Here is a 144,179-nt window from a genome sequence, read left to right as displayed (position 1 = left end):
CCTGAGGGCATAGGTAAGGGTTGCAGCAAGTCTGCAGGCCTCCCAGTCTGGTTCTTGCCCGGCAGCAAACAGGGCAGGAATTCATGTAACGGGCCATATCTGCTCCAACATGAGGCCACGAGAAATCCCAGGTCACCAGATGCAAGGTCTTATGGACACCGAAATGTCCTGCTATCCGGCTGTCATGACATTGCCGCAGAACCTGCTCCCTACAGGACCCAGGAGAAACATACAGCTGGTCTCCCCTATACCCAAGACCATCCTGGACTCGATACGGCAGATTGTCAGGCGTCTGCAGCTGCTGCTCGGCAAACTGATCCCTATCCTGGGCCTCCCAGAACAAGGTCAGCTGCTGCGTCGCCCCAAAGTGCTCGGGGTGAAGGATTGTCGACGGGACCATGGCTGATGGATGAACAGTGAATTCTGGCTTCCATGAAAGGGCATCTGCCTGCTCGTTCCGCGTTCCAGGAACATAGGACAGCTGGAAATTGAACTTGGAAAAGAAAAGTGCCCGCTGGGTCAGCTTCCTTGCAATCTGCAGATACTCCAGATTCCTGTGATCTGTGTGCACCTGGGCTTGGGCTGCAGGTTGCAAAAGTACTGCCCTGATAGCCACATCAGATGCATCCACCTCGACGATAAAAGGTGTGCATGGGTCTGGGTGCTGCCAAATGGGCTCAGAGGTGAAGCACTCCTTGAGCATCTGGAACACCTGCTGGGCCTCTGCTGTCCACTGAAATGACCCCTTGCCTCGTAACAGCTGAGTAATTGGTGCTGCCGAAGTGGCATAGTTGTCAATGAAGCATCAATAAAAATTGGCAAAGCCTAACAAATGCTGTACATTCTTACAGCACCATGGGGGCTGCCAAGACACAACAGCTTCTACTTTGGCAGGGTCCATCTGAAGCCCTTCTGGCAAAATACAATAGCCCAGAAAGTCCACTGAGGATAAGTCGAAGGCACACTTCTTGGGTTTGGCATACAGGTGGTGTTTCGGAGACACTGGAGCACCGCACGGACATGGGCATCATGAGCTTTCTGGTTCTGTGACTAGATGAGGAAGTCGTCAAGATAGATGATCACAAAGCGGTCCAAATAGAGTCTGAAGATCTAACTGACGAAGCACTGAAACACCTCTGAAGCATTGCAGAGACCAAAAGGCATCACGCAATACTTGTAATGCCCATAGCTCATTTGGAAAGCCATCTTACATTCATCTCTAGTTCGGATCTGCACCAGATTGTAGGCCCCATGCAAATCTAATTTGGTAAAAATCCGAGCACTCCAAAGCCATTCCAATAACTAGGGAATGATGGGCAAAGGGTAGCGGTTCCAAATTGTGATCTTATTCAATGCCCTATAATTATTGCAAAGTCTCAACTCTCCAGACTTCTTCCGAACAAAAAGTACCGGAGCACCAGCAGGAGAAGTGGAGGGCTAGATGAAACCCCATCTTAAATTCTTCTCCAAGAAATCTCTGAGTTCTGCCATCTCTGGTTCAGAGAGTGCATAGAGCCTCCCAGCTGGAATGGGGGCTCCCAGGACCAGGTCGATGGGACAATCGAATTTCCGATGTGGCGGCAACTGGTTTGCTTCCTTTTTATCAAACACATCGGCATAATCCCTGTATTTGGTGGGCAAAGTCACTTCGCTGGACTGGAAGCAGGCACACTCACCGCCAAGATGTGCTCTGGCCAGCAGTGATCCCAGCAGTAGTCTGATGCAAAGATGACCTCATGATGTCGCCAGGAGATATGAGGGTCGTGCTTCCACAGCCAAGGCATTCCCAGCACAACTGGGAAATTCGGGGTGACCACGATGTAAAACTGCAGGGTCTCAAGATGTCCTTGGACCGCCATCTGTACCAGTGCCGTATGATGTGTGACTGGTCCAGAAGACAGGAGCCGTCCGTCAATGGTCTCCACAGGACAAGGTTCAGGAAGCAATTCCAATGAGAACTGGTGCTCTCGAGCAAAAGCAATGTCCATAAAGTTATTAGAGGCCCCAGAGTCCAGTGTGGCCCCTATATATACTGGGGAAAGGGATGGCACCGTCAGAGTAACATTGATCATCAACGGGACACTGGTAGGCTCTCTGCTCGATACCTTCCCTGCCAAAACACCACCTCTCAGGTCACTGAGTCCCTTCAGACCTGAGGGTGGGCATTTCCCGACAGCTCAAGGCCTCTCCCGGAGCAACTTTGAAAAAAAATCCTCTGCTGACCACAATAGAGGCAGAGGCCCGCTTGGCAACGATGCTCCTTTTCCTGGTTGGAGAGCCGTGGGCGTGCTCCACCCAATTGCATAGGCTCCTCAGGTGCCACAGGGTCCACACTGGCGGGTGCTATGACGGAAGATACCCAAGACCGCAGTGCAGGTAGCTGTCAGGAGCTCGGGATGGAGCTCGACAGCCTTCTGGACTCCAACCATCCCTCTATCCACAGGCTGGTCTCCATCAACTTCTCCAGGGAGGCTGGGAAGTCAAACCGCATGAACTCATCTAACACAGCATTGCTGAGTCCCTCCCGATACTGGTCCATGAAAGCAGCCTCATTCCAACTCAAGTCTTGGGTCAGCCTGCAAAAAGCAGAGTTGTAAGAGGCCACAGAGCCATTTCCTTGCCTGAGTCATTGAATCTTCGTTGGCTGTTTCAGCCTTCAAGGGATCTCCCCAATGTTCTTTCAAGGCTTCCAAAAACACACTCCAGCTATCTAAAATGGGACTACTCTGAAGCAACAAGTGAGTAGCCCATTTAGCAGCAGGACCACTCATTAAAGAGATAGTGAAGGAAATCTTGACTTTCTCTGAAGTAAAGGAATCAGGACGCAGCTGTGTATATAGTTCAACTTGAGTAATAAAAGTCTCAAGCATTTCTTTGTTGCCTGCAAATTTTTCTGGCAAAGATGCCGAGCATTTCTGCTTTGAAGCAGCACCTCTCTGCAACCCCTCTACAGTTAACTTCAAAACAGCCACTTGTTCCTTTAAATCTTCAATCTCCATGACCAGACAGATTTATGGCTGGCTGAAAAGTTAAGGCTGTAAAAACAATTGAGCAGGTAACCATCTGTCCTGTTTTGTCTTTCAAGAACAGCCTTAAAACACTGTGGTAAGTAAATGAAAACTGCTTTACTTCAGCAAAACATAAAGTACAGCACACTCAGTGGAATAATGCAACAAGGTAGCAAGGAAGTCTTAGAGCAAATGCTGTTCTTAGTCTCTGATAATCTCCCAAATCAAATAGCAGTCTTACTTCAGACAAAGAAACAGCAATAAATCCAGATGCAGACTCGAAGCAGGTACAAGGAGAGCGAAGGCATTAGAGTCAGTTTGTTACCAGCAAGAGCTGGCTGCACCTGCTTCTGTTTTATAGCTCTGAGTCCCCTAACAGCTGCTAGAGCAGCTCCTAATTACTCAGCTGCATTTCTGGCAGCTATTCTAGCTCAACGACGTCTCTGCTCTGTTTCCTTTCGCCTCTCCTGAAAAGTGGGTACTTGCAAAGTCTCCTCCTCAGATTCCATCTCACCCTCAAATTCATGAACACTTTCCTGCTCTCCTTCCTCTTCTGAAGAAGAGGAATCCCTAACACCAGGGCCCACAGCCAAACACCAAAAATCAGCTGACCAAACGGCTACCATTCCCTTCTGCCTTTTCGTTTCACTGTTTCTTTTGTTCCCGTGGGGTTGTGTCATTCCATGCAATCTGAACCACAAAGAAACAGATTAAACAGGATTCGGGCCCTATTCTATTAGTTACTAGTTTGAAGAACCTCAGTCTTGGCAGCTATATTTGTGTCCACTGGCTAGTAATGCTTTCTTTCTTCTTTGAAACACCAGAAGTGACATTCTAAATTCCTTTCTACAGCTGAAGTGTTTCCTTTTTATACAGAAGCTTCTCTTTGTTTTTGTTGTTTGCCTTCAAGTTGTTTTCAGTGTATGGCAACCCTAAGGCAAACTTATCCAGTTGTTTTCAGCATATGGCAACTCTAAGGCATATGGCAACCTATCATGTCTCTTTCTAATGTTCTCAAGCCTGAGCAATTATGAATCCTTGTGTTTATTTTACTAGGAGAATACACCTGCAACCTAAATAGTGTATGATAAACAGATGTTCATGTCTATAAATTGAACTGAGCACTATGATTTATAGACTCCTGAGATTCAGTGTTTGCAAGTGAGAGCCAAGGTCACTGCTGGATTTTTCACATTTAATAAATCTTGACAATGCTTGGGAGGTTGAGCTTTGGGTGGGGGAAAACATAGCCATTACAACTTGTAATAGTTAGAGAGGGATGCCCATGATGATCTGTGAAGCAGATGTAAGACAGGTTGATGTTGATACATGAAGTTGACCTTGCAGAGTAGATTGAACAAAACACTGGATTTGGAAATGCATATGACATACTGAATTGGAAGTGAGTGGGATAATAAGCCACTGAGTGACTGGGGCATCACTCCTGCTCACATTTATCTGGGAGTAAGCCCCATTGAGTTCAGTGGTATTCTTCTGAGGAGACACATGCAAGATTGGATTTGCAAACCTTTAAAAATATGTCTGTCTGTTTACCTGATAACACTTCAGGCTTTAGCAAAACTCAGGCATGTTTACTCAGAAATCAGTTGCAATTGGTTCAATAGGACACTTTTGAATATAGGATCATGTCACCCTTTAAATGTTGTTGGATTACAGCTTCCAGAAGCCTTCACCAGCATAGTCACTGGTGAGAAATGCTAAGAGTTGCAGGACATGAATCATCTGGTGTATGAGCTACCTGAACGTTAGTTATATCATAGGACTGCATATGTAGGGGGAAAACATAGTATATATCCACAATTTCAAGCATCCACTGGGGCTCTTGGGAATATGCACCATGGATTGTGGGGGGGGGGGGGGGAGAGAAGAATATTATTGTTATTATTTTTACATTTAATATGTTTATTGATACCCTGCTTTTCTCTCTCCTCAAAGGAGACTCAAAGAGGTATTGTATCCCATGATATGGAGGGCAGGTATTTTCTGCTCCAACTTGGACTCCCAAAATATCTTGGCCTGGGCCTGCCTTTTATACATGCACCATTTGATATGAGGTAGCGTAAGTACCTCCGGTGGCTCAGTGTGTTAAAGCGCTGAACTGCTGAACTTGCAGACTGAAAGGTCCCAGGTTCAAACCCGAGAAGCGGAGTGAGCGCCTGCTGTTAGATCTAGCTTCTGCCAACCTAGCAGTTCGAAAACATGCCAATGTGAGTAAATCAATAGGTACCACTCCGGCGGGAAGGTAATGGCGTTCCATGCAGTCATCCTGGCCACATGACCTTGGAGGTGTCTACGGACAATGCCGGCTCTTCGGCTTAGAAATGGAGATGAGCACCAACCCCCAGAGTCGAACACGACTAGACTTAACATCAGGGGAAATCTTTATCTTTTACCTAGTGTAAGTACTGGCCATAAAACAGGCACTCAGATACCTTCCAAGAAAGAAAAAAGAAAAACAATGCTTAGACTATTCTGGAGCACTGTTTCCTTGTAAATTTATCACTGCATTCAAATGAATACATGTGGGTTTTAGGTCTAAGCCAGAGCCTCTGAGGTTTAGCAACAGATCAAGGTGATGTATTATAGAAATGATGTCTTTGGGGCATTTTGAAAAACCACAAAAGCAAATATCCTATTTCCTTTTATTGTCTCTTTATACATTATGATTCATCTATTCTGGATAATAAACATTGTGGGGAAAGGATGTTTGTCCTATATGTGTGTTGCAGTGGGGAGGGCACTTCTGTAGAGCTTTATCAAAACCAAATAGCAATATATATATGCCATCTGGAAAGGAGATAGTCTTTATGACCTTTTTAATGTAATCACATCAGGCATTGTAAGAAGCATAAGGATGAGTCATCTTATCTTGCATACAACATGTAAAAAGCAGGCACAAATAATACAGTGATTTAATGATAATGCTAAAATATTAGTGTTGACTGCTGTGTTCTTGAATACCTTGAATTTTCAGCCCATTTTAAGAATGTCAAGCCTTGCTTTATTTTTTATAATTATTACTGAAACAAACCCTGAGCTTTACAATCTGAAATACAGGGGGGAAATCATCAGGAAAAACTCTAAAATGCTAAATGATAGAAGTTGAATGATTAGTTGCATAAAAACAAATAGGTGAAATTATTGAAGTAATTAGTTTTTGTTAGTTAACCCTTTGTTTGAAGTGTTACATGTTATGCCAGACTATGAACCTTATCAGATGTCGGTGTGGGGGGAGTGTTTTGTAATGTAAAGAGTGGAATCATGACTAGATAATACCTTTCAGTCCTCTGTCGCCCCATTTTCTGATTTTTTCTCTCATCAGACGAATCAAACTTTGGAGTGCTTCCCCGTAGGCACCCAATATCTACCTCATCATACAGAGCCAAGAAGTCTCCACCCCCTGCATGTTTTTTTGTTTTTAGAAATGTATTTCTACTGAGGAGCCACATCTTTAAATGTCTATCATATCCAGACAGGATCCCTTACATAGGACTGCATATGTATCATAACAGGAAATAATAACTAACCGTTATTTAATATTTATTGCCATTTGGAGTTGGAGTTCTTACATGGACATCTCAAAATAAAAACAGACTCCATTACTATCAAATGACATTTTGAAATAGTGCCATAAGAAAGCCAAGTAATTTTTTTGAAAAACAATTAAAGAACTTAAAAGTAAACAATAATAAATTTAAACCAACCAGCAAAGGAAAACCAGCCATTCTCTCAGTTCTCCAATGCCTCTATTCTGCAATATTTGTCATTTCTATTTTTTAAGCAAATTATGGAGTAATCGTGTATTTCTATAAACAGGGATGACAGCTCTCTGCTCTGACCCCCATCAGAACACCCCTCTTCACCATGCCAAGTGTTGAAATGGGATGGAGACAAGTTCATAATCACAGATCAGTCCAAATTAACAATAGACCTGTAGTTCTTGGACCAAGGGGGGAGGGTCAGGAGCAACGACAGAAAATACAGCTTCATCATCTGATGGCAGCCATGACTCCCCATTATTTTACAGTGACTGACATTGAAATGGGTTGTCCATCTGATGAGGTTGTATGTGAAACACAGAGAATGGCATGGTAATTGTCACTTTTGAACTTAGAGGAGCACTTTTGTTGTTGTCACCTTCAAATGGGCTGTTTTTTTATTTAAAGTTGTCTTCTACCAACCTAGAATTGTACCTCCATGTGAACCATAAAGCTCATAATATAATTATTATTTGGGTGTACGTGAAAGGCAGAGGACCCAAAGATGAAGCAGGAGACAGTGGAGAAACATCGTGGGAAGGAATGGCACAGACCCCAACAATAAGGAACATAGCCAGATGGATTCCCTACACGGCCCCATGATTTCCCCTGCTGTCCCCTGATTTACAGAAGGCCATCTGATGAGATCCTTAGACACTATACTCCTGTCAATGCAGCCTAAAAACACATTGGATGTTTTAGTTGCTGCATCACACTGTTGACTCAAATTCAACTTGTGGATTTCTAGATCATTTTCACATGTATTGTTGTTATGCCAGGTGCCACCCACCCTAGATGTCTGCACTTCATTTTTCCATCTAAGTATATTATCTTACATTCTTCCCTGTTGACATACATTTTCTTAGTTTTGACCCAGCTCCCTAATCTTAAGGTAATTAAAGATCATGACTGTGTCCTCTGGGGTATTATTAGATATCCCTCCCAATTTGATATCATCTGCAGGTTTGAAAAGATTGCCTTCATCACCCAAATCATTGAGGAAGGTGTTGAATAGCAATGGGCCCAGGACAGAACTCTGTGGCACCCCACTACCCACTTCCCTCCAAAATGGGGAAGGGTCATTGGTAAGCAGTTGGTCAACCAATTACAAATCCATTTAGCAGTAGCATTGTCTATTCCACATTTTACTAGCTTAGTTGTAAGAATATCATGGGAGTTCTTGTTGAACACCTTACTGAAATCAAAATACACTACATCGATAGAATTCCCTTTATTTACCAAACTTATAACTCTGTCAAAAAGAGAGATAAAATTAGCCTGGAATTACTTTCAGGGGGCATGTTGGCTTTTAGCAATCATAGCCTTCCTTTCTAAATGCTTACAGATGGTCTGTTTAATGATCTGCTCTAGAATCAATTATATTGATGTCAGGCTGACTGGGCAGTGATTGTCTGGGTTTTCTTTAATCCCTTGTTGAAGTTGAGTACATTTGCCTTCTTCCGATAGTCTGGAATTTCTCCTGTTCTCCAGGAATTCATAAAGATTTTTGCCATGGGTTCTGAGATTGCTTCTAAGATTACTCTTGAATATAATTCATCTATTTGTGGATACTTGAATTCAACAGAGAAAAATGGTGGAAGAGATTAGAAAAAACTTTTCATTTCATATCTGCAAACCATTCATTATACCTCACACCAACATATTATAGATGGTGAAATAAGGAAACATCAGGAGAGAATGATTCTGGAACATGGCCATACAGCCCGGAAAACACACAACAACCCTGTGATTCTGGTCATGAAAGCCTTCGACAACATATATCTAAATATCCCAACCAATCATTGGTAGTCAAGTAAATAAGAACAAGTGGAACCTGCAAAAACGTTGCTGAGTAGGTTGTGCCTATCCAGTTCACATACCCTTTTCCAAATACGCTTCCATTTCCCCTTCCTGCTCTTTTTCTTGCAAGCCCAGGGATGAGTCACACTCCACTTGAAATAACACATGGACAGACATGCTTGAATGGAAGAGGTAGGTCACACTCTGCCACCTGGGGTGCATGAAAGACAATCACTTCCAAGCAGGATGTGGACATTTCTGCCCTACACCCCTAACTCCCTTAAAGGGACCCTCATTCTAAGTCATGGATCAAGGACCCACCCCAAATTATGATAGGGTAATAATACAAACTGAAGCATCTGCAATATATAATATACATAACAAGAATATTAAAATGCATTATGGATATAGAGCGAGTAGGTGGGATGATGTTCTCAGGCAGAATACCTGAGTGTATTGGGAGTGGGGTATAAATACCCACTGTCCTGCCCAGCCAAAGTAAAGGCTTCAGCTGGGTCACTCCTGCTAGGTATGGATACAAACTGTCATTTAAACTTGTTGACTGGTGGTTCCCAATTTCCCCCAAGCCATACAGACTCACACTGGATCCTGGGAAGTGGAGACCAAGAAGCTGCCATTCCTAGAGGACCCACAAATGTGTCGCAATGCTAGGTGAGTCACAGAGCATTGCGTTTCTTTTTCCTAAAGAGGAAATCAGATACCTCCTAACAGTCTTTAGTAGGTAAATTGGAGGTGTGCCCTTTTGGAGTAGTTGGCTTTTAATGTACTCATGTGCCTTTTTTAGTTCCTCCAAACCTTCAGATACTTTTTTTGATGGCACTATTTGCTTGCTTACTGATACTTTGGCTCAATAACAACCTACATTTGGAGAATTAGTTTGTTTTTTATTACTGTACATATGATGCTTTCACTTGCCAGTAAATCTTTGCAAGGGTCTTAAAAACAATGTAAGCTGGAAATCATTTATAAGTATGCCTAAATTGGGCATATGCACATTATTTAAAATACTTACATCCTGATGTTCAGAAAAGAGGCTTCCAAGACAGCTCACAACAAAATTATTTACACAAGCTTCCTAAAATATGTTTGAGAATAGATGCGACCTATATGTTTTAAAAGCAGAAGATAAATCTTAAAATATGGGAAAGTGCATTTGTTGTTATATGCCTCAAAGGCAGCTTGAACTTGCAGTGACCCTATCATAGGGTTTTCTTGGCAAAATTTATTCAAAGGAAGTTTGCCATTGCCTTCCTCTAAGGCTGAAACACTGTGAATTGCCCAAGATCACCCAGCAGATGTTCAAGGCTGAGCCGGGATTCAGACCCTGGCTTTCCAAAGTCATAATCCAACAGTCAAACCACCATAGTACCCTAGATGTCCTGAACATTTTTTATTAATTTAAAAGAACAAGAAAGGAGGCAAACAGTGACTAACATCACTGCAAAATGTAAACGTGTTGGCCTCATGCTTGAACATCCCCTTCCCAAATCTTATCTCTACAGGTGAAGGCGAGCATTGCTTTTCATGGTCTTTAATCCACCATTGGCCTTTGATGTTTTTCACCTCAAGGAACCTTTCTGCATTTTATTGTCTGCAAGGCAGTATGTTGCAAAGGTCTTAGATGTATGGAGTGGCAAATATAACAATTAATTGTAAGGAATTATAATGTTTGTAATAAGTGCATTATTATGTGACATTTCCAAAGTGATGTAACAAATGGGAAAAAATGGTGTAATGAGTAACATTTTCTAGTTGTGTTTTAGGTCATTTTGACTAGATTTGTTCAAGTTTTGTGTCATTGTCTTATCAAATTTCACATTTTAAAAAAGAGACAATTACAACAGTATTTAATTTTTACTTGTTAAGGTCACTGTATCAAGTTAGAGGCATTAATTATTTTTTTAAAGTAAACTTTCAAACTCTGGCAAGAAACAATTTAGTGATGTTGCCCTTACACATCCCATATTCTGTTGCATGCAAGCATTACAAAGAGCAGTATGTAGAAACATTTCACTTCTTAAAAATTTTCCCACTAAGGACCATTTAATAACTGTCTAAACAAGCTTTCCTTTGAATGGTTTGAAAACTTTGCTCATTCCTACATGCTCTTTTAGCTCTGGTCAAATCCTATTTTGGATGTATTATAACCGCAAAACGCTTTTATATGGAGCTAGAAAGGGCTGTCAGTATGCATTATAAGTAGCAATCTCACTGTCAAAACTCCTTGTAAATAGTAAACAGTAAATAGTAAACACTGACTACATAGGGAAGCTGATGACGAAATACAACCTACAAGCTATCTATAGACTCACTAAGAAAATCCAAAAGTGCTACGTTCAGCAAAGGACAAGAGGGATCCTCTCACTTCTGCAGGACTCTACTCTAAACCATGCAGCTGTGGACAAGTCTACATAGGGACCACCAAACACAGCATTGCCCAAACATGAATCGAAGAACATGAAAGGCACTGCAGACTAACTCAACCAGAGAAGTCAGCCGTAGTAGGGCACTTGATAAACCAACCTCAACAGAGCATATTATTTGAGAACACAAAAATGCTGGACCACTCTAACAACTACCATGTCAGACTACACAGAGAGGCCATTGAAATCCACAAGCATGTGGACAATATCAACAAAAAGGAGGAAACTATGAAAATGAACAAAATCTTGCTATCTGTATTACAAAACTCTAAAATCAGGACAGTAAATAAAGAGCAACACTCAGAAAACTGGGGAATTCCAGGCACAAAACAATCAAGGCCAATTAATATCTCCCAGCAAAGAATTCCCCCAGGCAGGAAGCAACTAGGCTTTGAAATTGCAAGGCTATTCAGTGCTAATCCAGGTGGCCAATTGCAACATTCACACTTACCTCCAACAGACAAGAGTTCTTTCTCCCACCCTGGATCTTCCCCAGATATATAAACCTCACCTAGTTTCCAATATACCTCACAACCTGTGAGGATGCCTGCCATAGCTGTGGACGAAACATCAGAAGAGAATGCTTCTGGAACATGGCCATACAGCAACCCAGTGATTCCAACCATGAAAGCCTTCGACAACACAATAAACACTAAGCAGTATCCATTCTGAGATGGCATTTACCCATTTCATATGTTTCCCATGTGAAAGGAGAAGCAGCCTTGCACCCAATATTTGTGTCCTTGCCCTGTATCAGCAGACTGGAAGAGATGAACTCATTGTATTCGGGAACCAGAAGATATGATCACATCTCCATACACATTTTCAATGGGACTAACTTCAGAGCAGACATGCCTGAGATTACAGTGTTATTTTACCTATGAGGTGAATCATGAACAGATGAAGTGTGGAAAAAGCACTGGTTATGAAAAATTAATTCAGAGAACATTCTTTCCTCCCTTCCTTTTTTCTTGCCATCCCATGTTAATATGTAGATTAGTGGGTGGGTATATACACTGTTTCCTGGTCATCACAAATTGATTGCTTATTCAATTTCTCGTTGTTGAAAGAAGTCCTACAAAATCAAAGTGCTGGTTCACAGCACTGACAGCTGTTTCCTTAAAGCGTGTAGCTCTTCTTTTCCCCTCATGGCCTCCTTAAGGAGTCTAGAGGGATGCACTGCTGTGTAGGATACAGACTGTGAACTATTCATCATGGCCTTGCTCCCCAAGGAGTCATCCGCCCTGAATCATTTATCACATGGCAGTGTGTGTGTTACTGCAGAAATAAATCAATGTAGGGAACACCAGATGCATTGCATAGTTCTGCATTAATTTATAAAAGTGTGTTGAGAATTGAAGAAGGGAGTAGAGAGCACAGCTAGCCAGCTACATGGGTAAAATCTGATGAACAAATATGACAGTAATGGAGCGAAAAGCAATCCTACATCTGCCTGCTCCAAAGTAAGTCCTATTGCATAAACTGGAACTGAGTAAGACAGTGAGTTGCAATTCAGTTCAGTTCAGGAAGGGCAATTTGATGATATGGCACTGCAGTTCTCATCATCCCCAAGCAGTCACTAACTAAGGCTGCTAAGTGCTATAATCCAGCAATTCTGTAGGAGTGCACTCTGGCCATCCATTCTACACATACTTACAAGGAAGTAAAACCCTTTAAAAAGAACCAGCATGTTGTAATGATTTGAGTGTTGGACTAAGATCCTGGCAAATCTCCATTCAGCAATGAAAAACAATGGATCACCTTGAACAAGTCATACCTTCTCAGCCTTATAAGAAGGCAATGTCAACTCTCCTCTGAATGAACCTTGCCAAGAAAACCCCATGAGAGGGCTCCTATAATAAGGTCTTGACTTGGAGGCACAACAATAACAGCAACCTATTGAAAATTATGGATTTTCTGACTTCGGAGATGTGTATAGATTTGCACCTTTAGAGGGAAAAAATGGTATTTCTGAGTGCTTGGGAAAATAATGAAACATGAAATCAGTGAAAGCAATGAAAGATATATTATCCATCTCTTAATTAAAATGTGAAGCAAGATTTCCAAGAAAAGTAAAATATACCAGATCCATATGTTTGGAGCTTTGGGGTTTGGATGTTAGTTTTAAGAAAAACATACATGCAATGATTCTACAAGTTCTAGAAATCAGGTTTTCCTTTCTTATTAAGTTAGAGTTACACATTATATAATTTTAAAAGCCTGACAAACATAGCCTGCCAACACTTCCACTCCTTCATCGTGCTAAAAGTTGCCAATTATGGTTCACAAACCTGTGCTCATTTCTTGTAGGACTGTTTTGCTCTTGAAATGGATGCCAAGTTAAAAGCCAGTCTCAGGTTTATGCAGCAGAGAGCCATGCTGGACCAAAAATCCTGCCTTGGTTGATGTTTTTTCTCCCCAGACCAGAATCCATAGATGGGTGAGTATTTAAGGTACAGGCAAGACTTCCTTCATGTGCCTATTTAGTTTGTGATTTGTCTATAGATGCATAACATATTCTACTTTTGAATGGTGTGGGATGCTTGGACTTGATACAAAACCCATGTGAATCCCAAAGATAAACGTACCACAGAAATAGGATTGTATGGTCTGAAATATGGCCTTTCAATTCCACACAAGAGTGGTCCCACACAGCCAGCATTCATTTTTGATTTCTCACACTTTGCTGACTTTATTTTTATTGATTCATTTCAAATTCTGTCTTCTTATCTGTTTTCCAAATATTGAAAAACAGCCAAAACACAGGAAAGTTTTGAAGCAGACATCCCTCTCCCCACTTCAGCACCTTCCAAATGATTTTAGGATACCATCTTCATTGGTTGACAAAAAAACACCTAGTCCAAAATAGTATATGGAGACCACTAAGTTATAGAAAGCTGTTTTTATGTTTTATTTATTCTTCTGCCCCTTTCTAATATATTTATTACCACAACTAAAAGAGCAGCAGACAATTGCAAACAAATAAGTACACCTCCACTCAGTCTGCCTACTGAGTAGGAATATAAATCTTCACATTTGTCATTGTTGCATGCAAAATTAATATTGGCCACAGTATTTTCCCTAATGGAGGAAACAAAGGTTTTCATATTATATTGCACTGTATAATTTTTATATATGCATTTTATTGTAAGCCGTCCTGAGTCCCCTGTTGGGTGAGAAGGGCAGGATATAAATATTGTAATAAATAAATAAATAAATTCATGTTAATTATTTTGTGCAGAAATAATACACATGTTTTTCTATTAAGAATCATGCATTTTTGTTTCTATATATGCAAAACTCATGTTTCCTATACAGGGAAAAGTTTTCTTACACAAGAAACATTTCGTTCTCTGCACAGAAAACATAAAAATGTGCTCAGAATATTCCCCCGGAGACGTTGCAAAGTACAATGAATCTTTTGTTGTTCTGTTCTTCTCAGATGTGGTTTTTTAAGCAAAACCTATTGTTCTTTCAATAAATATATATTGATTTATACTTTTTCAAATCTTACTTTATAATCAAAAAATGGAAAGTGTCCGTTTTATCCAGACGTATTGACATTGGTTCTTCAGATATTGAAGATTCTTCAAAACTGGTAGTGCTCTCCAATTTCCATAAGTTGTACTCTAACATTTTTAGGGAGCAGAAATTTGGGGAAGTCTGTAATCCAGTCACCATTTGTATGATGCTTTTTGAGATAGCTTTTTGAATACTTATACAGAAAGGTGCAGAACGCTGCAACAATTCATTTGCAAGGGCATCACTCCAAAGAATTCAGCATCTCTTTAGTTCATTCAGCTGAAAAGAAGGCAGCAATCCTATGAATGCCTTTCTTAGGAGTAAATCTACTCTGAAATCTTTAGGACATATTTCTGTGTAAACATGCTTAGAATTGGTCTTCATGCATATTAGGAAGCCCTGCTTGGCCATGGAAGAAGGTTTGTTTATTCTTCTCATCGAACCCAGCTTCCAGTAAAGCAAGACTATTCTCTCCTGAGAGGCAAGCAAATAGTTGAGAAATGCCATAAATTGCAAGAATTCAACTTAAGGGCACAAGAAAACATGATCTGCATTATAACTACCTTGCTGTCATAGGCTGCTTTCTTTGGGGAAAGTTCTCAGTGGGAGCAAAATCTTTTATCTTTGTCTAAAGAAAATGTACAGGGAAAGGTTTGAATAAAGCAATTTCAGCTGGTTTTAATTTCCCCAGAAGGGAAAAGTACATATTTCTCCAGTATAAACACAATTTTTAAAAAACACACATAAAGCTTTAAAAAGGACATGTTATTTAGAGTTTTATTTAGAATTATGCTTTACACTTTAGTGTGGCAGAGTTTATTCCCCTTTTCTGCCTCCCTCATCCAAAATATTTTTCTCCAGGCTGAGAAGGAAGTTTGACTCCATCGGAAACTTTGTAAATTTGGGATGGAGTGGAAAGGGACGTTTACAATTAGTTGCTTCTGTGCTTGCCCCCAAATATTTTGCCAACATAAATCCTTTTCAGTGTTTAAGGATCCTTTTCAGTTGAGAATTTAAATAGTAAAGCCTGCCCTCAGGACAATCAACTATTCTTACAAATGGAAGAAAGTTTTAGCAACGGTTCATTTGTGTTTCCACCCAATCTGTTACTTGGGAGCTATAGAGTTTTATCCTAGTGTTGCTGTCTGGTAAGGAACACTTGGATAAAGTTAGTTGGAGAGAGCATCATGACTCAAGGACCAGAGAGAGAAAGCACCAAGTTAGCAGTTTGGTCTCATTATTAATTTCTTCCCAGACTGTTCTGTCCGGTGTGTGTGTGTGCCCATATTTGAGTTTCTTCTTAAGGACGTTAGTGTACATTTAAACAGCTAGCCATTGATCTTCATGTACTCAATTGAAAATTGATAACCTGAGAATGTATTTGACCATTGCATAGTACTTTTGCTGTTATCTGCGTCATTTTGTTATCTCTGAAGACCAAAACATTGGGGGTGGGGGGGAGGAGATTTGTGGGGTTGTAATTCTTTGAAAAGTACTATATGAAAAAATGGGTTCTCAAGGGTTTAACTGACAAGTACCCACTAATGAAATAATAACAAGGTATTTGCTATCATTAAATATTGTATTGTGTACAATAAATGAATATAAATGTCAGAAAAGTGGTTGCAAATCACAATCAAACTGTTGCATTCACAGTCTGATGAATTGTAGTTGCATCCACAATATAGTAAACTTCCTTGTTTATTTTCTTAATTCTTCATAAAGGATGAATAGACTCCGGATCCACAACGGTTTCGACTACATCGAGTCTTCATCTGGTGGTAGGGTCTGCAAATATTGAGTAACATTAATACCATTGTACAAAGTGGTTTCTGGCCTAGTAAAAGTATCTAATATTAATACATTAATTAATATTAATATTAATACAGTTGGTTCTCGCAGAGGCAGAGGCAGAGGCAGCAGGAGGACATTTTTGCTCCCTGGCTTCAGGTAGGATTTGGCTAAGATTTTAAACTGAGTGTGGGCTTGGCTCCTGTGGTCAAAGTCTAACTGTTGTGTGACTGTTGTGTTGAAAGAGAGCCAGGTACTTAAGTTGATTGACAGCAGGCATTGTCCCCTGTTAATTGAGTTTCTGGGAAAGCTTTATTTGCCAGTGTGAGTTTCTGCCAGAGCCTGATCCCAGAAGGGCAGTTGGTTCTCGCAGAGGCAGAGGCAGCAGGAGGACATTTACTAACTATCCTTTGCATTACATACAGGAAACAAAGCAACATAAACAAATACACAAAGAGGTGGTTTGTTGCAGTCTGCACATAAAGTGTGTGCATATTACTTAACTGTACAAAGATCCCACTTGGCCCCCACGCTCACCAAGAGATGCAACAAAAGCAAAACATTCCCATCACATGCACCAGCTGTGGCATGTTCTGCTTTTTCACACAAAAACTAGACAACTACAACTGCTCCAAATGCAAACAGATGACTCTGATGGAGCAGAGGATCCAACAGCTCGAGCATCGTATTAAGACCCTTAAGGACATTCAGGCACTCGAGCTCTTCTTGGACACTGCACAACACGCTGCTGTAGATCTGCAGCCTGCATCACACCAACACCACCAAGACCATGATCAGGAACCTTATGGGGATATCAACTCAAAGGTAGACAACCCTCAGCCTTGGAAGGAGGTCACCCATAGAAGGAGACACAGGACCAGGCAGCCTCCGCAGAACTCCTCTGCTCAGCTGCATTTACACAACAGATTTGAAATTCTTACATCATTAACATACAATCAGGAAACACATCTTGTGGAGAACCACAGTTTCTTAGATACCACTCAGTGGACCACCCTGGATCAATGCGCAGGGGATAGCCCTGACGGGGACAGTGCATCACCCCAGTCACACTTATGTAATCATGCAAATGCTCCATCCCCAATCATAGACCAGGAGCAACAGGAACATCCTTGGGAGAGTAATGGGCTCTCGGATGTATCTCAATGGATTGTCATTGATGAATGCACTGGGGATGTTGAGGAGAAGGACAACACTTTACACCTACATGATTCACTTCAACAGGAACACTCTTCAGGGGACATACACACTGTCTTGCACAAAAGGGACCCTGTCAATCCTCAAAGGAAACAGGTCTTGTTAGTAGGTGACTCCCTCCTTAGAGGAACGGAAGCCATCATTTCCAGACCGGATGGGATGGCTCGAGAAACATGCTGCCTCCCGGGGGCAAAAATACACCATATCACTCAGAGGCTCAGCAGGCTCCTAAAGCCCCATCACCCTCCCCACTTTATGTTGATTCATGTAGGTACCAATGACACCGCTAGGCATACTTTTCAAAAGATCACAAATGATTTTCGAGCTCTGGGAACAAAGCTAAAACTGTATAATGTACATGTGATCTATTCATCCCTCCTCCCCGTTGTAGGACACGGCTCTACAAGGGCCGGAAAAATAGTACAGGTCAATAACTGGCTCAGAAAATGGTGTCAAGAGGAGCATTTTGGCTTCCTTGACCATGGTCTACTCTTCCAAGAGGATGGACTACTGGCAAGCGATGGGGTGCATCTCACACAAGTAGGAAAACATCTTTTTGCACACAGACTGACAAACCTCATCAGGCACACTTTAAACTAGATCCACTGGGGGAGGGGAACAACAGCCTGGCGAACACTATATTACCCACGACCACAGGGAACCGCCAAAAGGCTAAACGGAGGGCTGCACAAACACAGCAAGGACCAAGTACAGAGAGCACAATAATCCCAAATAAACAGTTCGAGGGGAGGTCACAGGGGCTTACATGTCTTTACACTAATGCTCAGAGCATGGGAAATAAGCAAGACGAACTCCAACTCCTAGCACAGCACCACACATACGATGTCATAGGCATCACTGAAACCTGGTGGGATGACTCCCATCACTGGAATTTAACCATTGAGGGCTATAACCTCTTTCACAGAAATAGAACAAAGGGGAGAGGGGGGGGTAGCTTTATATGTCAAAAACAGTTACGTTGCAGAAGAAATGCAAGACTGTAATCCGGGAAACCAGCTTGAAAGCATCTGGATAAAAATCAAGGGATCCGGGACTCAAAAAAATCTTGTCGTGGGTGTCTACTACAGACCTCCGAGTCAGGATGAAGGACTTGATGAAGCCTTCTGTCAACAGCTGACCAAACAGGCACAAAGAAGAGATATAGTAGTCATGGGCGATTTCAATTATCCCGATATCTGCTGGAAAACAAACTCAGCCAAGAGTACAAAGTCCAACAAATTCCTCACTTGCCTTGCAGATAATTTTATGGTCCAGAAGGTAGAAGAGGCAACAAGGGGATCAGCAACTCTTGATCTAATCTTAACAAATGTGGAAGACCTGATCAATACAGTTGAAGTGGTTGGATCCTTAGGGGCAAGTGACCATGTGCTCCTGCAGTTTGCAATACAAAGGAATGCTGAAACTAAGACAAGTCAAACATGCTTTCTGGACTTTAAGAGAGCTAACTTCCAAAAAATGAAGGAATTACAGAGCGGCATTCCATGGACGCCGATATTAAAAAACAAGGGAGTTAAGGATGGATGGGAGTTTTTCAAAAGTGAAATACTCAAGGCACAAATGCAAACAGTGCCAACAAAGAAGAAAAATAAGACAAGTGCAAAGAAGCCAGAATGGATGTCCAAAGAACTTCTAACTGAGCTAAAGCTCAAAAGTGACATGCACAAGAAGTGGAAAAGGGGAGAAATCACCAAAGAAGAATTCAAACGTATAGCCAACACCTGTAGGGAAAAGGTTCGCAAGGCTAAAGCGCAAAATGAGCTCAGGCTTGCCAGGGACATAAAAAACAACAAAAAAGGCTTTTTTGCTTACGTTGGTAGAAAAAGGAAGAAAAAGGAGGCGATAGGGCCATTGCAAGGAGAAGATGGGGTGATGGCGACAGGGGACAGGGAAAAGGCAGAACTACTTAATGCCTTCTTTGCCTCGGTCTTCTCACAAAAAGAAAGCCATCTTCAACCTCAGCAACATGGAATGGACGAAGGATTGGGGGAAATCCAACCCCAAATAGGGAAACAAGTTGTCCAGGAATACCTGGCCACTCTAAACGAATTCAAGTCCCCAGGGCCAGACCAGCTACATCCAAGAATACTGAAGGAACTAGCGGAAGTTATTTCAGAACCACTGGCAATTATCTTCGAGAGTTCTTGGAGAACGGGAGAAGTCCCAGCAGATTGGAGGAGGGCGAATGTGGTCCCTATCTTCAAGAAGGGAAAAAAGAACGACCCAAACAATTACCGTCCGGTCAGCCTCACATCAATACCAGGCAAAATTCTGGAAAAGATCATTAAGGAAGTGGTCTGCGAACACTTAGAAACAAATGCGGTCATTGCTAATAGTCAACACGGATTTACCAAAAACAAGTCATGCCAGACTAATCTGATCTCTTTTTTTGATAGAGTTACGAGTTGGGTCGATACAGGGAATGCCGTGGATGTAGCGTACCTGGATTTCAGTAAGGCCTTCGACAAAGTCCCCCACGACCTTCTGGCAAACAAACTAGTAAAATGTGGGCTAGACAAAACTACGGTTAGGTGGATCTGTAATTGGCTAAGCGAACGAACCCAAAGGGTGCTCACCAATGCGTCGTCTTCATCATGGAAAGAAGTGACAAGTGGAGTGCCGCAGGGCTCCGTCCTGGGCCCGGTTCTGTTCAACATCTTTATTAATGACTTAGACGAAGGGTTAGGAGGCACGATCATCAAGTTTGCAGACGACACAAAACTGGGAGGGATAGCTAACACTCCAGAAGACAGGAGCAGAATTCAAAACGATCTTGACAGACTAGAGAGATGGGCCAAAACTAACAAAATGAAGTTCAACAGGGACAAATGCAAGATACTTCACTTCGGCAGAAAAAATGGAAATCAAAGATACAGAATGGGGGACGCCTGGCTTGACAGCAGTGTGTGCGAAAAAGACCTTGGAGTCCTTGTGGACAACAAGTTAAACATGAGCCAACAATGTGATGCGGCTGCTAAAAAAGCCAATGGGATTCTGGCCTGCATCAATAGGGGAATAGCGTCTAGATCCAGGGAAGTTATGCTCCCCCTCTATTCTGCCTTGGTCAGACCACACCTGGAATACTGTGTCCAATTTTGGGCACCACAGTTGAAGGGAGATGTTGACAAGCTGGAAAGCGTCCAGAGGAGGGCGACTAAAATGATTAAGGGTCTGGAGAACAAGCCCTATGAGGAGCGGCTTAAAGAGCTGGGCATGTTTAGCCTGCAGAAGAGAAGGCTGAGAGGAGACATGATAGCAATGTACAAATACGTGAAGGGAAGTCATAGGGAGGAGGGAGCAAGCTTGTTTTCTGCTGCCCTGCAGACTAGGACACGGAACAATGGCTTCAAACTACAGGAAAGGAGATTCCACTTGAACATCAGGAAGAACTTCCTCACTGTGAGGGCTGTTCGACAGTGGAACTCTCTCCCCCGGGCTGTGGTGGAGGCTCCTTCTTTGGAGGCTTTTAAGCAGAGGCTGGATGGCCATCTGTCGGGGGTGCTTTGAATGCGATTTCCTGCTTCTTAGCAGGGGGTTGGACTGGATGGCCCATGTGGTCTCTTCCAACTCTACTATTCTATGATTCTATGATTCTACATACTACTTTTGTTATTTAGTTCAAACAATTCAAGAATGCGATCAATGAATTGTAAAATCTTTCATAGATAGCGTGGAACCTATTGGGAACATACAGTGGCTTACAAATTGTTCTCTTAATACATTAAATACAGTGTGAATAAACATCAAATAATATATATTGCAAAGTTTACTACATTGTGAATGCAACTACCATTCATCAGACTGTGAATGTAACAGTTTGATTGTGATTTGTAACCGCTTATCTGACATTTATATACATTTATTGTACATAATACAATGTTTAATGATATCTAATAACTTGTTATTATTCCATTAGTGAGTATTTGTCAGTTGTTATTCTTTGGCCATAGCTTATCACTTAAAAGGAGAGAATCCATATTTCTCAGCTGTGCAATCTAGATCAGGACTGCCATGGGAATAGAAAAGAGGTGCACTGCAGATCCCACCATTTAAAATTTCCCAAGGTATTTTTCCCCTAAGTCTTGCAGAACAACACAAAATGGCTGTCACTAATATTGCATAAGCAATATTAGTGACAGGACAATTCCTTAAATGAGCATGAGGAAACCTTAAGCTAACACAGGAGGTAGCACACATACCTAGTTTATTAAAGATAAATGGTAAAAAGTTATTCAAAAAGCAAAGGAAAGCACTAAAAGTCATTTACAAATATAGTCTTGAGATATAAGTCCAGAGCTTACCAGGAATAAACAACATCCAAAGGAAACATGGCAAAATCCAAGAAACGGGGATAAATGAACTGCAAGATAATCCAAAGCCCAGCAGGAAAACTAGAGGTTGCTTCTCCGGTCGCGAGGAAGTTGCTTTGACAACAGCTTTTCCCCAAAGCACCCCTTTTATCACATCTCTTTGCAACACATGAAAGCATTTCTTTGCCCTCTCACCTCCCCCGTCTGTTTGCAATCCTTACACTACGGCACACTCTCAATTCCAAACGCTCAGCTCTATCTAAAGAGCCCATCACATCAAGGTCAGTTTGCTCGTTAATTCGCTGAGATTCATTAGTAAGCTGGGAATCTTCCAACCTCCCTTCCTCCATTCCCAAGTCAGTGTGCACCTGGCTGGCTTCACTGGGTTCAGCGTCATCAACTCCAAACCTGCCTGTGGGAAACTGAACTTGTACTCTCTGTTCCTCATCTTCCAAAGCTACAGGTCTTTCGGGGATACTTTGAACCTGAATCTCTCTTTCCTCATCAGAATCTATTCTAGATTTAAACTGAGTCACAACAGTAGTGCCCTCTTTGACAAGTGTTTGGCATTGCTTGCAGGTAATGGCATATATCCTTGTAATCTGATGCACAGATTGTCAATACTGGCTTCTAGTTACCATCCTGCTGAAATCAATGGGCATAAAGATGAAATAATAGCAACCTGTGGTACCTCGAGGGAGACCCAGGAAAAAGCAAACTGCTTTTCTTCTATCCACTGATAAATCGAGTGTAAAATACTTTTGCACTTTGATGTCAGTTTGAAGTAACTGAAGTAAATTGAGCACAAAAGTGGGAAAATGGAAGGAGGAAAGGGCAACTGCAGCATTTTAAATGCAGCTGAAAAAGTGGAAAGATAGAGATTATTCAGGATTCTCCTTGCCAAATCAGGACAGTTGAAGCATAAGCAATATTAGTGACAGGACAATTCCTTAAATGAGCATGAAAAAACCTTAAGCTAACACAGGAGGTAGCACACATGCCTTTAAAACCATCACGAGAGAGCTGCCATACTCTCTTTAATAATAGAGATAGCCTTTTGAGCATCACTGGTTTTGGTTTATTTTTCAACATTATTGATCATAACTGTTCACTGTCCTTTAGAAAGAAATAAAACCCATAGATACTCTCCAGCAAAAATTGATTTAGTTTCTAAGCCAGAATGAATTTTATTTGGTATCATATTTCATCAAAGTAAAACAAGCCTCAAGAATATTTTTATAGTGGTGAGATATACAAAAAAAGTTTGGCACAAACTATTTTCTTGTAACCTTGCTGCATATTAGCATTGCGATTTCCTCTTCATTGTATATTGAAGCAGCTTTTCATGAGACACATTTCTGAAAAAAAAGTTACCTCTCTCCTCTGCCGCACAAGATGTAATTAATAATTCATATGCAAACCTTCCTAATATATTAAGATATATAATGGATTGACATGACATACAGCCACCGAGTGTTGGGAGTCACAATTTAAAATTTCAAGTGTTATTCATTTGCACATTTTTGAAATTAGAAATGCTTGAAGGTCTTAACTGGAGTTGGTGCAGGCAGTTATTTTATTTTATTAACTTTCCACCATTCTCCTGTTCCTTCCCTGCAAGCATTCTGGAGCAGTGGTGGGGAAACTGCAAACCACAGGGCCCCACTTTTGCCTGCAAACAATGAAATGAACACACATTGAGGAGACTGAGTAGTATAGAAATAAGGTGGTATGGTAGATGTGATAGGCAGTTCGTTTCCCTTCCCTTAGTGGCCTTGGGAATTTTCTCTTTCTTGGAACTATTTATATAATCCTAAGAACCCTGGCTAACCTCTGGATATGCACAACCAAGGGCAATGCTGTAATATTCATTGTCTGCCAGCTGCTGGACTCATCTTTGGCAAGCCTCTAAGTCATCCAGCAAATATGGCGTCTGGGCCCAATCCTACCTAGTGGATAATCACAAAGGACTGCTTTGGCTCAAAGTCAACAGAAGATCTTTTTTATTTCCGCCCCAGCTGCTACACTGTGCATAGTTGTGCAAACGTGAACCTTACAGCAGTTAACAGCTCACCCATAGGTTTGCTGTGCTTTGAAATGAACAGTATAAGGCATAGTATTTGCTTCTGGGAGCCTTTTCGAAGCCATTCATTTGGCAGGAGGTTATTCACAGATTCTATTGTCATTTGCAAACATTTGCAGGGAAACACATGTGGCCATATCTCAGGGCTGATTCTTCCACACCCAGTTTTGTGTCTGCATTTCAAAAACTAATTCTATCCACTCAGTCAGGAAAGAGGATGAATGAGGCTGACTTAAAGGTCAGCCATAAAAGACAAGGCAACCTTAGCTTCTTTTCAAGGGCATATTCTTTGTGGTCAGGGAGGAACAATATGTCAATAGCTTCTGCACAGTCCTCCCCCTTCCCAACTCCCACCATGTCCAGATAACTGCTAACAGGATCATTAGCAAAAGAGGAAACTACTCAGCTGGCCATAAACATTACCAGAATATTAATATTAGGGCAGTAGAACGTCCGTAGAGACTGTGTGAAGCACATGTGGTGACTTACAACATGAAGGCTATAAACTGGAAAATATGCTTTGCTTTCTTTGGTTGTTTTCATTGGAATTCTTTCTACAAGGTTCTTCTGTCACCTGGAGAAACTACTTTTTGTCCTATGCATTTTCTAGAGGCCAATTCAGATAATGCCAACTGTTCCTCAACTCCCATCTCATTGTTCCTGAGAGCACTATTATAATGGCAACAGCATTTATTGTCAGAGTAATTTACGCAGCGCAGCAGTTGGATGGAATCAGAATGAAGAGACATCCAAGACGATGGTAAAACTATATCCATTGAAGACAATGGACACAGGACTTGACTTCTCAGCAGACAGCACTCAACTCAACTCAGAACGCAATCAGCAATGCACACACACTTGTGTCTGGATACTCCCCAGCTCCAGCCACACATCAAGGACATCACAGCTTCTTAGCAATTAACTCTTTCAAGACTATAGTACACTCTGGATGATGCAATCAGTATGCAATACAGGCAAGACACAAATTTCATTTAAACACTACCAATACACAAATACCACATTAACATTTATTTCATTCAGGCAATGGTCATGATTCCAAAAGGAAAGCTGAGTTTGAAAATATAAATGCAGTCCAGCATATGGCGTTTCAAGCAAGTACTGGGCAGCCAGATAAATGTCTATGATGCTGCCTCTTTACAAATAGGCTGTTTAGCTCAACATTATATCATCCACATCCACGTGTCATAAAATCTACTTCTGAACTTAAAAGTAATCCTCATGTCTTCTACCATGTATCTCAATTTGTATTTTGCACAGTTTATAAGCCTCCTGAAATATTAACCATATATTGACCTGGTCATAGCTAGGATAAGTTACTTTTTTTAATTACAATTTGCATATCCCCCAACCAGCATGGCCACTGACTTTGGGAGGGGGGGATTCAATGAAAGGTATTCCAAGAAGATATTTTTCCAAGTTCTGAGAAAATGCAGATCATTACAATAGAGAATGGCAGGAAGATAACTGGTGCTATTTTTGTTATTGTTATGGGCATCCAAATGGGCTGTCATTTATCAGGTCAAAATCAGACCTGGCTGCTGCTCCATTTCAAGGTCAAAAACATTACAGTGATTCGACTCCTTGGTTTGGGCTGACCATGCAGAAAGTATTTTCTTTCCCATGCTTTTGTACAACTATTTGCCGGTTCTTCATAGTTTATAATTGCTGTTACTGCTTTCCAGAGTTCTTGTCCAAAAGTTAAAAGGTAGCTTTTGGGTAATGAAGAATGGAAACTGAAAAATAAAAATGACATTCCAGAAATCATTGAGACACACTGGACCATGCTGGGCTTGTGCTGGGTTTGTTGTGGGAAGAAGTGGCACGTAAAACTGTATGCGATTTGTGGGAAAGGGGCTTACTGATCATCTCTATTATTCCTATCATGTACATATCCACTAGAACAGTGGTAGCAAATCTATGAAACACATGCAAGAAGGGGCACACAGCACCCTCTCTCCTACAATGTGTGGCATTGTGTGCCTCCACTCGCCATTCCCCCCCATCACCACCCATTCATCCGTTTGCCCATCCCCCTTGTTCACATACCCACTCGCTTGCCTGTCTGCTCCTCCCGCTTGCTCACTCATTCATTCCCCGATTGCTCACTTGCCCACACACCCCGCTTGCTTGCCCACTTACCCACACCTCACCACTGCCCCCCCCCACTTACTACCTCTGAATGCTCAACCCCCAATCCTTTCGGGTTGGGCACTCTGTCTCAAAAAGGTTCACCATCACTGCACAAAAGTAATCCCATAAAATGGGATTACAGTGAATCTACTTCAATGGATGTCAAATGTATATTGGAACATTTCAAGAGCATGAAGAAGTCACCTTGCAAAGATTAATATATCTGGAGCATATAATACACTTGCTTGATGGCCTGGGAAGAAATGATCTCTTCTCTAAAGATACATACCGGAGAGTTTTAACAGAAATGGAATTAAATATAAACTTTGTACATTACATCACACTCTTTGGTTGGTGGGGGACAGGACGACAAAAATATGATGTTTCTGTGTGGCTTGAAGCAGTTAATCCTGGAGCTGCTAAGAGAGCAAATAAGAATACTCTAAAGGCCAGGAAGACCAGAGGTCAAAAACATGAATCTCAATAGTGGTCTAAAGGATGGTTAATTCCTTAGAATGAAGTTCAGACAAAATGGCAAAACCAATCAATCAAAAACAGTGTTAAGTAATCTGCAGTATTTGTAGATGAAGTGGATTGGGGAGAGAACCTATGTTGATAAAGCTTTTTTGTGCAAATTAAGTTGGAGCAATTGGAAAAGCTCACAGCTATTTGGGGTGAGTAGCAAATCAAGCATAGCAACATTATGAATGTATTTCTATGAGACAGTTTGTTGGCACAATTACATTCCTGATTGCTTGGAGAAATGAAATCATGGCATATCAGAATGTATCTTTTGACATCTGAATTGTGGTGGGCTCCCTCTCTATGGGAATGATGGAGTGTTCTTTTGGTTGATTTCATTAATCACCTTTCCAGTTCCAAACAAAAAGAAAATTAATGTCATTCTTGCTATAAAAGGATGATTAACCTTTAGGCTCTAGAATTCTATGCAATGAAATAACAAATTAAGTAAGATATTTATATGGCTATACTTCAGCTACAAAGAAATTGTACTCTTATGAAATGGGGTAACAACTGGTAGAAAAGAGATTTTCAATTTTAAAAGCTATTTTTGCTATTTAAATTATGCATTGACAAGGGAGAGGAATTTGACGCACCAGGTTACCAATTAGGAAAAGGCAAAGTGAAAACACCACCTACATAATGATTTTATTTCTTCACTTCTATCTAATCTCTCTCTCACACACACACCTGCTGATAAAAGCGGGGTAAAACACAATTGCTAGGTCACTTTGGTCATGGAGAATATAGGAAATCTCTAAGTAAGTCTAAAGCAGTGATTCCCAACCTTTGGTCCTCCAGTTGTTTTGGACTTCAACTCCCAGAAATCCCAGGGAGTTTACCAGCTGTTAGGAACTGTGGGAGATAAAGTCCAAAACACTTGGAGGACCAGAGGTTGGAAACCACTGGCCTAAAGAATTTATTGTTTTAAGTTTTTCCTGAAATAGTACTTCCCTTGATATTATCAAAACTACAAAGAAAGAAGGAGAGTCTGAAATCTTCACATATTAAGAGGGTTGCTTTTATGGCTATGGTATTCCTTAATTTGCGGGAACACTTTCTACTTTGGTAATAAGAGTTATTGTCTCTAAATAATGCACATCCCATACTATTAGGTGCAGGTAGCTGTAGTTTGTTACCTGAGCTGTCCCTAGGTGATTTGGAATAGTAGGCAAACAGAATTTATGCGCCCCCCCCCATTTCTGCACCCCCCATTTCTGCACACACACCCCCAAACCAATTCACACAAATAAAAACCCCTTACTTGCCTTCTTTCCTGCAGACTTCAGTGGAGGAGGCGGCGGCGGCGTGGGCCCGCCCTGAGTGCTGGCGTGCGCACTCACCACCCACTTCAATCGGTGGAAGGAAGTGCTGATTGAAGCGGGTGGAGCCTGGAGAGTGCGCACGCGCACAGGACCATCGGCCATTTTGGACGATGGTCCTTTGCGCACGTGCAGGGCTTCCAATCGCCTGCGTGGACAGGTGGCTGGCGTGCCTTCTGTGTCCGCATGGGCGGTTGAAACCCTTCGCACATGCACAGGACCATCGGCCATTTTGGGCAATGGGCCTGTCCGCATGTGCAGGGATTCCCCACTCGCCCGTGCGAACACGGAAGGCACGCCAGCCACCCGTCCGCACCGTCGAGTGGGGAAGCCCTGTGAACGTGCACAAGGACCATCAGATTTTTTGGTAAAAATGGGGGGAAAAGCATGGGTGATGGACCTGGCGGCCTTCCTTCAGCCTGGTGGCATGGCAGCACCGTGCGCACGCGGGGCGCCTCGGCTGCGCCCCCCCTTGCATTGCGCTACAGACGACTGCCTAATTTGCCTCGCCGGTGGACCACCTGTCTGTTACCATTACTCATCTAAATCTCCTAAAGGGAATTTAATTGTGAGTTGTTTGTTTATGCTGTGAACAAACTGGCTTCGTAATGTACAATCTGTTGCATATGGACATACTAGCCACTGCATTTCCATGTCCCTCCATCACTCTTCTCCTTCAATATGATAACCACTAAAATCAACATAAATCTTATGAAGCAGCTCATCCTTACAAAGTAAGAAAATGTAACTATAGTACATACAAATCAAACATTACCAAATCATTGCTTTAATTGAGGAATATGCAATAGTATCATTCTGGCTACTGGTGTGAATGTTCCTTTCTGTTGCTGTTTTCCTTGTAAAGTTGTAATGCCCACCATCCAAATAATTTAATTTGCATGCAAGTAACTGAGGGAAAGGAAAAAATAAAGCACAGGGGGATTAATATGAAACAGCATTTGCATACAACTGTGCCAGTTCAACTGCCATCTTGTGACTGTGGGGTGTATTTGTGTGCTTCCTTGAAACCATAGCTGTTTCTGACATGGAAGTCAAAATACATTAATTCCTCTTACCAGTCACACAATTTATCATTGAGCAGCTGAAACCATAAAGATTCCCTACAAATTTATTGAATCTGCCATGCTTCTCTGCACAAATCTCATCCCTGTATTCTGTTAGTGATTTCTTAGTGTCTCATCAAACTAGCACTTGTATGAAAGGAATCGAGAAACCATCCAACCCATCATTTATATCAGGGTTGTACATCTTGTGCCTCTCCAAAAGTTGTTAGACTCAACTCCAAGGATCCCTCACCTCCAGTTATAATAGCCAGGATTGAAGGGAATTGCAAGCAAGTGCCAGGAAAGGGGCAGAATTGCCCATTCCTGTTTTGCACTGATACAGAAATGCATACATGATTCATACTACAGGTCTGGCTTGCCAAAAAGCCACTTCTAGGTAGTATATATTACATCATAAAGCAATCTAATAAAAACAATACAGGAAAAGTTCAAAGCAGGTTGCAACTATGGGAAAGGTAAGCTTCAGAAGTATGTTTTTAATATGTTAGTGCTAAAGCCTAACCTACCCATGGTTACCCAGTGAGCTACCATGGCTGAACAGAAGGTATTTTAGAACAGATGTAATACATCTGTGATAAAGCATCCCAGTCAATAACCTAGTCATTGCATTCTGCGCTACCTGGACCTTCCAAATCAATCCAAAGCATCTGCTGGGCTATTCTCATCCAGGAACAGGTACAACTGGCAATAGCATAATAGCCTACAGCGGTAGTAAATTCTTATCTCCACATTTGCAGTTTCGACATCTGCGGATTTGATTAAAATATTATCTCTATGAATCTCTAGATCCTCTGGTGTGACTCTATGGTCAGCTTCCTCTGGTCATGTTCATCTGGTCTAGAGACAGAACACATCTCTAGAAATCCCTAGGTCTTCCAATGCAATTCTATGTTCAGCCTCCAGTAAAAACTGACCATAAAGCCATGCTGAAAGAGCTAGAAATTCCCAGAGATGTGTTTTCTCAAGTAAAAGAAGGTGATTACTTTATTTGCTTTTTTTTTCACTTTCATGGGGGTCCTGAGCCCCTAACCCCAGAGAATGTGCAGGACCAGCTATAGCATTAATTGTGTAATCTATCGAAACCCAGAGACTGAAAAACTGTAACTTTTAAGAGAAGAATTTTCCCAGGAATACCTTCTCTTCCCTAAAACTACCACAATAGGAACAGGTGGGGTCTCTCCCCCCCCCCCTCCATTTAAATGGCACTCTTAAAGGCCAGGAGCTTTGTCTAGACTAACAGCCCCAACATAAGCCTAAGAAAAACAGAAGAGCACCAAGAACCATGCAGTTGCAGGAGGGGAACAGTGCACATATAATAACCGAGAACAGGTACATTTAAATTATTTTTATTCTGTTATTTCACCTACAGTACAATACAATCTATTAAGGATCAGAAATAATTTTAAAAAGGTATATGCATTCTATTTCTACTAGAAAATATAAAATAAAACTTACATTTCCCCCAGCAAAAAAAAAAATCTACAACTGTGATTCTTTTATTTTAAAGAAAATGTACAGTGACTTTCCAAAGAAAGTTGCAACGTTTATTCAAAAGAGGTCTGTTGTGTGGAATATGCTAATTGTTGATGCCAAACACATCCTCTATTAGTGGTAAATACTTGATTTTTTTCACTGGAAGAGTTGGTGGTTGTCCACTCCATTCATCTTCATACTGAAAATAATTAATAAGAGACGGAAACAAGTTTAGAACCATATTCCAAAATGGGAAGTGACCAGAAATGGCATCAAACATTATAAAATATCAAGCTGTCTTCATTTCTATTTATATTCCTGCAAAAGGATTCATGAAATGATAGGTCAAGGATAACACCTGATTTTTATTATCAGGACACACAGAATTAATCATTAGTCACACCTGAGGGAGGAAATGGTTCCGCTCTTAATGGCATTCTGTTTTCTGAACTCCTCTGGTTTTAAATTAAAGATATTCCCTCCCTAAACTTTTATGAAACAAGTGCTGCATCAGCCCTAGTACCCTACATTTATTAGGGACAAAAACATCCAATATACATCTGCTTTCATAATAATTATTTTAAGTGCATTGTCTCTCAAAATAAATACATTTTTAAAAAGAATGTTGAGCCAAACATTTATGAAAACAGTTAAAACCTGGCATATCACTAAGTTTCAATATACACATTCATTTTTCAGATGTATATCAGAGATTTCATATTAGTATCAACCAAAATTAAATTCTTTAAGCTTCCCTAAATCATCAGCCACCCAGGGACATGACAATGAGGGTTGGTAATCTGATAGGTGAGTCCAAAAGCAGCATTTGACAATCAATGTTATAAAGACAGATCGTACTGTTCTGCTGTGTAGTATACTTTAATCCTACTGAGAGTTATTGGGAAATGAGGATTTAAAAAAACAACAACTCATATTTAAGCCAAGGCTTTGAAATGTAGGGAAACACATTCCTTTTAGTTGGGGCAAAGTGATCTTCTGTACAACCAATTTGGAGACGCTGTTAGGGCATCACAATGATGACAAGATTTATTAAATAAATCTCTGTGGACTTAGTTAGTAAATGGGAATGCAGAATGATGTTTATGTGTGTCAAATATAATCATCAAACCCTCCAGAAATACTGCATTTCAAATTACTGCTGAGATGAAGATATAATTGATATTGTTTAAAGATATCAACAAGGGAATTCAAATCCCATCCCTTCCTTGATATCATCATCTAATTTACTTTCCCAAAGCACCCGGCTTCATTAAAATGTACTCACTGAGATTATCTTCAGCAAATGAGACAATTAAAGCAAAAAACAAACGAATCACAAAAGAAAACTGAATATATTTTTCACTTTGAATCCAAATGTCATACAGTAGGAAGTATGTTAAAATTTAATTCTCCATGTAATGTGAGGTTATTTCTTTGCTTGATACTTTTCCTAAGGACCAGCAAATGGTAACTTTCCACATATATGTTTAGACCACCTCATTTCTAAATTCAATATACAGAAGCATAATTTTTCCCCAACTGTCATCAGTCCTCAATGTTTAATATGAATATATTAAGAATAGCGGAAAGTAAAGCTTTATCCTTGTTTACTGCCAAGCACAAGTTTATGCTTTGCTACAATGAGCATTTTCACACAAATTTGAGCTTCTGCACAGCAGTTCTAAGATCTCAAGTAGCCATAAAATGAAAGCTTATATGAATATGATGCTCCACAAACATTAAAAAATCATGTAGCAAAATCCTGCCTAAAGTATGACCCCTGTGTATGTGGATCCACATTTTCACTAATAATAACAACAACATCATCAACAACAACAACAACAACAACAACAACGACAATAATAATAATAATAATAATAATAATAATAATAATAATAATAATAATAATTATTTTTATACCCTGCCTCCATCTCCCTGAAGGGACTTAGGGCAGCTTACATGGGGCCAAGCCCAGATAAAAACAGCGAACTTTTCAAGGTAAAACACATCAAAGAATACAGACACAAATTAAAATTTAAAATTGCAACACTGACATAATAAAATTAAAATGATAACCACAGTATCCACTTCTGACCAAATAGACAGTTTTTAGGTCCTCCAGCATGACCCTATGGTATTTTGGGATCAGACATGCTTCATTTCAATAAGATCTGTGTATTTACATGAAGTCCAAGAACATATTCCCCATGGATATGGGGGTTATACTGTATATGAGGAATTATATGGGAAGGAGGTTGTGTGGAATAAAAGGGGTTGAATAAAGAATTGACAGGGCAGAAAATGGTTTGTTTTACATAGCAGAAATGGTAGGTAAGATCTTTGCAGTTGTAGTACATTTGGCAGACATTCAGCATAATAAAATACCATTGAGGCTATGGTCATTATACACGAGATTAAAGAAACAAGGTGCCACTAGCTAGATGAGGGTTCTTGTCCACATCCAAGAAGGAACTGGTACAAGGAGCATTACTGGTGTATATTGGATATCCAAGTCCCCCCAGAGTGTTTCTTTCTCTTCCGTTAGGGTTGGTGGCATGGGGCACTATTGCAGTAGCTGATTCTGCATAACCCTGACTCACCCAAGCTCTGGCCCACATAAGTAATGTGAGACATAAGCAAGCTGGCAGAGCAACACCAATTAAGATCTCTGTTTTGGCAACTGGACCCATTTCTCAAAGAAGAAAGGAAAGAAATGTGGACTGAGTTGCTGAAATCAGTATAAACAAAAGGAGGACTCAAAACAAGCAGTGTTGCCCATTAATGATATTTAATGGCAGCTGATCTACATTACATCTTCCTTCTTGTTATAAGCCTGGTGATTCATATCATGCATGTGGTTGAAACAGATGTATATGTTGAAATATTTCATATATTTCAGCTTTTAACTGAACTCAGACATTTTAGGGTTGCATGGGGTATTTTAAACTGTTTTTAACTTATTGTCTTAATATGAAATATCTGTTGAAGGTTTTTATGTTCTATGTATGCTTTTAGCATGATGTGAGCTGCCTTAAATCCACTCTGGAGAAAGGTGGAAGAGAAATCTCTGAAATAAATAAATACTAAATAAATGTAGCAGACTATTTTGGAGCTTTTTTCTTGATAAAATCCTGACCCCCATTTTATTTTTATAATGGTCACAGCCTACCTTGTTGCATTGCCAATATATTGGTATATTAAATAAACATAAACACATTTACTAGTATTGTTGCAGTCTACCTTTAAGGTGTTTCCAATTTACAGTAACCCTATCACATGATTTTCTTGCCAAGATTTGTTTGAAAGGGTGTTGCCTTTACCTTCCTCTGAACGTGAGCGAGTGAGATTAACCAAACTGGGTTTCCATGACTGAGTGGGAATTGGAACCTTGGTCTCAAACCACTATACCATCCTGGCTCTCCTATTTACTAGTGTACTCACTCTTTATTCTGAGGGCCACTGGATATACTCTACCAGGTTTAGCATCAATGTGAAAGGGCCTTATATCACAAAGACAACACTATGGAGAGGTTCGAACTTGAGCAAGGGTACCCAATCAACAAGGATTCTCACTTGTATATACTGTAGGAGCTCCAACACACATGTTAGGACCTTCTCCCCATTAAACATGGGTGTGCGGCTACCAAAGACATTCCTGGCAGACATGTTAATGTGAAAGAGTTGGGTAGTCTAAAGACCAGATACAACTTTCCAGGACAACTTTGCAAAGGATTGGTATTCACTTCCTATACTCTTAGCTGAATATCTAACAATGGATAGAATTCTTGAGAATGCTCTGCAGACCCTTTAATTAGAAATGTATTTGTTTACCTGTAGAGGAATCAAGATGGTTTGGAAGGCTGGAATTGGATGCAGTCTCCAGTTCAGCCCATCAACGAACTTCTTATAATTTACTTGATCTTTGCAACCTTCACACCTAAAAATTCAATAGATTTGTACATATGTTCACTAAACGCTTTACATTCAATTATTTTGCTCAACATATCAGTATACCTTATATATATGAACTGTTTTTAAAAACTATAAGACAAAAACTGGAAATGAATTCAAGGGGCAGATGGGATTATCTCTCTAAATATAACTAATACCAAACATACATACATACATACATACATATATATATATATATATATATATATATATATATATCACATATATGCCACATACTCTCATACACAAGCAGCATATATATTAAACCTTCTTGTGATGTCTTAATATATGTTAGAGTTCTCTTTTTAACTTCTTATGTTAACCTTTGCCACATGAAATGTTGTATCAGTTATTTAGAACTAAATATTTAGAAGAAATATATTATTTAAGCATATCTGCCATTAAGAAAGCAAAATGATGCAAAAAAAGAAAGAAAATAAAGCTGATCTAATGTCATTCATTTATTTTGAGTACAAACTGCAAAATGATTGACAAAGCATCACAACAAATTTAATGTTCCCACTGAAATTACCAATTGAAAAGAGAAGAATGTTCCAAAATGCTCAGAGCTAAGAGAACCTCAAAGTAAAATAATATATTGATGTTACTTGCTCTGTAGAATGAACCCTTGCGCAGATCTCAGTGAATGCTGGTGTGTCTAGGTCTTTAGTGAAAATACACACACACAAGACTAGGCTACCCAAGAATCATCTTCCCTATATCAACCTCTATCTCTATATCTTCTATAAAGACCTAGACACACCAGCATTCATTGTGGCCTGGTATAATGCACGTGGAGTTTATTCTGCAGAACCTGTACCATCACAGAGAAAACCTGCATCCACATTATGATGAAATCAAAATCCATAGGTCATAGCACCAACAAGAAGCCTGAGAAATTGAGAGAGCTGATCCTTGCGTTGGGTTTAGTTCCAGATCACCCTGTGGATATCAAAGACCATGGATGTTCAAGTTCTATTATCTGTATTTATTTTAGTCAAATGTGCCATCGAATCTAACACGCACCTCAATTTTCAAAACCCTGAAACCATTTTTTTTACTACTGAATATAATGTGCAGCAGCAAAAAGTGCACCCTTTGTATTTTGCCCATTACAGTTGCTGCATGCTTAGAATTCCTTCTTTAAAAACAAAAGTGTTCAAACACCTAAGCTTTCAGCAATGGAAAAGAAAACCTTGGGTGCATCTATGCTATAAAATTAATCCACTTTAGCTGCACTGGCTCAATGTGTGGAGTCATGGGAGCTGTAGTTTTACAAGTTCTTAAGCATTCTCTGCCAAAGAATGCTGGTGCCTCACCAAACTACAAACCCTAGGATTGCATCACATTGAGCCATGGCAATTAAATTAGAGATGATGTCCCTCAATGAGGAGTTCTGGTCCTCCTGAAGCAGCTTCCCCTTTTGCTTTGGCTGAGCAGTAAGATTACTGTATTACGCAAATGTAATGCACACCCTAATTTTGGCAGGGTAATTTAGCCCAAAAAAAGTGAGCATTAGATCCCAGTAAATAGGGTATATACAGTGGCATACAATGTGGCATCTCTTATATAAAATGTCAAAATCAAGGTTTGCTTTTTCAATTTTTGTTTTTGTCAGGAGAGAAAAACATTCAGACCCTGGATGGTGGAATATGTGAATGAAGATTTAAAGGACTGGCAGGAAGTCTACTACTTTTGGAAAGGAATATTTTTACTTTAAATTTTCTGGCAGTGGGTAGGTCTGTTGATACAACCTACTTAAAGGGTGGATGGAGAACTGTGGCTGTCTAGATGTTAAGCTACACATCCCATGATTCCTTATCATTAACTATGCTAGCAAGGGCTGGTAGAATTGCCATCCAACAACATCTGTAGGACCACACATTACTCTGCCTTAGGGGATTGCTTTCCCAATCAGAAGCCAAATTTCCAGGTCCCTAACTATCCTATATGAACATTTAAAAATACTCATCTGTGGGCATAATGCAGCAGGTTTTACTTTGACACCTTACAAGTACAGTTTAACTAAGTGCCTAAGAACCCTTTGTTAAGCAAGGAACACATATTGCTTCTGATTCTCCTTTAAAACAAAAAGAAGTATCTGTAAAAATACACAGATACACATTCACATGCAGAGAGAAAAGCTAACACATACAAATAAAAGCAAAGTATGCTAGTGATGCCTGTGCCAAATCAGAACAAGTTATGTTCCCGCTTTTGCTTGCTGATGGGGTAACTGGAGAATTGCCACAAATGTGCTTTGCATTATTACATTTATTCTTCTCGTTTGGGATATGCAATCACTTATAGCATAAAAATATTGAAGCAATAAATAGCCAAATTTTTAGAGATTAAATCAAAATCCTGGATAATAATTATTCCCAGTCCTTTACATTTAAATAGCAAACACAGCCAATAAAAGTCAACTGGCATTAAACCTGGCTGCAAATGGGTCTTAGGACAAAATGTATTCTTTCACAAACTACTATAGTTCTTCTGAAAGAGATTTTTTTCTATTATTAGGTTTCATCACATAGGAATCTTGTGGGGAAACACTAAATTGCTACACTGTGTTAAAGCCCTGTAGTTTTATTAATAGGTTTTTAGAATGGTCATAGTATTTGGATGGCTTACAAAACACCAACTGAAAAAGTCAGAACAACCATTTATTAGCTACGTATGTAGTAGGAATTGTTGTAGTTGTTTTGCCTTCAAGTCATTTCCAACTTATGGCGTCCCTAAGACAAACATATCATTTATTTATTTCAGTATTTATATTCCGCCCTTCTCATCCCGAAGGGGACTCAGGGCGGATCACATTACACATATAAGGCAAACATTCAGTGCCTTAACATAGAACAAAGACAGAGACAAACGCAGGCTCCGAGCTGGCCTTGAACTCATGTCCTCTTGGTCAGAGTGATTTGTTGCAGCTGGCTGCAGCTGGCTGCTCACCAGCCTACGCCACAGCCCGGGCCCGGCTGTGGCGCAGCCACAGTTTATCATGGAGTTTTCTTTGCAAGATTTGTTTAGAGAGGGTTTGTGTTTTTGTCTTCCTTTGGGGCTGAGAAAGTAACTTGATCAAGGTCACCCAATCGGTGCCCATGGCTGAGCGGGGATTTGAATCCTGGTTTCTAGAGTCCTCATCCAGCATCCAAAGCACTGCATATTTATACTATTTATGCTATTGGGTTTTGTATAGGAGGCAACGTTGGTAAACTCAATATAAATTGCTCTCATTAATTAGAGAATAAATCAGAGGCGGTGCATATGCATTAAGAAACACAGAAGATTAAGCTTTTTTATCCTGTGATGGTCTCCTGCATGCGTCTTTAAACAATCACTCTATCAAGCAGCATCAAGGATCAATGAAGCAGACTTCAGATGCTCCTATATGCCTTGTGCAGAAAAGCATGGGTAAGAATAGAATAATCCCCTCATTATTCTTCCTCCATCTACAGTTTTCAATTCCAGTATGTACATCCTTCCCCTTGGGTTTAAATCTAAAAAGAACACAACTGGGAAAGGGGAGAAAGAAGAAATGTGAAACAAGGGAACAAATCTGTAATGCTCTTCAACCTGATAGCATGGCTGTTAGGTAAACGCTGAAAAACAGCAAAGTTGGGTGATGGTGCTGTCTTAAAAAGAGCAATGTTGGGCCTGGTCTCCTTCCTTCCATTCCTATAGCCCAGTGGTTCCCAACCTTTGCTCCTCCAGGTGTTTTGGACTTCAGCTCTGAACATCTGGTAAAATTGCTGGAATTTCTGGAAGCTGAAGTCCAAAACAAATGGAGTACCAAAGGTTGGGAACCACTACTAAAGCCTATGTATGTCTGCATGTGTGAAAGTGTATTCAGTACACTTGCCCACTTTTAGTGATCTCATGAATTTCATAGGGTTTTCATATGCAAAGAAGAGTAAGTTTGTCATTTCCTTTCCTCAAAAACATAGCCTACGGCATCTGGTATTCATTGATCTCCCATCCTAGTACTAAGTGATTTGGTTCCTTTAGAGCAGTGGATCCCAAACTTTGTTCCTCCAGTGGTTTTGGACTTCAGCTTTCACAATTCCTAATAGCTGGTAAGTTCGTTGGGATTTCTGGAAGTTGAAGTTCAAAACAACTGGAGGACCAAAGGCTGGGAACCATTGCTTTAGAGTAATTAGGCCTTATGCATGTTTACTCAAACGTGAATTCTACTTCATTCAATATTCAACTGCTGTGCTTTCCAAAAGGGGTGACCACTAGGGGAATCAAATGTGTTTGGCAGACAATGGTTGGAAGACAATAGCTGAGATCATATACATGTTCCATCCATGAACTTTTCTTTTCTTCCAGTGCTAACAACTGTTGTGCCCTGGGAGGGGCTCCCACCATTGCCATTTATCAGCAGTGAGACAAGCAGGGAGCTGATCTCTGGTCTTTGAAATTGCCTGCGTTTCGAAAAACTCACAAATGTCTCTTGTTCAGGTAGCACTGTCTTCTGAGAAAAAGCTGGTCCCACCTCAATGAAGGGAAGAGGAAGGTGAGCTCTCAAATGGAGTTTTCCTTCCCCTGTAAGCATAAAGCAACCCTTCCAAAAATAACTCATGTATCAATATGCTAGCCAAAGAGATTTTTAAACATTGGCATACTGTCAGCTTTAGAAAGCAATCTAGCAACTGTATTCCTAACCGCAGTTTTGATCATTCTTCCAAGAAATCCTCATGTATGACAAATCAAAGTGGTCTAGACTTGAAACTACTGAAGCACGGATATGTATGGTTAGACTCTATCCAAAAAGATTGCCAGTAGCACTCTTAGATTATGAAAGGTGTTTGTGAGCTACATTGGGACATCTGAGGTAGATCCAACTCTGATCCTAATCCTTTTCGGAGAGACCTACGCCATTTAAAAAGATGGACAGGTTGCTTACCTGTAACCATGTTTCTTCAAGTGTACTCTGTGAATTCACACTAATAGAGAGACTGCGCCTGTGCGGGCTCCAACGGAAAATCTTCCAAGCTAAAAGTTTGAAATTTGGTGGTAACCCCGCCCCTCTCCCCGGAGGGCATAAAGGCCGCCCTCGGTGCTCGCTCCCCAGTTCCTACACCACAAAGGTGACGAGAAAGGGAGAGGTTTGCACGTGGGGAAGGAAGGGCGGGATTGTTTGAATTCACAGAGTACACTCGAAGAAACATTGTTACAGGTAAGCAACCTGTCCTTTTTCTCCATGTACTCTGTGAATGCACATTAATGGAGATTAGCAAGCTCAGGTGCAGGATGGTGGGACAGAGCAAACCCGACAATGAGTTGAATGTCCAAAACTATTATTTTATGAGGCACAAAGTGCAAACAAGTGCAATGAAGAAGAGGTCGAGAATTGACCTAGTGTAGAAAACATATTGTAAAGGGAACACAACCCTCAATACCATGTCAATTCGGTATAGGAGGGGAAGTGATAGAAAACATGTCAAGTGAACTCGCTTAGGGAGAAAAAACAGATCACAACAACATCCCCTTGGAAAAGAGGGGAGAAAAAGGTAAACGTATCGAAGATACCCATAGTGTAGATAGAGTAAACCAGCATTTCACAGTAAACAGACTGTAAAGGTAAACAGCCCCCAAACAGGTAAAAGGGGGTAAGTAAGGTGTACATAAGCATTAAGGCCTCAATAAAGTGGCATGAGCCAGAGACAACGTAAAGGCAGTAGATCTCCCTTTGAACAGGAGAAGAAATGCTATGATAAGCAGACGGACAAAATTGACCTAGCGAAGGCCAAGTCCCTGAGGTTTCTTGAGTCCATACTGTAGTGGGATATAAAGGTAGAAGGGGTGGACCAAATTGCTGCTCAACAAATGGAGTCGAGGGGAATGCCCTTTAGAAAAGTAGTAGAAACTGAAAGACCCCTTGTTGACCAAGGGCGAATTGAGGGAGGCGGGGGGCGCTTAGCCAGTTTGCAAGCTAGTTCAATAGTTTGGGCAATCAAGTGTGAAAGTCTTTGGGGAGAAATTGGATTGCCTAGCTTGTCGGCAGCATACGCGATAAAAAGCCTGGGAGTCTTAAGTGTATGCTTAGTCCTGTCCCTGTAGAAGAGAAGGGCCCTACTAACATCGAGGAGGTAAAGCCTCCGCTCGACCGAGGAAGTCGGTTTGGGGAAGAATGCGGGTAGTACAATGTCCTGATTAAGGTGGAAAGCAGACACCACCTTAGGAAGGAAGGTAATGTCCAGACGGAGAACCGCCAGGTCATGATGGAACCACAGGTAGGGTTCGTCCACTCTGAGGGCAGCCAGCTCAGATGGCCTCTGGGCCGAGGTGATCGCCACCAGAAAGGCGACCTTCCAAGAAAGAAGGTGGAGATCAACGGACGCCATTGGCTCGAATGGCGGGGAAGTCAGTTGAGACAGGACGAGCTCGAGACTCCAACCGGGAGTCGGAGGGTGGACCGGAGGATGAAGGTTGTTGTATCCTCAAAGAAACGTCTTCACGAGGTGACTCAAAAATAGAGAAGGCCGTCCGTGGCATTGAAAATGCCAGGAAAGGGCAGCCAGGTAGGATTTCATCGAGGCCAGAGACAACTGTCGATCTGCAAGGGTAAGAAGGAAGTCTAAGACCAACGGGACCGACGTGGAAGAAGGGTCGACGCCACAGAGTCGAAGGAAGGCCTGGAACTTCGCGATCTTATAAGCGTAAGCTCTTGATGTCACCGGTTTATGAGCTGCCTGGAGGATTGCCTGAAGATCCGGGTGGAGAGAACTCAGGGAAGAATCCTCCACGCCATCAAATGTAGGGACGGAATGTCCGGGTGGAGAACCTGCCCTCCTTGAGAGGTGAGGAGATGAGGATCTGTCAGGAGAGAGCGGAAGACTCCCGAGCACATTTGCAGAAGGGTCGGGTACCACGGTTGGCGAGGCCAAGCAGGGGCTATGAGGATTGCCAACGCCGGCATCAGGAGAAGCCTCTCCAGTACCCTCAGTATCAGAGGGAAGGGAGGAAAAAGATAGACGGGTTCGACAGACCAATCTAGGAGAAGGGCGTCCCCGAGGCAGCCCGGGGCCGCATCTGGAGGCAGTCTTGCCCCGAAGTGGGGAAGCTGGGCTTTGGTGGGGGAGGCAAAGAGATCTAGAGTTGACCACCCCCAGTCGTCGAAGACGCAGTGGAGAATCTCGGGATCGAGGCACCACTCGTGGGGGGGAGGTCGCGATCTTGCTGAGTGAATCCGCCAGGGTGTTTTGGGTGCCCGGAAGGTGGACTGCCAACAGGGATATGTCCCTGGCTATGCACCATAGCCAGATCTCCGGCAAGAGGAACATTAGTTTCCTCGAGCCCATACCTCCCTGTTTGTTGATGTAATACATGGCGACGGCATTGTCTGTCTGCAGAAGTACTGTTTTGCGGGGGGGGGGGGGGGAGGCAGGCAAAGGCTCGAAGAGCTTTGAAGATTGCTAAGAGTTCTAGAAAGTTTATGTGTTGGGTCCTTTCTTGAGGGGACCAAAGATCTCTGACTGTGAGATCGCCCATGTGAGCCCCCCACATGAAATTGGAGGCGTCGGTCATAATTGTGATCGACGGGAGCAATGGGTGAAAAGGTAGGCCCTTGCAGATGTTTGTTGGGCTTTGCCACCACCGAAGGGAGCGACGAACTCGGTTCGGTACCGTGAGGAACATGGAGCTGGAGTGGAGGAGAGGGTTTGAAAGAGTCTATAAACAATCTCTGGAGAAGTCTGAGGCGAAGCCTGGCGAAGGGCGTGAGTATAACTGTAGACGCCATGTGGCCCAGGAGGACCTGAACCGAGCGGGCTCGGACCCTGCGATTGCGTAAGAGGAGCAATAGGTATTGTTGAAGAGCCAGGAACCTGTCTGGCGGTAAGGAGGCTGTCTGGGAGACAGAGTTGAAGAGGGCCCCGATGAAGCGTATCTTTCTTGACGGGGTTAGATGTGACTTCTCGGTGTTCAGCTGAAGTCTGAGCAAGTGGAGCAGAGACAGAGTACAGGATACGTGATCTTGTAGAGATGATGGGTCGGGAGTGACAATCATCAAATCGTCCAGGTAAGGAAAGACCATAATGCCTTGTTTTCTTAGGTGGGCTGCTACTACCACGACCACCTTGGTGAAGACTCGAGGAGCCAGGTGACAAGACTGAAGGGCAGAACTGCAAACTGCTATGATTGACCGAGGACTTTGAAGGAAAGGAAGCATCTGTGAGAGCGATGTATTGCTACGTGGAAATAAGCGTCCCTTAAATCTATAGAGGCGAAATAGTCTCCTTGTTGAAGCATCGGGAGGATGGAAGCGACAGAGACCATCCAGAACTTTGAGGGGAGGATGAACAAGTTCAGAGCTCGTAAGTCTAGGATGGGGCAAAGCCCTCCACCCTTTTTGGGAACAGTGAAGTATCTTGAGAAAAAACCTCGAGAGTCCTGGTCGGACGGAGATGGTTGGATGGCGCCCTTGGCAAGGAGGGAGTCGACCTCGGTACAGATCTCCGGTGACGGGTCGGTGAAGAGTAGCCGGCCCGTAGGAGGAAGGCTTTCGAATTCCAAGGTGTAACCGTCTCGGACAATGCGGAGAACCCAGGCATCCAAGGTGATAGACGCCCATTCGTGGTAGAAGGGAGCTAGACGGTCCCAGAAGTGGCAGGGGGGCAGTCTCAGACCGAGGTTCGACAGAGGTGTGGAGGCGGCAGCGGCACCAAAGGTAGAGACGGTACCTGTAGACCGGGCGTCAGGCTTGACGTTGGGTATGGGGGTAGTGGCGGAGCCTCAACCTCTATTCTTAGGAGCCTGGTGTTGACGGCGAAGCTGCTGCTGCTGGCCCTGCTGGCTGGAGCTGGATGAACGTCAAAAGCCTTGTTGTCGAAAAGATTGAGGAAGGAAGCGACGGGATCTTTGAGGGAACCATCGAGTTCGCTGAGTGTGTGGTTGGTCGGTGCCACACTTAGAGGATCCTGAAATCATGGTTTGATTTTAATTTGTCATGAGTCCCCGTGTTAAAGAGGCCAAGGGCATCAAAGGGCAGGTCTTCGATAACCTGTCTCGAAGAAGAGGAGAGGCCTGAGGATCGCAGCCAGGCATGCCATCTAATTGCCACCACATGAGCAATCATCTTGCCCGCCGTATCTCCTGTATGTTTCGCCATCTGAATTTGATGGTGAGCCAGAGAGTCCGCCTCCTGCTGGAGAGTGGAGAGGACAGAACGGTCCTCGTCGGAAAGCTTGGTAAAGAAAGGCTGGGCCTTCTCCCAAAGAATTTGTTGATATGCCCCCATGCATGCCCCATAGTTCACCATTCGGCACAATAGAAGGGCGCCGGAATATAGTTTACGGCCCACTGCATCAAATATTTTTCCTTTTCTGTCAGCCAGAGAGTTAGATTGCCGGCCCGAAGATTGGGAAGCCTTGACCACCATTGAGTTTGGATCAGGGTGATGTTTGAGCCATTCTAAGGCCTCGTCGTCTGTTCGATACCAGACCTCGATCTTCTTAGAGGTGGGTGGTATCGAGGACGGAGTTTTCCAGGAAGCCTGGATTACGTCCAACAGGTAGGGAAGGAAAGGCAAGAGCATGGCTGGGGGAGCTTGGGCGTGGACCCTCTTGAAAACAGGGTCAGTGACGGCCTTCAAAGTTTGCTTAATCTCCATCCCCAGGGCGTCTGCCATCCTGACCATTTGATCTGAGAAAGCACGGATATTGTCTGTGGGAGAGGGCGGATCAACCTCGTATGCATTGTGGGGTGGGGACAGGTCGAGTCCCAGGGAGACAACTGATGCCGACAGAATTGACTCGGGGCGTTCAACGTCGAGCTCATCATCCTCGGCCCCTTGAGGGGACCGAGGAGGAGAGGAAAGAACAGTCTCTGGAGGAGGTATCGCCTCAAGAGCAGCAGAAGTCTGTGACCGATGATCCTTAGAAGCCGATGCCTGAGCGGCCCGGGCAAGGCGAGTCATCTGTCTTCCCTTTTCGGGGGTCTGAGGGGGAGGAAAAAGTTCTTGTCGGGCTTGTTGACGTGGAGGTATTGGCTAAGGGACCCTAATCACCGTGTGGGTCGAGTGATCCGGTGAGGCCTGAGTCCCCGCATCAGAGGATCGAGGAGGTGGTGACCGGGAAGGTGAGCGCGGGCACTGCGCCGGCTGGATCGGAGAGGATCTCCTCAAGGAGGCGGCAGATGAGGAGGAAACATCTTTCCTCAAAGAAGCGGAGGAAGAAGAGCGCTGGGTCATGCGCTTCTTCACCAGTGGCTGTTTGGAAGGAACCCTCATGGATTTTCCTGGAGTCGGCGGGATGGGACAGACCGCTGCCGAATCCGACTGAGCTCGTCGAGATTCTTCTTGAGCCCTCTTGAAGGCAATCTTCATTGCGGAAGATGATGGCGGTGAGGCCATGTGGGACCGGGTCGAGACCACTGAGGCCAGGGAGCTCGAGGTCAAAGATGGACCAACTTTACCGGAACAGGTCGATACCGTAGCTGTAGTGACCATGCAAGGCGGTTTCGAGGGTTTTCCCTTCGAGGTCTTAGAGACTGTGGAGGGGACCAATGCGGATTTTGTAGGTCTCGCCGCCATTGAGGTCGATGTCGAGGCGGCCGATTCAGGAGCAAGGGATCTTTTGTAGAGGGCGGCCCGAGGTCTGGCGGCCCTGTTTCTCCTTGCTTGGGCTGTAAAGGCCAGGCAGATCCGGCAGGTACCAACAACGTGGCCCTCGCCAAGACAGAGGAGGCACTTGGCATGGCTGTCGGAATCCGGAATCTTAGCGGCACATTGGGTGCATTACTTGAAGTGCGTAGTCGACATAAGAACAAAGAGTGAGCTTTGCGGTGAAAAAAAAAGGAACTGGGGAGCGAGCGCCGAGGGCGGCCTTTATGCCCTCCGGTAACCGCCAAATTTCAAACTTTTAGCTTGGAAGAGTTTCCGTTGGAGCCCGCGCAGGCGCAGTCTCTCCATTAGTGTGTATTCATAGAGTACACGAAGAAAAAACGGGGCCTCTTTTATTGATCTCTTTTCAAAATTCAAGTTCTGTTTTACTGTGCTGAAGAATGAGTACACATCCACTCCACTCTATAAAAACAGCCCTGTATAATTTAGGGGGCAGGAATGGGATCATGTTCCAGTTTTCAGATCTAGTTTTAAAGAGTTTTCCAATAATTGTAGCAAAACCCTGAAGGAGACTACCCTTTGTCTTAACAATGGCCAATTCAATTAATATCCCTTTTCAGAGAAGCAAAGAACTATTTATGTATTTTGTAATAAGAACTCCTGCAGCATCTTTTCAGATTAACACCCTAATTCTTAAAGCACTGGACACAATTCTAAGAAAAGCAGGTCTCTGACTTAACTTCCACATTACTGAGACAATTCAGGAACATCCAAACTCCCACTGTACACAATAACATTTCAGATCAGGGTGTACATCAAATCTGGTCTCATCATGTTCCTCTACAGTTCAAAGAAAGCAAGGCCCCATTTTAAATACTCAAAACATTTATCACTGAGTGATAATACACAATCCTCTTATCTAGTTGCATTTGTTTTATTACTATTTATAACAGAAGTAGTACAGAGAATTCTTCACTTCACTCCCACATTCTAGCTTTCCCAAAACACCTTTTGGCAGTTCAGGTTAGTGCGAGTTCTAAAAATGAATTATTTTACTCCCTTTGACTAATGCTTAAGACCAGGTGTCGAAAATGATGAATGTGCAACAAATTGCAAACTCCATTTGCCTACCGCAGGGAACTCCCTGAAATGTAGGGGTTTTGGGGGTTTTTTTAATCTATTTTTATGGGGAAACAAGATATTTGACTAAGCTGGACTTGTTTTCATTAGGCACTTCAAATAAAGAAAAGATTTGTCCTGCTGTCATATAAAAAGGTTTAAAAGACTAAAAAGCGGGATCTTCCATTTCAAGCCTAAGATTATTAACTTTCTACAATTCAGGACTTCCACTATGTTGTACTAAAGTCTCAGTCCTCAATAAAAGAGCAAACAAAGACTAGGTAGTGTTTATTGAGGGAGGAGGAAATCAGGTGTGGAAGAAGGCCCTCTGCTCTTGGGTTTGTACAGTGAAGGAGGCTATGACTTTCAGATACCCTCAGTGAGACTCAAGGGTTGGCAACGTAGGTGGGTCTGAAGCCAAGAAGAGGCCCACCATACTTCCAGTGAGTTGTTATACTGCTCTTTGGATTTTGTGTTGTACTGTATATGATTCTTTATTGTATTGTTGTAATTGTATTATGATATGTTGTTTTTATATTGTGTTATATTGTATTTTTCCCGGGCATGGCCCCATGTAAGCCGCCCCGAGTCCCCATTGGGGAGATGGTGGCGGGGTATAAATAAAGTTTTATTATTATTATTATTGTTTTGACCCCATTCACTGGGTCCTTTACTCAGAAGGCTCCACTCCTTAAGATACAGTTACAGTTACAAAAAAAGCCTGTGTCGAAAACAGACTTCTATTTTATTTTTTTCCTTCCCCAAACCACTTTTCATATTAATTTTAATGCTACTCCAGAGCTATTCAAAGTGGCGGTCTATGGGGCTATTGGCAGCTGGTTCGCAGCAGGCTTCCTATGTCAATACAGAAATAAGTATGATACGGCCTCAAGAATGATACTGCTCCCTGACACACTGGAAGAAACATCTGCCAGTTAATCACACCAGAGAGTTTGGGGATCAATTATTTAACCCTAGTTATGTGCCTCCAGTAACATAAGTTAAAAGGACAACTTTTATACTCCAGTTTTGTAAGCAGGTTGCTCAATAAAACAATATATAGTCATCAGAACGCTTGACACCCGCACTGTATTATTTCAACAGGCAACATGACAGATTCACCAGTGCCTCTTTTGAACTAAATGCTTTCAGTTTCACATTCTGGTATTGAATATTTTTTTTCTTTCCTTTGATATTCCACACATCATTTATAAAGCATCACTTCCGAAACTGTTGCCCAAACAGCACATTTTAGAAATAATATTCCTGTTCAAGATGTCTAATACATTAAATCAGAGTGCGATGAAACATTAAGAAGCAACACAGCAAACCTGTTTGTGATCAAAACAAAATTAAACTAGTAAGAATACGGAAAACAAAATAAATGGAGAGAAAAAGCACAATAATACACATGACTATGAGAGCTGCTGAATTCTTTGCATTTTGTATTACTTCAGAATGAAAGTGGATAATCGTTTTTCTGCACCAGACAATTAAAGGTGACTTGAAAGAAAGATTGCTGTTCACAGAAAATATATCCAGCACCACTAAAGGTTAACAGCCTACTACCTGGAAGGGAGTGGGGAATAAATTGTTTTGTATTTGTCGAAAGCTTCGCATTTGGAAGGAAGGAGGGTTTATCTTATATATCATTGACTCCGCATTAATATACCGAATAAGCACTGGGTAAAACCTCTTCATTGGTTGTCCCAATCCACCAATTGAAAAGAACTCAATATGAAGGTAGAAGATCTTGAGCTAGTTGCAGGACATCTGAGCCAGAGCAATGAACATAGGCTCTATTACTATGGAAATATTATCACGTTTTATGGCCATTTCAACTTGATCTACCCTGCCTAATGTTGGCTCTGCTCCCATCACTGCTAAACTGGTTTCTGCCTATAAATGGAGGGTGAAAGGGAGAAACGTGCCATCAAGCCAACCCTGACCAGGACCGCATTCCACCTGGAAATTGATGTCCTTACTGCGGAAGAACATGCAGATCAAGAATAGGTCTTTATAGTCATCTACAGACCCACCATCAAGACACTACACTTGGAAGACAATCATACTCGGTCACGAGTGATCACCAGTGAAAGGAATGGAGTGCAGGACCGACAAAAGGCTCCCACCCGATTTACATAAATTGTAATGATAGAATAAGACTCACGCAGTCAGTAGCGCTCGTAGAAGATCATCTGGTATTGGGAGTCTGAAAGACTTACAAACAGTCCTGCACTTGTCACTGGCCAACAGTCCACATCTGCACAAAGAGAAGTGATATTTTTTAACATTCCTGTTGTTAATACAGAAAAAACTCATGCGATATAAATTAAGAGATTAGATATGCATTAAAAATGTAGCCTGAAAAATATTTTTTAAAATTGCAACCAAAAAAACCCCAGAAGCTTATTAAAAACGTGGTTCAACAAATGTTCATTCTCTTCACAAGAACCCCAAGGAGAACTTCCCAAAAAAGACTCCGACTTGGAAAAGGTATTCTTTTAAAAAAAAATTACAGGTTAATTATCCCCCATCCAAAATACCTGGGCCCAGAAATGTTTGGGATTTTGCATTTTCTTTTTCTTTTTGGAATACATGTATTTGCATACATGTACAAAATGTCTTGGAGGTGGGACCCAAGTCTAAACACAAAATTCATTTATGTTTCATTCACACCTTATATACACAGTCAAGGTGATTTTATATATTATTTTTTACTAATTTTGTGTATGAAACCAAGGTTGTTTACACTTAATGATCAGAAAGCAAAGCTGTCACTCTCCCATCCATGTAGACAATTCTGGAGTACTTCAGAATTCTGGATAAGGGATGCTCAACCAGTATAGCTCCAAGAATACCAAAACCGGCATGGCAGCTGTTAAAAAGGCTGGACAAGAGGGAAACAAAATCAGTTTTCCGCTTCCTCTGATAAACTGGTCAGCAGACATGAGGAAAAAAGAAACCTCTAGGCACAAGACTGTTCTGACCACCCTGTCTTCCCAAATGACAGCTCCAGAAACATCCCTGTCCCTCCTGCTTGCTCACAGACTCTCCCTCCAAGAGCCTAACACATATGTAATACTGGTGACAGACAGATTAATATTGTCTTTCCTTTCAACTCGCAGCATTATACTGACTAAATCATTTTAGCCTACAACATGTTAGTAGTATTTAAAAAATGTTTCCCTGTGGTAATTGGATCCAGACCATAATACAGTCACTGGATATTTAGCACAGTAAAAAATTTATAAAAATCCTGAAGCATGCCAGAAAAAAAAGGGAGGCAAAACACTGTCTCATCCACTCCTTTCCACAACACGTGGAGACAAATGGCATATTTCCCTTGTGTTCAGTTCAACATAAAGAAAGCAAACAACTCTTGAGTTATTGAAAGCAGGGCATCACCAATCCATCATACCAGAAGTTCAAATCACAGTCATATCATATATGAGTAGTCATGTGTGGACAGCCAGTGGTTCACACTGACCTCACATGATGTCATTTGCATTCAACTTCTACAGAAAATTTAAATCAGATCAATTAAAATTCTGTAAAGGTAATGTTTCTGAAAAACTAACTGTGAACCCTGGGAGACAGAACTCAATACAGTCTTGAGTAAGAGCATTTTTGAAGGCACAAACTGGAGGCATCAAAATAAGAATGTTCCTATTTTGAAAACTAAATTACTTACCTTCAAAGAAGTTTTTCTGAAATTCAAAAACTCATAAGCGGCAAATCAGTATGGACAAGAACACATACTTTTGACATTCTCACTATGGTCTTCTGATTTAATTGCCTTCTTAACTGTTTCCAATTGAAATCAAAATGTCAGTTCACTTGAACTGATGGGATCAAAGAATGATTTTATAGCTTGTAACTGTTGGCACAGAAGGCCAAAAACAACACCAGGCAGTTTTTCTGCCATTTCCCAAGGAACAAGGAAGTATTCCTTCTAACAACAGACTCAAGTGCTGAGTGCTTGGGGATTAAAGCCTAAACAAGGCTATTACAGTATGAAACATGAAGGAAGTATCAGTGTTTCAGGGAGAACTCTGAGTTCTGCATAAGTACTTCTTTAACAAACAAAAGAAAAAATAAGACAAAAGAAACTGAGAAAGCAATCTGAAAAGAATTGGGCATGCACTGTAGCTAAGAAATATAGTTAGATTTTGGAAAAGAAAAATGGAACACCACATAAAAGGGAACGTATGAAATGTGCTCTTGCAATGAATGCTTGGCTGGAATGCTGAGCATTCCTTTTAGGAGAAAGAATATAACACCCATTTCTAAAAAAAATACAGTCAATTATAAAGTTAAGTAAAGAGTTTCATATTTTCTGGTTTCCTCGAGAGAGATCTCATCACTCATGCAGACTTCTGATAGAAGAAGAATTCCTTACCTGTCTCGGTCGTTGTATGCCAAATGGGCAAAAAGTTGGGCAAAGTTCTCATAATTATTTTTCTTTAGTAGTTCTTGGGACACAGCTAGAAGATATGTGACATCCATCTCATTCTCATCACGTACACTGTAGTATCTTCCAATAGTCATAATCTCATGTTCTGATAATTTTCCATCTGAGATATTCAGCATCAAATTTCTGAGAAACAAAGGGAAATGAAATTTAAATAAAATGAACTTGTATGTCCAGGAGCACCTCTGAGATATCAGAATGCAGAAATTCCTTGAACATGTTTAGTTTTGATATACATCAAAATGTCAGCTTTGCATGATAATTTGGCATAGCAGTAAATTCTATTTTAAGGTATATTTAATTCTAGCCAAGAGTAATGCTTTCAAAGGAGATAGCAGAAAATTTCCATGCTGTTTGCATCACGATGGAACTTAAAATGAGACAGTAAAGCTGCAAATTCAGTTCTGATGAAGGTTCTAAACTATCATGCATTTCTCAAAGGGCCAGACACAATAAAATGCCATTCAGGTAGTTAGCAATTACCTTGAACTCTTTGCTCCCAAAGCAATTATCTTCCTCTCCCTATCCTCTTGCAGCTCATTTTATGGGGGGACAACTTATCTGGCATTAACTGGTATTTTGGACAGTGAAATGACACAGAAAGTCCTCTTTCCTTGCTGAATCCTGTGGTAGCCAATGCTGTTATAGTCTGTTTTTACAATACTGTGTGAGTCTGAAATCAGCTGAAATCATGGATCTAGAGTCTATTTCTAGACTACAGGAGGCTACAATGTCAAGATACTGGTCTCTGTGTATCCAAGAAGCAGAATCTTTGACACATAAGAGATTCATGAACTTCATTTGTTCTTATGATCTAACTATACTATTCATTTATAACCAGCTAGTCTTATTCTGCGTTTCACAGTACAGTGAACTGGACTAATATGTCAGTTTATGTGCTTGTTTTATCTACTCAACAAGCATAAATTGACACATAAAATGTTTGATAAGCTCTATGTAGAAAACAACCGAATTATTTCTTATAGCATGGAAACAAGGCTTTTAGCTCATCAAGCAAAGAAAGAATGCTTGAAGCTTTGTGCTATACAATAAGTTAAATTTAGAATCTTCTGGCAGATCATTTACTGATTTTGAGATTCTGCACATTTTGACACAATAATTTGATTATTTTTCTACAATTTACCAAATGATTTTGCAGTAAGAGCAACAAGTAAATAGTAATGGTTATTTTCAGCTTCAAGAGAGAAAGTCAAAACAAGTATTAACTTTTTTAAAAGCATTCTTAACTCTATAAAAAGTTTACTTAATAGTTAGTTACACTTGCTTATCAACATTTATTCTCTTGCCGGATAGATTTTTCATTTATTTTCCACCAAAAATTTTTGGAATAGGATGAGATATAACTCAAAATATGCATTTTATCACAGGGACAAAAAGTCAAACATTGCATGATTATAATGTTTATGGATTCTGCCAGTAAGCAGTAGACTGCATATATGCTACATATAAATACTTGTGTATATATATCAACCTCATGTATAAATCAAGGGCAAGTTATAGGATGAGAATTAAATATTTTGATATGGCCAGTGAATAAATCAGGGATCATTCGATAATACTAGCACTGCCCTGGGACAAGTTGACCTGGCCACCACTGCCATTTTCCCACACAGACATTCAAAACGACAAGAAGTAGTGCTGCATCAGTAAGTGTGGAGGAGGTCAGTGCTTCTTTTATGGTCTCCTGGGACAGGTTAAACTCTTGCCTTCCACCAATTTACTCAGAAAAGGGAATGGTTCCTGTTTTAATAAGAGTTAAGGTACAGTACTTACACTGGCCCTTAGATAAGTCAACCCAGTTTTGGGGGTCAATTTTTTGGTTGACATTTTTAGACTTATTCACATTTCTAGAGTATATACAGTAAGTAAGACCTAGGTTGAATTCACCATTTCCTGACTTTTAAAATGATCTCATGGTAAAAATGATCTCTGCCTAGTCTAAAGTTGTGAAGAGTCACTACAAGTCAGACTCTATTACATGGAACCAAAGGAACCAATATGACCTGATCCAATATAAAACAGCTTCATGTTTAATGAATTCATGTTGCTGCCTATACATTGCCAAGATAATGGCAAAATTCCACCAAAGGCTGCCAAAAAGATACCAATAATCCAGAATAAGACCCCTGTGGGTATTCTGTAGGTATCTCTACAAAACTATATTAGTAAACCCTGTTTATATTCCAAGTGGTCAGACGCAGCACTTACCTACATTTTAGGGGATTTTCCTCTCACCTTGATTGCTTCAATAAGAATCTCAAAGAAGAAATCCTTAAACTTAGGTTTTAATTTAGTCATAGTAAAACTATTTTCCCACTAGCCTTTCAGGATCTCACCTGAATTCATCATAATCAATAACAGTAGTGTGTTGAGGATCAGTGGCTGCAAAAATTTGCTTAATTTCTCTTGACCGAGGTTCTCCTATCACTTTGAGTTTGTTCAAGATTATGTTGATATTGGCCATAGGAAACTGGAAAAAGAGAAACATATTGTATATTTAATACTCACAAAATACTGTTAAGCTAATGTACAGTAATGTGAAGACATAAAACTATAGAAGCCAGTTATTATTTTCACTTCTAATGAATAGTATACATTTTTTTCCCTTTCCTTACCTAGTTTATCCATGCCTCACACTTTTGAGGATGCCTGCCATAGATGTGGGCGAAACGTCAGGAGAGAATACTTCTGGAACATGGCCACACAGCCCGAAAGACATACAACAACCCCAATAGTATACATTTATTTATATAATATCTTCTTAATGAATGGACTCTAGAAAAGGCCAACACTGTATCCAAAAATAATTTTAATACTCTTTCCAGAGATAGGCCAAATTCAAGAGAAATTCAGTGTTGCATAGTCTGAATGTTACATCTACATGCTCATTAAAAAAGATGACCTCTTACCCCATGAAAGAAAAAACTTCCATCCTTGTAATCCCTGCTTCCCTCCCACACCCACCAACTCCTGAGATAAAAATTGTATTGGGAAAAGATATTCTTTGCTGCTTTTCATTCCTTATTAAGAAGATAATGTGGAGGTATGGTAATATGTTACCACTATGCATTTTGTCCTTTTCTTGTGAGGAATTAAACAGATTTAAAGACAAAACTAATATAAATGTGTTCAGAAAATGATGACCAAAATTGTAAAAATTCTAGAAACTCACTCCTACAACAAATAGTTCAAGAAGTCTGGTATGTTTGGCCTCCAGAAGGGAAGACTGAGAAGTGACATAATAGCTCTCTTTAAACATTTGAAGATATGAAGCATAGAACACGAAGCAACCTTGTTTTCTGCTGCTCCAAAGGACAGTACCCAAACCAATGGATTCAAAATATAGTTAATTTGTTAAAAGAAAGTTCCGAATAAAAATTAGGAGGACCTTCCTAATGGTAAAAACAACAGAGCAGTGGAGAAGATTGCTGAGAAGGTGATGTGCTGTTGGACTTTTAAACATAGATGGCATTGCCATCTCTCATGGATGTTTTAGACACACATTCCTGCACTGACAGGGAACTGGATTAGATGGCCTTTTCGATCCCTTTAAATTCTAAGATTCCATTAATACAAATATCACTAGAGTGCAGAAGGATTTTCACAATTCAGTGAAGACATGAACATATTGAACTTTGTGAATGAATAACTTAAAGGTTCAGTCCCATTTCTCTTGTTCTTGTTCAATGGAGCCAAGTGTGGACAGCAAGTGTAACCTAATCACATGACACCAAAATCATGAAATGGCTTTATCACTTCCTTTGTTCACAAAGAGAACTTCAATGGTTTCCTACAGTGAGTAAGATAGTGTAAAAACATAATCTCCATGCTGATAGTGAACTTTTCTGAGTGGTGCAGGCATCACCCAACCACTTTGTCTTGTATCTAACGTGCACTTTATGTAACAAGAGGATTGTGTGAACCGGTTTCGAAGCTGCGCCTCAGTGTGGTTGAACAGGATCTCACTGGAAAAATTTCATTTACAGATGTACAAATTGGAAAATTTTAATTTCAGATCGTGATCTGAAAGCTCTGGGGAAAATTACTCACCAAGTAAAACATATTTCAATCCAGCTACGTATTTCTGCGGAATATGCTATATAGCTACAGATAACATATGAAATTTACAAAACGTACAAGACACCCAACACCATTTCAGCAGCCTATTTATATCTTCTGTTTGTTTAGTTGTTCTTTATCCCATGGGCACAAGCAACTGCTATGGGAAGAAGAAACCATAACAAATATCCAATGTTCTTATGGATTTTTGTTTGGTTAACTTCCGAGCTCTTATCTGTTGCATGGGAAAACTAACTGGTGTAGCACAGACTGCATGAGCAGTTTCTTTATCCCCCTTGCTGCTTTATTCCTTTCCAAAAACAAAGGCTGGATTAGATCATGATAAAAGTCAATTTGTATGCTTGAACTATCAGGCAACATGTATACTCCATGACATTTACCGAGCAAACTATTATGTGTGCATTGTGTGTACAAGATGCTGAAGGCACTGACATTTTTTTCATTATACTGTTTTCAAATCAAACACTGATGAATCTGTGTTGATCCTGGTTAGAACAAAAGCTTTTCAGACTCACTATTATTTAAGCAAGGTAATAAAATGGCATATGCCTTAAATGCCAAATAAGGACTGGAAAACACAGCTTGCCTCATTTGCATGCTTTTCCATGTAGTTGAAAGCATACTCGTCAGCATCCACCAGAAGAAAGACGTGGTCATGGAAACACACTTTGGCTCCGACATACAGATCCACAGCTGTGTAGTATTCAGGCAATTCACTCTTATAGATCTCCTGCCCAGGCTTCTTAATCTTACCTCTTTCCAGGAATTTCCCACCAATTACCCCTATAATAAGAAAAACATAAATAACTGTGCCTTCCAGAAAGAAACCAACAAGGCTTAATTCCAAAATTAGTCATTACCTTCAAAATTACTATCTCTACACTGAATTGCCCATGACTGGCTGCATAACAATTATTTCCATCAGGAATTTTCTTCTTTCTTCAGATTTTCAAATGTACTTATTTAATGTCAATTAAACATGTTTATTTGCATATTTTTTTCAATCCAAACACTACTACTGGGAACTGTGACTTTGTCTGGGACAGTGCCTAAATTGTTGTCCCGCTCCCACAATTAAGATTCTATATACCCAAGGCTATTAATTCCTATCCACACAATAAAAACTAGTTCCTAAAGTGCTGCCACATTTCTTTTTTCTCTCCCTCTAGAGAGAAACTGAATAGATCACAGTTAACTGGATCCACTGAAATTAGTCATCCTTTAGTAGTAGTAGTAGTAGTAGTAGTAGTAGTATTTGAATCCCGCTTTTTCTCTCCAAAAAAAGAGATTCAAGGCACCTTACAGTAAAACTAATACAATTAAAACCTAAAAAATACAAACATTAAAGTAAAATTAAATATTAAGAGTTAAAACACAAAAATATACAAACATTAAAGTAGAATTAAATATTAAGAGTTAAAACATTTTAAAAAACCTATTCATACTAAAACTGCAACAACCCCTGACCTGATCTTTAAAACTTCCTTCTGTAAAAGCCTTCATGAATAAAAAGGTTTTAGCCTGCCACAAGAAGGACAACAGGGAGAGGGCCATTCTAGCTTCCCAGAGCAGTGAATTCCAGACTTGAGGGGCAGCCACCAAGAAGACCCACCACTCTCTTGTTCCCAGCAACCCAGGTGGAATTGAGAGAAGGACTTCTAAGGATCTCAGGGCCCGGGAAGGTTTCTACAGGGAAATGTGGTGAGCCAAATAGCCTGGACCTGAGCCATATAGGCATTAAAGGTCATAACTAGCACTTTGAATTGTGCCCGGAAACTAACTAGCAGCCAGGGGAGCTGATGCAACTGGTGAGTTGTCTGTTCCCTGTAGCCAATCACAGTTAGCAACCTGGCTGCAGCTCTTTGGACCAGCAGAGCTTCCTAACAGTCTTTGATGGCAGCCCCATGTAAAGTGTGTTACAGTATTCCAGACAGAATGTAACTAAGGCATGTACCACTGTGGCCAGATCTAGCATCTCAAGGTACAGGCACAGTTGGCACACAATGTGCAAAAGTACTCCAAGTACTCCACCTCAGAAACCCTGGGCCTCCAGGTTCAACAATCCCTAAATTGCAAACCTGTGTCTTCAGGGGGAGCGTAATCCCATCCAGTACAGGCTGAATCCCTATTTCCTGAGCTGCTTTCCAACTGACCAGAAGCACCTCTGTCTTGTCTGGATTAAGTTTCAATTTGTTTGCAGTCATTCAATCCATTACTGATGACAGACACTGATTTAGGGCCAGAACAGCTTCCTTGGTTTTAGTTGGAAAGGAGAAATAGAGTTGGGTGCTATCTGCATATACCGGTAGATAGCACCGCACTCCAAAACTCCAGATGACTTCTCCCAGCACTTTCATGTATATGTCGAACAGAAATCTTCTAGCACCATCTTCTGGGTGTGCCCCTCTAGGAAGGAATGGAGCCACTGGTACAGGAGAACCAACAGGAACACACTCCCCCTTGTCCAGTTCTCTGTGTAGTTCATCCACCAAGGCAACCAAGGCTGTCTCTGTTCCATAATCACATCTGAAACCAGACTGAAATTTCTCTAGATAGATTATTATCTTGGCCTGAAAAAAGGAACATTTCTCATCCCTTCTCTAGCAACCGGTGCTAGACCCTCAAGAGAGGGTCTTTTCAAAATGACATGAGAAAAAGGAGGAGGCAGATGAGTAGAGTCTAACTTCTCCCACCAATACTGATGCCTTCAGTCCTAAATTAACTTAGAGGAAGTTCATATGAAGAAAGAGGGGAAGGGAAGCTTTCCTTCCATGAACTTTCTTAACTGATCTTGGAATTTAAGTTCAATGTTATTCATGATTCCCCTCAATATGGCTTGGGCAATGTACATGGTTAAGAAGCAAATTGTTGTTTTTACATTGTTTTTAGGCATTGAATTTTTGCCTATTTATTGTAAGCCGCTTTGAGTCCCCTCGGGGAGAAAGGCGGGGTAAAAGTGATGTAAATAAATAAATAATGGGACCACAGTAATGATCATAATAATCACTCAATGCACCAGACTAAAGCATTATATCAAACCGACAACTCTTGAAGTGACAAATCTTTATAAAACTTTCCATAACAGATAGCAATGCAACAAATTGAAATCATACTGTGTATACACAAGTCTATAATTTAGTCAAAAATTGACCCAAAAAAGCTGGGTCAACTTATCCACAGGTCAAAATACCCTGTTTCCCTGTAAATAAGACATCCCCTGAAAATAAGACCTAGTAAAGGTTTTGCTGAATTGCTAAATATAAGGCCTCCCCCAAAAGTAAGACCTAGCAAAGTTTTTGTTTGGAAGTGTAATGAAGTATGACTTTTTGGTTTACAGATGTTATGTTTAATTGTGTGTTTGTGTTTTAAAAGGGGAAGTATTACAGTTATTGCACCTCAGCACTCAGAGGCTGGTTGCCATGGAGAAGTAGGCGGAGCCAACTGCCGTTTTGTTGAAGAAATGCAGAGTTTTAAAAAAGGGATTCAGTCTGTGGTCTGATGAGGCACAGGGAAGATTGATTCTAGGTTGAGGGGATCAAGGAGACTCAATTGTTAATTTCTGAGTCGGTTTAAAATAAGTTTGGTGACTTATTTAATGTAGTCTGTGTCCTGGTAAGGAACAGAGAATCTGTGATCGTATATCACAGGGTGACTGTGGTTTAAAAGTAGCAGAGGAAGAAGTTCTAACTACTTTACGTAAAATAAATGACACTTTAGGGAGTTTGACTCACCTCATTCTAGTATTGTAACTGTTAATAAACGTGCCTCTAAGTGAGAAACAACATTGTAACCACTAAGCTCTGTGCCTGAATAAACTTGTTATTGTTCTTCCAACATCTAAGCCTCTGTTGCATATATTATAAATCAAGCTGCGTTACCATCTAAAGTGAATAAGAAGAAGAAAGAAATTTTTTTTAAAGGTCTCCTCTCTGAGTCTTTGGTGGTTGCATCTTCGCAAATTGGTGGCAGCGGGTGGATAAAAAAATTCCCCCTGCCACAATTGGTGGCAGTCGTTATAAATGTGTTACAAATTGGTGGCAGTCGTTATAAATTCTTTACAGGAAGCATGCCCACCAAACAATACCAGAGCATACAGGATTGGTAAGGTTCTTCCTGATGTTCAGGTGGAATCTCCTTTCCTGTAGTTAGAAGCCATTGTTCCGCGTCCTAGTCTGCAGGGCAGCAGCAAACAAGCTTGCTCCCTCCTCCCTATGACTTCCCCTCACATATTTGTACATGGCTATCATGTCGCCTCTCAGCCTTCTCTTCTGCAGGCTAAACATACCCAGTTTTTTAAGCCGCTCCTCATAGGGCTTGTTCTCCACACCCTTGATCATTTTAGTCGCCCTCCTCTGGACGCTTTCCAGCTTGTCAACATCTCCCTTCAATTGCGGCGACCAGAATTGAACACAGTATTCCAGGTGTGGCCTGACCAAGGCAGAATAGAGGGGTAGCATGACTTCCCTGGATCTAGATGCTATACCCCTATTTACGCAAGCCAAAATCCCATTGGCTTCTTTCAACTTTAAAGGCTAGCATAAAAGGACAGTAAACTGTATGTCATGTGGTTCAGGAAACCTACTGTAAAGATGTAAGGAAACTAGAAAAAAAGGTTTTCTCTTCAAAAGTAATCCACACTGCCATACTGCAGAAAGCAGAATGCTAATATCATGTCCATTGGCTTTTAGAACAAAGGTGACCAACTATCTCTGTCCCGTCTTTGTTACTATCTAATCACTGAATGAAAGGGTTCCTTAGAATCTGCACTGGGCAATTACTTAATGTTAGGTAGGTAGTTAGGTAGGTGCACTTAGTCCATACACCTTTTGTTTGCTTTTCATAAACAATACAGTAACTGGTTTATTGCCTATGTATGGCTGCCTTATACCCCATGCATTATACTCCCCATAAAAGTCTTAAAATGTATTGTGTGGTGATGTAAGTGCAATAAAAAGGATGGGTAGCACAATAAAACATTATTTAGAATCATAAACATAAGTGAAAGCAAAACCTATACTACTTATTTAACAGCAGTTTGGTTCAGAAATCATCCTTGTCTAGTAAATTGGACAGTGAAAAATGCATTAAGGTAATATTCAGGGTATGACTTAAGCCGATAAAAGCATGAATATTCAGAATAAAAAACAAAAGCCAGGTTGAAGCACCTTCTCTCACTTTTGTCAATGATGCATAAAAGGCCATAAGTTTGAGAAAGTAGTTATATTATTTCTTTAAAAGAACTTTTAAGCCATGAAAAACAACTGGGCAGGCCTCGGTCAAGCAGTCAAATCCAAAGACACAGCACCATCCAAGAGAGCCAAAGAACATTAGCAGCAAGGAGCTTGGAGGAAAAGGCAGCGTTTGTTTGCTGCAGGCTAACTTTAATCTCAGCTCTTGATGACTGGCTCCTTGCAGACTCAGGGCCTGACTGCCTGGCTGAAGCAAGGCCCAACAGAAACACCTGCTTGCCTCCAGAGGCTTGGGCATAAACGGACGACGCCGGCGGGAACAGGGTCACCACCAAGCAGGGTCACCACCAATAGGGTGACACTGTCTTTCAGTGTTCAAACCACTGGCCATTGACCTGCAGGATTCCTCAGGGTTCCATTTTGTCTCTCATGCTGTTTAAAATATACACGAAACTGCTGGGAGAGGTAATCTGGAGTTTTGGAATATGGTGCCACCTATATACGGATGATACCCAACTTCCACCTAAAGCCAAGGAAGCGATCCTGGCTCTAAACCAATGCCTGTCATCAGTAATGGACTGGATGAGGACAAACAAACTGAAACTTAATCCAGACAAGGCAGAGGTGCTCCTGGTCTGTCGGAAGGCAGACCAGGGAATAGGGATTCAGCCTGTGCTGGATGGGGGTCACACTCCCCCTGAAGACACAGGCCCGCAGTTTGGGGGTCCTCCTGGACTTGGCACTGAAGTTGGAGGTTCAGGTATTTGCATGGGCCAGGAGAGCCTTTGCACAATTAAAACCTGTGTGCCAACTGCGCCCGTTCCTTGAAAAGACAGATCTGGCCATAGTGGTCCATGCTTTAGTAACATCCCATCTGGATTACTGTAACACACTTTATGTGGGGCTGCCTCTGAAGAGTGCTCAGAAACTTTAGCTGGTCCAAAGAGCTGCAGCCAAGTTGTTAACTGCAGGGACAATCCCCTGGGGATTGGAGTGGACAATCCCCTTTGCAGCAGCTCCACTGTCTGCCAGTCTGTTTCCAGGCACAATTCAAAGTTCTGGTTATGATCTTGAAAGACCTAGATGGTTCAGGTCCAGGCCTTGTACGAAACTGCCTGGGCCCTAAAATCTTCAAGAGAGGCCCTTCTCTTGGCCCCACCTCCATCTCAAGCTCCGTTGAGTCCCCTAGTCCACCTATTCCATGAAGGGACCTCACTCAGAATAAGATGTAACCCCCAGGGCCACCCCACCAATGACCAAAGGTGTTAAGCAAGGTTGTATCCTGGCCCCACTACTTTTCAACATTTACATCAACTCCTTGGTGAATCATCTTTTCAACGTGGACTTTCATCCCCCCCCCCCAAAAAAAAAAACTTGTAGGAAGACATATATCTACCTTACTTTATGCAGATGCAGCTACATTACTTTCAATAACACCTACTGGTCTTAAAAGAGTACTAAGAGCATTAACACGATACTGCAATGCAGATCAGTTACAACTCAATTACCAGAAAACTAAAATCATGGCATTTGCCAAAAAATATAAGATTTACTCCTGGAGCACAGACGGACATAAAATTGAGCAGGTACCACGTTTCAAATATTTGAGAGTAGTTCTCCACTCTTCCAAAAGTAGAAAAGCACATAGGGACCATGTGGCTGAGATTGCACAAAGGAGCTCTATAGCCATCCTAAAAAACCTCAAGACAAAAAGGGAGCACTTCATACCTGAAGCACTCAAACTATTTGAAGCCAAATCAGTAGCACAATTCCTGTATGGTGCCCAGCTAGGCCCCTTCTCTAACTTCACTCCACTCAATCTTGTGCAATCAAAGTTTTTAGGATTGGCCCTGCAAGTTCCAAGATGTGTCTCCAATGCCATCCTGCAACTAGAGACATGCTTCATGAGGATGGAGGCCAGGGTGAGGGTGGCCATACTCAACTACAGGCTTAGATTATCCCTTTCTCCCCATGGACTTGTCCCAACAACTTTGTGGGATGACTTCCAGTGCACATGGAAGCAGGTAGAAGTAACCAAAATCTCATCTCTGGGCTTCTCTCCAGGACTGCTACTCAGCATGGGACATGACCAAGCCAAAGCGCTCATAAAACAATGTCTAATTTTCACAGAGCGTCAATCAGATCTAGCCAGTGCCCATACATTATCAGCAATGAAACCAGTAGATATCTCACCTCCCCTATGGCCTATTTAGCCAATCTAGAGATACCCAACCATCCAAGGGCTTTCACTCTGGCACAATGCCATGCCCTCCCATCTCAGAGGTCAATATTGGTAGACGCCCTGCTCTGAGAAACTGACCCTGTGACGCTGGACACATAGAAACAACAGAACATGTGTCTGTTTTACAGAGACATTCATAATAGTTTCATATCACCACTGCTTTACAAACACCCAGGGCATTTAGGATTATTTTACACCACCATGCTGCCCTCGGACACCAGCACTGTTACAATATATAAAGTTGGCAAGTTCTGTGCAGCAGTGCTTAAAATTTGCGGATGACTAGTACCACAAGCTAGCATTTTAACTTACTGAAAACTTGTAATTACAGTTATAGTTAGTGCTCCCACCTCCTATTATTTGGACTTGTGTTCGATTGTGCCCCTCCTTCCTTGTGCCCCTTTGTGATCCCTATGCACTCATACCCTTGCCCTCTGGATTCTTTTCTCCAGTTGCAAGTGTTTGTTCATCAGCAATAGTTTATCTGTGGAATCTCAAAAGGTTTTAATATTTTAGCTTAGCTTTCATCTGAGCTTTTATCATTGCTAACATTGCTATTTCAATATATTAATTTATTTACTGCATTTATATTCCGCCCTTCTCACCCCGAAGGGGACTCAGAGTGGCTTACAAATTAAATTTACATACAATATTATATTATTAGTATAGCATTAAATTACTATATTGTACTATATTACTATATTGTAATATTATTAGTAATATTCCATGTAATATATAATATATAATTAATATTATTATATTGTATTAATTAGTGTTATATTGTATTACAATATAATATTATCAATATTATATGTATATACAATATATTATATTATTATATATTATTGTAAATTATATTGTATGTGTATGTGTGTGTGTGTATATATATATATAATTAGCATAGCATGTTACTGGGGGGAGGGACCTACAGCTGATGGTAAAGAAGACAATATGGAACTGTCTTCCTGGCTTCCTCTTTGCTCTGGCACCAGAGCGTCAGTTGGAGATAAGCTTTTAATACAATTTTAAGTCTCATACTTAGTACTGTCTTTTAAACTGAGCTTTAAAAAGTTGTATTTTAATGCCTAAATGTATGTTTTATTCACATTCTACTGGTTCTTTTAATGCTGACCATTGACCAAAATAAAATCGTTCTGTTCTAAAATGTTATAATTGGTTTCATCTTCTTTCCCCCTTAAGACAGTTTTTGTTAGCAATATAAAAATCATTTTGGCAATAGAAAAACATTGGGAGAAATCAAACCAGTGATACAAAGGGTATTAAACCAAATCAACCCAGGTTCTTTTGAAGAAGGTGCTGGGGAGAGCAGGATAATTATATATATTTTTCATTTCTGGCAATAATTACAACATGAATGGCTCCACAGATCTTCTTTCTTCTTTGCTTCTCTAGTAAATTCGCCCATGTTCTTAAAACACTATAGCAAACTGTCTTGCATGACTGAGTGTGATAAATAAAGCTACAACCACTGATCCTACCATCCCCCTTCCTCCAAAAAGATCTAAGCAGAAGAGAGAGCCTTAATCAGATTGTAAAGGGGAGAGAATTAATATTGCCAGAACTACATCTAATGCTACTGAAACCCTCTTGCTGATATCAGTTCGATTCCTGTTTCATATCATGAATGTTTTAAAAAGGATAAGAATGACTCATGCACAATTCTATTAAAAAACAATCTTTACATGCTTGCTGACACCCGCCCACCGCCAAACCTCAGTGAAGAATCTAGTCCTAGTAAATGATGTCTTTCTCACCAAGTTTTCTGTCGCACATAAAATACTTCCACAAAACTGATTTTTATGTTCACTCAGAAAACACCAATCAGATTTTGTTGCAGTGAAATTAGTTTCTCACCTGTATTTCTCTGAGGAGGTTCAAACACTTGGATGGTGTCATCACTCAGAAAATAAGAAATAATGAATTTCCGATCCTTGTCAATAGGGTCAGTAGTAATAAATTGTGCAAGAAAACGTAGTATATTACTCTCGAGGCCTTGTCTGTAAAAACAGATGTACAGAATTGTTACTTTTCTTCATTTAGAGAAATTCTGCTTTTTCTTTAACAGAATGGGCAAAAGGTAACATAAACTTCCATCACCTTTCATATTAATGGTACTCTTTCAGCTACTTCTTTATTGGGGAGACAATACTTTTAGCCACTTTTAGCTTTATCTAGTTTATTTGTACTTCTAAACCAAATATGGATTGAAAGAATCCAGCTTGCACAGACAAAATATTAAAAGCTATGCTACAAACTGAATTTAACATTTTAAAAAATATTTCACTGTTGCTTATTTTTCAGAGTATTAACAATCAAATCTTATATAAACAAGTACAAGAAACAATAAATGTTGCTTTAATATAAATTCTAGTCTGCTTCAAAAAATACATGGTTTCTAGCATCTGGAGTGATTTTACAGGATACCATTGTACAAACTGCCTACTGGACAAAACTGTTTCTTTCTTTTTGAGCTAAGCCTTTGAAACCATTGAAAACCTAGACATTTATATAAGGAGATGAGAACCTAAATTTTAAGGATAAATTAGCTTCCTGATTCATAATATTTGTGGATGCAACAAGTGCCAATTTGAAATATTTCTCAACTCATAAATAGTAGTAACAGCAAGATTGTCTTTTCAGAAATGGGGAGATGGTGACTGACTGAATACTGCTTTTGCTTTGATACCTGTCTTTTTCCATGAACTTCTTGAAGTCTTTTTGGGGAGGTTTGGGAAGCAACCTCAAGCAGGCACATAGAGAGTCCGCTTCAGAGCCAAATCCATTGTAAGGTGGAACTATTCTTTCTACTTTCACAGGCGGTGGTGCCTTGTATGGAATTGGAGTAAAGTCCTCTGCAAAATAAAATCAGCAACTGGAATGTTACGGTTTCATTCCTCAATACATGAACAGCAGTCCTGCATTTCAATATATGAGGTTTCACTCTAAACAAACAAAAGTGCTCTCTGCTTTTGGCAGAAGTCACAAAAGGATAAGTATATATTTTAGGAAAGAAAATATTTCCTTTAAATAGCGAAGCCCAGTTTTGAAAGCATATTTCAAGCCCTTCTCATCTGGGAGTATACTGCCATTGATATTTTCCTCTGTTTTCTGTCAACCCCTCTCTACAGACTGGGAAAAAACTCAAAAGTTTCCATGAGCCTTGACAGACTGCCAAGAAGTAGAAATCCTTCTTATCTTTACAACAGGCCCAGCTTTTTCAAGCCTGTATTTATTTATTTATTTATTGTATATATCTCTTTTCTAAAATACTGCCTTAAGACTTGTGAACTGACTGTACTGCTCTCATAAACATGATTTACTCATCAGCTTTATTACTCCGATCAACAATATGGAACTTGCATCTGACCACCCTGCATTCTACATAATGACAGCTGGGTTAAGCAAAACTATTTAGGGTTAAGCCAATTTATTTCCTTTGAGTTCAGCCGTTTTTTTATCTGCATACATTTGCTGTTTAAAAACACTGATAACTATTGATTGAAATCTGCACACAGTGACTTTGTGAAGAATCAGACTTAAGATTTGTAATCTAAACCACAAAACAGTGATGTATAAGTGTTTCAGTGAAAATACGTATTTAAAGTTTGCATATGCAGGTGCAGTTTCTTTCCTAATGTAGCTGGTTTTCAGAACTTGCATAACAAAGCAGAACTCTGATTAAGATCTTTCTTGCATTCCAACAGTGCCACCTAGTGCAACTCTGGTGAATGGGCTAAGGAGATGTAATTTTTATGTGGCATCCTTATGGAGGTTTAATCAAGACCAGTGGGAATATATTGTGTTAACAGATCATGAATTGGGAGTAAACTGTGGCTTTCCTATCCTAGAACCATTTCTGTCTGGAAACCAGACGTGATGAAAGTCTTACCCTAAACTTAAAAACATTACTATTAGTTATTACAGTAAAAAAAATTGATTTGCATTTGACCCTATCCATAATTAGCTACTAATTTGTAATGCTGAATTGTATTTCCAATCCCCCAAATAAGATATGAAAATGGCCTAAATAACTCCAAAATGTCCCTCTAAGTTAAGTTTTGTAAATGTTGATGACATAAGAAAACATTCATGTTACTTCTAACATTAAAATATCCCAAAAAATTAACCACAGCAGTGCTCATAACCCTCCAAAATATGTTATGGCAAACACTGTTACTTTTAATGAATTGATTCTAACCATGATCCTTCCCTTTGGCAATCATGGGTCCTTTGTACAGCAGGATATCAGGTTGAAAAAAGTAACTATTTGAGTCAGTAGAATAAAAAATATACTGTTGCTCAAGGGCTGGGAATCAAGAAGTTTTCCAGATGCTGCTGTACTACAACTCCCAGCAGTCTTCACCACTGCCGATGCTGGCTAAGGTTAAAGGTTTTCCCCTGACATTAAGTCTAGTCATGTCCGACTCTGGGGGCTGGTGCTCATCTCCATTTCTAAGCCGAAGAGCCAGCGTTGTCTGTAGACACCTCCAAGGTCATGTGGCCGGCATGATTGCATGGAGCACTATTATCTTCCCGCCAGAGTAGTACTTATTGATCTACTCACATTTGCATGTTTTCAAACTGCTAGGTTGGCAGAAGCTAGGGCTAACAGTGGAAGCTCGTGCCACTCCTCGGATTCGAACCAGCGACCTTTTGGTCAGCAAGTTTAGCAGCCCAGCGGTTTAACTTGTTGCACCACCGGGGGCTCCCGATGCTGGTTACCTCCCATGTAAAATACAACTCCATTCTTACATCAGCTTAACTACCTGACAATCTGTTTCTGGGTATAATTCAAAGTGTTGTGGATGAGTTGTCGAAGGCTTTCATGGCCGGGATCACAGAGTTGTTCTATGTCTTTCGGGCTGTGTGGCCATGATCTAGAAGTATTCTCTCCTGACGTTTCGCCCACATCTATGGCAGGCATCCTCAGAGGTTGTGAGGTATGGATAAACTAAGTAAGGAAAGGAAAGAATATATATCTGTGTAGAGTCCAGGGTGTGGCAAGAGTCCTTTGTCACTGGGAAGCCAGCATTAATGTTTCTGTTAATCACCCTAATTAGCATTGGAAAAGTTTTTGTCTCTTGCCTGGGGGGCATCCTTTGTTCAGTCATTAGCTGTCCTCTGCCCTCAGAGTGTTGATTCCCATCTACTGTTTTGATTTTAGAGTTTTTTAATACTGGTAGCCAGATTTTGTTCATTTTCATTGTTTCTTCCTTTCTGTTGAAGTTGTCCACATGCTTGTGGATTTAAATGGCTTCTCTGTGTAGTCTGACATGATAGTTGTTGGAATGGTCCAGCATTTCTGTGTTCTCAAATAATATACTGTGTCCAGGCTGGTTCATCAAGTGCTCTGCTATGGCTGATTTCTCTGGTTGAATTAGTCTGCAGTGCCTTTCATGTTCTTTGACTCTTGTTTGGGCGCTGCGTTTGGTGGTCCCTATGTATACTTGTCCACAGCTGCATGGTATCCGGTAGACTCCTGCAGAGGAGAGAGGATCCCTCTTGTCCTTCGCTGACCGTAGCATTTGTTGGATTTTCTTTGTGGGTCTGTAGATAGTTTTTAGGTTGTGCTTCTTTATCAGTTTGCCTATGCGGTCAGTGGTTCCCTTGATGTATGGTAAAAACACCTTTTCTCTGGGTGGATCTTTGCCTTGACTCTCATGGCTTCTTCTTGGCCTTGCAGCTCTTCTGATGTCTGTGGTGGAGTATCCATTGGCCTATAGAGCCCAGTTCAGGTGGTTTAGTTCACCTTGGAGGAGGTGAGGTTTGCAGATTCTTTGTGCAGGGCTTTGATTGTGCTCCTTTTTTGACTTGGGTGATGGTTGGAGTTTTTATGAAGGTATCTATCTGTGTGTGCAGGTTTTCTGTAAACTGTGTGGCCCAATTGTTGATTGGGTTTGCAGATGACCAGAACATCTAGAAATGGCAGTTTTCCTTCCTTTTCTTTTTCCATGGTGAATTGGATGTTTGGGTGGATGCTGTTAAGATGGTCCAGGAACTTGCTGAGTTCTTCCTCTCCATGGCTCCAAATTGTGAAGGTGTCATCTACGTATCTGAACCAAACAGTTGGCTTTTTTGGTGCTGTTTCACCATTGCCTCACCACTAGCTACTTTCAGTGGGACACTGGATTCTATGAACAGAAGGATGGAGTGGCCATGGGGAGCCCTCTCAGCCCAGTAGTAGCCCTCCTTTCCTTCTTTCGTTCTCCAGTCTACCCTTCCTTCTTTCTGCATTTAATTTCTTTCACTTTCTTTCTACCCTCTTTCCCTCCCTTTGCCTTTTCTTTATTTCTTTCTTGTACCTTCTTTCTATTCTCTTTCCCTCCCGTAGCATTTTAAGGCTTCTTTCTCCCTTTCTTCTTGCACTTTCTTTCTATTCTCTTTCCCTTCCTCTGCCTTTTCTTTCAAGGCTTCTTTCTTCCATTTCTTCTTGCACCTTCTTTTTACTCTCTTTCCCTCTCTATGCCTTCTCTTTCAAGGCTCCTCTTTTTTTCATAGGTCACACAGGCCTAGTAACCAGTACAAGTGTGAAAGAAATTAGCTTCAATTCAAAAACTTGCAAATGTCTTCAAATTTTAGGCAACACACAATCTCACAAAAGAAAGTGAAACTTGCAGTGGTTAAGAATAATCTTATGAAACTCAATATTTAGGTAGATTGATTATGTTTTGTTCTTAACACATCCACACTGGGTTGAAAAACTTCAAAGAAATATCTTCTAGTGAAGTCTTTTTAAAACATGAAACCCGTTGCCAGATACTATAATTTGTAAATGTGTTAATGGTTGCTCTAATTATATTATCATTACAGAAACCCATTGAATGGAACATATTTAATGCATTTAATGCATAAACTTGATAACCTTATTGCTGCATCAGAAAGCTCATCCAGCATGGTGAAATATATGTCAATCTATCTGTAAAATTTCATAGGAATCAATAGCTTAGGAATCAATTTAAGGAGTATTCTATAAAACTTAAATCAAATGATATTTTGTGAAGCACAGCTGCATATTATATACAGAACCTAAAGAAACTCACTTAGAAGTAAGTCTGATGAGCGTTATATTCAAGGAATTATACTTAGCAGTGTCACTCCAATCAGCAATATATTCATGAACAAATGAAAGATGAAAAGAGCACAGCAATAAATATTTCTTAGTAGAGCTGTAAAGTTATCTTGACATTTTCTAATGTAATGAAAATATCAGACCAAATGACAACAAAAATATAAGTAGTCTCACTGCAATCTATGATAATTACGATTGGATAATAGTATAATCAACTTGTTATCTTCTCTGAGGTTTTTAAAAGAAATTGACATGAAAAACAACTTCAAAATGAGTGTCTGTGCTGGGTAAATTTCTCATCTTCAGCTATGTGAAGACATTTTGTCTACACTCAAGCAATGTCTTGTTATTTTTATGTATTTCTGTTTCATTGTTATATCAAGGCTTGGATGCAAGGTAGCTTATAAGATAATAAAATGATTAATAAAACATAATAAGTTGTAACTGTGAAATTATTCATTAGTTTAAAACACTCATTTCGACATTTTCAGTATCTCCACCTTAATAAATATATTAATACAGTATCACATTTAAAAAAGAATCAAACAATTTATATGCCCACCACAAACAAAAATATAAACATTGCCCATAAAAGTGTCCCAATACAAAATGCCTTGGATTTGGTGTTGCTGGTAATTTGTGCCCCAAACGGGGGTCTAGTGAAACAAGATGGAGGCGAAGACATAATGAAACCTGCCTAGAGCTTCATTGTCTTCTAGTGGAGCTCTTGCTTACAAATTTAAAAGGTTTCAAAGGCCCACCCTGTACAAGTTCACAGTGCAAGACTGGTATGTCAAAGTGTGAAGTATTGTTACTTACGGATGCCATATCTTGTCCTATAATATTCTTTTGTAAATTCATCACAATCGCAGAGAAGTATTCTTCTTCCCCAAACATTGATTGTTGATCCTATCCTCAGGTCACAGTCTTTATAAAATTCCTGGTGCACAGCTCCTGTCTAATAGAGTGAAAAAGGATACAGTAGTTTGAAAGGTGTTCAACCCATATTTTGATGAAATGTTTAGATTTGGCAACTTGAAACTACATAAGAAGTGATTCTAACAAAGTCCTTACTCCCCCCCCCCCCCCCCAATCTGTTTCACATCTCAAATTGCTTATTCAGTGAAATAAAAGGAAATTCTGTGACATATAGCTTTTTTATTTAGAACTAGCTTGGGAACCCGGTGATGCCCGGGTTATTTGAAAAAGGCATTATTTGTCTTTGTTGGGTATTCTCAGTTTGGAGTAGGTGAACGACAATTCCCAGAATCGTGGGTCAATCCTCCCCAAACCTGCCAGTATTCAAAGTTGGCCATTTTGGATCTGTGTACCAAGTGTGGTCCAGATCTGTCATTGGCTGGTCATTGCCCTGCTGCAGAGCTCTGTGGTGGGGGTGAAGTACTACAACTCCCAGATTCCCAGGGCAATTCTCCCGAAACATGTGTCAGTATCCACAGCAGGCTATGTTGAGTCTGTGTGCCAAGTTTGGTCCAGATCAGTCATTGGCTGGGTTCAGTGCTCTTTGGATGCATGTGAACTACAACTCCCAAAATCAAGGCCCACAAACCCCTACAGTATGATCAGTTGGTCATGAGGCTTCTTTGTGCAAAGTTTGGTCCCCGTCCATTGTCAGTGGGGGCCACTGTTTTTCTGGATGCAGGTAATCTATAACTCCCTTTCCTCCAAATTTGTCCAATATGTTCTTTTGGTTATGGGGGCTCTGTGTGCCAAGTTTGGTCCTGGTCCATCATCAGAGGGGTTTGGAGTGCCCATTCATTGCAGGTGAACTATAAATCCCAGTACCTACTACTTCCAAATGTCCAGACCAATTCCTCTCAAAATCCACCAGTATTCAAATCTGGGTATATCAGGTATGCATAGCAAGTTTGGCCCAGAGCCATCATTGTTTGGGTTCATAGTGCGTTCTGGATGTAGGTGAACTACAACTCCTCTAAATTCCCCAGTAGGAGTCACAGTGCTCTGACTTGATGCAGGGTGAACTACAACTTCCACCATGTGGAGTCAATCCCCCAAACTCCTCCAGTAAGTTTAGTTCCTGCTCAGTTCTGCTGTGTTTGTTCTGCAGACAGATTTCAAAGGAAAGGGCAGTAGGCGGGGTCATGCAAATTTCACACCAATTGAGAACCCTGGGATGCCTGCCTATGGTGGAGGAAAATGCAAAATCTAGGATGAAATGGTCCCCAAATGAAAGCATTCTGTGGGTGGTGGGCCGTAGTGTTTGTGAAGGATATTGGCAGGGTTTGGGCTACATGTTCATGGAGCTCGCTGTAACTGCAATGTCAGTGGATGGGAGTGACTTGGTGTCTCCTTAGCACTGGGAACTATAGCCTGTTTGTGGAGGCCGGAGGCTGTCAGTGTGAGCGGACACCCGTGCCACATACACACATGCGGGTTTTCACTTTTATTATGGATATAGATATAGATATAGATGGATATAGTAAAGGTAAAGGTTTCCCCTGACGTTAAGTCCAGTCATGTCTGACTCTGGGGATTGGTGCTTATCTCCATTTCTAAGCCAAAGAGCCGGCATTGTCTGTAGACACCTCCAAGGTCATGTGGCCGGCATGACTGCATGGAGTGCTGTTACCTTCCCACTGGAGCGGTATGTATTGATCTACTCACATTGGCATGTTTTCGAACTGCTAGGTTGGCAGAAGCTGGAGCTAACAGCAGCAACATAGAGGCAACAACAACAACAACAACAATTTATTGATTAACCAGTTGGCCTCATCAAGAACAGACAGTACAAACACAACATACATCTAGTTCACTTAAAATAAAATAAAGATGTGCAGGTATTTGCCAGCTTGGTGCCAATGTAGCTTAGGCATGGATCTATGCATCAACTATCCTTGTCTCCCATACACTGCACCCCAATCTGATCTATGTACTCCAATCTCCTTTTAGCAGCTTTAAACAAATACAGGGCCACTTTTGTTGTCAGAATGGGGTTATAACCGGCCAACAAAAATGTAGTTTTGGCCGCTAACAACATAGGGGCAGGGAAAATGTGATTCTCTGGATGCTGTAGGAAAGCAATTCTTGTAGACCAGTAGCCAGAAACCCCAGCCAACTTGGCCAACAGTCAGGGATTCTGGACCCTGAAGACCAAAATACTTGGAGGACCAAAGTTAGGGAACCTCGCTATAGATCCTAGTTAACCCAACCAATGGCAAGGAATTATAGGAGGTGGAAGCCAAAACAATTGGTGTGGGGATATGTTCACCATCCCTGATATAAAAGAAACATTAATGCAAGATTCAAATGCAGCTGCTCACTACAGAGCAGGCATGAAAAGCTTTGGCCTTCAAGACATTTTGGCTTGCAAATCCAGTAGCAGCAACTAGATGAGCAATGGGCATGGATATGAGAAATTTCATTAATGTCCTGTTTTTCTCCTAACACAGAACCAAAGGTGATTTACAACACATTAAAATAAAGTACAGCTAAAAATTCCTATTAGTACAAATGTTTTTTTAAACTTAAAAAAAATCTTTTTTTTTAAGTTAAAACAATTTAAAACAGAATAAAGGTAAAATCATAGCACAGCTCACTAAAAGCTCCTTCAAGACCTGCTTAAATAAAAAGGCCTTTGCCAATCCATGGAGGAAGATAAAAAGGTCAATACCCTGGAAGTAACCAATAAGAAGACTCTCTCCCATGTCTATGATGGTAGTGGGATAAAGAGAAAGTTTATGTCCTGATTACCTGAAAGACTGTATTTCCCCATATGAACCTGCCAGAGTTCTAAGATCTGCAGGGGAAGGCTTTCTCCCAGCCCCACCAACACCACAAAATCATTTGATGAGCACTTGAGAGACACTTCTCAATGGCTGCTCCCACCATTTGAAATACCCTTCCATAGGAGAGAAGGCTCCCTCCCTGCTTTCCTTTCACTAGCTGACAATGACATAGAAGAAGCATAGAATCATAAAGTAAGAAGAGACCACAAGTGCCATACCATGCAGGAACACACAATCAAAGCACTCCCAATAGATGGCCATCCAATCTTCGCTTAAAAACCTCCAGTGAAAGGGGCTCCACTACACTTTGAGGCAGCATATTTGGAAGCTGAACTACTTTTACTGCCAGGAAGTTCTTTCTGATGTTTTGGTGGAATCTCTTTTTCTGCAACATGAATCCATTTCTCCCTATCCTAGTCTCCAGAGCAGCAGAAAACAAGCTTGCTGTTGAGACTCAGCCTTTGCCTTTGTGTGATTCTGATGAGGATTCTGGGATGCAAGTGCATAATGATGGGATTCAGATTCAAGATCAGATTCAGGATGAGTTTCAGGATGACTCTGATGGGATTCAGCTGCAGAGTGTGCCTGCTGTGGGAAATGAAGGGCAAGTTGGGAAGAAATGAGGTTATTTCTGATGATGGAATTCAGGTGTTGGAAACAGAAAGTAGCTCTGATAACACTAATGGGCTCAGCGGCCTTAATGGCCTTTACATTGGGGCTGCTGAGCTTGATCGTGCTAGTCGTCTGGAATTCCGGGGGGTGCGAAGGAGTCTTCGAATAACAAACAAAAAAGAGGCCAAAGGGCAAAGGAATGATTTCATGCTATGCTTTTAAAAAGGGTTTGCTGAGAGGGAGATCTTTGTCAAAAGCAACTTCTTAGCTTGAGTCAAGAACCAAGTCGGTTTTCCTGTTTCAAGTCTGAGTTCCTGTATTACCTTGTAGCCTGGATATATTCCTGTGTTTGGGACTTTGGCTTTCTATAAAAGGATCTTGTTTCATGCCTATGCTTCTATGGATTGGAGGATTACAGCTTTGTTTTGTAACTATATTTTGAAACTGAACTCTTACCTCTTTTGAACTATTCTTATACTTATTTCTCAATAAACTATAAAAGACTACGTCTTGTGTGCAGCCTGGTGTCTCTAGCAAGGTGAAGCTATCCTGAGGTGCGACATTTGCCTGCTCTTCAATAGACATCTCTTCAAATATTTAAATATGGCTATCATGTCGCTTTTCAACCATCTCTTCTCCAAGCTAAACATACCCAGCTCCTTAAGGCTTCGTTTCCAGACCTTTGACCATTTTGGTTGCTATTGTCTGGCTAGCTTGTCAATATCCTTTTTCAATTCTGGTATCCAGAGCTAGACAGTTTTCTAGGTGAGGTATGCTTAAACATTAAACACCTGCTTAAATAAAGACATTTGAGTCCCTATGGGGAGATAGGATGGTATATAAATGTAGTCATTATTATTATTATTATTATTATTATTATTATTATTATTATTATTATTATTATAGACACAGCAAACAAGATAGATATGCTGGATTTCATATCACAAAATCACAAGTCGAACACTTCCCAAGTGTCTAGGACTATGTGATGTATTTTCGGATGATGCGCAGATCCCAGCAGGGTGGCCTTTTGCAGTTGGCAGATCATAATTTTGTCAATGTCTATTGTTTCCAAATGCCGGCTGAGATCTTTTGGCACGACACCCAATGTGCCCATCACCACCGGGACCACCTGTACTGGTTTCTGCCAGAGTCTTTGAAGTTCAATCTTGAGGTCCTGATAGCGGCTGAGTTTTTCCTGTTGTTTTTCGTCAATGCGACTGTCACCTGGGATGGCGACATCAATGATCCAAACCTTTTTCTTTTCCACAACTGTGATGTCTGGTGTGTTGTGTTCCAGAACTTTTGTCAGTCTGGATTCGGAAGTCCCATAGTATCTTTGCGTGCTCATTTTCCAATACTTTTGCAGGTTTGTGATCCCACCAGTTCTTTGCTGCTGGGAGGTGGTACTTGAGGCATACGTTCCAATGAATCATTTGGGCCACATAGTTGTGCCTCTGTTTGTAGTCTGTCTGTGCAATTTTCTTACAGCAGCTGAGGATATGATCAATGGTTTTGTCGGTTTCCTTGCACAGTCTGCATTTTGGGTCATCAGCTGATTTTTCGATCTTGGCCTTAATTGCATTTGTTCTGATGGCTTGCTCCTGGGCTGCAAGGATCAGGCCTTCTGTCTCCTTCTTGAGGGTCCCATTCATGAGCCAGAGCCAGGTCTTCTCCTTATCAGCTTTTCCTTCAATTTTGTCAAGGAACTTCCCATGCAATGTTTTGTTGTGCCAGCTGTCAGCTCTAGTTTGTAGTGTGGCTTTCTTGTACTGGTTTTTTGTCTGCTGTGCTTTGAGGAGTTTCTGATTTTTGACTTCAATCATTATTATTATTATTATTATTATTATATAATGTATAAGCAAGGGGATATTTTACTTATGCTTTCGACTCTTCATGACCTCATGGACCAGCCGACGCCAGAGCTCCCTGTCAGCCATCGCCACCTCCAGCTCCTTCAAGGTCAAGCCAGTCCCTTCAAGGATATCTTGCCCTTGTTCAGCCCCTCTTCCTTTTTCCTTCAATTTTCCCCAGCATCATTCTCTTCTCCAAGCTTTCCTGTCTTCTCATTATGTGGTCAAAGTACTTCATCTTTGCCTCTAATATCCTTCCCTCCAGTGAGCAGTTGTGCATTATTTCCTGGAGTATGGACTGGTTTGATCTTCTTGCAGTCCAAGGCACTCTCAGAATTTTCCTCCAACACCACAGTTTCAAAAGTGTCTATCTTCCTTTGCTCGGCCTTCCTTATCGTCGAGCTCTTGGATCCATGGGTTACTATGGAGAATACCATTGTTTTAACTATGCGGACCTTTGTTGTCAGCGTGATGTCTCTACTCTTCACTATTTTATTGAGATTGATCATTGCTCTCCTCCCAAGAAGTAAACATCTTCTGATTTCCTGGCTGCTGTCTGCATCTGCAATAATCTTCATGCCTAGAAATATAAGGTCTGTCACTGCCTCCACATTTTCTCCCTCTATTTACCAGTTATCAATCAATCTGGTTGCCATAATCTTGATTTTCTTGATGTTTAACTGCAACTCAGTTTTTGCACTTTCTTCTTTCACCTTGGTTATAAGGCTCTTCAGCTCCTGCTCACTTTCAGCCATCAAAGTGGTATCATCTGTGTATCTAAGATTGTTAATGTTTCTTCCAGCATTTTTAACTCCAGCCTTGGATTCATCAAGCCCCACACATCGCATGATGTGTTCTGCATACAAGTTGAATAGGTAGGGTGAGAGTATATAGCCTTGCCGTACTCCTTTCCCAATCTTGAACCACTCTGTTGTTCCGTGGCCTGTTCTTACTGATCCAAAACATACAGTGTTTTAAAGATCATAACCAGCACTTTGAATTTTGTCCAGAAATGGATCAGTAAGGAGCCAGTGAAGCTCTTTCAACAAGAAAGCTCTATTTAGGAAGACCTTCTTCACTGTGCGAGCTGTTTGGCAGTGGAACTCTCTGCCCCAGAGTGTGGTGGAGGCTGCTTCTTTGGAGGCTTGTAAGCAGAGGCTGGATGGCCATCTGTCAGGGGTGCTTTGAATGGGATTTTCCTGCTTATTGACAGGGGATTGGACCCGATGGCCCATGAGGTCTCTTCTAACTCTATGATTCTATAATTCTATGATTCTGTGTCCCCAAAGGCAACCCTAATCAGCATTCTGACCCCTGTGTTTTGAGCATACTGCCATTTCCAAAACTTTCCATAGGCAAAAAATACACACAAAAGTGTGTTATTTTTTAAAATATTTTTATTACAATACTATTAATTTTGTTACAAAGAAAAGAAAAATCTTTACAATTCATATAATTAAGTCTTTTCGTTCCCCCAGTGTTCTACCCATTGTGCTCCCCATCACCGGAGTCCATTTCTTTATAGTCTAACCAGAACCTCATTTCTTCTGGTGGGGGTTGATTCCCATCTTCTCTCCTTAATATTTCTTCAATAAATTTCTTCCATATACTTTCAAAATCATTTTTCTTCCTTAGGCCTTTTTTGACATTTAAATTGCATGTTAATTTATCATTTATTTCTAATTTCCAAATTTCCTTGTACCAATCTTCTATTTTAATTTCCACCTCCCCTTTCCAATTTCTTGCTATTAATAACCTTGCAGCCATTAGCAACATTGTTACCAAATTCTTTTCATTTTCTTTCCATTCATCTATATTATAAATAGATAATAGTATAGTCGCTGGGTTTGTATAGATTTTTTTCTTCATAATACACTCTATTTCTACTATGACCTTTCCCCAAAAACTCTGTACATACTTACATTCGCACCACATATGAATATATGTCCCCCTTTCTTGACAGCCCCTCCAACATTTTTCTGAACAGCTCTTATCCATATTATGTATCTTTATTGGGGTCAAATACCACTTCCATACTATCTTGTAGTAGTTTTCTTTTATTCTAATTGATAAATTTTTGAGATGCCTTGCTTTCCATAATTTTTCCCAATTTCTTTCTCCTACTTTTATTCCCAGTTCTTCCTCCCATATTTCCCTTGTTAATATCCCTTTCCTCCCACCTTTAATCTCTATTAATATTTTATATATCATACTGGTTATCCCTTTTGGATGCTCATTTCCCTCTTTAGTCTGTTCTTTTAATACTATATTTTCCAATTTTGTTGGTTCTCTTTCCTCCCAGCTCTTTCTTTGCCAATTTTGGAACCATTGATCTAGTTGGACCCAATGAAGCCATGATATATTTAAATCACCTAGGATTCCCTTTATGTTGTTTTCCTTCTTTATTTGTTCCCTCCAACTTCCAATTTTGTCTAATTTCTACCTTTTCAATTCCTTATCCATCACATTTTTTAAAGTTTTTAGGAAATTTATTCTCCATTATCACTGGCATTATTTTAGAATTCTCTTTAATGAGGTGGCTTTTATATTTATTCCATATTATTGATACGTTTTTTAATTATACATTTCCCATTTGGTTGATTTCCTTTTTTGAATATTCCTTAAAAATATATTTCTAATCTCATTTCTATATCTTTAGTAATTATTTCCATCCAATCTATTTCTACTTTATTTAGCATCCCTTCTACCACATGTCTCAACTAGTTTGCTTCATAATAACTTTTGATTTCAGGTAATCCTAGTCCTCCTTCCTTTTGTGGTTTGTACCAATAGCATTTGTTTATTCTGTTTTTTCCCCATTATTACAAAATTTGTTTGTTAATTGTTGCCATTTGTTCAATTCAATTTCTGATATTTTGAGGGGTATCATTCTAAATAAGAAATTTACTTTAGATAGTATTTTCATTTTGAATAAGGCAATTCTACCAAACCAGGACAAGTGTATGTTGTTATATTCATTTAATCTTTTTTCTGTCTGTTTCCTCAATGCCTCTAAGTTTTTCCTTTCAATTTCACTTAGGTCCTTAGTTACTACTATTCCTAGGTATTTTGTTTTCTTTTAAAGTTATTTTTATGTCCCTCCGATTTTTGAATTTTTCCTCTTCTTGTTTTGTGTAATTAAATAGTATCATTTCTGATTTTTTTCCAATTTATTTTCAACCCTGTTATTTCTCCAAACTTCCTTATATGATCCCCTATTATTTCCATTTTATCTGCTATTCCTTTTAAAGTCAAAATTGTGTCATCGGCAAACAAGCTAATTTTATCTGAGTCTTTTCCTATCCCTATTAATTTATTGTCATTTCTAATTACATTTGCCAATATTTCTATTGTGATTGCAAATAATATTGGTGACATGGGGCATCCCTGCCTAGTCCCTCTTGTTACTTTTATTCTATCAGTTATCCCATCATTTACTAATACCTGAATGTAACTGTCTGAGTATAGTTGGTTCACTAATCCCATTGTTCTGCTTCCCAATCCAAATTTATTCAAAATGCATTTTAATGTTGGCCACTCCACACTATCGAATGCTTTAAATATATCTCAGGCTATAATTCCTGCTTTTATCTGTTGATTTTTTATGATCTGAATTTTATTTATTAATTTTCCTACTAAACTTGACATTTGTCTTCCTTTTATGAAGCCACATTGGTCATTATTAATATATTTACATATCCAATTATTCATTCTATTTGCTATAATTGCTGACAATATTTTGGCATCCTGATTTATTAATGAAATTGGTCTGTAAGCCCCTGGGTCTGTTTCATCTCTATTGGTTTTAGGGATAAGTACTACTAATGCCTGTTTCCAAGATTCCGGAATTTTTTCTCCATTTAATATTGCGTCATATAATTCTGCCAATTTCGGGATTAGCTTTTTCCCAAATATTTTATAATATTCTAGTTCAAATACATCCCACCCCGGGGCTTTCCCACTTTTCAATTTCATTATTACTTTCTCTATTTCTTCCTCTTTTATTGGGGCTTCTAGCAATTTCCTATCCTCCTCTCTTAATTGTATATTCCAATTACCTTCCACATATTCATTTATTTTGGCAATTGAATGTTCTCCTGCTTGGTATAACTTCGAATAGAATTCCTCAAATATTTTTAACTTTTCTTTCATTTGTCTGCATATCTTTCCTGATTTATCTTTTATCTCATTTATTGTGTTTTCCATTTTTTTTTCCCTTTGTACTGCCCGCGCCACCATTTTTGAATTTTTGTTACTAAATTCAAAGAATTCTCTCCTTAGGTATATCAAGTTTCTTTCTACCTGGTCCATCTCCATTTTGTTCAATTCTTCTTTTTTTGCCCTTAATTCATTGTATATGAGTTTAGTTATTTTTGTTATATACTGATTTTCCAATTTTCCTATCCCTTTTTCTAATAATTTTTTCCTTTCTTCCTGTTTCTTTCTTACCTTTGATGCTTCTTTTATTATTAACCCTCTCATCACTGCTTTCATTGTATCCCATAATAAAGCTCTTGATATCTCTTTGTTATTTAAATCCCAAATTTCTTGCCATTGTTTTACTAATTCATTTACCGTTTCCTCTTGTTTCAGTACACCAGGATTGAATCTCCATCTTTTTATCTGATTGTAATCTTGGTTGATTTCAATTTCTATACTAACTGGAGCATGATCACTAATCCTTATGTTTTCTATTTCCGTATTTACAACTTTGTCTAGTATACTTTTTGTAATAAACATGTAGCCAATCCTTGAATATGTTTTATGCACTTCTGAGAAGTATGTACACCTTCTCTCATCTCCTTTAAAAAGTCTCCAAACATCTTTCAATCCCCATTTACACATAGTCATACTTAGTTTTGTCATGTTATTACTTTTATCTCTAACTGTTGGGTTAGATTTATCTTTTACCGTGTCCATTACCATATTCATATCTCCTCCAAAAATTATATATTTTTGTTGCCAGTTAGTTATTCTCTTTAACACTTTCTCATAGAATTCTTCTTGTTTTTCATTGGGAGCATAAATATTTACTAATACATATTTGTCTTGTCCAATTTCCCCTTCCATTATTATATATCTACCTTCTGTATCTTTTAACACCCCTGTTTTCACAAAATTACATTTTTTCGCTATGATTATAGCCACACTTCTAGATTTAGAATTGCCACATGCTTTCTCATAGTATTTTGCCCAGTTTAATTTTAGTTCATTCGCTCCTTCCCGTTTTTGGTGAGTTTCTTGGAGAAAGTAGATATGTGCATTTTTTTAAAGCAAACCTTCAATTCTCTTCCTCTTATACACATTCCCAAGACTTCGGACGTTTAGTGTTGTCACTTTTAGTTTACCCATCATTCTTATACCATATTATATTAACTTGTGGACTCCATACTGTGCTTCCCATCCCACTTCCCCTTGAACCCATTACCTTTGTGCCCTTTGTCCCCCCCCCCTCGTTCCTTCCCTCCTCCCCACTTATGAGGCACTCTGCCCCATACCCTGCCGCAAGGGCCATTGTGGAGAGTAGAGTCGTGTTTCCTCAAAAGCCCAGCCAGAAGACCCCCTTCCCCCCATGCTCCATAGTCTCTTTTCTTCTTTGTTTAGACTGTGGAATGTCTTATTGTCTAGTCCTGTCCTCCAACAGCTCCTATTAGTTCTCCTTTGCCTCCTCCTTCTCCTTTTCCCTTTCCTTTTCCCCCTTCTTCCTTTCCTTCCTTTGCTTTCCTGGCGTTGGTCTCAGCCTCACTTTTGTCCTTACAAATTCCTAGTTCCTTCAGTAGCTGGAAGCCTTGTCTTTGAGAGTCAATTTTATATTTTTTCCCCTTGAAAAAAAAATTCAAGTGTACTGGGTAACCCCAGTGATAATGAATCTCTTTGTCTCTTAAATATACTGTACATGGTTTCATTGATTGTCTCCAACTTTTTGTTTCAGCACAGAAGTCGTTGTAGATTTGTAGATTCTGTGATGCCTCATGGGCTTTGTAGTCCTGTGCCTAGTAACATTGTGACAGATGAGGATGAAAACATGAAGTTTTCTCCAGATTTACGGCCAGAGTCTGAGTCTTTCCAGCTGCCTGAAGTTCTTGTCCAAGAATCAATTAAAACTGACCTTGGTCAATGCTCACCTCCCTTTGAGAGAAAACAGTCTTTCTCGGCGGATAGAGGAGCGAGAGAGAGAATTCGGAGGAGTGCCCGTATTGCTGCCAAGCAAGATGCTGATTAGCCATGTTTCCCCTGGGAAAATCCAGGGAGTCTTACACCTGCAAGCTGGGTCTTTCGTTCCCTGTTCTCTAGGGAAAGGGATCGCTGGACGTCGTTTGGCGGGAAACGAGACCCAGATAAAAGTATCGGGCTCTGTTATTTCTTTGCGGAGACAACAGCTCAGCTTCGAGAGTGAATTCCATGTTCCCAGCCTAGTGCGGACTTTGCCAAGTCCGCGATCCAGTTTCTTTGCCTTGCCTTTCCAAGTTTTCAAGAATTGCCTCGCTTCGTTCTTAGCCACGGATTATGCTTCTTGAGACAAGTTTTGGACTACCTGCCTTGTTTTAAACCACGGACCTTGCTTCCTAGATTCAAGCCTTGTTTTTCAGTTTCCCTTCGGATTTACCTTAAGCCTCGAAAGACTTTGGACAGTTCCCCACACTATTGCTTGGCAAATAGTGTGTGTTTCGGTTGGATTTTACCTTTGAACTCTAATATCATTTATTGGACAATACATTTCTGGACTATATTTGACCTTATTTGAAAGGTCTGCTTCTGAACTATATTCTCCACTTGATTTTATTACTTTTATATAATTCCTTAATAAAGATATTAGATAGTTTTATTGGCCTCCGTGTTGGGTTCTTGGTGCTCCGCTGCCCTGGTGCATGACAGATCCACTCCTCCAGATCTTAACCTTTCAGGTTCCTTCCTCAGTATTGCCATCAGCTGTTCTTTTTTCTTGTAGTGTGTGACCTTAACTATTATGTCCCTGGGCATTGCTTTACTCCTCCCTCCTGGGAGCCTGTGAGTTCGTTGAATGTCCATCTCAGTCCAGTTTTGCATCGGAGTGACTCTCTGAAGCCATTTTAAAATCTCCTCTGCCAGGCTCCCATTCCATTCATTCCTCTCTGACTCTGGCCAGTTTTTCAGAATAAAGTTGTTCCTCCTCTGTGCATCCTTAATGTATATTAGTTGCTTCTCTATTTCAGAGAGTTTAATTTCTTTTTTCCCTTTGTAGCTTATCCTGTTGTTTAATATAGTCCTTGTGCTCTTGACATAGAGTTTGCAGTTGTTCTGATGTATCTTTTTTAAGAGTTTCAAACATTTCCATAGTTCGTTGTTTCTCTTGCATTTCAGACTCTCAAATTTGGATACAGTGTCCTTAATTTTTTGGTCAAATCTCATTTCCAGCTCCCGTGTCTGATCTGCAAATAGAGCTTCTATTCGTTTCGTCTGTTTCTCATTCTGCCTCCTCATTATTAGAGTTAGTTTTTCCATCCAGTCTTCTTCCCCCCCCTTCTTTCCCCCCTTCGGGTGGCTTTACTTCTCCCTGTTTAGGGTTTGTTTTGTTGCCATTGCTATTTTTAGCACTGCTCCAATGGGGGAGGGTGGGGGTCTTTGGTGGACTCTTTGACATATTTAATTGACCGTGATCTACAGTCTCAGAATCCTCTCCTTGTTCCTGCAGTCTTTGTAATATTCGGTCCGATGGCCTGACCCACTTTTTTCTACAGTCCCTTTTTCATATAGTTTAAATGGGAGATAGAGGAGTCTTATCTCCTGCCTGTTTCAACTTCCAGAGGTTTACTTACTTTGTTGTTTCCTTATTGGCGTCTTAATGGTGTCTGGTTTATGTCTCTCTCGGGGTTATCTTCCCTCTGAGTGTACTTTTCCCAGATCACTGTTGGTAGATCGCCTCCTCTTTTCTTCCTTTAATTCTCTGGAGTTTTAGCAGCAGACTCTCTCTTAAACACAGCTGGAATCTCTCTTGTTTATTTTATTATTCCACAATCTTTATATAACATTCCGGAGCTCCGGGAGAATGCTGTCAGCTGGCCATTCTCCTAGGCCACGCCCCCACAAAAGTGTGTTACATAATCTAACTGGGATATTGTTAAGGTATGCATCAATGGAGCTCAATCTGACTTCTCAATGACAGCTGGTGCAGTTTTAGCTGGCTGCTAGCTGCCATTAAAACCTGGGCTCAAATCTGAGTCCAGGAGTACACCCAAGTTGGAAACCTGAGATTTCAAGGGGAGTGTAACCCCTTCGACACAGACTGAATCCTGATCCCTTGATTTGTCTTTTGACTAACCAAGAGTTATCTTGGCCTGCTGTGGTCCAACAAGACCTGGAGCAATGGTTCTCAACTTGCAGGTCCCCAGGCGTTTTGTCCTACAACTCCCAGAAATCCCAGCCAGTTTACCAGCTGTTAGGATTTCTGGGAGTTGAAGGCCAAAACATCTGGTGACCCACAGGTTGAGAATCACTGACCTAGAGGTTCACAGGTTCTTAGTCATGCATGCTATAGAGTACAGGCACATAAATTTTCTTACCTTACAATTGTCCAGAATGTAACGACCTTTATTCCCCACTAGTCCTCCAAAAACATTCAAGACCGTCCGATCCGTAATTGTACCAGGTTGGTACAGTCCAACTGGAGCATACTGAGGGGCAGTAGGCAAATAAATAGGCTGTTAATATCTATAACTATGAAAACAGCATGAGAATAAGTGGAGTTATCTGGTTCTGAAACTCTCATATGGTATGATTATTTGTCTATGTAGCCCAATACTGTCCCTTCTAACACTGACTCTCCAGAAAATCTGGCAGATGGCTTTCATGTGATTTGCTATCCTAACTTTTTATCTGGTGATGCATAAGATTGAACCTGGACCTCTTTATGTCAAATATGTGCTCTTCCATGAAGCTATGAGTATTCTCCTATTTCACAGTGTAATTGAGTCATGAAGTTGAAGACATTTTCCTTCAAAACTTTCAATGGAACAAAACAATACATTCCACTGACATCATCTGAACTCAAGCATTATGGATGAATGGCTGAGGTTCATGGATGTTGTTAAACAGAAGATGGACCTAGCTGGTCATAAAGCATCTTGTGGAATTGAATTTTCCATCACTAAGAATAACAAACTGAAAACTGAGAAAAGGCACTCAGTCCAAGCTTTTCTCTTCTTTTTTTCTAGAAAGGCATACCATTTAACACAGAAGGACACAGTGTACTAATATATGGGGTGTACCAAAACAGTATACTCTCTTTAACAGCTATTGGAAGCTATGGTGATTATTTGAAGCCTAAGTAAATATACTTATATTTAAGAATATATGTTGTAATAATGATCTGAACTCAGTCACAAATTCTATCTTAAATTACAAGTTTATGTTCAAATTGTCATCCCTGTACAGCAATGTACCACTCTCATTGACGAAGCATAGAGTTGCAATACTCACTTAAAGTTTATCTTGTAATTTCAGTGTGCTTATCTAATATTGTAATCAATAATCATGTTAAGAGTGTATACATTTTTAGGGATACCTCTATATTAAAATTCTTCAAGCAATATAATATAATATATATTGGTCAATTATAAAGCCCTTAGGGCACACATTTCATGTAACTACCATTCTTTCTTTGTGCTGTTTTAGAGGAGTACTGAGCTGAAAGGATCCACTGCCTGTCTTAAATTCTAGAAGTTCACCAATATTTATTTGGATTAAGGAATCAAAAATTTGGCGGATTGCATCCAAAATATCTTGATTACTAAACAAATCTCAGTCTGCAAGCACCCTTTTACAGTCAGAGAAAGCTATAGGAATGCTTACCTTTGGTAGCTTCTGCCTATTGAGAAACAGAGGTGTAGCATCCCGACCTGAATTCAGTGGTATCACTTCTTTTACTTCAATGGTATCATTAGACAAAAAATAATGTAGCACCATTTCTCGTGCATCCCCAAACATGGTTTCTGTGTCATCCCAAATACCATAAAAGCGTAAAACATGTCCATCGTGCTCCAAAAACTGCCGAAGTGTGTCAAAGCGTTCGTACGGACGCAAAGGTGTCATGCTGTCTATCAACTGGAGGTGAAAAAAAAGGATTCGCTCTTAAATTGCTGCTGCCTAACTACAGAAAATCTAAAAGAATCAAATCTTGTTTGCATGACAAACATAGCTTTTTAAAGTTTTTAAATTATACAGTATATCTTTATCTCAGGTTGAATAATGAGTGATATACAGGTTCTAGTGACTTCTAGTTTTGAAAAACTTTTTTCTGACCTTAAATCATGCTAGGTCCCTGGTGTCCTATACAGGGCATGAGGGGCTTTTTCCAGATTTTTTAAAATGTACAGTGGTGGAGGGAGGAATCACCCCCCTAGGTCCATTGGAGGCAGGTTTGCCTCCTCCCCATCCAGCTCTAGGGAAATTGCGAATTTCTGCTTTAAATAAAACCAGGATTCAACTTAACTAGAACCATGAATATCTACATTCCGCTGTACCTTGTGGTGAGCCAATCAGGAATTTCAGTAAAATAGGACACATTTCGAAACAATTATAGCAAAATGAAACAAAGGTCTGATGTAAGTACAAATCTGAATAATTGTTCCATTCTCACAACAAGAAAAAAATTTAAAATCCACCTTTATTAACAGTAACTATTATTAAAATTAAGGATTTGCAAAGCACAAAGCAAAACAAGGGGCCTTTTATAGCTGAAATTGAAAAAACGTACGTAAATACCAACAATCCTCTAGTTATCTTACAAGACTTAAAAACTTAACCATGCAGTTCTTCTAGTTTCAAAACACATATTTTAATAGTGCTTTAAAATTATTAATTTTTTATATCAAGCTTGTTAAATAAGGTTTAGAATCAAATCAAGTGGTGGCTAAAAATGAGAACAAAAAAGAGAAAAGGATCAGAGGTAAGGAAGCAAATCAAATAAATATGGAAAGGGGATGACTTTGCAATATGTCTTCTGTGGAAAAAAAGGAGCATACGATGAAAAGACCTGAGAAATGCAAGAGATAAGAACAAGGAAAATTCATTGGTGAGAGCAAGGGATGGAGAGAGATTGAGAAAAATGTAGATGTGACCACAACTGGAACAATGCAACAGTGAGATTAACAGACTATGGAACATGTTCAGAGAACCTTGAATCTGGGCAAGAGCTATCAAAAGCTTGGCTTACATTTTATCAAGTACAGGCAGTTCCCAAGTTATGAACAAGATGGGTTTCATAAGTTTGTTCTTTAGTTGAATTTGTATTTAAGTCAGAACAGGTACTTTTTTAAAGTGTAACTCCAGATACATACATATATATAGCTTTGGGTAGCATAAGAAAGGGTTAACCCCCTGTGGTGTTTGTTTTGCTGTCTGTGCCCATTCAGAAGATTTCTTCTCACTTCTATTATCATAGGATTTTTTTAAAAATGGTTTGTTGTGGAAACAAGGATTGGTGACAAAAGTTCAGTCGAGTCACCTTCTCCACATTATTACTCTTTCAGGAGTGAATTTCCCTTCCTTGGGGGTAGATTTCTCTCACTTCCTGTTGTCTTACCCCCACCTATAACTATGAATCATTTGTAAGTCAGAAGTTTGTAACTTGGGGACCGCCTGTATAGAAAATAAATACTGATGGTTATATCAACAAATATATAACTTCCCCAATCATAGTTATATGCAATCCAACTAAGAATACCTCTCATTTCATCCTCTCCAATCCAGAAATCAAGAATACCTTGGAGTAATTGACACATTCATTTAATGAATTGAGACTAAGAAATGTATTTAGCTTTCTTCTTCTTCATTCATGCAGTATTTAGCTAATGTTTGTTTAATCTTGAAACAGAATTATTATTTAATTCAGATTCTATTTTTCCTCTTATTTCACATTGTCTTGCAAATGAACTATAGTACTGAGACAAAACAACAGCACAGAAGTTGATGCTTGGGGCACATCTAACCGACCACCTAAATCAGTTTCAAACTGATATTGAAGAAAGTGGTTTCACGATGATTACACGAAAAATCCTGGAACCAGTTTACACAAACCACAGAGCCCTGATGTGCATTAAAGGCCTTCCTTCACGGACTTTCTTACGAGTTTGTTGTTGTCTGGCCACTGCAGTTTGCAGCTAGCTTCGAACTGCATTAAATGGTCAGTATAGAAGATGGAGTCTAAATGAAAGTGAAAGTTACTATAGTTCAGCTATACTTAACAGAAGACAACCATGGTAAAAGTTGCTATTTAAAAGGCTGTAGTGATATTGTACTTGACTCTAAGGCAGCCATGTAGCCGGGGGGGGGGGGGGCGCTTCAGGGGCTTCAACCCCCCCCCCTCACTGAAATTCTCAGGGTGGTCCGCGAGAAGTCCTTACATTTATTATTTAAACTGTTATGTTTATTCATATCATGATCTGATCACCATGCTCAATATATCCCATATGCATGACGGTATTGGGATAACGAAACAAAAGGTTTGCTAGGGTAGATCCCCTCTAGGCCAGACTCAGCCCCCCCCCCCAAAAGCAAAATCCCAGCCCCTCCCAAATCAAAATCCTGGCTACGGGCCTGCTCCAAGGTGTATTGCAAATAACTGTAATAATTCTACAATGATTTAGATTACAGTTACAGTTTTGATGAATGACTCTGAGAATCTTTAGTAAAATGCAACATTAAGTTTAACCCAGGCTAAGAAGTGCCAATTAATTTATTTTACCTAATCTCTCCCTGATGTATTAGTTATTCTTCAAAACAAATTTGCTGGGAAACATTACAAGATAACAAAATGATTGACAAAACATTTAGGATGGATCTACACTGCCGTACAGCCCAGGACCTAATCCCAGATTATCTGCTTTGAACTAGTTAATGAGTCTCCACTGCCAGATAATTTGGGATAAGCAGATGCTCTGGGATCAGATCCTGGGATATCGGGCAATGTAGATCCAGCCTTAGTTAGATAAGTGGGGAAAGCCTACTCATCCTTCTTTCATCATGATTCTTTTTGGGCCTTTGCTTCCTGCATCCTTCCTTCTTGGTTTTTTTTTCTTTTCTCTTCAGCTTCTGTCTTCACACTCATGGTCTAATCCATGTCTTCTCTTCCACTGTATTTCCTTCAGTATCACTTCTTCTCCTCAGATGACTAAAGTTCAGGCCCCAGTACCCATCCCTATCATAAGACTTCCCCTTCCTTAACCTGTTCAATGAAAGTCTATTTTTAGACATAGAATGGAATACTTTCTCATTCTCCCGAATCTATTCCCTTATTTCAGCCACATGTCTTGAAATTTGTTTCCATTCCTACTCACCTTCCCAGATTTTCTATTTCTACCATACCCCCTAACTATTTCTACCATACCCCCTAACCCTTCCTCCCATCTGTTATGAGATCTCTCAGCATATATTTTTCAGCATCCTCCTTTTACTTCTTGCTTCTTTTATGCCAGTGTCTTTAGCTTTATCCATCTTTCATTCAGATTCCTACTTGAAAGCTTTCTATTATGCCTACTTTATCTCAGCCACTGTCCTTTTGGTCCATTTTTCAGTTTCAATTATCAATCTTTTGTGCCTTCTTAACACTAAATGTTCCAATCTTCAACCATCTTGCCTTTTTAGAACTGTAATAATAATAATAACAACAACAACAACAATTTTATTTCTTACCTGCCTGTCCTCGTGTCTCAAGGTGGGTTACAGAATATATTACTTATGCTGCTGTTCTAGTAACAGCCGAGAATTTCTACACTACATATGACCTGTAAATCTAGATTGCTTGAGCCCAGCTTTCATCCCTTTATCAGCTCAAACATATTATCATCTAAATGTTTATTTACATGACAAGCATGTACTCCGTCATGGATCACTGTCAACAGTGACCAACAAACATTAACCATCAATCCACCATTAGGTTGGTTTGTTTGAGAATTCTCCTCTCTCATAAAAATTATGTATCTCCAAGGCTTAAACATTTCCCTTCTTCACTGTTCCTGGTGTATATAGGAACATGTGAAAGGATACTTATTTCCCAGTGATGAATTAATCAAAAATTGTATCCTTCAAATGCAACAATCGGTTCACAAAACCCATTCTGCAAAGGTCTGGGGAGCTTAACACAGAGGAGACATTTACAATAAATCAGTTGAAAATCGCAATTAGATACAAAAATAATATTCAGATGTAATATATGTCTTTTTCCAGAGCAGTAAAACAACTACTGTTACAAGTATAACTGATCATACTGCTTTTTCTGGGAGATTAACATTGTTTTTACGGTGCTTTATATCATTTTGCATGCCATGTTCCTGGCAGAGAATGTTTTATTTTCATTATAAATAAATTTGAAGGAAAAGAAATTTCATACCATTAACACACTCCTATACACCGTCTGCACTGTGATGTCACACTATTTTCAAAAGAGTTTGGTCTCTGTTGGTATACACAGGATTTCACTATTATAATGCATGCAAAGCATTTTCTTTTCTACTTTTTAGTAATGGTTTTCAATGAACTTCTAGTTAATATTGCGCACATATCCAAGTAGTCTCATCATAATACATTCCATTTCAGAATTATCACCTCATATCTAAGGGTTACTATCTAAAGTAAAAAAAACACACTAAAAATTTGGAAGATCGATGAGTTGAAAGCATCAATTTTACACCAATAGTAAACAGAAGAAAATGCAAGCGCAAATTGTATAACAATTTGTGTACAAATTCTAAAATATATTCCTCTGCTCATCCATATTTTTGTCTATCTTAGTTGTAAAATGTAATCTAATAAACTATGCTTTTACCTTTTAAGATTTTTCCTTCAGAAATAAAACATATTCACAATATTAACAACTAATGAAGTTTTTAATCCATCTTTTATGCAATCTGTAAAGATTTTGATTATTTTTGCTTTGCAAATACAACTAACCTTTTGACGTTCTTTAGTGTAAGGGTCATCAGGACGATTCTGTGCAGGGTTTAATCTGACTCCCATCTTCCTCAAAAAATTTTTGGTGAATTGATCACAGTCTGTAATCCTATACCTTCGACCATAAAAGACAATATCTGTGTCAAGATTGAAATTATCTATAGTGTAGAACTGGTCTTCGTTAGGAGGTGGAAGTGGAACCCGATGACGCCGAAGAATAGTGCCTAAGTAAGGAAGAAACATAGTTAATATCACCTGTTTCACATTCCAACTTTATGCTGATTATGTCACTGATATGAAAACATTTCTGCATGGAAAATTAAAAACCCCAAAAATTAACAAGAATTACAAATCAGTCATCATCCAAAACCATAGTGAAGGAGAAGGAAAAGAAGTTGCTGAATTCCAGGGCCCATATACACAACATTTAACAACAACCTCACCATTAATTCAAGAAGAGCCCCTGACAGGACAATTTCGCAAGGCCTTTCCTTTGGTTTCCTCAAAACGAGAAGTTACTACAAACAACTTACAGTTTTGATATAATTCCCCTCATGGTTAAAACTGCCTCACTGTGTAGCTGCATTGAGGCCCAACATACTTTGTACATTGAATGATGCTTACTTCAATATACCATAATTCTCAAATAAAATTAATTAAACCAGAATTTACTTCATCTCTTCTTTTTTATTGGTGAAGGGCTCAAAATTATTATAAAATATACAAAACATAATGAAATAATTACTGTAAACTGCTTGTGAAAAAAAATTATAGAAGAGCAACACAACTCCTTGTCTCAGAGAAGAACTAAAGCCCACAATCACAGAAAGTCTGTGTCATTTCTTATTGACATAATGTTAAACATATGTATATCTTTTAAAGCTGTAACATTACTGCTACAGTAGAAGAATCTGGATATTGAGACAGCTCTGAGACCTACTAACTGTGTTGGGAAGCAGCTGCATGAAAGCTGAAGTAATATTGTTTTTGACAACAATTTTGAAGTAGCCAAGAAAGTATGTGAATGTGCAGAGCATAAAGCACTATCAAAATGTCTTCATAAAATCCTACAAACATTTTCTGACGGTACAGCTCTTGGCAATAATTTCACATTTGAAAAAAACAGTAAAAATGAAGCAGAGATCAGAAGGCTTTCACAACTGATTATTGAGTCTCCTATGTGGCAAGAAAAAGCAGGGTATAAACATAACAAAATAAATATAATAATTGTGCTCATGAATTGGGAAAAATTCAAAGATATTTTAATTTTTGTAAGTAGCATTTGACTCATCATGGGAATGGAGACAATTCCTTATATTATTTGTAAATTATATATTTAAAAACATGACTCGGATGATTAGAAAAAGGCGGAAAACATAAAATCTGGGTTTGACATGGCAAAATGCCAAATTGAATTTTGTACTTGATATACGGACCTGCTTTTCTGATGATGTTTATTTAAAGATAATAATTTAATTTACTTGTTTTAAGTTACTGCATAATGTATTGTACTGTATTGTGTGCTTTTATATTTTTCTTGTTTTGTACTGTCACTGAATGTTTGCTTTTATTATGTTGAGTCCCCTGGGGAAATAAGGCCGGATACAAATAACACATTGTTGTTATTGTTGTTGTTGTTGTTGTTGTATGGCACAGCAAACAAGATAGATATGCTGGATTTCGGATCATAAAATCACAAGTCGAACACTTCCCAAGTGTCTAGGACTGTGTGATGTATTTTCGGATGATGTGCGCAGATCCCAGTAGGGTGGCCTTTTGCAGTTGGCAGATCGTAATTTTGTCAATGTCTATTGTTTCCAAAAGCTGGCTGAGATCTTTTGGCACGGCACCCAATGTGCCGATCACCACTGGGACCACCTGCACTGGTTTCTGCCAGAATCTTTGAAGTTCAATCTTGAGGTCCTGATAGCGGCTGAATTTTTCCTGTTGTTTTTCTTCAATGCGACTGTCACCTGGGATGGCAACATCAATGATCCAAACCTTTTTCTTTTCCACAACTGTGATGTCTGGTGTGTTGTGTTCCAGAACTTTGTCAGTCTGGATTCGGAAGTCCCATAGTATCTTTGCGTGCTCATTTTCCAATACTTTTGCAGGTTTGTGATCTCACCAGTTCTTTACTGCTGGGAGGTGGTACTTGAGGCATAAGTTCCAATAAATCATTTGGGCCACATAGTTGTGCCTCTGTAGTCTGTCTGTGCGATTTTCTTACAGCAGCTGAGGATATGATCAATGGTTTCGTCGGTTTACTTGCATAGTCTGCATTTAAGTTCATCAGCTGATTTTTCAATCTTGGCCTTATGTTATGGTTGAGCCTTCGGGCTCCGGTAATGAAAGAAAGGGTTGTAAGACTCCTCGAGAGTCAGACACTCTCGAGGAGCGTGAAAGGAAACGGCTCCGGGATTTGTTTGCAGAGCCGACAGATGAGGACTCATTTGAGGGTTTTTCTCAGGGTTTGGAGGAAGAGATGGCTAGCTCGGAAGAGGATGATATGGAATGGACTCGTGTGAGGGAGGATTTGGGTGTTGGGGAAACAGGCAATGAAAGCATGGGAGGTGTTTAGCGGGTTGCAGGATCAGACCCATGGACTGGTTGGAGGGATGGAGCGGGATCCACAGCTGGGGATGCTGTGGGGCGTAGTCGAAGGTGCTTAAGTTCTGATGAGGATAATGATGTTGGGGCGTCTGGAATTGGGATGGCAGCTGACAGCGATGATGAGCTTGAACTGTGATAAAATGGGGTTTGGGACCGATGTCTAATTGCGTTGGGCAAGGTAATCTGGACGGACGCTTGGGCTCTTGCTGGGGAATTTCCTGAAGACGGGTGTGATTCATTACTGGATACGTAAGTTTACCAAGGACACTGGGCATTGACGGCGGGAGGAACTGTGCGGGGGTTTTCTCTGTGCAACTTGTGTTTAATCTTGATAGCTTGGACCTCCGTCGTCTTTTTGACGGGCAATACCTACTTTCACTGGATTGACGCTGGACTGACTGACTACGATTCCGGATTAACCCTTCTGCTGGCTATCGGTGTGACCTTTGGATTCCTTGACGACTACGCTTGGCTATTGATCTTCTGGACCGGATTGGGACCCTGCTGACTGCCGTTACCCTAAACCTGAATCTTGACTACGACCACGCTTTCGTTCGCTGCAGGAAGGAGTAAACAAGCCTGGTTTACTCCCCTGCTGTTCCTGAGTAGCAGAGAGGAATCTGCTGCCAGTCTTTTGTTTACATTCCAACTGCTGTTGTTCCTCTTTTGTTTGCATTGTTTGCCAAGCTGAAGTAAGCTCTTTGATTTAATCCGGATTATACTCCTGTTTAACCCGGTTTTTCCCTTTGAACTGTTTAAGCTCAAACTGAGCTGCTTTTTGTTATTTAGCACACTGAAGTCAAGTGTTTGCCCTGTTCTTTGTTTCTTACGGGCGTTTTTAGTTCTGTAACCTCAATAAACTGAGTTTTGTTTTACTTGCTGGCGTTCTGTCTCTGACACCTTAATTGCATTTGTTCTGATCCTGGGCTGCAAGGATCAGGCCTTCTGTCTCCTTCTTCAGTGTCCCATTTGTGAGCCATAGCCAGGTCTTCTCCTTATCAGCTTTTCCTTCAATTTTGTCAAGGAACTTTCCATGCAATGTTTTGTTGTGCCAGCTGTCAGCATTAGTTTGTAGTGTGGTTTTCTTGTACTGGTTTTTTGTCTGCTGTACTTTGAGGAGTTTCTGATTTTTGACTTCAATCAAAGCAGGTTCTTCACTTTGCTTTACATATTCTGCCAGGGTATGTTCTTCTTCTTTGACTGCTTGTTTGACTTGTAAGAGTCCTCTGCCCCCTGATCTTCTAGGCAGATATAGCAACATCACTACGGGGGCGCAGTGAATGATGAATGGTCATGAGTTTTCTTGTTTTTCTGTCCAAATTGTCCAGTTCCGCCTGTGTCCAATTTATAATGCCAGTAGTATATCTTATGACAGGTATGGCCCAGGTGTTTATGACCTTGATGGTGTTGCCTCCATTGAGCTTGCTTTGGAGAATTTTTCTGACCCTTTGTGTGTATTCTTTGCTGACCACAGTTTTCACATGTTCATGCTTGATATTGTCCAGTTGTAATATGTCCATATATTTATAGGCCTCTGGCTGGTGACACTTTATTGTTTAGCCATTTGGCATATGTATCACTTTCAATGATTTTTCCCTTCTTCAATGACACTGTTGAACATTTGTCTAAACCAAACTCCATGCTGATATCAGTGCTAAACATTCGGACAGTGTTAGTCAGATAATGGATTTCAGTTTGCATTTTCCCATACAGCTTCAGGTCATCCATGTACATCTGATGCGAAATTTTGTGAGATTTCTTAGATATTTGATAGCCAAGGTTTGTTTTTTGTAAGATTGTTAACAGAGGGATCATGGCAATAATGAAAAGTAGAGGGGACAATGAGTCTCCCTGGAAAATTCCTCTTCTGACGTTGACAAGTCCATAGCTTTCATTTCCATGAAACAATTCAGTTTTCCGGTGCTCCATCATGTTTTCAATAAAGGTGCCAATGTTTTTACTAATCCTGATGGCATCCAGGCACTTGATGATCCAGATGTGTGGGAGTGAGTCAAAGGCCTTTTTGTAGTCAATCCACATCATGTGAAGATTAGCTTTTCAGCTTTTACAGTTCTCCAGAATCATTTTGTCAATTAATAATAATAATAACTGGTCTTTTGTGCCCCTGCTTTTCCGTTTGTTGCCTTTCTGTTCATCTGGCAAGATGTTTTTTTTCTTCAAGACAGTCTTGGATTCTGTCAGCTATGATGCCAGTCAGTAGTTTAAACATAGTGGGCAGACACATTATTGGCCTGTAGTTTCCTGGTGCTGCTCCTTTTGCTGGATCCTTTTGTATCAGGTATGTTCTTCCAGTTTTTAGCCATTCACTGATACTTCCTTTCTCCAGCATCTCATTGAATTGTTGAGCCATTTTTCCATGTAAACTAATCAGATGTTTGAGCCAAAATCCATGAAGTTGATCACTACCAGGAGATGTCCAGTTCTTGACTTTTTGCCCTCGTTTGCTGATCATTTCAGTTGTTATTTCCATCTGTTCCATTTTGTTCTGTGAGAATTTTCCTTCAAACTCCTTTATCCACCCAGCGTTTTTGCTGTAGTTCTTGTTATTTTCCCAAAGCTCTTTCCAGAACTTCGCTGTTGCAGTTTTCTCTGGCTTTATGGTTGCTGTGTCTGTTGTTTGGTTCAGACTCTGGTAGAACCGTCTTTGGTCTGATTGAAACAGCTGATTTTGTCTGTACTGGATGATTCTGGCTTCATATCTTTCAATTTTTCTGGCTGTTGCTGCAATTTGTTATTTCATGATTTCCAAAGCGTCTTCAATTTTTCTGGTGTTCAGCCAGTACTTTCTGATCAGGTATTGCTTGATTTTGTCATTCTTCAGTTTCTTCTCTTTCATATTTTTCAGGTTACTTGTATCTGATCTAAGTTTCTTGATTTTCAACTCTAGCCTGACCTTCCACTTTGGTTTTCCAGTCGATTTTCTTTGGGGCTGCCTTGGTTGTAGGAACCCAAGCTCTTCTATTACAATCACTGCTGCACTGTAGGCATACTGGTTTGTTTGTTCAATTGATGTTATTTGGACAGTGGAGAGTACTGCATTCACATCTTTCATGAGAGGCGCCAGGTGTCTCTTGGGCACTGTTTTTAGAGTTGGGAGCCACTTTCTTATTGCATTTGCTGCAGCATGAACCATGATCGTATCCTTGAGCTCTTGTTGTCTTGCTGTCAAGGTTCCTGGTGGTTCAACAGGTGTTTCAAGTGCTGGATCTTCAAATTCTTGCAAAAGCTTCACACTTTCTTCTGGTTCAATCTGTTCCACCATTCCAAGTGTTGCTGGAGTCTCTGCTGCTGTCTGTGCTGTGGTCTGATGGTTATTATTATTATTATTATTATTACTACTACTATTATTATTTTCTCAGACTGGGTCTTTTGGATGAAACCACTTTTGACAATTTCAGATACTACTGCAATTAAAAGCTGCTTTTCTCATTTAGAATTAATTGTAGGTCTACAATGATTTTGAAAACAACATGAATATAAATTTGATCTTGTTCTTCTAAGTTATATTAAGGAAATTACTACAGCATTAAATTTGGGTGAATGTATACCCCAATTTGAAAAATGTAATAAACTGTAAGAAGAGGTTATAGCAGTCATGGGCAAACTTCAGCCCTCCAGGTGTTTTGGACTTCAATTCCTGGTACGCTATTAGGAATTGTGGAAGTCCAAAACACCTGGAGGGCCGAAGTTTTCCCATGCCTGGGTTAAAGCATATTCTTCATTTTCTATTGATATGTTATTTTTGTAATTTTCTTTACCTTTTTTGCTATCTGGTGGTAAAAATTAACAGTTACTGGAATTGCTTAATAAAACATTTTTGTTGTACATAAGTTACAATACAACCACAAAATAAACTATTTTATTTACATTTTTTGTCTTTAAAGGCTTACAGGCTAGATACATAGTTTCTCAACTTAACACCTCCTTCTCTATATAACCTCCTAAAATATTGCCATCATCCATATAATAGAAGAGGGAAACATCAGCTGTTGAAAAGGAATTGATGTGTAACAATATATTACAGAAATATCTTCTAAAAGAAAAGAAAAGAAATGCAATAAGAAAGCCCGGGAGAAGAAAAGAAGGTCCTATCCTCATTCTAAAGAAGAAAGGGGAATTCAGCACAAATTTGACACAGTTCAGTGCACTTTTCTAAACCACTCTACACCACAACTAAATTCTATTAAAATTAATGTGTGAGGGGTATTATATGACATACAATGACATGGCAAATGGAAAATGCTATGGTATCATAGTTCACATCAATAACATGCTACTCTGACTAGTTGCTTGCCTGTATACATTTGACATTCTGCTAATTTAATTGTGCATACAAGTCATAAAAATAATAAAAATGATAACTTAGAAAACAACAGGATTCTACGGACTAACAGCATTGTCTGAATTCTTCATAAAGAACAAATTAAGATTGTAATTCTAGAGAAAAGAGGTTGAGAGGGAGAACTACATTTCACTACATTTCTAGGAAACAATTAATACTGTTACTATAATGTCTGGATAGACTACCAGGCCTACAAGATTTAATACATAAAATGTTCCAAAATGAAATCAGCAAGGACATCCTTCACTGCATATGATCAAGTTATTTTTTTTAAATGTAGCAAAATTCAAAATGGGAATGTGGACAAATTGCAATATCCCTTCTGTAGGTTATCGGTGAGCACATCATAATAGAAAATGATAAGAAAAATCAAGGAAATGATATGTTTATTACACCAAATGCATGCAACAGAAAGATTTAGACAAAACCTTAAAATCTATTAATACTGAAATATATCTACTATTGAAAATATGATCAATCCATCCTCAAAGCATTTGTATACCCATTTAAATAACCCACTATCAACATTATGGAAAGCTGAAATTGCTCTGATGGAACAGCTGACTATTGGCCATTCAAACATCCTCTCTCCCACAACAAAAGACATGAGCTGGAAATAGCAAGTGAGCAAATAAGAAACGAATGTTTTCTGCAAATATATTGTTTCACATTCCGCCTAAAAATGGGTGAAAGGGTTGTTCTTACAGAAATGGGAGCTATTTTACACACATTCGTTATTAACTAGTTATTACTAAGTTATTCTGGCATGTTATAAAAACATATCAGAATAACTCGAAGGACGAGCATCGCATATAGGCCTTTGTTCAGATTTAGGAGGAAATTTGTCATTACCTAGACAACCATTTATACAGCATCTATCTGTACTCCAAAAGCTATGAACTCCAGCAACCAGCAAATGAACGGCTCTTGCATTCCTGCTTGGAAGTCCAGCACAGACTCATATACACATTCGAAGCATGAGAACATTGACACACATAACACAACCACAGTTCAGAACACATTTAGAGTTGGAGCATTAAAAGTTTGGAGAAAGCAAAATTAAAATATCTCAGGAAGCACTTGGGCCGGGCTGTGGCGCAGCTGGATAGTAGCCAGCTGAAATAAATCACTACTGACAGAGAAGTCATGAGATCGAAGCCCGGGTCGGGTGGAGCTCCCGACCATTTAATAGCCTAGCTCACTGTTGAAAGACAGTTGCATCTGTCAAGTAGAAAATTTAGATACCGCTTTATGTGGGGAGGCTAATTTAACTAATTTATGATACCATAAAAACTTCCAGCAGCGTGTAGAAAGGAATGAGGAAGTACTCCATCAAGGACTCGGTGTCACAAGTGGTCGATGAAGCGGCAGCTCCCCCTATGGCCGGAATAGAGCATACCCTCATGAAGCCAGAAGCTGGAAAATGTTAAATTGCCTCTGTGTCTGTCTATATGTCGTATGTCTAATGGCATTGAATGTTTGCCATGTATATGTGCATTGTGGTCCACCCTGACTCCCCTTTGGGGTGAGAAGGGCAGAATATAAATACTGTAAATAAATAAATAAACACTGCTGCATTGCTTCCTTATTATTAATTTGCATAGAGAAAGTATGGTAAGTATATAACTTTAGCTTGTAAAGGAAAGCAAAAAAAGTGATGATAACGATGATGATGATGACGAAAAGCTTTATTTATATCCCGCCCCCTCTCCCCGAAAAGATTCAGGGCAGCTTACAACAAAACAAACGAATACAATAAGTGATATAACACAGACAATAATCACATATCAATGAATAAAAACAAAATGGCACAGTAAACATAAATAAATAGTTTAAAAGACAATTAAGCCCTTTAAAAACAGTATGTATGTGTATGTGTGTGTGGGGGGGATATATATATATATATATATATATATATATATATATATATGTGTGTCATTTAAAACCAGGGTATCCAGCATTATAAATTACAGTTTTAATAACCATTTAAAGTCCTATCCGATAGGGTGGTTGATACTCTTAGCCATTATCAAAAGCCTGCTTAAATAGCCAGGTTTTCAGCTCCTTCCTAAAAGTTATAAGGCTAGGTACTTGTCTAATTTCCTTGGGGAGGGCATTCCAAAGCCTGAGGGCCACTACTGAGAAAGCGTTCTCCCTCGTCCCAATCAACCTCTCTTGTGAGGGAGGTGGGACTGAGAGGAGGGCCTCCTCGGCTGATCTTAAGAGTCCGAACACGTTCATAAAGAGAGATGCGGTCACGTAAATAGGCAAGACCCAAACCGTATTGGGCTTCATAGGTAATAACCTGCACTTTGAATTGAGCCCGGAAGTTAAAGGTTTAAAGGGGGGGGGGGGGGTATAAACCTTTAACTCATAGATCAAGGGAATAATGTACAAAGCAATGATCAAGTCTAAATCTGTTTGGCAGCACTATTGATGCCAAAGCATTTTGTTGCTTGTTGCTTGCCTTTGAGTCATTTAGATTTAATCATTTCTTTGGACACGATACCATTTGAGAATAGATATAACTAAAACAAGTATTGTTAATATAATATTTCTTTCTTTCTACTCACTTAAAATGCTTAAATGGATCTCCTTGGCTAACTGGGTGATTCTCATTTTTCTACTTGTTCTTATATTGGATGATTTTCATCCCTAGAGATATTAATGCACGGTCCTAAATCTAACTAATAGTATAAACTTGAGCTGACCTACTGAATACATCTACTAGAGAAACTGGATTTTATGTATGAATTGCATGTGCTACGATTATATACCCTCGTACTATCTATCTATACATAGTTTCTCTGTAAAACTACAACTAAGTCAAATTTATATATTGGAAATGTCTAAATTGTTTTTTTCATCTACAGGGCATCCCATCGTAATATATACAGAGTTATAAAAACAATTCTACTATTCTATGTAAATATACAAATATGTTTAGTCAATATATTTTGTATAATATAAACATATTATTGTATTTGTATATGCAAAATAAATATTTTAATAAAAATCATAAAAACGAATCAAACATCAATTTAGAGAGAAGTTATTACATTTTTAGCCAATACTATAAAAGTTGACACAAACAGTAAGTTAAACACATCACTAATTTTAAAAGATATTGTAAATACTAACACATTTGATTTCTACCACTTTGTAATATGAAATTAAATATGTTCTACATACATCTGTAAGGAAACACACTGGTGCTGACAGGAAAAACTGGCGGAGGATTGATGTTTTTCAGCAGAACAATGAAAATATGACTGGTAGTTTCATAAACAGTCTAAGTAGGGAAATGTTGATGCATAATATACAGCAGATGGGACAAAACCCTGGGCTCTGTAAACAATTTCATTTATAAACAAAATCTGGAAAAGAGTTTTAAGGCATGCAATATGAATTTTGCACCATCCAGTCGGCATTTATGGATGATACTTCCCCTAATTATGTAATTACATTTGTATCTCTTCCAGCAATTCTGAGCTCTCTGAGCTTCAAATTAGGAAAAGAGTGTAAAATGTATAATGCCTAATTCACAACCCAGAAGGCTGCAAAAAATGGTTTTAGGTCTGTTGCTTTAAATACATCCCAGTAATAAACTGCAGGAAATTTTTCAGAGAACTTCTAGCCTAAGGTCAGTGGCACTAGAGTTGCCATCCTACTGAGAAAATGTACTTACTAAATAGTACAAGAAAAGTAACTCTGAGCACATTTTTCCCATTTGCTTAATAGGCAATATGCCCTATTGCCCTTTTCCAACAAGGATAACCAAACTATGAGTATACGCAGAGCCAATTTTCTGAAGTATCTGGGAACATCAGAGGCCCTGAGACAATCAGTGATTCATTGAAGCTGGAGGATGTGCCTGTGGCCTTATGTGCCTGACTGCACTTCTCTTCTCATCCAGCTGGCCTTGGGGAAGCCTGCCAGCAGGCAATGTCTTCGCTCAGTTAACACAGGATGACCTTGGGGAAGCTGGCCAAACCCCTTCTTCACTGTGCTCTGGATCGAGGGAGATGGAGTTCACTGGAAAGAGGAGTTAACACTTAAGGGACAAACATAACCTTTCCGCAACAAAGCACATTGGATAGTCTGGGTTCAGTGAACAGGAGATTACGCAATAGGCAAGAATCTTCCCATGCAGTCTGTTCCAACATGGAAGTTTTCCATTCATTTAATACATTCTGACTGGAATAGCAGAGATCTTCTGAATCTTTTCAAGATGGTTGTTCTCCCTTTCCATCCTTCAATACAACTTCTTGTGCATGGTATTGCGGTCTGTGAATTTGCCTTGTTCCTGCTTACGCAAGAGTTCTATTACATCCAGAATTTACTGTTTGTAGCAGTTCATGTTTAAATCTTATAAGATGTTACATTTAAAAATTAAGAACCTTCCATTATGACCGCACAGGAAGGGTCTGAAAAGAACATACTCCTCTCAACTGGAGTTGGCAAGAAATCATTACCTATAAAATATCATAAGTAAAACACTGTAAAATACACCCCAAAATGAACGCATCACATTTTCCTTGTTTCACTCATGTCTGTTTTGACCAGATGAGATTCACAAGAAAGAAAATGAAACTGGATTTTATATACCCTACATGTATCAACTTAAATGAAACCTGATGCTGGTGTTTGGAACTACTGAAGACAGGTTTTATCAGAATGAACTAAATATTTTAAAGAGAAAAATGATGGATCTTCTACTACTGGTTCCAAGACTAAGATTGGACCTACACTGCATTATATAGTCAGATACTGCCGTTTGGAACTGCATTATATGGTCAGTGTAGAGCCACATAATGCAGTTCAAAACTGCATTATGTGGCAGTATAGACCCAGAGAGGGGAAGGAGGTGTGTGGGAAGAAGTAACAGAGCAGACAATTCCAAGAGGGAAACACACCAAGGAGCCATAAATACATCTCTGTCTCTATTGTCCCCAAGTAGTAGCACAGTCTTCTGTGCAAGTTGAGTCACATATTTTTTTTCCAGCTCAAACATTCAAATTAGTTTAAGAGATACTGATCTATTTGAACAATCGTTGGCCACAATTTGAACACTGGAATATCTATTTTGCTTGATCCTGACCTTAAATCTAATATTTAACCAGCTCTTGGTTATAAGTAACAATGAAACTATGCAAAGAACAAATTGGATTAGGTCAGCAAAAAGTAGCCTACCGTAGAACTTCAGAGAACGAAAACATTTGCAAATAAAAATACCTTGAGGAATGCCACTATTCTTCACCTGGGGTTCAACCACTTGAATAGTGTCATCTTCCAGATAGAAGTATATTTTACAGTGTCTTATTCTGTACAGTTCTTGATTTTTGTCAGGAACTTCTTCATCAAAATAAGCATCAAAAGATAATACCTACACGCACAAAAAAACAAATTGAAAACTGTCAACATCCTGTATGTTATAAGCAAAGGTGTAAGTTGAACAGATCAATGTACATTACAAAATTTATGTCTAAGTGTGAAAGGAGGATTTCAGCCTAAAATTGTCTTGAGTTATTTTGTCAAGCATGTGACAAACACTGGTTTCTTTCTTTTTAAAACATACAATGTTTTTTCAAACATACAAACAAAAAAATAATTGTAAAATTAAACACAAAATAAAATTAAAACTACCACAAAAACATGTTTTCATTATATATAAAAGTAGCTAACACACCTTTAACTACAACATACAACCTATGCACATTCTAAACAAACCCTACTAATATATAACCTACTAATCCCACTCATTGCCTGTCAATTTTAGCTTCTTATTTGTTGGTCCCTTTAAGTATCACTTTATTTCTAACTTTCTACTTTTAATAACACTCTTCTGTACTAAAAAACCAATAGTTGAATGTTGTCCCCATCTTTGCTGTATAAAGGTAATTTATATGTCCCAGTCTTTCTTGAAATTAGTCAAGGATTTCTCCTTAATCGATATTGTCAATTTGTCCATCTTCATATATTTTCATCAGCCAATATGTTTCTTTCTATCTCTGAGCATAGATAATTCTTGCTGTTGTAATCATATAGCAAACTTGCATGTTTCTTTTCTAATTGGTCATCTAACACCCCCAACAAATACAGTTCAGGTTTCATTGTAATTTTAACCTTTACAATATCTTCTAACACAGGAATGGGCAAACTCCGATCCTCCAGGTGTTTCGGACTTTAACTCTCACAATTCCTAACACCCTGTAAGCTGGTTGAGACTTCTAGGAGTTGAAGGCCAAAATACCTGGAGGGCTGAAGTTTGCCCATGCCTAATCTAACATCATATGTACCTGAGTCCAATATTTCGGGCCTTTTTCAAGACTACCACATATGGTAAAATGTTACAACATTTTTCTTAGATTTCCAACAGTTACTGAATACTTGTATACATTTTCCAAAGCCTCTATGGTGTCAGACACCATCTGTACATCATCTTATAAGGCATACACTGGCTTCCATTTAAATCAGTAATTTGATTCTAATGTTTACATTTTATAAAATGTAATACTTCTTTCAAATACATTAATAACATGCAATTTGAAGGGAACAAGTATCTGCTAAGATTTGGTTGCAGGATCTTCCCTACTGCCATGGATATCAAAATCTATAGATGCTGAAGTCCCATTATATACAATGAATGGCATAATAAAATGGAATGGCCGAGTAGTGGACAATGAACTAGCCTCAAAATTTCTGAAAAGACTGAAGACTAATTTGGAAAAACCCGCCCATCTTGCCTTGTGGCAAACTATGGGAACTGAACTACAGAAGAAGATAAAGTGAGGAAGAAAATAGTATTACATGAACAACTAAATAGTTTAATTATTTGAATTAACGTGAAAGATTTCTTGGCTGCTATATGCCAAGATACTGTTAAACAATTGAATTTATACTCCCACTGACATAATTGTGTGTTTTTAAAGAAGAGGATGCTAATGAATTCGCTACATAATACTACATAATAATTTATTCCTTCCGTGAACAGGTAGACAACATAACATATAAAGTATAAGACTGTGTATTGTGAAATACAGGCAGTACCAAACTTTGAAATGACTCAAAGTTACAGGGGGGGGGGGGGGGGGTGAGGAAACAAGAAGTGAGAGAAATCTACCCCTAGGAAGGGAAATTCACCCCCAAAAGAGTTATCATGGGGAAAAGGTATCCCCACTGAAGGTTTCTCACCAATCCTTGTTTCCACAACAAGCCACATTTTTCAAAATCCAATTATAACAGGGACAGAAAGTGAAGTGAAATATTCTGAACAGAGGCACAAACAGCAAAACAAACACCGCAAGGATGTTAACCCATCCTATGCTATCCTAAGCTTGGATATACATGTGTGTTTGTGTGTGTAATTATGGTTCCGGCCCAGCTTATCTGTCCAAATGTGTCTCCCGCTACGACCCACCTCGAAGCTTCAGATCATCAGATGAGGCCCTGCTCGCGGTCCCGTCAGCCTCACAGGTGCTTTTTCAAAGAGACAGGGCTTTTTCAGTAGTGGCTCCCCGCCTATGGAACGCCCTCCCCAGTGAAGTTAGGCAGGTTCCCTCCCTCCTATCCTTCCGTAGGAAGGTTAAAACTTGGATGTGGGGCCAGGCTTTCGAATAACAGCGTTAATTATTATTATGTACGCTGGAACTCAATCGACAGACCCAGTCTTTTGAACTGAACACGCCTATCTCTATTTTATAATATGTTTTAGGAATACTGATGTAAGTTAATAATATTTTTTAACTGATTTATAGTGCACTATACAACTTTTATATGTGTGTTTTCGTAAGCAGCCCTGAGTCCCCTGTTGGGTGAGAAGGGCAGGATATAAATATTGTAATAAATAAATAAATACACTTAAAAATGTACCTGTTCTGACATACATACAAATTCAACTTAAGAACTAACCTAGAGAATCTATTTTTTCGTAACTTGGGGACTGCCTCTATATATGTAACAGGGCATAGGTATTTATTAATTCCAGGCATGTAGCAAACCTAACAGTATACATAATATGTCCAAAGGAGAAACATAAATAGTGAATTGACATATAAGGAACCCAAGAGTGCAACCACATTAAATTGGTACTAGTACTGCATTAAAGGGTTCTGGCTGATGAAACCAACTGGCCAATGAGTGTTATGTCACCAAATAAAGATCACTAAATTTCTTAACCTGATTGGAGAAGAATATTATTTATGTAAGTGATTAGTATGCTGACTGGACAGAGAAAGTCTGACAAGGATATTAAAATGTTTAAGAAGAGACAGATAGCAGGCTGTCTGCGAATGTCAACCTCCCACATATCAAGATGGCTGTTTGCGAACAGCTGTGCTGTTTCCAGCTGATAAAAGGTCCAGACAATGTTGGTAAAGTCTATGCTATGTTAAAAATATATGTACCATTATGTCTGTAATAGATGATGTTATGTGCTTATCCACAAAAGTTAGGTTTAAATCAAGCATAGAGATGTCTGCTAAGGAAAAGCAGAATTTTAAAAGTTTAATTCCTTATGAATTCCTTACATTGCATTGCCTTACATGCAATGCAATGTAATAAAACTAGTGAGCTGAGACATTTAAAAGTTGATGTTTCTCCCTTAAAAAGAGTTTTAATTTGTAAATCTGTGACTAGATAAAATAAATAAACCAAAAGAATAACGTTGGGCCTGCTCCCTCTCCTATATTAATATCCTGAGATTCCAATACCAAAGAGTGCTTATGTGGAGTATTGATGGTAACTCTGACAAATGGCGCAGAGCAAGAGTGCCCATTCACAAGACACATGAATAGAGAAATGTATCAGTTCTGGGGACATATCTGGGAAATTGATGGCATATATGCATAAATGATGATAATGTCTTTGTTCTATGTTAAGGCATTGAATGTTTGCCTTATATGTGTAATGTGATCCGCCCTGAGTCCCCTTCGGGGTGAGAAGGGCGGAATATAAATACTGTAAATAAATAAATAAATAATGGTGTGGATACTATTTTCACAGCAACATCTGACCCTTCTGATACAGTAGAGTCTCACTTATCCAACATAAACGGGCCGGCAGAATGTTGGATAAGCAAATATGTTGGATAATAAGGAGGCATTAAGGAAAAGCCTATTAAACATCAAATTAGGTTATGATTTTACAAATGAAGCACCAAAACATTATGTTAGACAACAAATTTGGCAGAAAAAGTAGTTCAATACGCAATAATGCTATGTAGTAATTACTGTATTTATGAATTTAGCACCAAAATATCACGATATAGTGAAAACATTGACTACAAAAATGTGTTGGATAATCCAGAACATTGGATAAGCGAGTGCTGGATAAGTGAGACTTTACTGTATTTGCAGAGATGTGCAGCTCTAGACACTTGGAGAGTTTTTAAAGTGTGCATGGGATACCTACCATTGAAAATTGGCCTAACATACATCTAGACTACCCATGTTGCAGGAAATAGTAAAACTTTTAACGTGTTTGATTGGAAGGATGCTAAAGCATGCTCTGTTCCCAAGATAGAGTGACAGCAGCTGAGGGGGCGAGAGAAGTGATTAAGGCATGGTAAAGTCTTGTCTGAACTTGTCCTTAATGAGCAGATTTAATCTTCTAATTAGGCAGGCTGTACATAGATAATTAAAGACTGGTTGTGCTGTTAACATTACCAATATCAAAAGGGAACAGTTATAAGCCTCAGCAAGAAGAAATTTCAAATTAGCAAGGAAATGAACTGCAGATTATACCTACCAATTCAGATCCCTCAACTTTTGGAATATTTCTATTTCTTGCAAGCTTTTAACTTTGATCACAAAAATATCACCAGCTGCCTGGTGTTTGGCATGTGCATGCTCGTTTATCCTCTCCCTTTAAATATAATTAACATAAGTTGTATATCGAGAAGAAAAGAGGGGGGGGATACAGAAAGAGAATGGAGATTATTAGCCAAGACCTGGGGGGCACTCTGGAAACCACATTATGTTTGGCTTGCTTGGACAGTATAATTTGATGAGAAAATTTTATGAGAAACATTTTCAAGCATGAATTGTCCCAAAAGTGGCTTAACTATTAAACATCCTAATTCTCAGTCCAGTTAAGTAATTTGGATTTATGATGAATCTGCCCCACTGGTTTTCACGGGCCAGGAAATTATTTAAATTGAAAACACTTTGGCTGAACTGACTTGGCAATCATGTCACAAGTATTACATTCTAGAAGCATGGATTACACAATGGAAAAATAAGTGCACTATTTTACATGTGACGGCGCGAGTGGCGCCATCTAAATGTCAAACTATAAGTTTCAAGATCTGAATTGTTGTATCATGCCTGATTTTGCCCTTACCCTGTAAATGTAGTTGGATTGGTTATTTATATCTGTCAATCAATGTTGTTTGTACCTGTTATATTGCTCACTCAGCAAAACTGTTTGGCTCCACCTCTTCCCCGAGTAGGACAGTGTTTCCTCTTTTCATTCCACCAGCAAGCTCTCTATCGGATGGACGTGAGAGAGAGACTTGGCACTAAAAGCCCTTCAAAAGTTACCTCTCAGCACCAATTCTGAGGTTCTTACCCTTGGGACTCACACTTCATGTTCAGGGCCAACCTGAACAACGTTGAGGAGTCTCAAGCGCCTTCACATCAGTCCTTTGGCAACAGAGGAAGACTCTTGTCTTCAGATATAGGTCATTGGACTGAGGCTGAGTTTGCTCCGGCATTCACAGCCAGAGAAAGAGGGATCTAGAAGGCTCCACGGACTTAAACAATCAAAGACTGTAAAGTATATTTTCTTTTACCCCCTTTGTGAACAATAAACCCAGTTTTTGAGTTATCTACAGTGTTTTGGTCCTTGGGAGTTCCAGTTTCCCTAAAGGAGGGCAAGAAGCAATCCCCTGGGGAAAGATGTCACGTCCATGCCTCTTTCACTAAGAGTACAGCCCCAGGCGCGACGGCACATTACATATTATTAGAATTCTGCATCTGAAGCTCTTTTCCTATTTATTCTTATTCTATATTTTAATTTACCAGGAAATTGACGGAATAGGGGCAAAGGGATAACTCTTTCAAAGTGACACCATTTTGTAAGCCTCATATTTTAAAATACTGTATTACAAAGCTGATAAGTTAAAGTTTTCCTACAATGTCAGAAGTTGCCATGAACTTGAGGTAAACCCAAGCAAGTGGGTATAACACTGTAGCCTTATATGTCATGGGAATAACCGCATAATGCTTGTCACTCTTTGTCCTATTCTATTAATAAGCGGAAGCTTAGCACTTTTATCATGCAAAATGCTCCCTATCTTGACTACATTCACACCTGCTTTGCCAATCCTGTAAGACATGGCTTCAAGGACCAAGAATAAAGATCTGTGATGATGCACCCTTTCTTTCCCCCTTTCCCACAACAAGCTTGGTTTAAGATAATCTATCCTATTTTGATCAAACTATAATTTGGTGTTACAAACAAACAGTGGTTTGAACATACCATTAAAAGCATAACTGAAAGTCACAACTTAATTTCATATTGGAGAATCTGAATGAGACAGAGGGGGTACATTCTCCATCATGGTGTGGAACAGGGACCTGTGTTTTGTTCGTTGAGGCCAGACCACTCCCAGAACCAATTGGATGGCATTAAGGGAGGCGACTCCCCAACCACTCCCCCCCCTCAACACACACACACACACACACACACACACACACATGTAACATTTTTCATGCACAGAATGTCATCCTCCTGCACAATGGACGGTATAGGAGTCTGCAAACATTGCCAAGTTCCTTCACGCACCACCTTCCATTTGAAATCTAATGGTAAACAACAAAAAGAAGGAACTCCACTATTATCTCCAGTCCTTCTTACCTCTAATCATGTTTGCATCAGGAGAGGGTAATCTCCATCTCCTTATGTCTACTCTGACTGATGGATGTTCTCTATTCCAAGCCCCATCCTACCTAGGGAGGAGCCCCCTCCCTTAAAAGCCCCACTTTCCTGTGTTACGAAGGATCCTCTAATAATAATAATAATAATAATAATAATAATAACAACAACAACAACAATAACAACAATAACAACAACAACAACATTTATATCCCACCACCATCTCTCAGAAGGGACTTGGGGCAGCTTTCATAACAACAAAGTGCAATAGAGAACATATAAAATACAACAAAAGTTTGCCACCTTGAGTTCCCTTCAGGGTAGAGAAAGGCCGGGTAGAAATAAGGTAAATAATAATAATAATAATAATAATAATAATAATAATAATAATAATAATAAAGAAATAATAATAATAAAACCGCACTACAAACTAGAGCTGACAGCTGGCACAACAAAACATTGCATGGAAAGTTCCTAGACAAAATTGAAGGAAAAGCTGACAAGGAGAAGACCTGGCTATGGCTCACGAATGGGACACTGTAGAAGGAGACAGAAGGCCTGATCCTTGCAGCCCGGAATCAAGCCATCAGAACAAATGCAATTAAGGCCAAGATCGAAAAATCAGCTGATGACCCAAAATGCAGACTGTACAAGGAAGCTGATGAAACCATTGATCATATCCTCAGCTGCTGTAAGAAAATTGTACTACAAACAGAGGCACAACTATGTGGCCCAAATGATTCATTGGAACTTATGCCTCAAATACCACCTCCCAGCAGTAAAGAACTGGTGGGATCACAAACCTGCAAAGGTAATGGAAAATGAACACACAAAGATACTGTGGGACTTTTGAATCCAGACTGACAAAGTTCTGGAACACAACACACCAGACCTCACAGTTGTGGAAAAGAAAAAGGTTTGGATTATTGATGTTGCCATACCAGGTGACAGTCGAATTGATGAAAAACAACAAGAAAAACTCAGCTGCTATCAGGACCTTAAGATTGAACTTCAAAGACTTCTGGGCCATTTTCAAAGACAGCCCCACGCAGAGTGCATTGTAGTAATCCACATTTACTGATTTTTTTTTTCTAAGATGGGGGCTTAAGGCAGTTTACAAAATATTAAAATGAATACAGATTAAAACACACAAAGATATCAGCAAATATATAAACATATTTATTTTAAAAATTCAATAAGCAAAAATGTAAAAATCAGGAAAACATTTTAGCTCACAGTTTTCACCAATAGAAGCTCAACTGAGTTACTTATTCATAATTAATGAGATGTGTCCCAAATATCAGCCCACAAGGCTAGATAGATACTGTAAATGTTGCTAGTGCTCAGATTCACAAAGGATGTTAGTAATACAACATACACTAGTATTCACTCACATGGCAGATAACAGATCCTTAATTTTCTTTAACCTCTGATTTATATACAAATTCAAATCATAAAGCTATAGCTGAAGCAAATCAAACAGAAAGAAATAACTTATAGTAAAGCCAGGGAATGTGGATTCACTTCTCTTCTCTATCCCCAAACAAATAACTGTATAACAAATTACAATATTGGGTAAAACAAAGTTTCCAGGAATTGTACAAGTGACCCACAAAACAGAGGCAAGATGTGGAATGTGTGTTTATGTGCCATAGCAAGAAAGTACGATAACAATCTGAGATAATCTCTTTAAATGTAAATAAACCTCAGTATCACAGGCAAAGAGCCAGTATAGTGTAGTGATTTGAGACTCCAGAAAACCCCGCTTAGTTCCCCACTCAGGCAATGAAATCAATAGGGACCTTTTGGCGGCCATTCTTTAAGTTTAAAAGGAAGGCAATGCCAAACTTCCTCTAATAAATCATGGCAAGAAAACATATGAAAGTGTCTCTATCAGTCTCTGACTAGAAGACACACAAAACAAATCACAGACAAAATATCTGTTATGGCAAGGACTCAAGCAAGTCATAGATATGGCTAATAAATTTCAATCATTATGTGTGCAGAACCCTCCATTTGGATCCAATAGTACAGACCTCTTCTGGAAGAAATGTGTGCTCTGAACAGCAGAGAATTCCACCCAACATAGGTGGTTTCTTTTTCCCTCAGCAGTTTCCCATGCCATGTCCCACATTATTCCTGAAACATCCTCATGGGGTACATTCCCACAATGAATTTCCTCAAATTAAGGCATCATAGGATCTGAACTAATGGGGAGATGTTTCTCACCTCACCACTAAACAAATCAAAGAAGACTCTTATCTCAGTGTACCTGTTTATCAAATGCTACCCATGAAGGCGCATCACTCCCAAGTCCTCTAGGGAAAACAGTATACTTCGGTTTCAGCTTCTGCCCAGGCAAAGGTTCACCTCCTATTCCAGGTTTGTCTTCTCCCACCAGCATAGAAACTTTATTGCAATAACTCCAGTGTTGAGATTTATGGAACTTTTCTTTCCCTAGCTGAAATAAAGAGAAAATAAATGATATTTTTAGAAAGCAAAAGAACTAAAGAGTATTGTAAAACAGAAATTGTAAAAATAAAACCTTTAGCAAAAATAAAACCTTTAGCCGGGCTGTGGTGCAGCTGGCTAGTAACCAGCTGCTATAAATCACTACTGACCGAGAGGTCATGAGTTCGAAGCCCGGGTCGGGTTAAGCCTCCGACCATAAAAAAAAAAATAGCCCCGGCTTGCTGTTGACCTAGCAGTCCCGAAAGACAGTTGCATCTGTCAAGTAGGGAAAATTTAGGTACGCTTTATGCGGGAGGCTAATTTAACTAATCTACAACACCATAAAACTGCTCACGAGGAAAAGAAGAGGAAGAACAGCAACCAATGGACGGTGAAGCAACAGCTCCCCCTGTGGCCGGAATCGTGAAGCTGGAAAGATGTTAAAAAATGCCTCTGTGTCTGTCTGAAACTGAATGTTGTTTGTCTGTTGGCATTGAATGTTTGCCATATATGTGTTCATTGTAATCTGCCCTGAGTCCCCTTCGGGGTGAGATGGACGGAATATATATACTGTTAATAAATAAATAAGTAAATACATTTTAAATCCATAACACATGGTCAATAATAGAGAAATTGTAACTTTATTATCATAGAGTTGCAAGAGATCATGTGGGCCATCCAGTCCAACCCCCCGCCATGCAGAAAAAGCACAGACTACTCACTGGAGCAACTTACAGGGAGCAGTCAAACCCCCTGTTCAAGGAGCTCCATTGGCTGCTGTTCATCTTCTGGACCCAATTCAAGGTTCAGGTGATCACTTACAAAGCCCTGAACGGTTCGGGACCCACCTACCTTCATGACCGTATCTCCTCCTATGAACCTGCACGATCTCTTCATTCATCGGGGGAGGCCCTCCTCTCGCTTCCACCTCTGTCACAAGCACGGTTGGTGGGGACGAGGGAGAGGGCCTTCTCCGTGGTGGCCCCCCGGCTCTGGAACTCGCTCCCCAGGGAGATAAGGCAAGCACCCACCCTGGCAGTATTTAGGAAGAGGCTAAAAACTTGGCTCTTCCAACAGGCTTTTGGAGAGTGAATTCCCCATCCCTATGATAGACCTTGTATCTACAACCATTTCCTCATCTGTTGCACTTTATCAGTTTATTATAGTTACAGGGCCCACCCCACCCCAAGTTGCTCTCCCATTGATGGCAATACTTAATCAACTACCTCGTTTGCAATATTTACTCGTTGCACTTTACCCAGTTCGTTTTTATTCCCTCTACTTGGGTGCCAAATCCATGTTTTTACTATGATTAACATTTTATATTTTACTATGTTTAGAGTGTTAAATTTAATTTCTTTGTTTGTATATTCTGATGTTATTTTATTTTGGTTTGCTGTTTTATTCGGGCTTGGCCCCATGTAAGCCGTCCCAAGTCCCTTCGGGGAGATGGAGGCAGGGTATAAAAATAAATTATTATTATTATTATTATTATTATTATTATTATTATTATTATTATTATTATTATTAAAGTATCCCTGACAGATGGCCATCCAGTCTCCAAAAAAGGAGTTTCCCCCATACGCTGAGGCACTGAGTTCCACTGTTGAAGAGCTCTAGTCCCATTTTAGTTTTGATCTGTCATTTAAAACAAACCTTTAACTCTGATATTATATGTCTCTATATTAGATGAGATAGAGGATTTGATAGTATTTTCTCTGGTCACATCTGCTGAACAACTCCACTAATTTCCTTGGTGCAAGATGGATAAAATGACTAGCACTGCACCTTTGGCAAAAAAAAAATAGTGCAAATGAAGACAAACAATGAATTCTCTGCATACCAAGATCTGAAATAGCAGGAATATCTAGAGATTATATGGCACTGATTCCAGAACAATTCTGCTAGGTCAGACTTAATCAGTGCAACATATCTAATGAATGTATTCATTTCCACTATCTTTGCCAATTTTTTTGCAGTTTCATCTCCATTAAGAATGCGAACTACTATTAGCCAGTCTTGTCAACTCTCAAATATAGTTAAAGATGAAGTAGGAACATTAATTACTGTTCACAGTGGGAAAAGCAAAAGTGTGCTATTTAAGACTGCAAAAATTCTGCAGAACAGCTGGAATTGGCTGACCTTAATATAGCCATCAGCAACAGCACATCCAGGAGGGGTGTGTAACAGAAATAGAAAAATTAGACTAAACAATCTAAATTACACAATTTTCATTTACACTAAAAAGGGATTTTAACACTTTTGGTACATTTGATAGAGCATGTTTGAACTGAAACCAACCAAAATGAATACAGTATAGTCACAGTAACAGAGAAATAGTTGTTGTTGTTGTTGTTGTTGTATGACACAGCAAACAAGATAGATATGCTGGATTTCATATCACAAAATCACAAGTCAAACACTTCCCAAGCGTTTAGGATTGTGTGATGTATTTTCGGATGATGCACGCAGATCCCAGTAGGGTGGCCTTTTGCAGTTGACAGATCGTAATTTTGTCAATGTCTATTGTTTCCAACTGCCAGCTGAGATCTTTTGGCACGGCACCCACTGTGCCCATCCCCACCGGGACCACCTGCACTGGTTTCTGCCAGAGTCTTTGAAGTTCAATCTTGAGGTCCTGATAGCGGCTGAGTTTTTCCTGTTGTTTTTCGTCAATGTGACTGACACCTGGTATGGCGACATCAATAATCCAAACCTTTTTCTTTTCCACAACTGTGATGTCTGGTGTGTTGTGTTCCAGAACTTTGTCAGTCTGGATTCGGAAGTCCCACAGTATCTTTGCGTGTTCATTTTGCAGGTTTGTGATCCCACCAGTTCTTTACTGCAGGGAGGCGGTACTTGAGGCATAAGTTCCAATGAATCATTTGGGCCACATAGTTGTGCCTCTGTTTGTAGTCTGTTTGTGCGATTTTCTTACAGCAGCTGAGGATATGATCAATGATTTCGTCGGTTTCCTTGCAGAGTCTGCATTTTGGGTCATCAGCTGATTTTTCGATCTTGGCCTTAATTGCATTCGTTCTGATGGCTTGCTCCTGGGCTGCAAGGATCAGGCCTTCTGTCTCCTTCTTCAGTGTCCCATTCGTGAGCCAGAACCAGGTCTTCTCCTTATCAGCTTTTCCTTCAATTTTGTCAAGGAACTTTCCATGCAATGTTTTGTTGTGCCAGCTGTCAGCTCTAGTTTGTAGTGCGGTTTCCTTGTACTGGTTTTTTGTCTGCTGTGCTTTGAGGAATTTCTGATTTTTGAGGCACTGGTACAACTGATTTCATTTTGAGACAAATTGTAATGATACTGCTACATGATGTAAATGCACACTTTTTAAAAAGAGGTATAAATAATCTAGATTTCTTTCTTCTTCCTCCCTTCTCACTTTAAAAAAAACACATTTGTGTTGGTTCACTGCAGTAGCAACACTTCTAACAACTAATAGTAGAGTTGTCCCTCTACTATTCCATTATCTAGGCGGAAGCCAGTCATATTGGAAAACCACAAAATTTCTAGAGAGGTATTGCCTCAGGTTTTAAAAAAAAACCCTTTAATTTTGTTTTTTCCCTTTCAGGAGGATCTTGTGCCCCAACTCAAGCAAATGTGGCAAGCTGATTGTAATTTGTGTGCAAGAGAATGATTTCTGGAAGCCACTGGATGAGGATACATGATTTAAGACACCTCTATCTGCAAGTCTTCTTTATATCACAACTTCCTGTGAAAAAAATAAAGGAACCACCACTAAGCACCCTATCTTGTGACTTTTAATCTTAGCTCCTCTGATATGACATCTCTGCTTAATAGGTGCTGCAGTATGTACTACTAAGCTTTTATCTAAAAATGAGAAGGGATAGGAACCAGCAACACTAAACTTATCCACAACAGCAAAACGTTCTCCTTAACCACCATCTGAGAACTTAACATCCCTTTTGAATCAGGACTTGCAGAACTATTCTGTAAAGGTAAAATGCCCCAGTGGTCTTTGGCCTCATTATCTAGAGAATCTTTAAGTCTAAATCTATAGAGAAAAGGGAAATGGGACACAGAAGTATCCAGCAGTGAAGAAGTCACTAAAGAATAGAAAGTTTTTGTTATCATGAAATCAGGCTAACTCTCCAGCTTCAAAAACAAATGGAGCAAATCAAAATGAGCTGTGTGTCCTTTTTTTCCTTTCCCCCCTGAGATATACAGATAGAAAGGAACATAAAAGAGAAACCAAGAGTATTATAACAGAGACTAAACTCAAAATAATGCACATCAATTTTAACAGAACAACAGGCACTTCGTTATTACCACACATCTCCACATTTAACAATCAATTATAGGTACATGGTTGTCACAGTGACATACAGGCAGCCCCCGATTTACAAACATCCAACGTACAAACAACTCATAGTTACAAACAGGGTGAAACAACAGGAAGCAAGAGAAATCTACCCCTGGGAAAGAAAATTCACCTCTGAAAAGAGTCATCTAGGTGGAAAGTGTCTCAACTGAAGCTTTTTCACCAATCCTTGTTTCCACAACAAGACAATATTTTTCAAAATCCAATTATCACTGAGACAGAAAGAGATGTGAAATCTTCTGAACAGGGGCACAGACAGCAAAACAAACACCACAGAGGTATTAACCCTTCCCTATATTATCCAAAGCTTTTATACACACACATATGGCATGAGTTACACTTAAAATGTACCTGTTCTGATTTACATACAAATTCAATTTAGGATCAAACCTACAGAACCCATGTTGTTCATAACTTGGGGACTGTCGGCATATAATAAATTCAAAGATTACATTTTTGTTACCTAAGAAATACGATTACAACTGAGATTTCCCATTAGCAGACTTAAGGGGGAAAGATTTGTCTACCCAACTGTTCTGCAGTGGTTGGAGGATAGTTTTGAGCAAGTTTATCTGAGGATGAAGGAGCTCAGATGGTGAAGGGAATGGAAGATAGGGAATGAATTCAAGCAATAGCGGCTACTACTTTTCTTGCTGACTTTTTGGTCTCTTCCTTTTTATTCCTGCACTGGCCAAAAGTAAGGATGGAATAGTTAATGGAACAGAAGCCCTATGATTTGAATGGAAATTTCTTCACTCTGATTTTTTAATGCTTATACTGCTAGAAACAGTGCTATTTTACTGGTGCACTATAGTATTGTAATTTGAGGGGGGGGGGGGGAGAGAATAATACTTTGTTGTCCTGAAATGTAATTAAAAAGAAAGCCACTTCAATAGAATTTTGCAGCTGGTCAGGAAATGTCAGATAATAGCATTTACCCCAAAAAATTATACCAAAACAGGAACAAATACAATGGTGGGCGGGGCTTCCCTTTCCTCAGCCCCTTACCCACTCAGAAAAGAGAAAGGTAGGCTCTGCTGCCTTTAGCCCCCCTCCCCCTCCCCCGCTGCCTTTAGGCCCTGCCCCCTTCGTATCCTAGCAACTCCCTCACCCAAGATGGCGCCCAGGGGACAGGCACTTAGGCCTGATCCACACTGCCTATAGATTACAGGTTATCTGATTTGAACTGGATTATATGGCAGTGTAGACGCAAGGCTCTTCCACACAGCTATATTACCCAGAATGCCAAGGCAGATAATCCACAGTATCTGCTTAGAACTGGATTATCTTGAGTCCACACTGCCATATAATCCAGTTCAGTGTGGATTTTAAACAGTTATGTAGAAGGGGCCTCATATAATCCAGTTTATGCAGATAATATAAAATTATAAATATAACTAGCTGTGCCCGGCCACGCGTTGCTGTGGCTTAGTCTGGTGGTGTTGGTCAGTCTACATTAGGTTGTATTTATGCTGTGAGCTCCACCTTCTTTATACTCACATTAGTAGTAGTATTTGAAGTCTGTTACCTTCTTCAGTTTTTGTGTTGATTGATAATTGCTTGAGATCCCTGTTGTCTTTGGTTTGTTGTTAGTTGTAATGTCTGATTCTGCTGAGTGCGGTTTATATTTTTATTGTGGTACAATAGTCCTTTTTTTGTTTTGCCTGTGTAGGTGTTTATTATTATTGTTGTTGTTGTGGTCATGAAGGTTGGATAAGTTAGATGCTACTGTATTGTTTTTTGGAGGCCCAGTGTAGCACTGACTGGCCTCTCAGCCTCAATGCCTGGCTGTTTCTTGCCTGTGATGGTGTTGATTCTTATTGTTGTTGTTGTTGTTGTCATTGTTATTATTGTAATTGTTTTTTTGGAGGCCAAGTGTGAATGTAAGGATAGGGGAGGTGAATGAGTTGTGTTGTCAAATTTTGTATTTGTTATAGTCACAATGCGTTGTTGTTAGTTTTGTGGGTCCGGATTGTGGTTTTGTGGTGTGGTTGTGTTGTTACAATCGGGAGGGAATGCTTTTGTGTTGTGTTGCCAAGTTTCGTATTTCTGGGGCATTTAGTTGTGTTGTTATAGTCATGATGCGTTGTTGTGAGTTTTGTGGGTCCAGTGTGGTTGTGTTGTTACAACTGGGAGGCAAGGCTTTTGCATTGTTTTGCCAAGTTTTGTATTTCTGGGGCGTTTAGTTGTGTTGTTATAGTCATGATGCGTTGTTGTGAGTTTTGTGGGTCCGGATTGTGGTTTTGTGTTGTGGTTGTGTTCGTACAACTGGGAGGCAAGGCTTTTGCGTTGTGTTGTCAAATTTTGTATTTCTGGGGCGTTTAGTTGTGTGCCAAGTTTCGTATTTCTGGGGCATTTAGTTGTGTTGTTATAGTCACGATGCATTGTTGTGAGTTTTGTGGGTCCGGATTGTGGTTTTGTGGTGTGGTTGTGTTGTTACAACCAGGAGGCAAGGCTTTTGCATTGTGTTGTCAAGTTTTATATTTCTGGGGCGTTTAGTTGTGTGCCAAGTTTCGTATTTCTGGGGCGTTTAGTTGTGTTGTTATAGTCACGATGCGTTGTTGTGAGTTTTATGGGTCCGGATTGTGGTTTTGTGGTGTGGTTGTGTTGTTACAACCTGGAGGGAAGGCTTTTGCGTTGTGTTGCCAAATTTCGTATTTCTGGGGCGTTTAGTTGTGTTGTTATAGTCACGATGCGTTGTTGTGAGTTTTGTGGGTCCGGATTGTGGTTTTGTGTTGTGGTTGTGTTCGTACAACTGGGAGGCAAGGCTTTTGCGTTGTGTTGTCAAATTTTGTATTTCTGGGGCGTTTAGTTGTGTGCCAAGTTTCGTATTTCTGGGGCATTTAGTTGTGTTGTTATAGTCACGATGCATTGTTGTGAGTTTTGTGGGTCCGGATTGTGGTTTTGTGGTGTGGTTGTGTTGTTACAACCAGGAGGCAAGGCTTTTGCATTGTGTTGTCAAGTTTTATATTTCTGGGGCGTTTAGTTGTGTGCCAAGTTTCGTATTTCTGGGGCGTTTAGTTGTGTTGTTATAGTCACGATGCGTTGTTGTGAGTTTTATGGGTCCGGATTGTGGTTTTGTGGTGTGGTTGTGTTGTTACAACCTGGAGGGAAGGCTTTTGCGTTGTGTTGCCAAGTTTCGTATTTCTGGGGCGTTTAGTTGTGTTGTTATAGTCATGATGCGTTGTTGTGAGTTTTGTGGGTCCTGTGTGGTTTTGTGGTGTGGTTGTGTTGTTACAACTGGGAGGCAAGGCTTTTGCATTGTGTTGCCAAGTTTTGTATTTCTGGAGCGTTTAGTTGTGTTGTTATCGCATGATGCGTTGTTGTGAGTTTTGTGGGTCTGGATTGTGGTTTTGTGGTGTGGTTGTGTTGTTGTAACCTGGAGGCAAGCCTTTTGCATTGTGTTGCCAAATTTCGTATTTCTGGGATGTTTAGTTTTGTTGTTATAGTCACTGCGCAAACAACTTTATCATTTTATATATATAGATGTGTAATAATTACTGTGGCATAATAATACAGAACAATATAATCTCTAAAACCAGGACAGTAAATAAAGAGCAACACTTTGAAAGCAGGGGAATTGGGAATTCCAGAAAGGAAACAATCAGGGCCAGCTAACACCTCCTAAGAAAGGATTCTTCCAGAAAGGAAGCTGAGAAGGGAGAGAAGCAGTGTGTATTACCAAAGTCCTTATTACTATCATTATTATTATTATTATTATTATTATTATTATTATTATTATTATTATTATTATTATTATTATGTTGCTGTGAACCGTGAAAATGAACACAATCTGGCTCCAAGTATTAAAAAACACTGCAATCAGAATATTTAAAAATTACTGTGGTATAATAAAATAAAACAATACAATCTCTAAAATGACACTAAATAAAGAACAACACTCTGAAAACAGGGCAATTCCAGACAGGAAACAGTCAGAGCCAGCTAACACCTCCCAACAAAGTATTCCCATCACCAAAGTCTGGCAAATCTTGTTTTCTGAAGGCCACAGCCTATTTTTTTAGTGTGTACGCTCAATCAATGCATATAGGTACTTCTTCATCTACACAAACAGTAGAAGCACATAAAATATCCCAAAGAACAACATTCTGAAAACAAGGTAATTCCAGACAGAAAACAATCAGGGCCAGCTAACACCTCCCAACAAAAAAATCCTCCAGGGAGAAAGAGCCAGGCTTCAAAGCTGAAAGGCCATTACATGCTAATCATTTCAGCTAATTGCAGCATTCATACTTGCCTCCAACAGACAAAAAAAGGAACAATCAGAAATATTGTATATTAACAAGCTTGAGGAAATAATATCCCCTGGTTGCCCAGCATGTTAAAGCGCTCAGCTGCTGAACTTGCGGACCAAAAGGTCACAGGTTCGAATTGGGACAGCGGAGTGAGCCTCCACTGTTAGCCCCAGCTTCTGCCAACCCAGAAGTTTGAAAACATGCAAATATGAGTAGATCAATAGGTACTGCTCCGGTGAGAAGGTAACGCCACTCCATGCAGTCATGCCAGCGGCCATATGACCTTGGAGGTGTCTACGGACAACACCGGCTCTTCGGCTTAGAAATGGAGATGAGCACCAACCCCCAGAGTTGGACACAACTAGATTTAATGTCAGGGAAAAATTTTTACCCTTTACCTTAACTACCACCAATTCCTCAATACTTTATTTCCCATACCACCACACTTTGCCACAGCAAGGCGTGGCTGGGCACAGCTAGTCTATATATATAAAAATGTTCTGACCATTTCTGCCTTAAAGTAAACAGGGAAACTAAACACCCAAAACCCACGAAACTTGGCCACAAAAGACATGGTCATCCACGCTGTGTTTAGACATCAAAACAAAAACAAAATTGAAACCGGCTATTTGGGATTATGTGAGTTGCAGTACACAACACCAGGACAGTACAACAAGACTGCTCAAGCCCCTACCATCTTAAAAACAACAAGGACAATACATACTAAACAGGCAAACTACTTCCAACATTCTTAAAGGAGGGAAATTCAAACACACAGGGCCAGCTAACACCTTCAAACACAAAAAACACCCACCCACGAACCAGCCAGCTTATCAAGCTAAAAGCCCATTAAATACTCATCAAGGTGACACATTGCAGCATGCATGTCTGGTTCCTACCAAGAGAAATCCTATGAAAAACAGTAACACCACACTGCAAATATTGCAACAATCTACAACCAGGACAGTGAAAACAACACTATGAACACAGGGAAAACAGGGCCAGCTAACACCATCCAACAAACGACGGCAAATGAAATAAAAAAGGACCCAGTATTAAAAACCAAAACAAACCCAGACATTAAATAAACAACAACACTTTGAACACAGGAAAATTCCACAGAGGAAACAATCAGGGAAAAAACAATAAAATGTATACCATCAAGACAACAAATAAAAGGGGAACCATCTAAAAAGAAGGGAATTCAAGAAAGGAAACAATCAGGGCCAGCTGACACCTCCAAACAAAGGACTCCCCCAGGGACGAAGCAGTCAGGCTGCAAGGCCATTACATGCTACTCAAGGAGACTAATAACAGCATGCATACCTCCCACACCAAGACAATTCAGTGTATTCCCGCTCACCAAACCAGGATACCCTTACGAAGAAAACAGGCAGGCTTTGTGGCTACAGGGCTATTCACTGCTATTCCACCTGGCGAACAAACGAATCCAAAAAGCCACAGCAATGCGTGGCCAGGCACAGCTACCATAGTGGCATACTAAATTTGTCTCCCTTATATCAAAGTTCGCTTTTTGTATTTATTTTTTTTAATCAAGACATGGGCTTGATTTGCAAAATTGGTAGATACAGAGGGCCAACTATACTGCAGCCTCCTGACAATATCCAGATTTTGTTCACTTTCATGGTTTCCTCCTTTCTGTTGAAATTGTCCACATACTTGTGGATTTCAATGGGTTCTCTGTGTAGTCTGACATAGTGGTTGTCAGAGTGGTCCAGCATTTGTGTTCTCAAATAATATGCTAGACAAGAGTTCTTTCTCCCATCCTGGACCTTCCACAGATATTGTTAGTTTCCAATATACCTCACAACCTCTGAGGATGCCTGCCATAGATGTTGGTGAAATGCCAAGAGAGAATGCTTCTGGAACATAGCCATACAGCCCGGAAAACTCACAGCAACCCAGTGATTCCAGCCATGAAAGCCTTCAACAACAAAAATACAAAACAATTTGTAAAGGAAGCAGCTGTCTGAAAATGAAAGCTTCTGCAACTTTGCTGTTCCAGAAGCTGTGTGGAGGTATGGCATGTTTTATGAAGATGAAACCAGTAGTTTTCTTGCAAGAAAACTGGAGTCATGGTTCTGGAGAACAGGTATGTGTCCATTTTATATTAATAGCTGCAGTCTCCTAAAAACTTGGCACTAAGGATGTATCAAAGGCATGGTATAACATCAGCAGCTACATAGTATCAGATTCACCAAATTCAAGTATGGACTCTACCCTATGGCACATGATTATTCTATTTCCTATATCAGGAGAAAAGCAGGATAAAAATAAGATTTAAAAAAACATAACAGCATCTCATCTCCAGTGGCCGGGGGGGGGGGGGGGGGGCAATGATAGCTAGAGAAATCTGTAGATCAACCTGCACACTCCTTGTTGTTTGTCCCATACACCTGAAATAAAGGTGCATTGTTTCTATACATAAAGATGAGATGTCCAAATATGAGGGCAGGTAAGCAGTTTCCATTCAACAGAGAATATTGGTATTAACTGCCTAGCTACCAATAAATCACCGGGGTGCTTGTGGAAACACATCCAAGCATCTAACAATTCATTACAATGCATGCTCCTATGCAAACCAAATATTGTTATAGGTAATGCAAACTCTTGGGCTTCAGAAAAGCAACTTCACCTCTAAACTTTCTTCCAATAGACTTTCAGAAAATGTGATAAGAGACCAGCAGCCACCTAAAGTTCAAGATAAAAGCAAAACAAAAAGTGTGTTTGAAATCCAGTCTTTATTGAATGGAGTAGTTTCATAAGCCTGGATACAACTCTCTTCAGCTGATCCTTCATCCTACAAGATTTATTTCTCAACTTGTAATTTAAAAAGTTTTGGACCTGTCCTTGCACATTTAAAGTGGTAGTTGTATCATAACAAAGTTAATTCACTCAGAAAACATTTTTTTTCTTTTGTGATGTGCTGCAGAGCTACAAAATGCATATAATTACTGTGACTTCGGAGTCAATTTCTAAATATATACACAATTTCTACTAACATGAATGGCACTGCTTGCAAGGAAAACATATTTCTTAAATTTGCCTCTTGCAATGTTTCAATGCACCAAGCTCCTTTAAGAGTGAATGTGAAGGTAAACAATTTTATACATAGACGTTGTAGCATAAGTATCTTGTTTGTTCTGAAATGTTTTGTACTACAGCTTCTATTGCTTATCTACTCTGTCTAACCTTGTTGGTAGATATAGCTCAAAAGATGTGGAGGGCTCAAGATTGCTTATTCTATTATATACAGGTATAGAAAGGATTTCAAGCTGCTGAGCTAGGGATGAGATGTCAATACATGACAATTTCTGGGCAACCACTGCTAGCCAGTAAGCATGCACAGAGGACAACATTAATAGAGATCAGTGTTTTCTGACCCAGGAAATGTGCAATTTTTTAAAATGTAGTACCATATTCATCAGCATTGGCTACAACTGCAGTCAGCAATCGAAGGATCATAAACAGAAGCTGGGTGGACATTTGTTGGTGGTGTTTTGTGTTTTCCTACTTGGCAGGAGTTTGGACTGAATGGCCCTTGGGATCTCTTCCAACTGATCTGCAGAGCGCTAGAATGAGTAACAATGACCTAACTTAAGAACAGAACACCAATGTGGTGTTGTGCTTAAGCGTTCTCGACTGAGGCTGGGAGCTTCAAGACCTTACTGAGTTGTAAAATGTACTGGATGAACTTGAACCAATCAATTTCTCTGGGCCTGACCTACTTTGCAAGGTGCTTATAAGAACAAAGTGTGTGAAGGGCATAATGCATAACTGCTTTGAGCTCTATGAGGTTGGAATCCACACATAATTAATACTGAAGAAAGATGATGATGATGATGATGATGATGATGGGTGATGATAATGATAGACCATCAGGGTTTGTCTGTTTCCTGACATCTCTGCCAGAGTGCTGATGCCTCATCAAATTACAGCTCCCAGGATTCACTAGCATTGAACCATGACAATGAAAGTAGTGTCAGAACGTGTTGTAAAGGCTTTCATGGCTGGAATCACTGGGTTGCTGTGAGTTTTCCGAGCTGTATGGCCATGTTCCAGAGCATTCTCTCCTGACGTTTTGCCCACATCTATGGCAGGCACACTCAGGTCTGTTGGAAACAAGGCAAGTAGGATTTATGTATCTGTGGAATGTTCAGGGTGGGAGAAGAAATTCTTGTCTGTTTGAGGCAAGTTCGAGTGTTGCAATTGGCCAGCTTGATTAGCATTGAATGGCCTTGCAGCTACAAAGCCTGGTTGCTTCCTGCCTGGTGGAATCCTTTGTTGGGAAGTGTTAGCTTACCCAGATTGTTTCATGTCTGGAATTCCCCTATTTTCTGAGTGTTCTTCTTGATTTACTGTCCTGATTTTAGAGTAAAGTAAATAAAGAACTACACTTCGAAAACAGGAGAATTCCAGACACGAAACAATCAGGGCCAGCTAATACCTCCCAACAAAGGATTCTCCCAGGTAAGAAGCAGCCAGGCTTTGAAGCTACAAGACCATTCAATGCTAATCAAGCTGGCCAATTGCAACATTCACACTTGCCTCAAAGAGACAAGAGTTCTTTCTGCCACCCTGGACATTCCACAGATATATAACCCCACTTGTTTCTAACAGACCTTTGAGGATGCCTAGTTCTGGGTGAAATGTCAGGAAGAGAATGCTTCTGGAACACAGCCATACAGCCCGGAAAAATCACAGCAACCCAATGTCTGTATGCATTAAATCTACAGTTAAATTGCACCAGCATAATATCCTGGATCCTAACAGAAGGAACTGTTAATGGAATGTAACTTTTTTCTGACGTTTGCCTTATTCCCCACATGGCCAAAGAAGGGAAGGGGCTCTGCGTGTACTGAGATCCCTCGAGATCAACTGAACAACAAAACCATTATCAGATACAAAAGGTTTGCCTGTGACTCCAACATCACCTCTTTTTCTTTTATTCTCCTGTATGATTGTTTTAAACCTCTTTTGCCTGGTTAAAAAGCCTTGAAAGCTTGCATGAAGTGTTTTGTGCATATGGGTTTGTCAACAAAGGTATCACTTTCTGTAGATTTTGTTTTCCAGTCCGCTTCCACAGATGCTGCATCCTTGGATTCCATCATCCTTTGTTTGAATATTTTTAAAAAACAAAAACAAGTAACTCGTGGACAACAAATTAAACATGAGCCAACAATGTCATGCAGTGGCTAAAAAAGCCAATGGGATTTTGGCCTGCATGAATAGGAGTATAGTGTCCAGATCCAGGGAACTCTATTCTGCCTTGGTCAGACCACACCTGGAATCACACTGTGTCCAGTTCTGGGCACCGCAACTGAAGGGAAATGTTGACAAGCTGGAATGTGTCCAGAGGAGAGAGACTAAAAGGATCAAGGGTCTGGAGAACAAGCCCTATGAGAAGTGGCGTAAAGAGCTGAGCATGTTTAGCCTGCAGAAGAGAAGGCTGAGAGGAAACATGATGAGGGCCCTGTATAAACATGTGAGGGGAAGTCATAGAGAGGAGGGAGCAAGCTTGTTTTCTGCTGCCCTGGGGATTAGGATGCGGAACAATGGCTTCAAACTACAGGAAAGGAGATTCCACCCAAACATTGGGAAGAACTTCCTCACTGTACGAGCTGTTCAGCAGTGGAACCCTCTGCTCTGGAGTGTGGTGCCAGCTCCTTCTTTGGAGGCTTTTAAGCAGAGGCTGGATAGTGCTTTGAATGTGATTTTCCTACTTCTTAGCAGGGGGTTGGTCTTTTCCAACTCTATGATTCTATGAAATAGTAAGTAATTGATTTTTTTTTTATATGACACCATTTTACAATACCATTAGGGGAGACCCCGGTGGAGTAGTGCGTTAAAGCCTCGTGACTTGAAGGTTGGGTTGCTGATCTGAAAGCTGCCAGGTTCGAATCCCACCCGAGGAGAGCGCGGATGAGCTCCCTCTATCAGCTCCAGCTCCATGCAGGGACATGAGAGAAGCCTCCCACAAGGATGGTAAAAACATCAAAACATCCGGGCGTCCCCTGGGCAACGTCCCTGCAGACGGCCAATTCTCTCACACCAGAAGCAACTTGCAGTTTCTCAAGTTGCTCCTGACACGAAAAAAAAACCAAAAACCATTGTACACAATGGGACTTGAATATCCACGGATTTGGCATCCACGGGGGGGGGGGGGGCTAAAACCAATCCCCAGTGTATGTTTCTGCATGAGGAATACAGCTACCTTTGAATGTGTTTCCTAAATTTGGGAAGAGGGGGTTGCCATGAACTCTACAGGGCCCAATTGTTTTAAAGGCAACAAATGCAGCCTGGTCTTCAAAGCTAAGCAGGGGCAGCCCTGGTGGATACTTGGGTGGGATACCACCAACGAACACCACGTGCTGTGGGGCTAATTTCAGGCCACTCCTGGCCCAAGAGAACTCTCTGAAACCCATAAACCAGGCCTGGGCAAACTTGGGGGTCTGCGGGTGTTTTGGACTCCAACTCCCACAATTCCTAACAGCCTACCGGCTGTTAGGAATTGTGGGAGTTGAAGTCCAAAACACCCGCAGGCCCCAAGTTTGCCCAGGCCTGCCATAAACGGAGGGGGAGTCAGAAGCCTGGGCCGCCTCTCTGGAGAGCCGGGCGCCAAGGCGAGCGGGCGAGCGAGGCCACTTACATTCCTGTTGAAGGAGTTCCCGGGCAGAAGCGGGAGCGCCATGGCCGCCCTCCCGCCCGCTGCCGACTGGGGCTGGTGTTTCTCGCCCGAACCCGCGGGGCCCGCAAGGCGCGCCAGGGGCCTGTTTGGAGCCCCGTTGCCAGGCGACCGCCGCCCGCCGTCACAGAGGGCTGCCGGAGAAGGGGCGTTCCTGCTCCCTGCCGCCCCCTGCAGTCGCCTCAGAACCTCGTCTCAGTGTGGTCGCCGGGTGAGAAGCTCTGAGGGCCCTTCCACAAAGCCCTATATCCCAGAATATCAAGGCAGAAAATCCCACAAACCCAGTTCAAAGCAGATATTGTGGGATTTTCTGCCATGGTATTCTGGGATATAGGGCTGTGTGGAAGGGCCCTAAATGGCAGCTGCAGGGCGAGGCCCTCATCCCACTGGACCCTCCGCCCGATTTACTACAGTTCGCCTAGTAAAGGAGGCCCCTTCCACACAGCTGAATAAAATCCCACATTATCTGCTTTGAACTGGAATATATGGCAGTGTGGGCTCAAATAACCCAGTTCAAAGCAGATATTGTTGGATTTTCTGCCTTGATATTCTGGGTTATATGGCTGTGTGGAAGGGCCCGGAGTTACCTTCAATTAGACCTAGGCCCCTTCTACACTGCCATAAAAAATCCAGATTGTCTGCTTTGAACTAGATTATATGGCAATGTGGACTGTCACTCAGATAATCCAGTTCAAAGCTGATAGTGGGGATTATCTGATTTTATCATTTGGATTACATGGCAGTGTAGAAGAGACCCCGGTTACTATAATTAGTTCCAGTTCAAAGGAATTGGTTTCGGTTAGACTTTGGCTCCTTCTACACTGCCATATAATCCAGATTGTCAAAGTAGAAAATCCCACAATATCTGCTTTGAACTGGGTTATCTGAGTCCACACTGCCATATATTCCTGTTGGAAGCAGAAAATGTGGGGATTTATTTATTGATTGATTTACTGTACTTATACCCCGCCCTCATCACACACACATGCACACACGCACACCCGAAGGGGGACTCAGGGCGGCTTTAACACTATGGCAATATTTCAATGCCAGATTCAGACAATAACAATATTAGTAAAACACAATATTATAAAACTGTAAAAATATACATATCAATTAAAATAGTCTATCAAATGATTAAAACGTATCAAACATATAAAAAGTGTATTCAGCTTTCTGGAAGGGGCAATTCTTACTGCAATGAGATCCAAGGCCCTTCCACACAGCTGTATAAAATCTACATTGTACTGGATTATATGGCAGTGTGGACTCAGATAACCCAGTTCAAAGCAGATATTGTAGATTATCTGCTTTGCTATTCTGGGTTATATGGCTGTGTGGAAAGGCACTGGGTTATGAATCCACACTGCCTTATAACCCATCTTAAAGCAGATAATGTGGGATTTTATACAGCTGTGTGGAAGGGGGGCCAGTCTTAAAGAATTAGTATTTTTGCTAGAATTAAATCTAGTTTCAGTGTTGGACACTAATAACGCAATTACTAAGGCATAACTAAATTACAGTTGACTGTAACTTAAGCAAATGCCAACTCTGTCTCTTTTTATGGTGCCAATAACATTTAAACTATATAGTAACAAGTAGCCTCACTCAATGGGTGTAGGGGTGTCACTGAGTTTCAGTGCCAGTTCATCCTTTGCCTTGTGTTTTTGTGGGAGCAGAGAGCAATGGAGTGAGGGGCCAGTCAGAAGCCCCTTCCCACCAAAGAACCATGTTATTTACCTTGAGAGAGAATAGGAAACTTGTAACTATGACAACAACGGACTACTTCAAGGACTTTGGACCTGTTGTTGTTGTGTGTTTGAAAAGTCATTTTCAACTGATGGTGACCCTATCACGGGATTTTCCTGGCAACCTTTGTAGGGAGACAGGTGGTGTTTTCTTCTGCGGCCGAGAAGGAATGATTTGCCCAAGGAAGTGGATAGGGAGTTTTCACTCTTTCATACCATAGTCCCTGGAAGCACCTTTTCATACCATTTTGTTGTTGTTCATTTGATCCGTGATTTCCGACTCTTCATGACCTCATGGACCAGCCCACGCCAGAGCTCCCTGTTGGCCGTCGCCACCCCAACTCCTTCAAGGTCAAGCCAGTCCCTTCAAGGATACCATTCATCCATCTTGCCCTTGGTCGACCCCTCTTCCTTTTTCCTTCTATTTTCCCCGGCATCATTATCTTCTCCAAGCTTTCCTGTCTTCTCATTATGTGGCCAAAGTACTTCATCTTTGCCTCTAATATCCTTCCCTCGGATGAGCAGTTGGGCATTATTTCCTGGAGTATGGACTCATTGGATCTTCTTGCGATCCAAGGCACTCTCAGAATTTTCCTCCAACACCACAGTTCAAAAGCATCTATCTTCCTTGCTCAGCCTTCCTTATGGTTCAGCTCTCGCATCCATAGGAATACCATTGCTTTAACTATGCGGACCTTCGTTGCCACATACACTACTTAAATTGTGAAATTTGCTACCACAAGACTTTGATAACTTTCAAAAGTCATCATTCGAGGACATTTGAGTAACAGCGGTAATGGCTGTTTTATTATCTCCAGCATTAGAAACATGTTTCCTGTAAATACCAGTTGAGAGACCAAACAGGAAGATATACAGCAGACCCTCGGTATCCTCTGGGGTTTGGTTCCAGGACTCTCATAGGTACCAAAATCTGTGGATGTACAATGGCATAGTAAAATGGTATTCCTTATAGCATAATCAAGGATTGATTTTTGGATTTTTCTTTTCTGGATTCAAGCTGTTTAATTCTACTCTGCTGGCAAGCTTCCATGAGGCACATGTAGGAACAAACTGTTTGAATAAATATACCTTTGGTTTGACCCAACAAATGCCTTCTTAAGTGGCATTTATTGCCACCATGAGGTGACATGGTGTTTATTACTTTAGACTGAAATCTACTTATGGAACTTAATACAACAACAGTACTGTTTAATAGAAAAACAGTACTGCCAACCACTGCCCAACCACTGAGCTGTTGAACTTGCTGACCGAAAGGTCGGTGGTTCAAATCCGGGGATTGATGTGAGCTCCTGCTGTTAGCCCCAGCTTCTGCCAAACTAGCAGTTTGAAAACATACAAATGTGAGTAGATTAATAGGTACCACTCCAGCGGGAAGGTAATGGCTCTCCATGCAGTCATGCTGGCCACATTACCTTAGAGGTGTCTATGCACAACCCCAGCTCTTTAGCTTAGAAATAGAGATGAGCACCAACCCCCAGAGACGGACATGACTAGACTTAATGTCAGGGTAAAACCTTTACCTATACCTTACTGTTTTACAGTTGAATTTTAATTGGGACTTAGGTCTGGTCCTTCAGATATTGTTGAACTACAACTCCCAACATTCCTCAACAATAGCTGAGTTGGTAGGGTTGCTTGGAGTTGTCATTCAACAATATCTGGATAATGGCCCTATGTCCAGTTCTACTTCAGATTGAATTGTTACAATTGGGTTTTTTGTTTTTTGGGGGGTTTTTTGTTTGTTTGTTTTGTTTTGCCTCTGTGCCTATTATTAATAAGAACAACATTTCAGCTACTTGATGAAATAGAACGTGACCTACCAAAGTTTCTACCATAGTAAATCCACAAAACCACCCTTAAAAAGACCTCTTTGTGCCAGAACTTAATTGCTGGAAAGTTCTGTCAAACTTTGAACATGTAAAAAAGAAAGCTTGCTCTTTACCGTCATCAAACTGACTTCAGGTATTTCCCAGATATTCTCAATTCTGAAGCAAGTTAAACCTTAGGATAAGTGTGCATGTCAATTGGTTTGTGCAATATCATTTATCAATTAACTTCAAATTGCAAAGGGAAAAATAACTCTCCACCACCAGTTTTCTATTCAAAATAAAAATGTGTTCTCTTTTCTGTCAGAAGAAACAAAGGATGTGTAGTTTTGTCAATTTAGTAACAAAATTACAATTGAGATTGTAAACGCCATAATTGCAACAATTAACATATTGCAAAAACATGTTATTCGTTCAGGCCCATATGCTTCTTTTTCCCTTCGTGGTTTGAATGTAAAGAAAAAGAATGCAGAACTTCTAAAGATCTGAGGTTATGCAAACGATTTGTTCCCTCCCCCCTCTCCTCTTTTCCTCTATGAGATTTCTTTTACTGGGAAAATAGGTTATGACAGACTGTAAGACACTGGGATGTGAAGCTTGACTCAGTAGTCATGTTTGATCCATTGTATTGGATCAAATTCAATATTTAACTAGCGGACAAAATGCTAATCGTGGCTTATGCCTCTCTTTACTGGCTGTCATTTTTCATTTAATTTAGTAACCTACAAGCAAACAGTGGCCAACACTGTTTTACTAATGAACGGAAGGCATGCCTTCTGCTGTTTTTCATGTCCTCAGCTCTAGTTGGTATGATTCATGTACTATATAAGAAACTGGTACTTGAAACTGATATTTTACACAGGAATTTCACAAGCATGAAGATGAACCAGTAGAAATAATTTCCCACCATAAATTAAATAATATAGCCCTTGAATGGTTTGATTAAAACAGCTGAGACTGACAGTATTATAAGGTCCAGATTATACAGTTCCTCCTCCACTGAAGGAATATACAAGAGTTGAATGAAAAGTAATGCCTCCACCTTCGTAACTCCTCAACAGATGGCAGTACTGGTATGAGGCAGGTACTGGCTTGTTCAGTAGACTCTCCTCTACAGTTCCATTTGGCAAGAAGCCTTAGCATTGAATGGTTATGTTGTTAAAGTGTGAAGTATGGAACCCTGTGCAGATGGTCGGCCAATGCGACTTAAGCAACATGCAGTCATTGAATTCTTAACAGCAGAAAGTGTCACCCCAAAGGAGATTCATCAGAAAATACAAGCTGTTTATGGTGATTTTGTTGATGTGAGTACTGTGCATCGTTGGGTGAGTAAGTTTTAAAATGTTGAGGTGGGAACATCTGACTCGCGTGACAAACAAAGAGTTGAACGTCCTGTGACAGCAACCACTGAGTTTCACAAGCAAAAGGTTGACAGATTGATTCAGGACGATCGTTGTATCACTCAGAGAGAAATTTCAAACATAATCGGCATTTCACAAGAACATGTGGGTCACATTTTTGCTTTGCTTGGCTATCAGAAGATCTGTGCATGATGGGTACTGTGAGATGCTGGTTGTGGAAACAGAGTGTTGACTTCTTCCGTGACGGCTTCAGAAAACTTGTTCCTCATTGGCAAAAATGTATCCAATTGTCTGGTGATTATGTGGAAAAGTGAATAGTGGTAGTTAAAGAGCATATTCTAAGGATGATTTCTGTGTTCGATTTATTAAAATATTTCCATCCAAACCAAAGTAACGAAGGTCGAGGCATTACTTTTCATTCAACCCTCGTATTGGGGTTGTTGCAATTTCTCACTTGAAATACTCCCAGTTTCAGGAGCCACACATACTGCTATTCAGCCTGCTTGAAAAAAAAACTCTACTTGTCTATCAACATATTTGCGGTAGATGGAACATATAGAGCCCCAAGTCCATCATGGGGGGCAAAGCAGACTGACATGGCAAGATGTGAGACCTATTTCAATTCAAAATCTATTTTCAATTACTAAGAAGTTTGTGGGAGGGGGCATTCTAATGATGGGTGAGGTCAAAGTAAAAGGGTTGGGCAAAAATAGCAGCACATTTCAATTTTGGGATGGTTTTGGCCATAAGGGCTGAAGTTCTCCACTCCTGAGCAGTGCACTTCACAATTTCTTGAATATCTATCTATTTATCACCTGGAGCTTTCTTCATCACTCTGCAGTTCAGGGCTCATAAGAGTTTGCATAAACTCACTCTATTGAAATGTATTTGATGTCAGGGAATGTGAGCAAATTGATCTCTGATCAAGGTGCCGGCTTCACACCTGCATGTCTTCATTACTTGACTCTGCTGCCACCAAGGAATAGAGAGGCATGTCTGAATGGAGTCCGATGCAATTCATAGCCCACTTATTGTCACTGGTACTTCACTCAACTAAATGAATTATGAATAAAAGTCTGAGAATATAAAGATTGAATAGAAAGTGTGGCAATAGGGAATAAGCATTGTGTAACTAGCTGAGCCATATGATAAGTTACATTCTTCCCTGTTCTTTGGCTATGCTGTAAGGTCACCAATTCCTGGTCAGTGACAATGAAATTGCCAGTAGGTTTTGTCTATACTGAGAAGTTATCTTAATTTGTCCACAACTCCTCATTATTACCTCTTCACCCAGTTCAGTTTATTCTTGCCTATCCTTTTCAGACATTGAAAGCAATATATCTTGCTCAGTGTCTTCACACAGTTTTGATGTGCAAACACAATACTTGGATCATTTCAACTGTGAGTTTAATTATCATTTCCTTTCAAATTAAGTCTAAGTGAAATAAGTCCTTTTCCACATCATAGTTTGTATGGTCTTTTTCCCCCGGGGGTTGCATTTACTTTTGCTCTTTATAGCATGTTGATAACAAAATGAAAGTAAATTCCAGTTTGCAAATGTGGCTGCTGAAAAAGATAAGATTCATGCTGCCCCCACACTATTGTAATAAAGAAATGACTTTGTAAACAGTGCAGACTTGAAGGCGATAATAAAGAATACATTTAACACAAGTTCTGGTTTATTTTGTACTGGTAGCAGAAGACAGTACACATTATAGATCATCATATTCAACTACAGCTGGAAATCTTTCTGCACATACTTAATTTCTGACAAATATCTTTTCTTATTACCTATCAAGGCCAAACATTTTTACACATTTCTCAGAGTATCTGAGTAAAATGCCATGTTTACCTGCATACATACAATGGCATATAAATCACTAGATATTCTCTGAATTGCAGAGGAAACATGCATTGTATTTCTTTGTAGTATTTAGAGAAAAGACAGGGAACTTAAAGCCATCCAGATGTTATTGTACTGTAACCACCAGTCTATAGACAATGGGATGTGACAATGTCTAAAGGCTCATCATTGAAAAGCCATGATCTAAAATCATATAACTATCCTCTGGAGAAAAAAAACATTATGCTTTATACTTGTATTCTCATATGTCATGGGATCCATATCTGGTGTGTTCAAGGCAACAGAACAACTCCATGCTATGAGTTCACAGCAAAGGTTGAGGAATGAAAACAGTGTGAAAACGTCTGGGGCCCTCTGTGGGAAAGAGCCTGATAAGACGAACCAACTCAGACTGGAAGACCTGGAGGCTGTACAGAGGAACTTTGGAGAGTTGAGGGGGTGGACCTTTTGAGGGATATTGAACTGAGAACTTGCCCATGTTTTCTTCATTCGTAACTTTGCAGTATATTAAAGAAATTTCCAAGATTTCTTGTAAGTGAATTTAATTGCTAACAAGATTATGCAATCATCATATAGCGTCACAAATCAATTCCTGCTTTCCCTGACCTTGGTTGATGAGAGTCAACAAATGACAAAAATGTCGGAGAAAGGAGCTCTTGGTGAAGGCGTGGGTGAATCACATACTCCTCGAGGGGCCAACGGGGTTGAAAAACCAAGAGAATCCCCAGAGTTGAAACCAGATAATGTGGAGGAGAAGCTGGAATTAATAACAGTGGATTATAGACTGCCTAAAGGAGTGTGAGATTCAGCTGTAGAAGATGAATGGACTGAGGCTACACAGATCATCCTAGAGAGCTGAAAGCGCAACACCAGGATGTAAGAGTCAAGATTTCCTTTGATTCCTGAAGTGACGGTGAAAAGGAAGAAGAAGAATGAGCCCTTGCGGAGGCCTGATGAAACCCCTCAGTGGCTCTGTACCTTGGAATCTAACGTAGAGTCTATGAAGAGAATGCTCCAAAGTATTTCCCTAACATTGGGGGTAAAGCAGCTAGGTTTGAAAGAACTACTGGGGTCTGAAGCCTCCTCCAAAGGAGTGTTCCCCAAACCTGGGCAATCCAGCAAGCCCATTTACCCAGAGAGGGAGATAAGAAGAGGGCCCAGACAGTCAGTCTCTTGGGGCTTGGTAAAAGGGATTATAGACAGTGCACTGAGCCAGGTGGTACAACGAGGAGAATTGAAAGTAAAATTCAAGGGACAGCCACAGCAATTGTTATATTTGTTCATCAACGTGCGTAATTACATGCAGGACTATGGGGACAGTCAGAGGCCTCGCACAGTGTCAGAGTATAAGAAGAAGGAGAAGGAGAAGGAGAAAGAGAAGTTGTTTATTTGTATCCCGCCTCCATCTCCCCCGAAGGGGACTCAGGGCGGCTCACAGAAATATCAGATACAAAACAATAACAATGTACAATACATCAACAAACAATAGCATGCACCAGTACCAGCATTTACACATTAACCAGAAAATTAAAAAACACTTATTAAAAACATAGATTTAAAAACAGTGAGGCCGTAATAGTAGATCAGCAAAGTGCACACTATAAGTTGCAAATTAAAACTTAGATAAAGTGCTACAAGTTCGTTTAAGGTCAGTCTGGGAAGAGAGGAGCCCTGAGCCAATGTCAAGTAACCAGGAGAAGTGCGACCAACACAAAAGGTCAAGGAATATAATTATGATTATAATGGGGATGGGAGATCTTAACCAAAGGCCTGAGTGAAAAGCCAGGTTTTCAGGCTCTTCCGAAACGTCATCAGGGTGGGGGCTTGTCTGATCTCCCTAGAGAGCGAGTTCCAGAGATGGGGGAGCCACAACAGAGAAGGCCCTCTCTCTCATCCCCACCAACCGTGCTTGTGACAGCGGTGGAAGCGAGAGGAGGGCCTCCCCTGATGACCGAAGAGATCGTGCAGGTTCATAGGAGGAGAGACGATCACAATGGTAGGTGGGTCCCAAACCATTCAGGGCTTTGTAGGTAATCACCTGCACTTTGAATTGGGTCCGGAAAGTGAATGGCAGCCAGTGGAGCTCCTTAAACAGGAGGGTTGACCGCTCCCTATATTGGGCTCCAGTTAGAAACAAGGCTGCCAAGCGTTGGACTAAGTTTCCAGGCCATCTTCAAAGGCAGCCCCACGTAGAGCACATTGCAATAGTCCAATCTAGAGGTAACTAAGGCATGGACCACCATGGCCAAGTCAGACTTCACGAGGTACGGTCGCAGCTGGCGCACAAGTTTTAATTGTGCAAAGGCCCTCCTGGCCACTGCCGACACTTGAGCATCAAGCATCAGCGCTGAGTCCAAGCTGCGGACCTGCACCTTCAGGGGGGGCGGTGCGACCCCCGTCAAGCACAGGTTGCCACCTAATACCCCGATCAGACATACAACTGACCTGGAGGACCTCTGTCTTGTCAGGATTAAGCTTCAGCTTATTCACCCTCATTCAGCCCATCACAGCCGCCAGACACTGGTCCAGTATCTGAGGGGCTTCCTTGGAGTTTGGTGGAAAGGAATAGTAGAGTTGGGTGTCATCTGAGTAAAGACGTCACCGCACTCCAAAACTCTGGATGACCTCTCCCAGCGGTTTCATGTAGATGTTAAAAAGCATAGGGGACAGAATGGAACCTTGCGGGACCCCACAGGTCCATCGCCAGGGGTCCGAGCAGGTGTCCCCCAGCTTCACCAACTGGGAGCGGCCCTCCAGGAAGGACTGGAGCCACTGCAGAGCAGTACCCCCAAGGCCCATCCCGGAGAGCCGACCCAGAAGGATACGATGGTTTATGGTATCAAAAGCCGCTGAGATGTCCAAGAGAACCAGCAGGGTCACACTCCCCCTGTCCAGTTCCCTATAGAGGTCATCTACCAAGGCGACCAAAGCCATCTCAGTACTGTGCCCAGGTCTAAAGCCGGACTGAGATGGGTCCAGAAAATCAGTGTCAGCCAGGAAATCCTGAAGCTGCGAGGCGACCACCCGCTCCAGGACCTTGCCCAAAAAAGGTAGATTCGAGATTGGTCTGTAATTGCTCAACGTGGTTGTATCCAGGGAGGCCTTCTTCAGAATGGGCCTCACTATGGCCTGTTTAAGGGCAGATGGAAATTTACCTTGAGCCAATGAGGAGTTAATTATCTTCACAAACCAACCTCCCAACCCTCCTCTGGCCGATTTAATTAGCCAAGAGAGACAAGGATCCGTGGCACAAGTGGTCGCTCTCACAGCACCAAGGATCCCATCCATGTCATCCAGATGAACAAGCTGAAACGAATCCCACAAAATATGACAGACAGGTGCCTTGGTTATCTCACTTGGCATTGCATCTAATCTAGCGTCCAAGTCATGACGAATCTGAGTGACTTTGTCTGCAAAATGGTGCGCGAACTCGCTGCACCGAGTTTCCGAGTCTTCGGGTGCCTCCCCACCCTCGGGAGGGTGGAGGAGCTTCCTGACGACACGGAACAACTCCGATGGTCTATTAGTTGCAGACACTATGTGGGCAGTCATGAAGGTCTTCCTGGCTGCCTGCAAAGCCACGGAGTAGGCCTTAATAGCAGCACTAGCCGGTGCTGTCAGAGACGTCCTGAGTTTTCCGCCAGCGGCATTCTAGTCACCTTCTTGCGCGTTTCATCACTGCCAACTCATCTGAAAACCAAGGAACCGAAGTGGGTCTTCGCAACAAGAGGGGACATTTGGGGGCGATCATATCAATTGCCCTGAACATCTCACTGTTATAGCGATCCACCAAGCCATCGACAAGATCGTCAGCCTCCATGACTGGAGAAACACCAAGAGACCTCAGGAATTCATCAGAATCCATAAGTCCCCTGGGGCGGACCATCTTAATGGGTCCACCACCCCTGCGGAGGTTCGAGGAGATGGTGAGTCTTAAACTGATCAGGTGGTGGTCAGAGCATGACAATGGAATAATATTTTGCTCTTCCACTCTGACCCCACCGTCCGTCGCAACAAATACCAGGTCGAGTGTGTGACCAGCTTGATGGGTGAGACCAGATATCACTTGAGACAACCCCATGGTCATCATGGCAAGCATGAAGTCTTGAACTGCGTCTGTTAGGGTGACCTTGGCATGGATGTTAAAGTCCCCCAGCACCACCAGTCACTGGGAGACCAACTCCACACCAGAGATCACCTCTGCTAGCTCGGGCATGGAGACTGCTGTGTCGAGGGGTGGATGGTACACCAGCAGAATCCCCAAGCTGTCCCGGGTACACACTCAAAACCTGCAGATTACGAGATAGCGCACCTGACCAGGGAGATGGACTGCCGAAAGACCACCGCAACCCCTCCTCCCCGCCCCCTGGATCTAGCCTGCCGTTGCATCCCGAAACCTGGAGGACACAGCTAGGTGAGATTTACCCCACCAAGCTCATTCAACCAGGTCTCAGTGATGCAAGCCAAGTCCGCTGCTTTATCCAAGATCAAATCCTGGATGATAGATGATTTACCATTGACGGACCTGGCATTAAACAGCAGAAGCTTTAATCTGAGGTGACTGTCATGGAGGCTACCACATCTAACCTTCTCCAGGGTCGCAAGAACTCTAATGTTTAAAGCGATCTCAGCAAAGATTATAGATTCATCATATACCACCAAGTTGGAGTTTTTCACGGGTGGCCTGAGTCCTAAGTTGCTGACTGGGCTTTACATAGAGACAATCTTGCAAGCTTGGAGGAATGGATTTATTTCGCTTGCAAGGTGGAGTATATAAAGCAACAAGTGAGATGATGGGCAGGAGATTTTGCTGCTGGGAGAAACACCGCAGTGCCAGTGGGAAGCAACGAAGGTTTCAGAAACCCGACTAGAGGCCAGTCGAGCAGTAGAGAACAGAAAGAGAAAAGACAGGAGGTTTTGAATGTGGTAAAGAGGAGCATTGGGCAGCAGAATGTTGGAGAGGAGTGGCCAGTAACAACCCTGATAAGGAGAAGGGAAAAGCCTGAAAACCTGCACCAGGAAAAGGAAAAGATGTTTATTTGTGTCATTTCTATCCTTCCTTTCTCACCCGAAGGAACTCAAGGCAGCTTACAGACCTGGCAAAAATTCAATGCCAATAAAACAACAATCCAATCCAATAAAACATAAAGCAATTAAAAACAATTTACATTAAGCATTAAAAAACATGGGAAAGCATACAAAACGTAAAACATATGAAATGCATAAATCCATTCATCCAAAGACCTTGGGCATAATCCTTAATCCAGACCGAAGCCATAAAAACTTATTTGTTAAATGCTTGGGCACATAGCCAGGTCTTTAGTTTCTTTCTAAAACCCAGAAGGGATGGAGCCTTCTGGATGTCACTGGAGATGGAGTTCTACAGCCGAGGAGCCACCACAGAGAAGGCCCTGTCTCTCGCTCCCACCAGCCATGCTTGCGAGGCAGATGGGACCAAGAGCAGGGCCTCCCAGATGATCTTGAAGTTCTAATAGGCTCATAGGAGGGGATACGTTCGGACAGGTAGGTTGTACCAGAACCATTTAGGGCTTTATAGGTCAAGACCAGCACTTTGAATTGGGCTTGGTAGCATATTGGCAGCCAGTGGAGCTGACACAACAGAGGAGTAGTACGCTCCCTGTACGCCGCTCCAGTTATGTTGGCTGCCACCCGTTGTACTAGCTGGAGCTTCTGGGCCATCTTCAAAGGCAACCCATGTAGAGCGCATTGCAGTAATCTAAATGGGATGTAACAAGAGCGTGGGCCACCGTGGCCAACTCAGATGTTCCAAGGTACAGGTGTAACTGGAGCACAAGTCTTAGTTGTGCAAATGCTCCCCTGGTCACCGCTGAGACATGGGGTTCCAGGCTCAGCGATGAATCCAGGAGAACACCCAAGCTGTGAACTTGTGTCTTCAGGGGAAGTGTAACCCCATCCAACACAGGCTGCAACCCTATGCCCTGTTCGGCCTTATGACTGACGAGGAGGACCTCTGTCATGTGTGGATTCAATTTCAATTTGTTCGCCCTCATCCAGACTGTCACAGCTGCCAAGTGTTATAGCTCAGCCATCATGGCCTGTATTCCATCAAGAGATGGAGTTGGAAACAGATGATGCTGTGGATTTTGCAGACATTTCTGCCCCAGACAGGGGCCCCTTGGCCTTGCAGCTGCCTGATATGGTTGTTTCAGAAGAACCGCTAATTGGAGAACATTCCGATGTCTCCTCGTTGTTACCTACACCAGATGGTGTTGACCTGGGTGCAGATGAGACTTTTAATCGGAAGGAATTTGTTACAAAAGATAGGAGCAGGAGAGAGGGAGTGAGACGGAGTCGAAGGTTAGCTCTCAAATTGGATAATGGCTAACTTTCCCATGAGAAGTTTTGTGGGTCCTATACTCCTTAATTTTGCAGACTTGGGATTCTTTAAAAGTGGGTCCTATACTCCTTAATTTTGCAGACTTGGGATTCTTTAAAAGTGCCCCTCACTGTATTCTCATTGCAGTGTCAACTTTGCCTTTCCTCGGAAGAGGTTCCAGTTTCCAGCTCCTTGCCTTGTCTCCGTGCCGAGTTTCCAGTTCCAGGTGAGCCTTGCCATGCCGCAACTCCCGAGTAGACCTCTACTTATACCAAGTTTTCCTTGCTCCTGAATCGAGTTTGACTCTGCCTTGTTTATCTTGCTTTATTGCTCCTGCTACGAGACTTTTCGAGTGGATTTGGAGTTTGCAGATTTGCAGCGCTGTGTTCCTGCTATTGTTTCATGGACAAACTTTGATTTCTTGGAAAGAACTATCGAGTTCTCATTTGTGGATTACAATTTGGACATTTTAAACCCATTTGGAACTACAATTGACTTTGTATAAAGAACTATTTCTTACTCTCACTATCTGCCTTAATTCCGCATAGATATATATTTTGCTACAATAAACGGCTTGTGTGTTATATTGGCTCCTGTCTGGTTTTTGAGTACTCGTGCTGCCTTGGGGTGCAACACCAAGCACCGGTTCAGGACTTGAACAGCCTCCTTAGTAACAGGTGGGAAGGAGTGACAGAGTTGGACATCATCTGCATACAGGTGACACCATACCCCGAAACTCCGGATGATCTCTCCCAGCAGCTTCATGTATATGTTAAACAACATGGGGGACAGTACCGAATTCTGTGGGACCCCACAAGACAATGGTTGCTGGGCCGAGCAGGTCTCCCCCAGTAACATCTTCTGGGAACGATCCTCTAGGAAGGACCGGAGCCACTGCAGAACAGTACCTCCGAGTCCCATTCCAGCAAAGCGTCCCAGAAGGATACCGTGGTCTACGGTATCGAAGGCCACTGAGAGGTCCAGCAGAACCAATAGGGACACACTCCCACTGTCCAGTTCCCGGCATAGATCATCTACTAAGGCAACCAAGGCTGTCTCAGTTCCATGTCCTGGTCTAAAGCCAGACTGTGCTGGATCTAGATTATCAGTGTCTTCCAAGAATCTCTGGAGTTGCAAGGCAATCACATGTTCCATGACTTTGCCCAAATAGGCGAGATTGGAAACAGGCCAATACTTGACAAATTGAGTGGGGTCCAGTGATGGTTTCTTCAACAGCGGTTTTATAACAGCTTGTTTTAAGATGGCTGGAATCTTGCCTGCCCGAAGGGAGGCATTAACCACCAACTTCACCCATTCTGCCAAACCCCCTCTGGCTTCCTTTACCAGCCAGGATGGGCAGGGGTCTAGGATGCATGTGGTTGGTCTCACCTCTCCAAGGATCTTGTCCACATCCTCAATCTGCACCAATTGAAATGAATCCATCAAAACCAGACAAGCAGGTGCTCTCGTTACATCCTCAGACACTGCCGTTAACATGGTGTCCAACTCTGCAAAGAACTAAGCAAATGCTTCACAGCGGGCTGCCGAGTTGTCAGGGATCCCGTCTTGGGAGACAGGATTTAATAACTCTCTGACTGCTCAAAACAACTCCACTGGACAGTTCCTTGTGGATGCAATATTGGCTGCAAAGAAAAATTTCTTTACGGCGTCTATTGCCACGGCGTATGCCCTTAGATAGGCACACAGCCATGTTCGGTCTGACTCGCCTCACTTTGAATGCCATACGCACTCTAGTTCCCTCTTCCTTCACTTCATCGCTGCCAGCTCCTTGTTGAACCAGGGAGCTGGTTTAGCTCGGCTATTCGAGAGGGGATGGTCCAGAGCAATCGTGCCTACTGCTCTAGTCATCTTCCCGTTCCAGAGAGAGACCAGAGCATCAACAGGATCACCTACCGAGGTGGCAGGAAATTCCCCAAGAGCCATCAGGAAGCCATCCAGATTCATTAGCCTTCTGGGATGGACCATTTTAATTGGTCCTCCATCCCTGTGGAGGTTAGGGGGCACAGGCAGCCTAAATCTGATCAGGTGATGGGTGGTTCATGGCAATGGAGTGATGGTTAGCTCCTCCACACTGCCATCCTCCCCCCATCCCTGACAGAATACCAAGTCCAGTGTATGTCCAGCTCTGTGGGTGGGGCCAGTTACCAATTGGGACAGCCCCATGGTTGCCATGGTGGCCATAAAATCCTGAGCTGCTCCCAATAGGGTGGTCTTAGCGTGGATGTTGAAGTCGCCCAGCAGCAGGGTGATCAGTACACTAACAGAATCCCTATTCTATCCCAGTCACCCACCCTCAGGTGAATACATTCAAATGCGGTTGACTGTGGGATGGGGTACCTGGTCAGAGAGATGGAATCTTTATAGACCACTGCAAACCCCCCCCCTCCCCGCCTTCCAGATCTTGGTTGGTGCTGCACAGAGTACCCAGCCAGACAGAGTTGGGTGAGATTGACCCCTTCTGCCCCATCCAGCCAGGTCTGCCCGCTCATCTAGGATGAGGTCCTGGATAACTGCTGTTTTTCCATTTACAGACCTGGCGTTCAACAGCACCACCTTTAATCCGGAGGGTCTGCTAAACTGGGTACCCAAGTTTACCATATCAGGAGACCAATTGAAATCTACAAGAACTCTTTCTTCCTTTCTCTAGGCCAAATTAATTTAGGCATCCTTTTCCCATATCTCCCCCTCCCCTGAATTACTTCTATGGGGGCCCCTCGGCTAGCGGAACCCCCCCCCCTCTACATGGTCCATCATAGAGCTGGCACTGGCTTTTAAGTATAGACAAGGACCCTGTTTTTGCTGTGTCACACTCCACCCTCCTTTAGAGGTAACTCTTTCCTTCCCCCACCTTGGGAGTTGCCAAGATAGTATGTACTAGGAGTCTCTGTAGCTCCCTCTCTCCTTGCTTTATCGTTCTTAAAGTGCAAAATGCTAAGGGTGGGGGGATCTAATTCATTGGCTTCTATAATAAAGTCACTGGGGTAAAGGGAACTCAGCTGGAGGTTAAAAAACAGTAGTAAGTTCACAATTAAAGTGCCAAAAATACTGATTTTACCACAGCGCTATACAGTTCATTAAGTGATAAAGTGCCCGAGTGCTTCGTCATAGTCTATCTGAATTATGACTGGTCTTCTGTGGCCAGAGTTAGTTGTAACAATTAAGCTCAGGTCTAATAGTAAGCTGTCCCTCCCCAACCTCATAATTGACCCTCCCTAACCCTCAATTAAAGCCCAAAGTTTATAAACTAAACACAATTCATAACGGAATATTAAAATCAGATAAGTTGTAGCAGCAAGGTGAAAGTGCTTAGTCCAGGGTTTAGTCCAAGAGGGCAGTTTTTCAAGTCGTTAGGATAGTCCAATGGTGTAATAAATGAGGTAGAGCAAAGTTCAGGCTCCATCCAACATAGGTGATTGGTGGGCTGACTCACCACACCAACAGGGCCAAAAGATGAAAGCAAGCCTTCAGTCTCGTGCAGGCAGCGGATGGTAGTAAGTTCCAACCCAAAGATTGCCCACGTGGCTTCTGGCTGTAATGATGGGCTTGCACGCTGATGATGGTACACGTAGCCATTCCTCCATGCAGCAGTAGTGATGGAGGGCGATGGTGGGCCCGAATCAGCGGCGGGGGGCAGCAAAAGGGGCAATAACGGCTCCTGTCCAGCCAGGAGTAACAGCTGAGAGCTCCCACGCCAGCTGCCAACTCGTGTGTGATGAAGGGCCCAGCTCAGTGGTGAGAGGCAGCGAAACCAGCAGCTGGAACAGTGAGGTCAAGCCCCAATGCTGTTAGGAACAAGCCACCCTGGCAAGCTGGCAGCAAAGCAATGGTCGGCTCTCTGTCTGGTGTCAATTGGAGGCTGTCAGCTCAGCAAACTCATGAAGGCAGTAACTCAGTCACAGAGTGGTCTCCAGCAAGGTATGGGGAATGGGTACAGATTGTATAGTCCCTAGAG

General features: G+C 40.7%; 1 protein-coding gene and 1 long non-coding RNA gene across 4 annotated transcripts; one reads left to right on the top strand and one right to left on the bottom strand.

Annotated features, from left to right (window-relative positions):
* Positions 1-30,380: 30,380 nt before the first annotated feature.
* On the bottom strand, positions 30,381-127,221 carry efhc2 (EF-hand domain containing 2). 3 transcript variants are annotated; one of them, XM_008107434.3, is made up of 15 exons: positions 126,993-127,221; positions 111,539-111,727; positions 102,625-102,775; positions 90,414-90,637; positions 85,317-85,568; positions 84,029-84,139; positions 70,079-70,217; positions 64,877-65,042; positions 64,045-64,187; positions 55,325-55,521; positions 52,995-53,128; positions 50,566-50,763; positions 48,334-48,426; positions 34,355-34,460; positions 30,381-30,722 (listed from the first exon to the last, which is right to left on the bottom strand). In XM_008107434.3, the coding sequence occupies exons 1-15, from the start codon at positions 127,032-127,034 to the stop codon at positions 30,627-30,629; spliced, it is 2,241 nt and encodes a 746-aa protein (XP_008105641.2). In that variant the 5' UTR covers positions 127,035-127,221; the 3' UTR covers positions 30,381-30,626. The 3 variants fall into 3 exon arrangements, with proteins under 3 accessions (XP_008105641.2, XP_062831249.1, XP_062831250.1); XM_062975179.1 differs by lacking the exon at positions 111,539-111,727 and having other exon boundaries at positions 126,993-127,173; XM_062975180.1 differs by lacking the exons at positions 102,625-102,775; positions 111,539-111,727 and having other exon boundaries at positions 126,993-127,123.
* On the top strand, positions 92,782-93,901 carry LOC134297485 (uncharacterized). The gene is made up of 2 exons (XR_010004245.1): positions 92,782-93,275; positions 93,362-93,901. It is a non-coding gene; the product is annotated as an uncharacterized LOC134297485 (long non-coding RNA).
* Positions 127,222-144,179: the final 16,958 nt, after the last annotated feature.

The sequence above is a fragment of the Anolis carolinensis genome, chromosome 3 (genome assembly GCF_035594765.1).
Source record: "Anolis carolinensis isolate JA03-04 chromosome 3, rAnoCar3.1.pri, whole genome shotgun sequence".
In the NCBI taxonomy this organism is placed as follows: domain Eukaryota; kingdom Metazoa; phylum Chordata; class Lepidosauria; order Squamata; family Dactyloidae; genus Anolis; species Anolis carolinensis.
The sequence above is the reverse complement of the archived record's forward strand: the minus strand, read 5'-3'. Positions and strand labels throughout refer to the sequence as shown.

What these genes read in the sequence shown, in the direction of transcription:
- efhc2 (XM_008107434.3), bottom strand. Translation starts at nt 127,034, where the DNA reads ATGGCGCTCCCGCTTCTGCCCGGGAACTCCTTCAACAGGAAT. An exon ending in GGGTAGCATTTGATAAACAG is followed by an intron (nt 102,776 to 111,538) that starts GTACACTGAGAT and finishes TTGTGCGTGTAG; the next exon opens with GTATTATCTTTTGATGCTTA. An exon ending in GAATAGTGGCATTCCTCAAG is followed by an intron (nt 90,638 to 102,624) that starts GTATTTTTATTT and finishes TTCCTTACTTAG; the next exon opens with GCACTATTCTTCGGCGTCAT.